The sequence below is a fragment of the Ranitomeya variabilis genome, chromosome 2, assembly GCF_051348905.1.
Source record: "Ranitomeya variabilis isolate aRanVar5 chromosome 2, aRanVar5.hap1, whole genome shotgun sequence".
In the NCBI taxonomy this organism is placed as follows: Eukaryota; Metazoa; Chordata; class Amphibia; order Anura; family Dendrobatidae; genus Ranitomeya; species Ranitomeya variabilis.
Window position 1 is genome coordinate 746,816,125 of NC_135233.1, and position 144,179 is coordinate 746,960,303.

Below are 144,179 nucleotides of genomic sequence, written 5' to 3' on the forward strand. Positions count from 1 at the left end.
TCCAATCATGAATAGCCTGGACCTTAACAGGATTCATTGAAACCAAAAAAAGAAACCTTCTGAACTCCAAAAAGGCACTTAGACCCCTTCACAAACAAAGCATTAGCACGAAGGATCTGAAATACCATCCTGACCTGTTTCACATGAGACTCCCAATCATCGGAAAAAAACAAAATTTCATCCAAATATACAATCATGAATTTATCAAGATAATTCTGGAAGATATCATGCATAAAGGACTGAAACACAGATGGAGCATTAGAGAGCCCGAATGACATCACAAGGTATTCAAAATGGCCCTCGGGCGTATTAAATGCAGTTTTCCATTCGTCACCCTGTTTAATACGAACAAGATTATACGCCCCTCGAAGGTCAATCTTAGTAAACCAACTAGCCCCCTTAATCCGAGCAAACAAATCAGAAAGCAAAGGCAAAGGGTATTGGAATTTGACCGTGATCTTATTGAGAAGGCGATAATCTATACAGGGTCTCAAGGAGCCATCCTTCTTGGCAACAAAAGAATCCAGCTCCCAACGGTGACGAAGACGGGCGAATATGCCCCTTCTCCAAAGACTCCTTTACATAACTCTACATGGCTGCATGCTCTGGCACAGACAGATTGAAAAGTCGGCCCTTAGGGAACTTACAGCCAGGAATCAAGTTAATTGCACAATCGCAGTCCCTATGAGGAGGAAGGGAGCTGGACTTGGGCTCATCAAATACATCCTGGAAATCCGACAAAAACTCAGGAACTTCAGAAGAGGGGGAAGAGGAAATTGACATTAAAGGAACATCACTATGTATCCCTTGACAACCCCAACTAGTCACAGACATAGATTTCCAATCCAGCACCGGAGTATGCACCTGTAACCATGGAAAACCCAGCACAACAACATCATGCAAATTATGCAACACCAGAAATTTACAATCTTCCTGATGTGCTGGAGTCATGTACATGGTCAACTGTGTCCAGTACTGAGGTTTATTCTTGGCCAATTGTGTAGCATCAATCCCCCTTAAGGGAATAGGGCTCTGCAAAGGCTGCAAGGAAAAACCACAGCGTCTGGCGAACTCTAAATCCATTAAGTTCAGGGCAGCGCCTGAATCCACAAATGCCATAACAGAAAAGGACGATAATGAGCAAATCAGGGTAACAGACAAGAGAAATTTAGGCTGTACAGTACTAATGGTAACAGACCTAGCGACCCTCTTAGTACGCTTAGGGCACTCAGAAATAGCATGAGCAGAATCACCACAGTAAAAACAAAGCCTATTCTGACGTCTGAATTCCTGCCGTTCTGCTCTAGTCAAAATCCTATCACATTGCATAGGCTCAGGACTCTGCTCAGAGGACACTGCCATATGGTGCACCACCTTGCGCTCGCGCAGGCGCCGATCAATCTGAATGGCTAGAGACAATGATTCGTTCAAACCAGCAGGCGTGGGGAACCCCACCATAACATCCTTAAGGGCTTCAGAAAGACCCTTTCTGAAGATAGCTGACAGGGCATGCTCATTCCATTTAGTGAGTACAGACCACTTTCTAAATTTCTGGCAGTATACTTCTGCCGCTTCCTGACCCTGACACAGAGCCAGCAAGGTTTTTTTCTGCCTGATCCACAGAATTAGGTTCGTCATACAGCAATCCGAGAGCTTGAAAAAATGCGTCTACATTGAGCAATGCAGGATCCCCTGACTCAAGGGAGAATGCCCAGTCCTGAGGGTCTCCACGCAGCAGAGAAATGACAATCTTCACCTGCTGAATGGGGTCACCAGAGGAACGGGGTCTCAAAGCAAAAAAGAATCTGCAGTTATTTTTAAAGTTCAAAAATTTGGATCTATCCCCCAAAAACAAAGCAGGAGTAGGAATTCTAGGCTCTAAAACAGGAGTCTGAATGATATATTCTGAAATACCCTGTACTCTAGCAGCAAGTTGATCCACACGAGACGTCAATCCCTGAATATCCATGCTAGCACCTAACCACTGAGCCACCCAGAGGTAAGGGGGAAAAAAAAGACAAAACAGGCTGCAAAGAAAAAAAAATGGCTCAGAACTTTTTTTTCCCCTCTTTTGAGATGCATTCAACACATTGCAGGCCAGCTGTACTGTTATGACCTGGTGGTTAAGGAGCAACATGGGACAAGCTCTGAGGAGGTGGTATCTGTACTGACCGCAGTTCCTGATACTAACACCAACACTAGAAGTAGCCGTGGGATGTTCCTGTCACTCCCTAGACACCTCATCACAGCCTGAGAACTAACTACCCCTAAAGATGGAAACAGAAAGCTATCTTGCCTCAGAGAATATCCCCAAAGGAAAGATAGCCCCCCACAAATATTGACTGTGAGTGGAGAGGGAAATGACATACACAGAATGAAAACAGGATTTAGCAAAGGAGGCCAATACTACTTAAATAGACAGAACAGGAAAGGATACTGTGCGGTCAGTATTAAAAGCTAAAAAATCCACGCAGAGTTTACAAAAAAAATCTCCACACCGAATCACGGTGTGGAGGGGCAAATCTGCTTCCCCAGAGCTTCCAGCTAAGCTGAATATATCATACTGACAAGCTGGACAAGAAAAAACATAACATGAGCTGAACGATTAAGTCCACAGCAAGTGGACAACCAAAAGAACAAGCAATGACTTATCTTTGCTGAAATGGACAGGCTATCAGAGAAATCCAAGGAGAGATCAGAATCCAACCAAGAGACATTGACAGCTGGCAATGGCTGAAGACTAGAGCCAGGCTAAATAGCAGAGCCAGGAGAGATGATAAGTGGAAGCAGCTGCTAATGCTAAACCCAAGGAGCAGCAGTTCCACTCAAAATCACCGGAGGGAGCCCAAGGGCAGAATTCACAAAAGTGCCATTTACAACCACCGGAGGGAGCCCAAGAACGGAATTCACAACACAGGCATTGAAGGATGTCAGCGCATAGACTAAACATTGTTTGAGCTGTGAGAGATAATTTTGCACATGGTAGAGCACAGTTTGAGCTGGGGGGGGAACTCTCTTGTGGCCGGCGGTACAGGCCCAGGGCCCCTCATGTTACAATGGTGTGTCTGACGTTGGTTGCGCGTCACCACCGCCAGAGACACTTTATTGTACTATGAGGGACCCAGTGGCAGTGCCATAGACCAAAGGCGGGCACACCCACCTCTTCAGACAAACGGCACTCTAACGGGTGCTTGCGCCAAGTGGCGAGACCACGGCCCCGTGGGGGGAGTTTTCCCATTTAGGGAAGTGTAAACATGTCGTATGCTGGACAAACAGCTGCTGCAAATTAAGAGATTGGAACACTCAGTAAGACCAGTCCACAAGCAAGACCTTTTTATAGGAAAGCTAGGTGTCAGCCGGGAAAGGTGGAAAAAAATAATTTGAAATCCAGGAGTGGTTCATTTTAATGAAGGTTAGATCATCAACATTTTGGGTAGCCAGACGAGTCCTTTTTTCGGTTAATATTGAACCAGCAGCACTGAATACTCTTTCTGATAGCACACTAGCTGCTGGGCAAGCAAGCTCCTGCAATGCATATTCTGCCAATTCAGGCCAGGTGTCTAATTTGGATGCCCAGTAATCAAATGGGAATGACGGTTGAGGGAGAACATCGATAAGGGATGAAAAATAGTTAGTAACCATACTGGACAAATGTTGTCTCCTGTCACTTTGAATAGATGCTGCAGTACCTGTCCTGTCTGCGGTCATTGCGAAATCACTCCACAACCTGGTCAGAAAACCTCTCTGTCCAACGCCACTTCTGATTTGTGCGCCTCTAACACCTCTGCCCTGTAGCCCCCTGCAGCTCGTGTGAGAACCATCACCAGCGCTGTGTGCTGGGAATGCCTGAATCAAACGGTCTACAAGAGTTGCTTGTTTGGTTGCTAATATTTGTTTGAGGTTCTCATGTGGCATAATATTTTGCAATTTGCCTTTATAGTGAGGATCAAGGAGGCAGGCCAACCAGTAATCGTCATCGGTCATCATTTTAATAATGTATGGGTCCCTTTTGAGGATACGTAAGGCATAATCCGCCATGTGGGCCAAAGTTCCAGTTGTCAAATCTGCGGTTGTGCTGGTTTGAGGGGCAGTTACAGGCAAATCTACGTCACTTGTCTCCCTCAAAAAACCTAAACCCGGCCTTGCCACGCCACCAATTTCCATTGGCCCCGGAGAAGCTTCCTCATTTAAAAAATACTCATCCCCATCATCCACCTCGTCCTCCTCCTCTTCGCCCGCTACCTCGTCCTGTAGACTGCCCTGACCAGACAATGGCTGACTGTCATCAAGGCTTTCCTCTTCCTCGGCTGCAGACGCCTGCTCCTTTATGTGCGTCAAACTTTGCATCAGCAGACGCATTAGGGGGATGCTCATGCTTATTATGGCGTTGTCTGCACTAACCAGCCGTGTGCATTCCTCAAAACACTGAAGGACTTGACACAGGTCTTGTACCTTCGACCACTGCACACCTGACAACTCCATGTCTGCCATCAAACTGCTTGCCCGTGTATGTGTATCCTCCCACAAATACATAACAGCACGCCTCTGTTTGCACAGTCTCTGAAGCATGTGCAGTGTTGAGTTCCACCTTGTTGCAACATCGATGATTAAGCGATGCTGGGGAAGGTTCAAAGACCGCTGATAGTTCTGCATACGGCTGGAGTGTACGGGCGAACGGCGGATATGCGAGCAAAGTCTGCGCACTTTGAAGAGCAGGTCGGGTAACCCCGGATAACTTTTCAGGAAGCACTGCACCACCAGGTTTAAGGTGTGAGCCAGGCAAGGAATGTGTTTCAGTTGAGAAAGGGCTATGGCAGCCATGAAATTCCTTCTGTTATCACTCACTACTAGTGTGGAGCATTCCGATACCGCAAGTATCGGGTATCGGCCGATACTTGCGGTATCGGAATTCCGATACCAAGATCCGATACTTTTGTGGTATCGGGAATCGGAAGTTCCCAGTGTATGGTTACCAGGGTCTGAAGGAGAGGAAACTCTCCTTCAGGCCCTGGGATCCATATCCATGTAAAAAATAAAGAATTAAAATAAAAAATAGGGATATACTCACCCTCTGACGCGCCCTGGTAGTAACCGGCAGCCTGCTTTGCTTAAAATGAGCGCGTTCAGCACCTTCCATGACGTCACGGTTTCTGATTGGTCGCGTGCGCTCATGTGACCGCCACGCGACCAATCACAAGCCGTGACGTAATTCTCAGGTCCTAAATTCCTAATTCTAGGAATTTAGGACCTGAGAATTACGTCACGGCTTGTGATTGGTCGCGTGGCGGTCACATGAGCGGTAAGCGACCAATCAGAAACCATGACGTCATGGAAGGCCATAAACGCCAGGCTGCGTCGGAGAGGTGAGTATATCAATATTTTTTATTTTAATTCTTTATTTTACACATTAATATGGATCCCAGGGCCTGAAGGAGAGTTTCCTCTCCTTCAGACCCTGGGAACCATCAGGGTTACCTTCCGATACTTGAGTCCCATTCACTTTTATTGGTATCGGGTATCGGTATCGGATCAGATCCGATACTTTGCCGGTATCGGCCGATACTTTCCGATACCGATACTTTCAAGTATCGGACGGTATCGCTCAACACTACTCACTACCTTGCCTGCCTCAAGATGTTCAGTGCCCAGCCATGACTGAGTTTCTTTCTGCAAGAACTCGGACAGAACTTCCGCAGTGTGTCTGTTGTTGCCCAAACACTTCATTGCCAATACAGCCTGCTGACGCTTGCCACTAGCTGTCCCATAATGGGACACCTGGTGTGCAACAGTGGCAGCTGCAGATGGAGTGGTCGTGCGACTGCGGTCTGTGGATGAGCTCTCGCTTCTGCAGGAGGATGAGGATGAGGAGGAGGGGGGGGCGAACGCCTACAGCCAACTGTTTCCTGGACCGTGGGCTAGGCAGAACTGTCCCAATATTGCTGTCCCCTGTGGACCCTGCATCCACCACATTCACCCAGTGTGCCGTGATGGACACGTAACATCCCTGGCCATGCCTACTGGTCCATGCTTCTGTTGTCAGGTGCACCTTTGTAGTAACAGATTGCCTGAGTGCATGGACGATGCACTCTTTAACATGGTGGTGGAGGGCTGGGATGGCTTTTCTCGAAAAGAAGTGTCGACTGGGTAGCTCGTAGTGTGGTACAGCGTAGTCCATCAGCGCTTTGAAAGCTTCGCTTTCAACTAACCGGTAGGGCATCATCTCTAATGAGATTAGTCTAGCAATGTGGGAGTTCAAACCCTGTGTACGCGGATGCGAGGATGAGTACTTCCTTTTCCTAACAAGAGTCTCATGTAGGGTGAGCTGGACTGGAGAGCTGGAGATCATGGAACTAGCGGTGGTGCCGGTGCACATGGCAGACTGAGAGAGGGTTGGAGATGGTATTCTTGCCGGTGCCCTACATGCAGTGTTTCCTACTACGAACCTGGTGATTCCCTGACTGCTTTGGCCTGGCGACGAAAGCTGCACAGATACTGCAGGTGGTGCGGGAAATGGTGGGCTTACAGTGAGGGAAGGGAAGTAGCGTTGCTGACTAGCTTCATTTGCTGAGGGTGCTGCAACCTTTAGGGACATTTGGTAGTTAGTCCAGGCTTGCAAATGCATGGTGGTTAAATGTCTATGCATGCAACTTGTATTTAGACTTTTAAGATTCTGACCTCTGCTTAAGGTAGTTGAACATTTTTGACAGATGACTTTGCGCTGATCATTTGGATGTTGTTTAAAAAAATGCCAGACGGCACTCTTTCTACTATCGGATACCTTTTCAGGCATTGCAGACTGAGCTTCTTTAACCAGATGGCCACGCTGTCCTCCAACTGGTTTTAGTTTTGCCACGCGTTTTTGGCCAGATACGGGCCCGGCAGATGGAACCTGTTGTGATGTTGATGCCTGCTGCGGCTCCTCCTCCTCCGCTTCAGAACTACTGCCGCCTGCACCCTGTTCCCCCAATGGCTGCCAATCGGGGTCAACAACTGGGTCATCTATGACCTCCTCTTCTATCTCGTGCGCAACTTCGTCTGTGTCACCGTGTAAGCCGGTGGTATAGCGTTCGTGACGGGGCACCATAGTCTCAGCTGGGTTTGATTATGGCTCAGTACACTGCAAGGGCAATGTTCTGGTCTGAGTCAAAGGAACAGCATAGTAATCTGGCTGTGGCTGTGCATCTGTGCACTCCATGTCCGATTCAACTTCTAATGGGCATGGCCTGTTAACTGTTTCACTGTCTAACCCAGGAACGGTATGTGTAAAGAGCTCCATGGAGTAACCCGTCACCTGACGCATCCTTCTCTCTTGTTCTGGGTGAAGAAGACAAGGAAGCGACTTGTCCCTGACCGTGAACATCCACTAACGACGCGCTGCTTTTACATTTAGCACTTTCAGAAGAGGAGGCAAAAGAGCTAGAGGCTGAGTCAGCAAGGAAAGCCAAAACTTGTTCTTGCTGCTCCGGCTTTAAAAGCGGTTTTCCTACTCCCAGAAAAGGGAGCATTCGAGGCCTTGTGTGTTATGGACTGGTAATTTAGGAGCGACATGCGACTAGCTCTGGGCAGGTGGTAACTATGTAGACCGCAGTTCCTGATCTTAACACAACACTAGCAGTAGCCGTGGGATGTTCCTGTCACTCCCTGGACACCTCGTTATAGCCGGAGAACTAGCTACCCCTAAAGGTAGAAACAGGAAAGCTATCTTGCCTCAGAGAAAATCCCCAAAGGATAGGACAGCCCCCACAAATATTGACTGTGAGAGGAGAAGGAAATGATATACGTAGTATGAAACAAGATTTAGCAAAGGAGGCCACTTCTAGCTAGATAGACAGTAAGGAAAGAACACTGTGCGGTCAGTAATAAAAACTAGAAAAAGTCCACCGCAGAGATATGCAAAAATCTCCACACCTGACTAAAGGTGTGGAGGGCAAAAACTGCAGCCCAGAGCTTCCAGCTTAGCTGAATAGATCCATACTGATAAGCTGGACAAATGAGCAAAACATAGAATGTGCTGAACAATAAAGTTCACAACAAGTGGACTGCAAAAGGACAAAAGGACTTATCTTTGCTGAACTGGACAGAGTGTCAGGGAAATCCAAAAGAGCAGTGGCTCCAAGCAGGAACAATTGACAACTGGCATTGATTGAGGAATAAGGCCAGACTAAAATAGCCGAGCCAGAAAGACGATCAGTGGGAGCAGCTGCTGATGCTAAATCCAAGAAGCAGCTATACCACTCAAAACCACAGGAGGGAGCCCAAGAGCAGAATTCACAAAAGTGCTACTTACAACGACCGGAGGGAGCCCAAGAGCGGAATTCACAACACTTGTGTAGCCAGACGACGAACCTGGCTCAACAACTCGAGACTTAGGTGCTGTATTGCTTTTACCATGACCACCTGATGCTCCACCACCACTACCATCATTACCAGCTGACAATGACCGCCCACGGCCACTACCTCTTCCACCAGACTTCCTCATTGTTTGCAAAACGTAACCAAAGTAACGGTATTTGTTACTGTAAAACAACTTATAAGGTGAACTCAAACTTCTGTAGGATTTATATATACCTTTATAGGTGGCTGACACTGAAAGGAAAATCAGGCCCAATGTTACACACTAGGTTTTCTGTGCCCCAATAATTTGAGACAGATGGCACACACAGGACCGGCACTCAAGCTGAAATGCCAATCTTAATCTCCCACTATTTTTTTGTTTTCAGGGAGAATTTAAAAAAAAATAAAAAAATTCCCAGTATGACACACTAGGTTTTCTGTGCCCCAATAATTTGAGACAGATGGCACACACAGGACCGGCACTCAAGCTGAAATGCCAATCTTAATCTCCCACTATTTTTTTTGTTTTCAGGGAGAATTTAAAAAAAAAAATAAAATCCCAGTATGACACACTAGGTTTTCTGTGCCCCAATAATTTGAGACAGATGGCACACACAGGACCGGCACTCAAGCTGAAATGCCAATCTTAATCTCCCACTATTTTTTTTGTTCTCAGGGAGAATTTTTTTAAAAAAAAATTCCCAGTATGACACACTAGGTTTTCTGTGCACCAATAATTTGAGACAGATGGCACACACAGGACCGGCACTCAAGCTGAAATGCCAATCTTAATCTCCCACTGTTTTTTTTGTTTTCAGGGAGAATTTAAAAAAAAAAAAAAATTCACAGTATGACACACTAGGTTTGCTGTGCCCCAATAATTTGAGACAGATGGCACACACAGGACCGGCACTCAAGCAGAAATGCCAATCTTAATCTCCCACTATTTTTTTTGTTTTCAGGGAGAATTTAAAAAAAAAAAAAATTCTCAGTATGACACACTAGGTTTTCTGTGCCCCAATAATTTGAGACAGATGGCACACACAGGACCGGCACTCAAGCAGAAATGCCAATCTTAATCTCCCACTATTTTTTTTGTTTTCAGGGAGAATTTAAAAAAAAAAAAAAAAAAAAAGGGACTGTCCTACAATTACTATTTCCCTGCAGTAATCTCAGCAAGGTATAGCAGGCAGCAATAACAAGGAGTGGACAGCTGCACAAAAAAAAACAAAAGTGTGGACAAACAAACAAGATAGCTGTGCAGAAAGGAAGGAACAACAGGATTTGTGCTTTGAAAAAAGCAGTTGGTTTGCACAGCGGTGTTCACACAGCAACACAGCTATCAGGGAGCCTTCTAGGGCAGCCCAATGAGCTACAGCGCTGAGGAATAAAAAATGTAGCTTCCACTGTCCCTGCAAACAAAAGGTGGTGTTGGACAGTGCAAATCGCTACAGCACAAGCGGTTTGGGGGTGAATGTACCCTGCCTAACACTATCCCTGCTTCTGACGAAGCGGCACCTCTCCCTATGCTCAGATCAGCAGCAGTAAGATGGCGGTCGGCGGGAACACCCCTTTATAGCCCCTGTGACGCCGCAGAAAGCAAGCCAATCACTGCAATGCCCTTCTCTAAGATGGTGGGGACTGAGATCTATGTCATCACGCTGCCCACACTCTGCGTCCACCTTCATTGGCTGAGAAATGGCGCTTTTAGCGTCATTGAAACGTGACTTTGGCACGAAAGTCGCGTACCGCGTGGCCGACCCCACACAGGGATCGAGTCGGGTTTCATGAAACCCGACTTTTCAAAAAGTCGGCGACTTATGAAAATGACCGATCCGTTTCGCTCAACCCTATTGATGACTATATAATATCTATGATCCAGAGAGGCAGGTCATGAAGTACTATATTGAGGAGAGTTTGGCAAAGGGTCATATCAGACTATCCTCATCCCCCATTGCTGCAGATTTTTTCTTTGTAAAGAAGAAAGATGGGTGGTTACGCCCTGCCTAGATTTCCACAAACTCAATCAGATCACGGATCCAAATCCACTTCCTATCATCCTGGACCTATTTAATTAGATTAATCGATATCATCCAAACCAAAGTCATGATATAATAGTATATTAATGTATCATCACTATTTGTCTACAGATGGCCAAAAAAACATGTGTAAATGGACACTCCACTTAGATGTATGACCTATAAGAGACTAGGAGTCAGAGTCCAGAAAAGGTTTTTTTTTTAAAGGCAAAAAGATTATTTCAGAAAAATGTCCTAAAACACTGGCAAACAATGTACAGGGTGGGCCATTTATACGGATACACCTAAATAAAATTGGAACTTTATTCTTTCATGAGTTATTTGCAAGTTACTCTTTGTTTACAGCATTTACATGTAGCAGAGGTTAACATGAGAGGAGCGGAAATAAATTGTGTTGCTGTCTGGTTAATGCAGTACCCGGGTCATTGCAGCAGATTTCAATGCAAGACACCCTACAAGACAACCCATCTCCCATGCTACAGTTAGCAAACTGCTTGCCAAATTTCATGAAACAGGTTCAGTGTTGGATTTGCCAAAATGTGGATGCAAGAAAACTGTCACTAATGAAACATCAGTGGTTGTCCAGCTTCATTCAGCAAGAGCCTACAGTGTAGCACTCGCCGCATGTCACTGGAGAGTGGCATCAGTTGAACATCCCTTCGGCGGATATTAGCTACTCACAAATGGCACCCTTACAAAATTCAGCTGCTGCATTTGCAGAAGGGGCAAAACAAAAATTTGGAACAGGACTCTCAGGTTATACAATTGGCAATTGACAATTGTCTATGCTGTGAATATAAGAGATGTGCAGCATCTGATACAACGTATTCTGGAAGTCTGTGCTAGCATTTATTCTGCGGTGTTATGAGTGTGTCAAGAGCGGGAGAAGAAGGTTGCATTGACAAGCCAACACAATGGGAAGCACTTTGAACACATTTTAAAAGTGGTCATAAACTTGTAAATAACTCATGAAAGAATAAAGATAGGTTAAAACCAAGCACATTATTGTTTTACTTGTAAAATTCTCAATAAGTTTGATGTGTCACATGACCCTCTTCCCATTGGAAAAAATAAAGTTGGATCCAAATGTTCGACTTCAAAATGGCCACCATGGTCACCACCCATCTTGAAAAGTTTTCCCCCTCCCATATATTAATGTGCCACAAACAGGAAGTTGATATCACCAACTATTCCCATTTTATTTAGGTGTATCCATATAAATGGCCCACCCTGTATAATAAAACAGTCAATAGTTATGGCACAAGGTATCAGTATGCAACAGATCCACAATGTGATAACGGCTACAGTCAAAAAGATGAATCAGTAAATGTGCATTCAACTAGACATGTGGTATCTTCAGTGAATGGACATATATATGTAATAATCCCCATAGTCCTACATTCGGTTAAGGTTAAATGCATTTCAGGATACTGAACACAACATAATCTATTATGACAACTATAATGATAGGAAGTGAAGAATACTAGAAGAATAGAATAAAAATATACTTTTATTGGTTACAAAAAAAGTATAAAAAACATGATAAAAAGACTGGGCAAAGAAATAGCCTTCAATAAAGGGTGGAAAGCAGCAAATAAATGATACAAACAGGTGCACTAGGGACTAATAGGACTTGAAAAAAATATATCTATAACCCCTGGCAAAATTATGTAATCACAGACCTTGGAGGATGTTCATTCAGTTGTTTAATTCTGTAGAAAAAAAGCAGATCACAGACATGGCACAAAACTAAAGTCATTTCAAATGGCAACTTTCTGGCTTTAAGAAACACTAAAAGAAATCAAGAACAAAAAATGTGGTAGTCAGTAATGGTTACTTTTTTTAACCAAGCATATGGGAAAAATTATGGAGTTACTCAATTCTGAGGAAAAAATTATGGAATCACCCTGTAAATTTTCATTCCCAAAACTAACACCTGCATCAAATTAGATCTGCTTGTTAGTCTGCATCTAAAAAGGAGTGATCACACCTTGGAGAGTTGTTGCACCAAGTGGACTGACATGAATCATGGCTCCAACATGAGAGATGTCAATTAGAACAAAGGAGAGGATTATCAAACTTTTAAAAGAGGGTAAATCATCACGCAATGTTGCAAAAGATGTTGGTTGTTCACAGTCAGCTGTGTCTAAAATCTGGACCAAATATTATTCTTCTTATTATTATTTATCCACAGTATATAGCACCATTGATTCCATGGTGCTGTACATGAGAAAGGGGTTACAAACCGAGTTACAGATATCATTTACAGTAAACACGTTTACAGTGACAGACTGGTACAGAGGGGAGAGAGGACCCTGTCCTTGCGGACTTACATTCTATGGGATAGTGGGGAAGAGACAGAAGGTCAGAGGTGCTGCAGCTCTGGCGGTGGTGAGGCGGCTGCTCTGGCGATGGCGAGGCGGCAGAATGGTTATTGCAGGCTGTAGGCTTTCTTGAAGAGATGGGTTTTCAGGTTCCGTCTGAAGGATCCGAGGGTGGTGGATAGTTGGACATGTTGAGACATGGAATTCCAGAGGATGGGGGATATTTGGGAGAAATCTTGGAGGCGGTTGTGTGAGGAACGAATAAGTGTGGAGGAGAGTAGGAGGTCTTGGGAGGATCGGAGATTACGTGAGGGAAGGTATTGGGAGATTAGTTCAGAGATATAGGAAGGGGACTGTTGTGGATTCTGTTTTTGGGCTCCCTCTGGTGGTTACAACTGGTACTGGGTGACTTTGGTGGGTTGCGGTCTCTGGTTTCCACCTGTCCATCAGAGGCTGGGTGTTTCCTATTTAACCTGGCTTTCCTGTCATTCCCTTGCCGGCTATCAATGTATCAGTGTGTCTCTGTTACCTTTGCTACCTGCTCCTAGGTCTTCAAGACAAGCTAAGTCTGGATTTCCCTGTTACATGTTTGCTTTCATGTTTTTAGTCCAGCTTGCAGATATGTAATTCTCTGCTGCTGGTTGCTCTAGTGGGCTGAAATTACCACTCATGTACCATGAGTTGGCACATGAGTTCAAGTAATTTCAGGATGGTATTTTGAAGGGTTTTAAGCTGACCGCGCAGTTCACCTTTTGTATCCTCTGCTATCTAGCTTAAGCGGGCCTCATTTTGCTGAATCTGTCTTCATAACTACGTTTGTGCCTTCCTCTCATTTCACCGTCATTATATGTGGGGGGCTGCTATTTCTGTGGGAATATTTCTCTGGAGGCAAGATAGGTCTGTGATTCTTCTGATAGGGGTAGCTAGATCTCCGGCTGGCGCGAGACGTCTAGAGTCCCCCCAGGAACGTTCCCCGGCTGCTGTTAGTTGAGTGTTGAGGTTCAGGATCGCGGTCAGCTCAGGTTCCATCACCCTAGAGCTCGTCCTGTTTTTGCCCGTGTTATGTTGCTAAATTCCCTGCCATTGGGAACATGACAGTATAGCCGGCCCACAAAGTGTTAATTGTTTGGGCTGAAGCAGGAGAAAAAGAAGTGTTGAAGGGAATTTTTTATTTTTTTTTTCCCTCAGAGTTTTGCTGCCTAGCCCTTAATTGCTGTCTAGCTGCTTCTTACCTCCTCTTAACCCTTGAATGGCTCTGACCTTAGCTGTTTAACATGGATGTCCAGAGTTTGGCTTCCAGCCTGAATAATCTTGCTGCAAAAGTTCAAAACATACAGGATTTTGTTGTTCACTCTCCTATGTCTGAACCTAGAATTCCTATTCCAGAGTTTTTTTCTGGAGATAGATCTACCTTCCTGAATTTCAGGAACAATTGCAAATTGTTTCTTTCTTTGAAATCTCGCTCCTCTGGAGACCCTGCTCAGCAGGTCAAGATTGTAATATCTTTCCTGCGGGGCGACCCTCAGAATTGGGCATTTGCATTGGCACCAGGGGATCCTGCATTGCTCAGTGTGGATGCGTTTTTTCTGGCACTGGGATTGCTCTATGAGGAACCTAACCTGGAGATTCAGGCTGAAAAGGCTTTATTAGCCCTCTCTCAGGGGCATGATGAAGCGGAAGTATATTGTCAAAAATTTTGGAAATGGTCGGTGCTTACTCAGTGGAATGAGTGCGCCCTGGCTGCAAACTTCAGAGATGGTCTTTCTGAGGCCATTAAGGATATTATGGTGGGGTTCCCTGCGCCTACAGGTCTGAATGAGTCTATGGCTATGGCCATTCAGATTGATCGGCGTTTACGGGAGCGCAAACCTGTGCACCAGTTGGCGGTGTCTTCTGAACAGGCACCTGAGACTATGCAATGTGATAGAATTCAGTCCAGAAGTGAACGGCAAAATTATAGGCGGAAAAATGGATTGTGTTTTTATTGTGGTGATTCAGCTCATGTTATATCAGCATGCTCTAAACGCACAAAAAAGGTTGATAAATCTTTTGCCATTAGTACTCTGCAGTCTAAGTTCATTTTGTCTGTAACTCTGATTTGTTCACTGTCATCCATTTCCGTCGATGCCTATGTGGATTCGGGCGCTGCCCTGAGTCTTATGGATTGGTCATTTGCCAAACGCTGCGGTTTTAGTCTGGAGCCTCTGGAAGTTCCTATTCCTTTGAAGGGAATTGACTCTACACCATTGGCTATGAATAAACCGCAGTACTGGACACAGGTGACCATGCGCATGACTCCCGTTCATCAGGAGGTGATTCGCTTCCTTGTACTGTATAATTTACATGATGTACTAGTGCTTGGGCTGCCATGGTTACAAACTCATAATCCAGTCCTGGATTGGAAAACAATGTCTGTGTTAAGCTGGGGATGTCAGGGGGTTCATGATGATGCACCTCTGATTTCAATCGCTTCATCTACTCCTTCTGAGGTCCCTGCGTTTTTGTCTGACTATCGGGATGTTTTTGAGGAGCCTAAGCTCAATTCGCTCCCTCCTCATAGGGATTGTGACTGTGCTATAGAATTAATTCCTGGCAGTAAGTTCCCTAAGGGTCGTTTATTTAATTTGTCAGTGCCAGAGCATACTGCTATGCGGAATTATATCAAGGAGTCCTTGGAAAAGGGACATATTCGTCCATCTTCGTCCCCTCTGGGAGCAGGTTTTTTTTTCGTGGCAAAAAAAGATGGTTCCCTGAGGCCTTGTATAGATTATCGCCTTCTGAATAAGATTACAGTCAAATATCAGTATCCATTGCCATTATTGACTGATTTGTTTGCTCGCATTAAGGGGGCTAGGTGGTTCACTAAGATAGATCTTCGCGGTGCGTATAATCTTGTGCGGATAAAGCAGGGTGATGAGTGGAAAACCGCATTTAATACGCCTGAGGGCCATTTTGAGTATTTGGTAATGCCTTTTGGACTTTCTAATGCTCCTTCAGTCTTTCAGTCCTTTATGCACAATATTTTCCGTGAATATCTGGATAAGTTTATGATTGTGTATTTGGATGATATTTTGGTGTTTTCTGATGACTGGGAGTCTCATGTTCTACAGGTCAGGAAGGTGTTTCAAGTCCTGCGGGCCAATTCTCTGTTTGTGAAGGGCTCAAAATGTCTCTTCGGAGTCCAGAAGATTTCTTTTTTGGGGTACATTTTTTCTCCTTCTACTATTGAGATGGATCCCGTCAAGGTTCAGGCGATTTGTGACTGGACACAACCTACATCTGTTAAGAGTCTTCAGAAGTTCTTGGGTTTTGCTAATTTTTATCGTCGGTTCATTACTAATTTTTCCAGTGTTGTTAAACCTTTGACTGATTTGACTAAAAAGGGTGCTGATGTTGCTAATTGGTCTCCTACGGCTGTGGAGGCCTTTCAGGAACTTAAGCGCCGGTTTTCTTCTGCTCCTGTGTTATGTCAACCAGATGTTTCACTTCCTTTTCAGGTTGAGGTTGATGCTTCCGAGATTGGAGCGGGGGCGGTTTTGTCACAGAGAAGTTCCGATGGCTCGGTGATGAAGCCATGTGCGTTCTTTTCTAGAAAATTCTCGCCCGCCGAGCGCAATTATGATGTGGGTAATCGGGAGCTTTTGGCCATGAAGTGGGCATTTGAGGAGTGGCGTCATTGGCTTGAGGGTGCTAGACATCGTGTGGTGGTCTTGACTGATCACAAAAATCTGATTTACCTTGAGTCTGCCAGGCGTCTGAATCCTAGACAGGCTCGTTGGTCGTTGTTTTTTTCTCGTTTCAATTTTGTGGTTTCATACCTGCCAGGTTCAAAGAATGTGAAGGCAAATGCCCTTTCCAGGAGTTTTGTGCCTGACTCTCCTGGAGACTCTGGGCCTACTGGTATCCTTAGGGATGGGGTAATATTGTCCGCCGTCTCCCTAGACTTGCGACGTGCATTGCAGGAGTTTCAGGCGGATAAACCTGATCGTTGTCCACCAGAAAGACTGTTTGTTCCGGATGATTGGACCAGTAGAGTCATCTCCAAGGTCCATTCTTCTGTGTTGGCTGGTCATCCTGGAATATTTGGTACTAGAGACTTGGTGGCCAGGTCTTTTTGGTGGCCTTCCTTGTCAAGGGATGTGCACACCTTTGTGCAGTCTTGTGAAGTGTGTGCTCGGGCTAAGCCTTGCTGTTCTCGGGCCAGTGGGTTGTTGTTATCCTTGCCTATCCCGAAGAGGCCTTGGACGCACATTTCCATGGATTTTATTTCAGATCTCCCTGTCACAGAAAATGTCCGTTATCTGGGTTGTGTGTGACCGCTTTTCTAAGATGGTTCATTTGGTACCCTTGCCTAAGTTGCCTTCCTCCTCTGAGTTGGTCCCTTTATTTTTTCAGAACGTGGTTCGTTTGCATGGGATTCCGGAGAATATCGTTTCTGACAGGGGATCCCAGTTTGTGTCTAGATTTTGGCGGACGTTTTGTGCTAAGATGGGCATTAATTTGTCTTTCTCGTCTGCATTCCATCCTCAGACGAATGGCCAGACGGAGCGAACTAATCAGACCTTGGAAACTTATTTAAGGTGTTTTGTTTCTGCTGATCAAGATGACTGGGTTGCCTTTTTGCCACTGGCCGAATTTGCCCTTAATAATCGGGCTAGTTCTGCTACTTTGGTTTCTCCTTTCTTTTGTAATTCGGGGTTTCATCCTCGTTTTTCCTCTGGTCAGGTGGAGCCTTCGGATTGTCCTGGAGTGGACGTGGTGGTGGACAGGCTACATCAGATTTGGAATCAGGTGGTGGACAATTTGAAGTTGTCTCAGGAGAAGGCTCAGCAGTTTGCTAATCGCCGTCGCCGCGTGGGTCCCCGACTTCTTGTTGGGGACTTGGTGTGGTTGTCTTCTCGTTTTATCCCTATGAAGGTCTCTTCTCCTAAGTTCAAGCCTCGGTTCATCGGTCCTTATAAGATCTTGGAGATTCTTAACCCTGTATCTTTTCGTTTGGATCTCCCAGCATCGTTTGCTATTCATAATGTGTTCCATCGGTCGTTATTGCGGAGGTATGAGGTGTCCGTTGTTCCATCGGTTGAGCCTCCTGCTCCGGTGCTGGTGGAGGGAGAATTGGAGTATGTTATTGAGAAGATCTTGGATTCTCGTGTTTCCAGACGTAAACTCCAGTATTTGGTTAAGTGGAAGGGTTATGGTCAGGAGGATAATTCCTGGGTGGTCGCCTCTGATGTTCATGCGACTGATTTGGTCCGCGCCTTCCATAGAGCTCATCCTGATCGCCCTGGGGGTTCTCGTGAGGGTTCGGTGACCCCTCCTCAAGGGGGGGGTACTGTTGTGGATTCTGTTTTTGGGCTCCCTCTGGTGGTTACAACTGGTACTGGGTGACTTTGGTGGGTTGCGGTCTCTGGTTTCCACCTGTCCATCAGAGGCTGGGTGTTTCCTATTTAACCTGGCTTTCCTGTCATTCCCTTGCCGGCTATCAATGTATCAGTGTGTCTCTGTTACCTTTGCTACCTGCTCCTAGGCCTTCAAGACAAGCTAAGTCTGGATTTCCCTGTTTCATGTTTGCTTTCATGTTTTTAGTCCAGCTTGCAGATATGTAATTCTCTGCTGCTGGTTGCTCTAGTGGGCTGAAATTACCACTCATGTACCATGAGTTGGCACATGAGTTCAAGTAATTTCAGGATGGTATTTTGAAGGGTTTTAAGCTGACCGCGCAGTTCACCTTTTGTATCCTCTGCTATCTAACTTAAGCGGGCCTCATTTTGCTGAATCTGTTTTCATAACTACGTTTGTGCCTTCCTCTCATTTCACCGTCATTATATGTGGGGGGCTGCTATTTCTGTGGGAATATTTCTCTGGAGGCAAGATAGGTCTGTGATTCTTCTGATAGGGGTAACTAGATCTCCGGCTGGCGCGAGACGTCTAGAGTCCCCCCAGGAACGTTCCCCGGCTGCTGTTAGTTGAGTGTTGAGGTTCAGGATCGTGGTCAGCTCAGGTTCCATCACCCTAGAGCTCGTCCTGTTTTTGCCCGTGTTATGTTGCTAAATTCCCTGCCATTGGGAACATGACAGGGGACAGGTTGTGGATGGCTTTGTAGATCAGTGTTAGTAGTTTGAACTGGATTCGTTGGGGAATTGGGAGCCAGTGGAGAAATTTGCAGAGGGGAGAAGCAGGGGAGTAGCGAGGAGAGAGGTGGATTAGCCGGGCAGCAGAGTTGAGGACAGACTGGAGTGGTGCAAGAGAGTTAGCGGGGAGGCCACAGAGGAAGGTGTTGCAGTAGTCGAGGTGGGAGATGATGAGGGCATGCACAAGAGTTTTGGTAGATTGTGGGCTGAGGAAGGGATGGATTCTGGCAATATTTTTGAGTTGGAGGCGACAGGAGGTGGCAAGAGTTTGGACGTGCGGTTTGAAGGACAGGGCAGAGTCGAGAGTTACCCCGAGGCAGCGGATTTCAGGTGCGGGAGAGAGCGTGATGCCGTTTACCATAATAGATAGGTCAGGTAGGGGGGATACATGAGATGAGGGAAAGATGATGAGTTCGGTTTTGTCTACATTGAGTTTTAGGAAGCGAGAGGTGAAGAAGGAGGATATGGCTGACAGACACTTTGGGATTCTGGACAGCAGAGAGGTGACATCTGGGCCAGAGAGGTAAATCTGAGTGTCATCCGCATACAGGTGGTACTGGAAGCCATGGGACTTTATGAGTTGTCCTAGGCCAAGGGTATAGATGGAAAAAAGTAGGGGCCCTAGGACAGAGCCTTGAGGGACTCCAACAGAGAGAGGGTGGGATGAGGAGGTGGTGTGGGAGTGGGAAACATTAAATGTGCGGTCTGAAAGGTATGTGGCAATCCAGGACAGGGCAAGGTCCTTGATGCCAAGGGAAGAAAGAATCTGTAGCAGTAGGCAGTGATCAAATGTGTCGAAAGCAGAGGACAGGTCAAGAAGGAGGAGAATGGAGAACTGTCTGTTAGCTTTGGCTGTGACTAAGTCATAAGTAATTTTGGTCAGAGCAGTTTCGGTGGAGTGGTGGGGGTGGAAGCCAGATTGGAGGTTGTCAAGGACAGAGTTAGATGAGAGGTATGAGGAAATTTGAGCATGGACATGCTGCTCAAGGAGTTTCGAAGCAAACGGGAGCAGTGATATGGGGCGGTAACTGGGCATAACAGTTGGGTCAAGGTTAGTTTTTTTGAGGATGGGTGTGATGGTGGCATGTTTGAAGGCAGAGGGGAAGGTACCAGAAGATAGCGATAGGTTGAAGAGATGGGATAGCGCTGGAATGAGCATGTTAGTGAGGTTGGGGAGCAGGTGGGAGGGGATGGGGTCAAGTGCACAGGTGGTGAGGTGCGATTTGGAAAAGAGGTGAGTAAGGTCTGCTTCAGTGATGTTGGAGAGGGAGGTTATTAGTGAAGGGCAGAGGTCTGGTATATGGAGTAGTTGGGGTGGTGGAACAGTTAGGGTTTGCCTTGTTTGGTCGATCTTGTTTTTGGAGTAGGTGGCAAAGTCCTCAGAAGAGATGAGGGGAGTTGGAGGTGGCAGTGGTGGGTGGAGGAGGGAGGTAAATGTGCTGAATAGTTGTTTTGGGTTGTTTGATAGTGAAGATACAAGGTTAGTGAAATAGGTCTGTTTAGCGGAGGTGAGGGCTAATTTGAAGTCAAATGTAGCTTGTTTGAAAGCAGTGACGTCGTCTGGCAGGCGTGTTTTCTTCCAACGCCACTCCGCAACCCTGGATGCTTGTCTAAGTTTTTTTGTGAGATTGTTATGCCAAGGTTGCCTATTGGTTCGTCGCACTGTACCATGCATGAGAGGTGCGACTGAGTCTATGGCTGATGTGAGGGTGGAGTTATAAAAAGCGGTGGCGCTGTCCGTGTTGTGGAGTGAAGATATGGAGGACAGAGTTAGAAGAGAGTCTGAGAGTCTGTGAATGTATAGATGTGCGAGGTTTCTGCAAGGATGTGGTAATGGCTGGACATGGGGGGCGGGTGAGGAGGACAAGGATGAGAAGGTGAGTAGATGGTGGTCAGATAGGGGGAAGGGAGAGGTTGTGAGGTTAGATAAGGAACAGAGGCGGGTGAAGATGAGGTCTAGTGTATGTCCGTCTGTGTGGGTGGCTGTGGAGGACCACTGAGTGAGTCCAAAGGATGAAGTAAGGGCCAGGAGCTTGGAGGCTGCTGGCTGGCGGGTGTCAGTAGGGATATTAAAGTCACCCATGATGATGGTGGGGATGTCAGCAGAGAGAAAGTGAAGGAGCCAGGTGGAGAATTGGTCGATGAAGGCAGTGGCTGAGCCCGGTGGTCGGTATATGACAGCCATTTGGAGATTGGAGGGAGCGAAGATACGGACAGAGTGAACCTCGAAAGAAGGGAGGATAAGGGAGGGTGGGGGTTGGATAGGGTTGAAGGAACAGATTTTAGAAAGAAGGATACCCACTCCTCCACCATGTCTGTTGCCAGAGCGAGGAGTGTGGGTAAATTGGAGGCCACCGTAACTCAGTGCAGCAGGGGAGGCCGTGTCAGGGGGCGTCAGCCAGGTCTCAGTGAGGGCCAGAAAGGAAAGGTTGCGGGAAGTGAAGAGATCATGGACCATGTGAAGCTTGTTGCAGACAGAGCGGGCATTCCAAAGTGCCCCAGAGAGAGGAAGCAGGGGGGTGGGGGACAGTGGCACAGATTTTAAGTGTGAGGGGTTGCGATAGTTTCTCATAGTGTAAGGAGGATAGGGGTGAGGATTAGTGATGAATGAGGCGGGGGGGCAGGATTGGGGGGATGTGTCGCCAGCAGTGAAAATAAGCAGAGAAAGAAGCAGGTGGGTGGAGGAGAGTGATTGGCTTATATAATATTTTGGTGGTAGAGGTCTGAGGTTAGAAAGCAGGACTGCAGATGGAGCGAGGTGGGAGGGTAAGAGAGAGGGGGAGATAGTTATGTGGTTTGAGGGTGCAGGGGTGCAGCGCCCCAGAGACCTGGTCGTTGCAGTACTGACGCTCCGCCGCTAAGGGGAGTGATGGTACGTCTGATGGCACTGAAGGAGTTCACCTGACCAGGTATCACAGACACCAATACACTTCATAGTCTGGCCTCCAGGGGGAGCAAAGGGCACTATGTATTAGGCCACTCCTCACAGTCTGTTAAAAATGGGGGTTAGATAGAAAGTGAGTCAGAAAGCTGACTGGGTTGGAACCAGGCAACATCCTGTGGCAGAGGGAGTTGCAGGGGAAGATCCAGGGGGGTCCCTGTCAGGGGTGGGATCCTGACAGAGGCCTAGCTGTTGTGGATTCTGTTTTTGGGCTCCCTCTGGTGGTTACAACTGGTACTGGGTGACTTTGGTGGGTTGCGGTCTCTGGTTTCCACCTGTCCATCAGAGGCTGGGTGTTTCCTATTTAACCTGGCTTTCCTGTCATTCCCTTGCCGGCTATCAATGTATCAGTGTGTCTCTGTTACCTTTGCTACCTGCTCCTAGGCCTTCAAGACAAGCTAAGTCTGGATTTCCCTGTTTCATGTTTGCTTTCATGTTTTTAGTCCAGCTTGCAGATATGTAATTCTCTGCTGCTGGTTGCTCTAGTGGGCTGAAATTACCACTCATGTACCATGAGTTGGCACATGAGTTCAAGTAATTTCAGGATGGTATTTTGAAGGGTTTTAAGCTGACCGCGCAGTTCACCTTTTGTATCCTCTGCTATCTAGCTTAAGCGGGACTCATTTTGCTGAATCTGTTTTCATAACTACGTTTGTGCCTTCCTCTCATTTCACCGTCATTATATGTGAGGGGCTGCTATTTCTGTGGGAATATTTCTCTGGAGGCAAGATAGGTCTGTGATTCTTCTGACAGGGGTAGCTAGATCTTTGGCTGGCGCGAGACGTCTAGAGTCCCCCCAGGAACGTTCCCCGGCTGCTGTTAGTTGAGTGTTGAGGTTCAGGATCGCGGTCAGCTCAGGTTCCATCACCCTAGAGCTCGTCCTGTTTTTGCCCGTGTTATGTGTTTAATTCCCTGCCATTGGGAACATGACAGTATAGCCGGCCCACAAAGTGTTAATTGTTTGGGCTGAAGCAGGAGAAAAAAAAGTGTTGAAGGGAAATTTTTTTTTTTTCCCTCAGAGTTTTGCTGCCTAGCCCTTAATTGCTGTCTAGCTGCTTCTTACCTTCTCTTAACCCTTGAATGGCTCTGACCTTAGCTGTTTAACATGGATGTTCAGAGTTTGGCTTCCAGCCTGAATAATCTTGCTGTAAAAGTTCAAAACATACAGGATTTTGTTGTTCACACTCCTATGTCTGAACCTAGAATTCCTATTCCAGAGTTTTTTTCTGGAGATAGATCTACCTTCCTGAATTTCAGGAACAATTGCAAATTGTTTCTTTCTTTGAAATCTCGCTCCTCTGGAGACCCTGTTCAGCAGGTCAAGATTGTAATATCTTTCCTGCGGGGCGACCCTCAGAATTGGGCATTTGCATTGGCACCAGGGGATCCTGCATTGCTCAGTGTGGATGCGTTTTTTCTGGCACTGGGATTGCTCTATGAGGAACCTAACCTGGAGATTCAGGCTGAAAAGGCTTTATTAGCCCTCTCTCAGGGGCATGATGAAGCGGAAGTATATTGTCAAAAATTTCGGAAATGGTCGGTGCTTACTCAGTGGAATGAGTGCGCCCTGGCTGCAAACTTCAGAGATGGTCTTTCTGAGGCCATTAAGGATATTATGGTGGGGTTCCCTGCGCCTACAGGTCTGAATGAGTCTATGGCTATGGCCATTCAGATTGATCGGCGTTTACGGGAGCGCAAACCTGTGCACCAATTGGCGGTGTCTTCTGAACAGGCACCTGAGACTATGCAATGTGATAGAATTCAGTCCAGAAGTGAACGGCAAAATTATAGGCGAAAAAATGGATTGTGTTTTTATTGTGGTGATTCAGCTCATGTTATATCAGCATGCTCTAAACGCACAAAAAAGGTTGATAAATCTTTTGCCATTAGTACTCTGCAGTCTAAGTTCATTTTGTCTGTAACTCTGATTTGTTCACTGTCATCCATTTCCGTCGATGCCTATGTGGATTCGGGCGCTGCCCTGAGTCTTATGGATTGGTCATTTGCCAAACGCTGCGGTTTTAGTCTGGAGCCTCTGGAAGTTCCTATTCCTTTGAAGGGAATTGACTCTACACCATTGGCTATGAATAAACCGCAGTACTGGACACAAGTGACCATGCGCATGACTCCCGTTCATGAGGAGGTGATTCGCTTCCTTGTACTGTATAATTTACATGATGTACTAGTGCTTGGTCTGCCATGGTTACAAACTCATAATCCAGTCCTGGATTGGAAAACAATGTCTGTGTTAAGCTGGGGATGTCGGGGGGTTCATGATGATGCACCTCTGATTTCAATCGCTTCATCTACTCCTTCTGAGGTCCCTGCGTTTTTGTCTGACTATCGGGATGTTTTTGAGGAGCCTAAGCTCAATTCGCTCCCTCCTCATAGGGATTGTGACTGTGCTATAGAATTAATTCCTGGCAGTAAGTTCCCTAAGGGTCGTTTATTTAATCTGTCAGTGCCAGAGCATACTGCTATGCGGAATTATATCAAGGAGTCCTTGGAAAAGGGACATATTCGTCCATCTTCGTCCCCTCTGGGAGCAGGTTTTTTTTTCGTGGCAAAAAAAGATGGTTCCCTGAGGCCTTGTATAGATTATCGCCTTCTGAATAAGATTACAGTCAAATATCAGTATCCATTGCCATTATTGACTGATTTGTTTGCTCGCATTAAGGGGGCTAGGTGGTTCACTAAGATAGATCTTCGCGGTGCGTATAATCTTGTGCGGATAAAGCAGGGTGATGAGTGGAAAACCGCATTTAATACGCCTGAGGGCCATTTTGAGTATTTGGTAATGCCTTTTGGACTTTCTAATGCTCCTTCAGTCTTTCAGTCCTTTATGCACAATATTTTCCGTGAATATCTGGATAAGTTTATGATTGTGTATTTGGATGATATTTTGGTGTTTTCTGATGACTGGGAGTCTCATGTTCTACAGGTCAGGAAGGTGTTTCAAGTCCTGCGGGCCAATTCTCTGTTTGTGAAGGGCTCAAAATGTCTCTTCGGAGTCCAGAAGATTTCTTTTTTGGGTACATTTTTTCTCCTTCTACTATTGAGATGGATCCCGTCAAGGTTCAGGCGATTTGTGACTGGACACAACCTACATCTGTTAAGAGTCTTCAGAAGTTCTTGGGTTTTGCTAATTTTTATCGTCGGTTCATTACTAATTTTTCCAGTGTTGTTAAACCTTTGACTGATTTGACTAAAAAGGGTGCTGATGTTGCTAATTGGTCTCCTACGGCTGTGGAGGCCTTTCAGGAACTTAAGCGCCGGTTTTCTTCTGCTCCTGTGTTATGTCAACCAGATGTTTCACTTCCTTTTCAGGTTGAGGTTGATGCTTCCGAGATTGGAGCGGGGGCGGTTTTGTCACAGAGAAGTTCCGATGGCTCGGTGATGAAGCCATGTGCGTTCTTTTCTAGAAAATTCTCGCCCGCCGAGCGCAATTATGATGTGGGTAATCGGGAGCTTTTGGCCATGAAGTGGGCATTTGAGGAGTGGCGTCATTGGCTTGAGGGTGCTAGACATCGTGTGGTGGTCTTGACTGATCACAAAAATCTGATTTACCTTGAGTCTGCCAGGCGTCTGAATCCTAGACAGGCTCGTTGGTCGTTGTTTTTTTCTCGTTTCAATTTTGTGGTTTCATACCTGCCAGGTTCAAAGAATGTGAAGGCAGATGCTCTTTCCAGGAGTTTTGTGCCTGACTCTCCTGGAGACTCTGGGCCTACTGGTATCCTTAGGGATGGGGTAATATTGTCCGCCGTCTCCCCAGACTTGCGACGTGCATTGCAGGAGTTTCAGGCGGATAAACCTGATCGTTGTCCACCAGAAAGACTGTTTGTTCCGGATGATTGGACCAGTAGAGTCATCTCCGAGGTCCATTCTTCTGTGTTGGCTGGTCATCCTGGAATATTTGGTACTAGAGACTTGGTGGCCAGGTCTTTTTGGTGGCCTTCCTTGTCAAGGGATGTGCGCACCTTTGTGCAGTCTTGTGAAGTGTGTGCTCGGGCTAAGCCTTGCTGTTCTCGGGCCAGTGGGTTGTTGTTATCCTTGCCTATCCCGAAGAGGCCTTGGACGCACATTTCCATGGATTTTATTTCAGATCTCCTTGTCTCACAGAAAATGTCCGTTATCTGGGTTGTGTGTGACCGCTTTTCTAAGATGGTTCATTTGGTACCCTTGCCTAAGTTGCCTTCCTCCTCTGAGTTGGTCCCTTTATTTTTTCAGAACGTGGTTCATTTGCATGGGATTCCGGAGAATATCGTTTCTGACAGGGGATCCCAGCTTGTGTCTAGATTTTGGCGGACGTTTTGTGCTAAGATGGGCATTGATTTGTCTTTCTCGTCTGCATTCCATCCTCAGACGAATGGCCAGACGGAGCGAACTAATCAGACCTTGGAAACTTATTTAAGGTGTTTTGTTTCTGCTGATCAAGATGACTGGGTTGCCTTTTTGCCACTGGCCGAATTTGCCCTTAATAATCGGGCTAGTTCTGCTACTTTGGTTTCTCCTTTCTTTTGTAATTCGGGGTTTCATCCTTGTTTTTCCTCTGGTCAGGTGGAGCCTTCAGATTGTCCTGGAGTGGACGTGGTGGTGGACAGGCTACATCAGATTTGGAATCAGGTGGTGGACAATTTGAAGTTGTCTCAGGAGAAGACTCAGCAGTTTGCTAATCGCCGTCGCCGCGTGGGTCCCCGACTTCTTGTTGGGGACTTGGTGTGGTTGTCTTCTCGTTTTGTCCCTATGAAGGTCTCTTCTCCTAAGTTCAAGCCTCGGTTCATCGGTCCTTATAAGATCTTGGAGATTCTTAACCCTGTATCTTTTCGTTTGGATCTCCCAGCATCGTTTGCTATTCATAATGTGTTCCATCGGTCGTTATTGCGGAGGTATGAGGTGCCCGTTGTTCCTTCGGTTGAGCCTCCTGCTCCGGTGCTGGTGGAGGGAGAATTGGAGTATGTTGTTGAGAAGATCTTGGATTCTCGTGTTTCCAGACGTAAACTCCAGTATTTGGTTAAGTGGAAGGGTTATGGTCAGGAGGATAATTCCTGGGTGGTCGCCTCTGATGTTCATGCGACTGATTTGGTCCGCGCCTTCCATAGAGCTCATCCTGATCGCCCTGGGGGTTCTCGTGAGGGTTCGGTGACCCCTCCTCAAGGGGGGGGTACTGTTGTGGATTCTGTTTTTGGGCTCCCTCTGGTGGTTACAGCTGGTACTGGGTGACTTTGGTGGGTTGCGGTCTCTGGTTTCCACCTGTCCATCAGAGGCTGGGTGTTTCCTATTTAACCTGGCTTTCCTGTCATTCCCTTGCCGGCTATCAATGTATCAGTGTGTCTCTGTTACCTTTGCTACCTGCTCCTAGGCCTTCAAGACAAGCTAAGTCTGGATTTCCCTGTTTCATGTTTGCTTTCATGTTTTTAGTCCAGCTTGCAGATATGTAATTCTCTGCTGCTGGTTGCTCTAGTGGGCTGAAATTACCACTCATGTACCATGAGTTGGCACATGAGTTCAAGTAATTTCAGGATGGTATTTTGAAGGGTTTTAAGCTGACCGCGCAGTTCACCTTTTGTATCCTCTGCTATCTAGCTTAAGCGGGCCTCATTTTGCTGAATCTGTTTTCATAACTACGTTTGTGCCTTCCTCTCATTTCACCGTCATTATATGTGGGGGGCTGCTATTTCTGTGGGAATATTTCTCTGGAGGCAAGATAGGTCTGCGATTCTTCTGATAGGGGTAGCTAGATCTCCGGCTGGCGCGAGACGTCTAGAGTCCCCCCAGGAACGTTCCCCGGCTGCTGTTAGTTGAGTGTTGAGGTTCAGGATCGCGGTCAGCTCAGGTTCCATCACCCTAGAGCTCGTCCTGTTTTTGCCCGTGTTATGTGTTTAATTCCCTGCCATTGGGAACATGACAGACGCCCCTTAGCAGGGTCACGGGCCGGGTCTAGCCACCGTGACAATCCCAGAACTGAGACAGAGAGGCCCGGTACCGGGTACCCCACGGCCCTGCGACAGTGGGGGCGCTCCAACTTGGCGTCACGAACAGGATCTATTTAAGCCTGAAGAATCAGGTCATGTGTGCCTTGAAACTGTCATTTATTTTGCTTGAACTGTGACTTATTGCAAAGACTGTGGATTGCCACTTGCCGCCAAAAGTTCCCGCCAAAACCGCCGCCATTGCTGCGCCACGGGGAGTGCAGAAGAAGAAGAATGGCGTGCCATGGGAGGAGATTACCAAAGTGGCACCAGAAACGGCGACCACCCCCTCCGATTATTGCTGCAAATTGACAATCTGCCCCGAAGCAGAGAAGAACCACCCTCTTGTGTGCAACCGCGAGAACTCAGACAAGAAGAAGTCCGACCCCACGAAATGGCGGAGCCAGGTGCATGTGCAGCTATCGACCTCGAGACAGTGAAGGTGACCATCGAGTGCCTGAGTGACGACGCAGTGATCCCGGATTATCCCCATCGACCGGAGACGGAGCCGAATCCACCGCAGTTGAAGGATCCGAACTCCTTGGAGCCGCCGGCAGAGGAGCCGAGTCCACCTATCCCGACCACGGAGCCAGCAGATGCGAAGCCGCGGAGGGCGGAGCCGTGTCGGGGGGACGTCTTGGAGGAACCGCGGTCTGAGCTGCTGCCGACTCCAGTGTCCTCGTCAGTGGAGCAGATCGGCACCGGTGGAACCACATCAGATGCAGGTATGGAAAGCGTTCCTGCCCCACCAACCGCTCCCGCTCCCGTGACCGCTCCTCACCCCGACAGTGGCCGGTTCCTCTCAGCGGAGCTGGTGGTGCTAACCCCCGACATGATAGAGAAGCTGGTGCCTCCGCTACCGACCAAGATGGGGGAACCCTTAGATGTGAGCTCAGAGGGGGTGATCCTCCAGTGGGACACCCTCCGGATTGGGCTAGATGGAGCCCGGGAGGAGGGCCTCACCCTTGATGTGCTCACTTGGGAACAGTATAAACAATGTTTGATCCTACACTGGAAAAACCGAGAAGAGAGAACAAATTGACCCACCAAAAGTGCAACACCCAAAGCCTGCGCACGGGAGGAAAGACGTGGTAAAGTGGGGAACTGTGCTAGCCTTTCACCCAACACGGGGTTGGGGCTCCATACAGGAACCGGGACTACCAACTGACATCTTCGTTACCAGTTACAATGTGAAGACCCCCTTCCGCAACTGATATGGTGACCCATTATTGCAAAGGTGGGACCAGGTGACCTACACTCGCCACCGGAGTGCACAAGGATGGTGCGCTCGGAACGTCCAACGTTGTGGGCCTGTAGAGGTGTCACCTGTTGCCCCGAATGTGACCGATCCGGACTTGACAGATCTTGCTACCATCGCCACCATGCGCCTTGTTGCTGCTACCGAGCTTGCAACCAGGGTTAGCCTTCGAATCCAGACACCGGGTGACCTGACTGCACCTGAGAGACGAACCACTGACATTGACACCGCATCAGCCGGGGGCCAGGGACTGAAACATCCACGGTCAGGAGACGCCCACTATCGGCTGATGTCTTGTAACTTACTATGAAGCCCTACAGCTCGACATACTGTATATAGTTAACTGTTTGTCTTTTTTTTTTGTTTGTTTCTCTGCTGCTACAACCCGACTAGGGTTAACTCTTAAAGGGATCCCTTAGTTTACCCGGGATCCCTATTTTTGCCTTTTTGTTTTGTTTTCGTTTATCACTGTTGAAAAGAACTGCTGGATCATGAACACTGCATGATTACAAACTTATTGTAAATAGTTTGCACCTTCTTAAAGGTGCCCCCTACTGGTTTTACAAGAAAAAGGACTCTTTGAGAAGAATCTGTTCCTGCAGACAGTACAGGAGTCCCTGCCTTAAACGAACTTGCAGCTTGAGAAGTTGCGCTACCTCCAAGAGACTTCGTTCCCTCTTAAAGGGAACGTTCACCAATAACACTTAAAGTATAATGTTGCCTTAAAGGAAGTAGTAATAATGTTTATATGTAGAGGTAACCTGTAGTTAGCTAGTTAGTTAATTGTAAGAAAATGTTTGATAATGTTGTTAGAGGTTGAGGACAAGGAAGTGAACCCGTACGGCGTTAGATGGTGAGTCTTCCAAGGAGCCATACAGAGATGGCTCAGTGATCTTGTGCTGAGAGAGAGGTTGATAAGTCCTATACTGTGTATAGAAAGAGAAAGGCTGTAGGCCCAGACAAGGAACTAGGTGGTCCTGCAAAAGAGCGAGAGGCAGTAGGCCTGGGGCAGATAGACAGGTGGCCCTGCGAATGTAAAGTTGGAAAAATGAAGAAACGTTGATTAGCATTATAGTGTTTTATGAGTAAGTCTTTAGTGGGTTTAGCTTATACACCCTTAAAGAAAAAGTTAGTCTTATAGTAAGCCTTTAGTGGATTCAGCTTATACGTCCTTAGAGGCAAAGTTAAATTATTGTTCAAAAATTGCACTTAGTAGAATACCCGGTTGGGTAATAGAAGTTATTTATAGTCTGTTATTTAAAATATTTAACCATGTTTGTAACGTTTAAGAGTCCTCACCTCCCATAAAGGGAAGCACTGTTCTTATTACTTATTACTTGTTATTACATTTCAAAATTGTATGTCTTTTTGCTGACATGTATTATTGTTTTCTTCCCAGTCCGGGAGTACTGGATTTAACCAGGGGGGAGTGCAGTGCCCCAGAGACCTGGTCGTTGCAGTACTGACGCTCCGCCGCTAAGGGGAGTGATGGTACGTCTGATGGCACTGAAGGAGTTCACCTGACCAGGTATCACAGACACCAATACACTTCATAGTCTGGCCTCCAGGGGGAGCAAAGGGCACTATGTATTAGGCCACTCCTCACAGTCTGGTAAAACTGGGGGTTAGATAGAAAGTGAGTCAGAAAGCTGACTGGGTTGGAACCAGGCAACATCCTGTGGCAGAGGGTGTTGCAGGGGAAGATTCAGGGGGGTCCCTGTCAGGGGTGGGATCCTGACAGAGGCCTAGTGAACAGAAAGAACGTTACGGGACCGCGCCTGCACTTCATTGCGGCGGTACCCCAAGAAAGGACAAGAAGCGAGGTTTATTGTGAAGAGTGAGAAACGAGATCAAAGCAACAAGGAGAAAACACCAGTAGGAGTTGTGCTGTAAGAGCGAAGCAACATCCTACTGAGGCGTGTAGCCGGTGGCCGGAAACAACAAGGAAGTACTGGCTCCAAGCCTTACATACTGACATACTTACATACTGATAGAGAATCTAGACTGTGAGCCCCATCGGGGACAGTGATGATAATGTGTGCAAACTGTAAAGCGCTGCGGAATATGTTAGCGCTATATAAAAATAAAGATTATTATTATTATTACTTCAAACCAACGGCAGGACAGTCAGTTATAGGCAGGCTGTCTCACCTAAATCACCTAAGCAGACATAGGGGGCAACAGTGGGAGAGGGGCGACTCTAGGGTCCCGGAAGAACTCCAGGCCTACCTGTCATACGGGTGCGTCCTAGCCATATCATCTGGGGGACGGAGAAGAACATCAGAATCAGTTGTGAGGGAACATCAGAAACAGACACAACAGTTGTGAGGACCATCCCGTGGTGCTCAGCAGGGAAGGACTACAACACACAAGCGCTAGAAGAAAGGCACAGATTTACACCTGCAAAGGGAGCTCTGGAGGTGCCATCGGACCTGCCGGTCTCAGACAGCCCTGTTAACCGTACTCTGGATTGAGGATCCTGAAGCCTTCAGTAAAGAGGTAAAGAGACTGCAACCCTGTGTCCTCGTTATTCATCGTACCCTGCACCACACATCATCACTCTCAACTTTCATTGGACGCCCCTTAGCAGGGTCACGGGCCGGGTCTAGCCACCGTGACAATCCCAGAACTGAGACAGAGAGGCCCGGTACCGGGTACCCCACGGCCCTGCGATGGTGGGGGCGCTCCAGGGGTATGGGGTTAGTGGAGGAGAGTGAGGATTAGTGGAGCAAAAACAGTGGGGGAAATGTGAGCATGGTTAAAGAGCAGGGAAGAAAAGAAAGGTAAGTAAAGTTAGAATACAGTGATTAGTCTTACCGTCTGGCCGATTTCTGGTATATTTCAGATGATACACTTAAAATATGTCACTTGAAATTATGTCACATCTGACTAAAGTCAGATCTGACCTGCTCCATGCAACTTATACCATTCTAATGACCAAGAAATGAAGCCAGGTGAAACAGGGAGGGGAGGAAGGAGGTGGAGGAAAGTCCACAGCAGGGGACAATTAGCAGATTGCAGTTAATACAAGATTTGACTACCAAAGATGGAGACAGAGGCAGGATAAGATCAAAAGATGGGGCTAGGTGTGAGGAGCACAGAGATGTCAATATGCAGTCAGAAAATTTTCACAATGGAACAGGAATTAAAAGTCAGGGAAAAAGAAGCAAAGTACCACTTAGAACAGAGGGAAAGAAGTACATGGGATTCAGGGGTGCAGTGGCTATTCCAGGGCAGGAGATAGTTCAGACGTACCAGCAGTTAGGAAAGAGGGAGAGAAGTACATGGGATTCAGGGGTGCAGTGGCTATTCCAGGGTAGGAGATAGTTCAGACATACCAGCAGTTAAGAAAGAGGGAGAGAAGTACATGGGATTCAGGGGTGCAGTGGCTATTCCAGGGTAGGAGATAGATCAGACGTACCAGCAGTTAGGAAAGAGGGAGAGAAGTACATGGGATTCAGGGGTGCAGTGGCTATTCCAGGGTAGGAGATAGTTCAGACGTACCAGCAGTTAGGAAAGAGGGAGAGAAGTACATGGGATTCAGGGGTGCAGTGGCTATTCCAGGGTAGGAGATAGTTCAGACGTACCAGCAGTTAGGAAAGAGGGGGAGAAGTACATGGGATTCAGGGGTGCAGTGGTTATTCCAGGGTAGGAGATAGTTCAGACGTACCAGCAGTTAGGAAAGAGGGGGAGAAGTACATGGGATTCAGGGGTGCAGTGGCCATTCCAGGGTAGGAGATAGTTCAGACATACCAGCAGTTAGGAAAGAGGGAGAGAAGTACATGGGATTCAGGGGTGCAGTGGCTATTCCAGGGTAGGAGATAGTTCAGACATACCATCAGTTAGGAAAGAGCGAGAGAAGTACATGGGATTCAGGGGTGCAGTGGCTATTCCAGGGTAGGAGATAGTTCAGACGTACCAGCAGTTAGGAAAGAGGGAGAGAAGTACATGGGATTCACGGGTGCAGTGGCTATTCCAGGGTAGGAGATAGTTCAGACGTACCAGCAGTTAGGAAAGAGGGGGAGAAGTACATGGGATTCAGGGGTGCAGTGGCTATTCCAGGGTAGGAGATAGTTCAGACGTACCAGCAGTTAGGAAAGAGGGAGAGAAGTACATGGGATTCAGGGGTGCAGTGGCTATTCCAGGGTAGGAGATAGTTCAGACGTACCAGCAGTTAGGAAAGAGGGAGAGAAGTACATGGGATTCAGGGGTGCAGTGGCTATTCCAGGGTAGGAGATAGTTCAGACGTACCTGTGAATGAAAGCAGATGGATCAGGGCATCACAGCATGAAGGAGATACAAACAACATGGGAAGGTTGTTAAAGGCAAACATGCTGGTAGACCAAGGAAGACATCAAAGCATCAAGACCAGAAACTTAAAGCAGTATGTCTCCAAAACAGGAAATGCACAACAAAACAAATGAGGAACGAATGGGCGGAAACTGGAGTCAACGTCTGTGACCGAACTGTAAGAAACCAACTCTAGGAAATGGGATTTATATACAGAAAGCTAAACGAAAGCCATCATTAACACCTAAACAGAAAAAAACAAGGTTATAATGGGCTAAGGAAAAGCAATCATGGACTGTGGATAACTGGATGAAAGTCATATTCATTGATGAATTGCAAATGTGCATTGGGCAAGGTGATGATGCTGGATCTTTTGTTTGGTGCCATTCCAATGAGATTTAAAGAGATGACTGCCTGAAGAGAACATGCAAATTTCCACAGTCATTGATGATATTTGGCTGCATGTCAGGTAAAGGCACTGTGGAGATGGCTGTCATTACATCTTCAATAAATGTACAAGTTTATGTTGATATTTTGGACACATTTCTTATCCCATCAATTGAAAGGATGTTTAGAGATGATTAAATCATTTTTCAAGATGATAATGCATCCTGCCATAGAGCAAAAACTGTAAAAACATTCCTTGAAAAAAGACACATAAGGTCAATGTCATGGCCTACAAATAGTCCGGATCTCAATCCAATTGAAAATCTTTGGTGGAAGTTGTTGAAAATGGTCCATGACAAGGCTCCAACCTGCAAAGCTGATCTGGCAACAGCAATCAGAGAAAGATTAATGAAGAGTGCTGTTTGACACACATTAAGTCCATGCCTCAGAGACTGCAAGCTGTTATAAAAGCCAGAAGTGGTGCAACAAAATACTAGTGATTAGGGTTGAGCGAAACGGATCGTTCATTTTCATAAGTCGCCGACTTTTGGTAAAGTCGGCGTCTCATGAAACCCGACCCGATCCCTGTGTGGGGTCGGCCATGCGGTACGCGATCTTGGCGTTAAGCGCCATTTTTACAGCCAATGAAGGAGCGTGGGCAGAGTGATGACATAGGGGTTAGGGCGTGCACGCCTATCATCATTTTATCGCTTGTGCGCAGTAGCGATTTGGAATGTGTAAAATGAAATTTTCTGTGCTGGGACGGAGGGAGAGAGAGAGAGAGAGAGAGAGAGAGAGAGAGAAAAAAAAAATCCCCATTGACGTGCATAGGGTTTCGTGTTCCGGCCGATCCTCGACTTTGCGCAGTAACTTTTCCAACAGTCGGGTTTCGTGAAACATGACTCGACCCTAAAAAAGTCAAGGTCGCTCAACCCTACTAGTGATGTTTTGGAGTGTTTTTTTCTTTGTTTGTTTTTCATAATTCCATAATTTTTACCTCAGAATTGAGTGACTCCATAATTTTTCCTCTATGCTTGGTTAAAAAAAGTAACCATTACTGACCACCACATTTTTTGTTCTTGATTTCTTTTAGTGTTTCTTAAAGCCAGAAAGTTGCCATTTGAAATGACTTTAGTTTTGTGCCATGTCTGTGATCTGCTTTTGTTTTTACAAAATTAAACAACTAAATGAACATCCTCCAAGGTCGGTGATTACATAATTTTTGCCAGGGGTTGTGTATACAGTATGTAGCAAACAAAGCAACTACCTAAGTAAAATAAAATATATGGGTGTTCAAGATCTTACCCATAGAGATTGAAAACTACTTACACGGAGCCCAAAAGGAGCTGAGTTTTTGCCATTTGGTCTATATTTTTGTGTATCTTCTATATCATTGGGTCTATAGTATTGTTTTTCTTATATAGTTTTGCATCTATAACACATTTTTTCATCTTATACTGCACTGGATCTATGTCACTTTATACTCCACATAATTATTTTTCATATAGCATTGGGTCTATTTCTTATATAGAGGTGGGTTCAGTCTCTGTATATTTAAAAAAATACTTGATCCATACCATGGTAGTTCTTGCGTGGCAGGGGGTCTACACCATTGTGGATTTCATACAATATTGGGTTCATGTTCTCATATATATTATGAGGCCAATATATTTGGCATATTTGTTTGGGTCAATGATATTGGTGTCTCTTTCTCTGATACTGTTAGGGCTAGCGGAACGCACTGATTAAATATAGATGTTTTTATTGGTGCGTTCGCAGCTCGGGGTCCACCGTGCAGGAGGAACCTGCTGCTAGCAAATGACGGCACTATATGGCAGTTTAAGCGAACTCTGTTACTTCACAGAGTCGCACGGAAACAAGACGCTGTGCCCTGTTAACCCCACAGGAGTTCACAGCTAAGTGCCGAGATGAAGGCAGTCTGTGGTCACGCAAACATACAATCTCCTCACCGGAGGAGCCGGTATTCTAGGGGCTTATTTCAGCCAGGGCCCTAAATCCACGCACACAATCTCCTCACCGGAGGTGCCGGCATTCTAGGGGGTTTATTTCAGCCGAGTCCCTGAACACACATAAATGTGACCACACTGGCGCATGCACATAACAGATTGGAAACTAGCGTGGCCATGCGAGCCTTATATAGCTGCAGCAAGTAAAAGACCTTCCTAGAAGGACCAATGAGAGACTGCCATACCTGAGCATGTGACCCTAGATCTCCACTGAGAGATCTTGCCCTGGGCATGCTCAGTGTGTGCAGAGCAGGACTTAGTCCTAGCACCTACAGGACCTTCCTGAAAGGACCAATGGACTTAGCTGCAGTATCTGACCATGTGACCCTCGATCCCCACTGACAGATCTTACTCAGGGCATGCTCAGAACGAGAAAAGCAGGACTTAGTCCCAGAAGCGTCTGCTCGCCGCTGCCCAGCACCGACTTCAATGGCAGAAGCAGGAAAAGCAGCAGTAACTCTTTGTACAGAGTGGGACTGAGCAAGACCCTGAGACCAACGTCTCCGCTGAGCAGGCTCCACTGCGGCAGGAGAAGAATGGGAGACCGCAGTGGAGATGGCCCGAGATTCCCCCTGTGCAGAGGTGGGAACTTGACCCCTAACAGATACTTACCTTTAGCACTTGTCACTTTATGAAATGTCTACTGTTAAAAATTCGCTCATTTCAGAATATTTGTACAAGTGGTTCCTAAAGTGATGGATAGACGTGTTCTTGTCTGGACAGTTTCCATCATTATTAATGACCCTTTTTTAGTTTATGGGTGTGTCAAATCTTTTTATGCTTTATTTGTTTGCTATGCACTTGTCACTTTAATATACAGTATGTCCCTATGCATGTTTTATTTCCCCTTTATCTTTGCTTTAAATACCCTTGCTGGACTATACCCACAAATTGGACCAATCTTAAAGCTATTATACTCTTTAACACATGCCGGTTTATTCCATATACCGTAATTAATGTGTATATTCTGGTGCGGATGCATGTGCAGTTAACTCCGTGGTCACGAATTTTGCCGACGGCACTTGGAGCTGATGTATGCAGGTTAATGACATCACAGGGGATCTCCCCCATACTCGCTGCACCGCTGCGAATGCTGGAAGCAGCATCATGGATGGCCTGAGCCCTCACTACACATGCACCGCTATTCACCTCACTCCAGGCACAGCTGTTCTGAATACAGCACCTATTCCTACATAAGGTGATTCTGAACATCTGAGTTGGCTCTTATATAAAGAAGACACTACACACAGGTAACAACAGTCCCAGAAGAAGACAGAAGCTTTTTGCCTTTTTAGTCAGATTATAGGAGCAAAATGGTTTTCTAAACTGCATTTCAGGGTGGCTTATAATCTTATTTGTATTACAGAGGGGGTTGAGTGGAAAACAGCTTTCAATATGCCTGAGGGACACTATCAGAACCTTGTGATGCCTTTGTAAATAACATCTTTAGTCACCTGGTAGGTAAATTTGTTGTAATCTATCTTGACATTAATTTATTCACCTGATCTTGATTCACATCAGGTACATGTCAGGCAGTTCTTACAGATACTCAGAGACAATAAACTATTTGTCAAACCAGAGAAATGTATGTTCTCAGTTGAGGAGATGCCTCTTCTAGGATATGTGTTATCATCCACCAGTTTTTGGATCTTTCGAACGTCTGGGCGTTACTGGATTGGGATCGTCCTGAGGATTTGAAGGCATTATAAAGGTTTTTGGGCTTCGTCAACTACTACTTGTTCATCCGAAATGTTTCGGTAGTGGCCAAACCTCTGACAGATATGTCCAGGAGAGGGACAGACTTTTCCAAGTGAACCAGTCAGGCCAGGGAGGCATTTAATACATCGAAGAAGTGTTTTGATTCTGCGCCGATTCTCATACAGCCTGACGTCACCCAACCTTTTATTGTAGAAGTTGATGTGCCTGAAGAGGGTGTGGAGGCTATATTATCACCCAGTGTGTCCCAGGTAAATGGAGTCCATGCACATATTTTTCTAAAAAACAATAATCTGTGAACAGAAATTATGACATTGGTAACAGGGAACACTTGGCAATCAAGTGGGCATTTGAAGAATGGCATCATTTTCTGGAGGGGGCAGTTCATCCAGTTATGGAAATCATGGATCATAAGAATCTCGTATATCTATAGTCTACAAAACCTCTAATGCCTCGACAGGCAAGATGGGCATTGTTCTTTACCAGGTTTAACTTTTTTGTTACGTATAGGCCAGGGAACAAGAACATTAAGGCGGATCCCTTAGCTTGTTTTTTTTCTGGAGGTTGAGATAATTTTGAACCAGTCCCTATACTACAAAAAGGGGTGGTTATTGCGTCTTTATATAATAGAGGTTGTTGACGTTAAGGGGGACCTGTCTGTTAGATAAACTGTTTCTGCCTTTGAATCTCCAGCTGAGAGTTCTTAGTGAACATCATGATTCGGTCTTGGCATTCCCATATTAAAGCAACCACAGATCTTCCTATGTGGCATATTTGGTGGTCAGGCATACATGAGGATGTCCAGGAGTATGTGGCCACATGCAGTGTCTGTGTGCATTCTAAAACCTCTCATACTCGTCCGTCTGGGTCTTTCCAACCATTGCAAACCATTAATCTGCTGTGTTGAGAGCTGCTGGAACATTTAGGCTCTCAGTTGTGCACTGTTAGCCACTTCTATGTCCAATATAATCTGGGCCCTGGCTAGCACTCATTGTCAATGGTAGCTTAGGCTGCATAGCTGGAGGTAGTTGTTGGTTATTATAGGAGAAGGCGGTTGATGGGTTTATCTTTAACTGTTGCCAGGCTTTGAATGTGTGATAATTTCCTTTCTTCTTCTACTTTTGTTTAACCCCATCCTCTACTCTCCGATGCATTCCTCTGTTATATGTGTGTATATTTTTAAGTTTGGTGTTTTTTGGTACTACCTTATTAGTCTGGCTGGTTTACTACAGTATACTACTACTCCCCACTTCCCTGGGTGAGTTAAGGGAACAGACTAAGGGTGGATTCAGGGCCTAAGGCAAGATACTTGGCCCCAGCATTTTCACCATTAGAAGTAATCTGGGGACCAGGGCGAGCTAGGGTGCCCATAGCATTACAGACACTGAAAGAGTTGCTGGTCCCGGGACAATTGATTTCCCATGTCCTATTGGACCTTACCCTTTCCTTGTCTGTTTACATATTTCCTCCTTATATAAACCTTGATATCCTACATGGCTTATATTTATGTAGATTTTATGATACATTTTCTAATAAATTTACCTTTACTGTGTACATCTGTTTATGATTGTTCGACTTCCTTTGTTGTTTCAAGGCTTTGCATTGTACAGAACTTTTATGAGTGGAGGTGTACCAAAACTTTACTTTGGTCACATTATTTGAATGAGATATGATGACTGTATTACCCTTATCATTTTTTCATAGCTTTACACATTCTTTCAGAGCCTTTATGAGTGTAAAAGCACATCAATTACACTTTCTTAATATTTTAAAGCGGCCTTCCTATGTTGCCTTTATGGGTATGTAGATGAGTCTGCTTGTAATTTTTGGAAGGACTTGCACTCTGCATTATTTTTAGGAGTGCATTTACTTGTAGGAGTGCTACAGGTATACTTTGCTCATAATATTTGAATTTGGGACTACAGATGGTGCCTTCAAGGTTGTATGAAAGACCCTGCTTGTAATTTCTGGCAGGATTTGCACTGTGCAGAACTTTTATGAGTGTAGGAGTTCCACAACTATACTTTTCTCACAATATTTGAATGAAATAATTGCTATTGGAGAGAATAGCACAGAATACGGTCTTATCCAAGATAATTGGGGTTAATACAATTAGATTGTACTTACCAGAAGAAGCTGATATTATAGCATACAGTATTATCCGCTGTAGCAGATCCACCAGTCACTAAGTGACAGAACTATATAGATGAATGGAAAAAAGTGGATTAGATCTGTGCTGCTGAATAACTTGAGGGTCCAGAATTATTCACATACTAGAGTGTGGTTTATTTAATGCATTTTGAAGTACAATGACTTTTTTTTCAGGAAATGCCACATACATCTTGTATGTTTTATTGTCAGTCCTTAAAGTGGAGTAAAAGTGCAACACCATTGTTCTCAGCAGCGACCTGCAAGTCAGAGATGCTTCCAGGGGTCTCCCATGATGTATTTCTTCCATATCAGACACTTTTTCCATACATTTCAACATTTTCACTGCCTCGGATCGAATTTCCCTTTAACTCCCATTAGACTCGTTACTCGAAATGAGCAATCGAGACATAGGAACTGCTTGGTTCCAGTAAAGATCATCCAAGCCTATTAGTGCTTGCTCATCTTTAGTAATAAATAATAAAGTAATAAGTAGTGATGAGCGAATACATTCGGTACTATTTGTTACTCGCACAAATAGTACGGTATTCGGGCTATTCATTAGTCAGCAAGTAATTAGGTATTCACCTCAGTATATTCAAATAAAGCATGTTTATATTCACCCAGCATGGTTGGCGCATTATTTGCAGCCAAGGAACATGCTGGGCTTGCTTGCCAATCACAGTAATGCCGGCGCCATCTTTAGTGTGGCTTTACTGTGATTGGCTGGCCTTCCAGCATCATAGGGACTATTTAAAGGCTGCCGGCGCCATCTAGCGCACATTACAGCCGGAAACAGCATAGGGAGAGTGTAGTTTCAGCGTAGGGAGAGTGAAAGGAGCCTAGGCAGTGTAATAGGAGGTTTTAGTGAGCGTTATTTATTCTAATAGGCTCTTTTAAGAGCTGTAGATTGTGAAGAGATTACTTCTTTTTTAGGTGTAGATTTAAGTAGGGAGACAATAGAAGGGAGGGTGAAAGGCTAGCACCTGGGTGTTCTCATTGTTGCAAGTACATGCTGCAGATCTCTGCTATTTTTCACTGTCTTATATACAGTAGTAGTCAGAATTAGAAACAGACTGTGGGATTAGGGTGAAATAGGGAGGGTTTCATACACTACCCAAATATAAAAATCAGCTATTTGTAGAGGGAACTAATATTAGTTAGTACCAGCATATAAAAGAAAACATTTTGGGGGAGCTGCATAATATTCCTGTGTAGCAGCCTATATTTTTTTCTTTTTCCAGAAAATAATATTCCTCAGTGACAGCATAAAGTAACATCAATTTTAAAATCAAATTGCTAAATAATATGCCTTGTGTATTGCTTAAAATACCTAATATTTGTCTAGCAGTTGTGCGACAGGCACAATCCGGATAGAGATAATTGTACATGACAATTGAGCAGGGACAATAATCTTCATTACTCCGAATATGGAGTGTGTCAGCAAGGCATTCTAAAAAACTCATAATTTTCCATTGGTTTAAAAAATAGCGTTTCTTTATTTAGCAGTTGTGCGACTGGGCAAAACCTGCAGAGATACACAAATGTGGCTATTTACCTGTAATTTACATCAGTCTGCTGTTGCCGTGTTTAATCAAGATGCGATCTCTAAAAAAAACCACACATTGCTAGATACAGTGAATTTGTACATAAGACCTTGGTAAGGGTATTGTGAAAAATAAAGCCAGTAAATTTTGGTTTTATAAACAATATTTTCAAGATGAAAAAGGTGATGTTAAGGGACGTGGATGTGGTGATGCCCACCAAGACTGTGTGACAGATCAGTAGGTGACTGTATCACGTTCTAGGTTCCTGTCAAAATGTTGTCAGAGCGCTACACCACTAACGAACCCAGACAAGTGCGAGGATGTTGTGGGTTGGATGGCAGACAAAGGCTCCAGTGTGTTGTGAAGAAGCACCATGAAGTCTTCCACATGGTCCAGTCTCTCTAGCCAAGAAAGTGGTCCTCTGAATCCTCATCCTGGTCCTTCTTCCTCCCAGAAACAAGAGTACCAGGAGACGTATGACCCCAATGCTGGCCACTCTGAGGAACTGTTTACATTCCCTTTTAATTTGTCAGGCCTTTCAAGATGCACCATTAAAGAGGGTCATTAGGAGCTGGAGTGGCGAATGATGCCCAAACATTTGAGCTTCATGGCCAGGAAAAAAGCACATTAGGGAAGGTCAATTGATGTCTGAAGAGGTGGAGGATAATCATTAGGCACAGTTGCCATCAGGTCAGCCTCAAATCACAGCTCAGTAGGAGGATCAGATTGAGGAATTGGAATAAGACATGGTCGATGATCAGACAACTGATCCAATCTGGCACGGTGTCATGCCTCGTGAGCACACCAGTGCTGAGAGGGATGGATCAGTAAGCAAGAAAACAGGCAAGAAGAGGTAGTGGTTTGCCCAGAGGTAGAACTCAGTCAACTGTTCCACATAGCCCCCCACTCAGCTAGATAACAGGCCGAGGGTGTGTTGTTCCCCTGTAAAGCAGTTTTTTTCTGAAAGTCCTTCAGATAAAGCAACTATGATTTACAGTATCTGCCAAACCAAGCTAAAAAGAGGCAAGAACACTGCCAACCTGAGCACCACCAGCATGCAAAAGCACATGGCAGCCAAGCACCCCAGTAGGTGTAATGCCTAGGTACCAAATCTGTGTCTAAGGGTGAAACCACTGCCCCTTCCCCTGTGTTACGGCCTTCCCAATCAGCTGATGATGAAGCAGGCACTGATGCCTCCTGCCCACAACCAGCAGTTGCACACACACAATAGCAACCACATCCTCTTTGTTGTCCCAGCACAGCGTTCAGTTGTCTCTGCCGCAGACATTTACTAGAAAGCAGAAATATCCAGTCACCCACCTACAGGAACAAATGTTAAACACCCACATTGCCAGATTGCTAACCCTAGAAATATTGCCATTTCGACTTGTGGAAATTGAGTCTTTCCACAACCCCTTTGCAGTGGCAGCCCCACAGTACTCGATTCTCAGCCGTCACTACTTTTACTGGTGCGCCATCCCCACTTTTCAGAAGCACATGTTACACGGTATCAGCCGTGCTCTGGCCAACACAGTTACAGGGAAGGTCCACCTAGCTACAGACACGTGGACAAATTTTTGTGGACAGGAACGATACATTCCCTGATGGCACACTGGGTTAACCTGGTGGAGTCTGGGACAGAATCAGAGGCTGGGGCATCACACATCTTACCCATGCAAAGAATAGTTGGCCCAACTTCCATCAGGGTTTCAGTCTCCTCGTATTTCAGTTCCTGTGACTCCTCCTCCTTCTCATCCTCAGGGGAACTAGCCTCTCCATCACTTCTCAGCTGATAAATCTGCAGCACTGCCTTGGCAAAGCAGTAACACGCTCTCCTGAAGCTCATGTGTTTATGTGTAAAGCTCACAACACAGCCGAGCTGTTGAAAGGGATAAAGCAACAGACAAATCAGTGGCTCTCCCCGCTGAACCTCCAACCAGGTCTGGTTCTGTGCAATAATAGGTGTAACTTAGTGGCGGCTTTAAAGCTTGGCAAGCTGGTACAAATTTCATGCATGGCCCATGTGCTGAACCTAGTTGCACAGTGGTTTTTAAAAACATACCCTGACTTGCTTGACCTAATTGCCAAGGTACACCGTATCAACTACATATCCAAAAGTCATCTCAGGCTTTCGCCGGTCTAGCTTCACTGCAGCAGTGCTTAAATTTGCCTCATCACTGACTGATTTGTGACCTGCCCACATGCTGGAATTCGACCTTTCATATGTTGGCAAGGCTTAGTTGGCAGCAAAGGACAGTCTCTGAATTCCAGGTTCTCATTGCACGTCAGAGTACCACTCAGTACCCACATATAGCAACTGTTGACTGGGTGTGGATTGCTGACCTATGTGAGGTTCTTCAAAACTTTGAATACTGCACCAAGATGGTGAGCGCTGATGATGCTATTATGCGCGTAACCATCCCACTGCTCTGTCTATTAAAATGTTTGCTGCAGAATCTGAAAGAGGAAGCTTTGAATGCCGAGCAGGTGGCTATGTAGCAAGATTGAACAGTGGCTGATGCCTCACAGCCTAGCATCACACAGTATTCTCAGGCCACATTAGGTGATGATGAGGAACAAGAGGAGGATAAGGAGGAAAATGATTTTTTGCTCTGTGCTACAGAGGGGACTCCCAATCCCAGCTTTATGCCTGTCCAGCATGGATGCCCTAAAGAGGAGGAGGATGAGGAGGCTATGTGTCATGAGCAGGAGAGGATAGTTACTGTTCTTCATGGTGAGGACACTGAATGGTTAACTCTTTGTAGTCTGCCACACATGGCAGTGTTCATGTCCTGATGCCTTTCCCAAGACCTTGGCGTGAAAGACATTTTGTCCACCATGAAAAACTGTCTGTGCACCTTTCTTGACTCATGGTGCAAGGAGAAATTTGCTTCTCTAATGTCGGATTCAGAAGTGCTGTTTTCAGTGTATGCATGCATTGGGCCAAAGTGGAAGACTTGCTCAAAATATTACCCTCAGACAACGCTGATGGCAGAGGTACTGGCTGTTTTTGATCAAATGGATTACAGGGGAAGGCCACAGACACCAGTTGCAACTCGGGGTGAAAATGTCCACCAACTGGGCCATTTTCATGAGACGGTTCCATCAACAAGGGCTATCTGTGGGTGTAACTATGAAGAGGAGGGAGAGGTTGATCAAGATGGTGAAGGACTACTTAAGTGAGCATACCAGCATCCTTCCTGATTCTTCAGTGCCCTTTAACTATTGGTTGTACAAGCTGCACACTAAGCCCGACCTCTCCTGGTATGCCTTGGATGTGCTGCCATGCCCTGCCACGAGTGTATTGTCTGAGTTGGTTTTTAGTTCAGCAGGTACAATCATAAGGGATAGGTGCACACGCCTGTCAACAAAAAATGCCGACTGACTCCTCTAAAATTGAACAAGGCCTGAATTTCCTCCGACTTTGTAAGCCCTATGGATATCAGAAACGTTATGTAAATGCAGGCCAATGTTTTTTATTTGGAATTTGTCTTAACGTCCATCCCTTACCATCCAAAACCATTTTCTTCAGGAAATCAACTCCTCCTCCTCCTGGTTCTGCAACAAGTACTTAGTGTTCATCTATGCATACCCCACGTTGGGATTGTTTTGTACTTTTGAAACCTTTGCATATTGTGCAATGGTGAAACTTGTACTCTCTATATCTACCTATTGTAATAACTGCAAAATGTTTTGTGAGTTCCCCATCACGGTGTCTTTCAGCGTGTATGCTACAGACCGGTTGGGGTAGTTTTTGCAAACCTTTGTACATTGTGCAATGGTCAAATTTCTACTCTCAATCTCTATATATTCTATTAATATATATTTTTTTTAATTGTGTTGCCCTTATCACAGTCTCTTTAAGCATGTATCTGGTAGCCTGATGTTGCTTTGTGGGTCTGCACTTGGACATTTTGGAACATAACTGCATTAATATGCTCCATGCAATTCTTCATGTTTCAGCCTTACACAGAATAATAATATAAGTAATTAAACATGCTCTACATATATGCTGCTAGTTCGAAAATCTTACCCACACATCCCTTTATAAAGGGAAGTTTGACATACTACCTTTGTTAGCATGCGCCATATCCTGCTCATATACGCAGCACCCCAGCGGGTGGGCAGAATGCCTGGGTACAAAATCTGTGTCTGATGGTGAAACCACTGGCACTTGCTCTGTGTTACATCATTCCCACTCTGCTGTCCAGGAAGGAGACGCTGAGGCTTCCAGTCCACAACCTGCATTTGCACAGACACAACAGTCAGCAACCACGTACAGTTTGTTGTCCCAGCGCAGCGTTCAGGCTAGGTTCACATTTGCGGTTGAGTTGTCCCTGGTCAGCATATATGTTTGTTCACAAACATTTTTTAGTTTTTAGTTAGATAGGGCATGTATATTCGTTAGCAATTTACATTGTCTAGTGCTGGACAAAGACCATTGCTGATTTTTCCAGGTTCCTAAATGAGACTTTTGTCTCTTATTAAACTGTCACTTTCCTTACATTTTCTACATTTGGGTCCTTACAAAAATGGTGATGGGGTATTGGCCAGTTTCTGTACATTTTAAGCATGTCTAAGAGACTTGGAAAATATGCTCCATGGACCTATTCAGGCCGCAGCCTTACACATATTGGAACATGATCATTGCCATGCTAAGGCCTTAGCTTGAGCTCTGTAGCACTGCCGGTCACTCCACAATATGCTCAATACACTACACAGACCTTGACACTCTCTGGGACTTATCCTGTAATTACTCCATTGTTACTCAAAACCATACAAAAGATACATTCTGCTTGGATGGGTAGTTTCCAAAAGAAGTGTGTAGGCTTGTGCAGATTGGTCAATAGCACTCCTGTCTCTATCCCTTGAGGAGCCTGCTTCCAAGTAAAATTAGGCTTGTACATGTTCCTGACATGGGTTTCAGGTCTGACAGACTGACCACAATACAGGCACTCACTTGCATACACTGCATTCTGAATTTAATTCTAATGCTTTTGGTGTCTGGTAGAATCCAATTTACTGACAATGATCATACAGCTCACCCAACTCCTGTATTATATTCACCTTACTGCGGCTTCACCCACTATGACAGTGGTTCCATTGGGCTCTGCTGGCAAAAATGACCTGTGGACCTTACAAAATGCAGATTTCACAGCTCATGGGGGCCCTCTGAAAATTAAAAGCGAGGACCGCATAATGACATGGCAGTAGACATGGTGATGGTGGCGGGCGATGCCCAAAATTCAAATGGGCATGTTCAAAATCGTACTGTAAAGGGATGAAGAATACAGCTCTGGCAAAAATTAAGAGACCACTGCAAAATGTTCCATTTCTCAGATTTTTCTCTTTAGGCTATGTGCCCACGTTGCGGAATGTAAGAAGAATTTTCCTGATCAAAACCGGACTCCCTTGGCAGGAAATCCGCTCTCGTTTTTCTAGCATTTTTTGGTCATGTTTTTTTCTCGTTTTTTTTTCCATGCATACCAATACAATTACATAGCGGCAAAATAGCCAAAATTCCGCAAAATTAATGAGCATGCTGCGTTTTTTCCCGATGCATTTCTGCTGAGGAAAAAAAACGCAGCATGGGCACAACAATGCGGAATTCCATTAAAAATAATGTGATGTGTTCTGTAGCTGTTTTGTAAGCATTTCCGCAGTGGAAAAACATGGAAAAAATGCTTAAAAATTGCAAACTTTAAACTTCTGATAACGTCTCCAAATTTCCAAGTAATAAATTTTGTATTTTTTTCCTGACAAAGAAAAATGGTCTGGCCTGCCCCCAGACCTGTTTGTAAGGTCAAGCAGAAAAATATTCTGCTTTCCCTTCGACTTGCATTGGATTTGTTATTTGGTACGAATACATGGATATTAGAAATTGGTAGTGCCGATTTTCCTGAATCTGAATATTTCACTATACGATCATCGCTAATTATTATATATAGCACTATCTATTATTGCACATTGTATTCCCTTGCTATGCATAGTGCTTTCTCTTACTAATCTGTCTAGTGCTCTCCATTATTAGATAGTGTCCTCCCATTATTATGTATAGCACCATTTTCTATTACATAGTGGCCTACTGTTATATGTATAGCACAATTTATTGTTACACAGTGTCCTACCATATTTATCACTCTGTCCTTCTACATAATGTCCCCTCACTATGTCTAGTGCTGTGCATTATTACACAGTGTCCTCTCTTATTATGTTAAGCAATGTCAATTGTTACATAGTCTTTCCTTTATATCTATAGTGCTGTCCTTTACTATATAGTGTATTTTTTAATATGTTTAGTGCTGTTTATTATTTGTCAGTGTCCTCTCTTATTATGCATTTTGCATTCATTATTACAGTGTTCTTTTGTTTTAGATACAGTATAACATTATAACTACTTACTCAGTATCCTCTTGTATGTATTGCTCTGTCCCTTAGTACACAATATCCTCTCTTTTTATGTATATCATTATGTCACCAAGTGAGCCTATTTAAAATGGGCAAGTGAATGTAATAAAGTTTTGAAAGCATGCAAGCAAATACATATTTCTAGAATACGTATCTTATAGATATTATTTTTCAGATGTGAAATCACAGAAGTTGTATAGTTAAGAAGTAATATATACCAATGTGAATAATCAATGAATACAAAATATCCAATCTTTACTTAACAGCAGTCATTTTCTACTATTTAAGAATTTGGATCTTGAGTCTTATCTTTACGCTATAATACTGACATAAGCCCTATAGAACAGACAAGAAAATTCCACAATATAAGTCATTCTTTTACAGAAAGTGCAGTAATATGTAGGGTCACACTGTCAATAACAGTATGATCTGAAAAAAGAGATTCAATCAAAAGTTTATATGTCTTGTACAGAACAAACGTGTGTTGTTGTAACAGGTTGCAGTAAGATGTGAGTGCTGTAAAAGTGCCAAACATTTCATTTTAGTTTCTTGAATTTGATTTAAAGAGGACCTGTCATTTTTCATAAATACATTTTGTTTTTAAATTTCGGTCAATCCTCCTTAATCTGATATTATTTATTCTATGTTCCAGCATGACTCTCTTCCTGAGATATGGCCTTTTCTCCCCTGAATATAAATTTTGTCTGTTTAATTGACTGGTCATGATCATCAAGAAGCCTCACAAAGAGAAGAGTTGAGACCCACTTTACTATACAGACAAAATTTATGTAGAGTGAAGGAGCGGGGGCATATCTGAAGAATGGGGCAGCAAAGAAACCAAACTAGCAATGCTAGGTTTAAGAGAACAGCTGCATTTGTGCAATTTAAAAAATGAATATTTATTGCAACAGAAAGCTTGTCTTAAATATGTGCTTGAACCTGTTAAAACACTTTTTAGCTGCCATTTTGGAAATACAAACTACTTGAAGGTTCGCTCACAATGACGAGTAGGAAGCGTAAAACTCAGACAAGTGCTATTCAATGTTTCATCAGATAGCATTCGTTCCAATGTTATAGTATAGAGTGTGCCAACTAGTGTCAGCACGAGAAAAAAAATTGCTGCATGCTGTGATTGGCAGCGTATATCGGACGGCACGTACCCAAACTAGTCTATGGGTGTGTGCAAAACATTGGACTGCACTCGAATGTCATCCGAATCTAGTCCAATATACGCCGACTAGCACAATAGAGAATATGGAAAAATGAAGTTTTGTGAGCTAATTCTCGCATGTGAGAGAATTGAATCGCAGTAAAATGACACTTGGTTCATGCTCGCAGCAGAGTTTGAGCTATGGATCATTTACATATAGCATTCGATTCTCTCACATGACAGAATCATTGGATGCTATACAGTAATGTTAACAAATCCTTACTATGTACAGTGGCTTGCAAAAATATTTACCGCCTAGGCTTTTTCATGTTTTTCTACTTCACAACCTGGAATTTCATTGTTTTTTTTTCGATGTGAATACTTTTCTGCCCAATGATGACAAAAGTATTCTAGGAGTGATACTTTATTGGCTAACCAGAAAATAATATGTTTACAAGCTTTTAGAGCACAAAGGCTCCTTCTTCTTCTCTCCTGCACGGTGGACCCCGGGTTGCGAACGCACCTATTTTAACTCATATATATACTCGGTGCGTTTCGCCAACCCTCACATAATACTAGCGCCAGGGTCTGGCTAGTAAATGGCGGACGATCAGCGTCTACAGCGGTACATCAAGCAGCTGGAGGGTAGGTTGGCGGCTCTTGAGTGCACAGCTTCAGCTGTGGATGTCACCGCAGTCGCTGTACAGGCTGCTAGCGTATCTGCAGCCAGTTTGTCCTCTGCCATCTCTGCTCCGACCTTATCCCTTCTCCCACTTCCAGACAAGTTTGCTGGTGATAGTAAGCTCTGTCGGGGTTTCGTGAGCCAGTGCACCATACATCTAGAGCTTCTGGCTGAACGGGCTAGAGTGGGATTTATCATATCCCTTCTGTCGGACAGGGCATTGGAGTGTGAAACGCCACTGTGGGAGCGTGATGATCGTGTGGTACAGAGTGCTCCTCGCTTCCTGACTCTCTGAGACAGGTCTTTTTGGGACCTCGTGTTACCCACAATACAGCACTCCAACTTCTGGCATTAACACAGGGTTTATCCATGGTCAGCCAATTTGCCATCCACTTCCGGACTCTGGCATCAGAGCTGGAATGGCCGGATAAAGTCCTTTTCCCTGTGTACTGGAAGGGACTGGCTGACCATGTAAAGGATGTCTTGGCCACCAGGGAGATTCCAGCCACACTGGAAGACCTCATAGCTATTTCTACCCGCATCAACCACCGTTTTAACAAGCGGAGGTTGGAGTGGACCCAGAGTAGGCAGAGGTTCCGGTTGTACTAGCCACAAAAAGGAAAAGATCATGCCCACATATATGGTAGCACCTCAACATATAGAAAAGGCATAATTTTATTGGTAAGCATGCAAAAATACAAAGGACATGTATAAAAACATTTCACACAAAAAAGCATTAAAAACATTTAAAAGTGCAACATGCAGCACAAGCCTATACATGAGTCATATCTTAATATGGGGAAAATGACATCCCACATCCATATCCCCACAGAAATAATTATAAGATCCGGTAACCCAGAATGTAATCATGTATGCTTTCTATAATCAATCTGACCACAAATGAGGTTTTCAAACCAAAGCAGAAAATACAGTGTACATACGTGACCCTGCCAATATCACAGTACCATACGGACCCAGAGGAAGGACCAAAATAAGTCCTAACAAAAAACAAATAGTCAGTACCTAAAAGGCTACACCCATTAGAACCATGAGGATCAAAGACCACTGGATATAATAAGGTCCATGCGTACCTAGATCCATGATAAACATACACCTTTAGGCTCCAAGTGCTAGTATTAGGCTAAGGCCATATGCGCAATGGTAGAAAACGTAGGGGAGAGGAAAACGTAGATGTGGGATAGGCTCCCACGCGTATCGCCGCGGAAGTCGTGGCTTCCTCAGGGAAAAGTAGCATCCGGTTGGCTCCTACCTTTGCCAGTCCTCTGGCCTATTCAGGCATCCGACTCCCATGTGGCCATGGAGGTTTCTCGAGCGGGACCTAAGTCCCAGGCCACTGGAGTACCCGTATTCTGTAATAACTGCCAGCAAATGGGACATTATGCCAATAAATGTCCTCAGCGGTCGGGAAACGATCGCGTCTAGTAACCTGAGGAGGAGGTTCACTAGACACAGCGATATTTTCCTCCAAGCTGTCCTTTAATGGGACAATCACTTTAGGCTCTTCCACTCTTACAGTCGAGCTCTGTGGGGTGGAGGGGAATTTTATGTCCTCTGCCTTCGCCCAACACCACGCTATACCCCTTGTGGTGTTCGCCAGGCCAGTGGCTGTTTGAGTGGTAAATGGGTCAACACTGCCCACACAAATTACATATCAGACCATCCCTTTCACGTTATCTATGTCTCCTTCCCATCAGGAGATTATCTCCCTACTTGTCATTCCCGAGGGAATAGATGAGATACTACGAGGGATACCATGGTTACGTTTCCACGCCCCTCATATAGAGTGGTCCTCAGGGAGAATTTTGGGTTGGAGTGACTCTTGTAAGGGCAGATGTATGAGGGAGTGCATTCAGTCTGCCACTACAGAGGTACCCGCAGATCTTACTTCTCTCCCCAAGTGGTATAGGTCCTATGCGGACGTGTTCTCCAAGAAGGCTGTGGAGACCCTTCTGCCTCATCATCCCTATGACTGTCCTTTTGCTCTCTTGCCTGGAGCAGAGCCTCCCCGGGGTTTGGTCTATCCTCTCTCCCTCCTGGAGATGGAGGCTATAACTCAATATATTCAGGAGAATTTGGCAAGAGGGTTCATTAGGAAGTCAGTGTCACCTGCTGGGGTTGGGTTCTTTTTCGTGCAGAAGAATAACGGAGAACTTCATCCATGCATAGATTACAGGGGTCTTAACGCCATCACCATTAAGAATAAGTACCCTTTGCCCCTGATTACTGAGCTCTTTGATAGGCTACAGGGAGCAAGTATATTCACCAAATTAGATCTGTGGGGTTCTTACAACCTGATTCGCATCCGTGAGGGGGACGAATGGAGGATGGCATTTAACACCAGGGATGGGCACTATGAATATCTGGTGATGCCCTTCGGCCTCTGTAATGCCCCAGACATCTTCCAAGACTTTGTAAATGATATCTTCCGGGATATGCTCTCCGCTTCGGTCGTAGTCTATCTGGATGATATACTCATCTACTCTCCAGATATTGACTCTCACCGGAGAGATGTTTGCAAAGTCTTCGACCTCTTATGGGCAAACTTCCTCTACACTAAGTTGGATAAATGTGTGTTTGAGCAGGAGTCCTTGCCTTTCCTTGGTTATATCATCTCTGTCCAGGGGTTGGCTATGGATCATGCCAAACTACAGGCTGTGATGGACTGGCAAGAACCCCACTCTCTCAAAGCGGTGCAGCGCTTTATGGGGATCATTAACTACTATCGCCATTTCATTCCGCATTCCTCAACTTTAGTAGCTCCCTTGGTAGCCCTCACCAAGAAGGGAGCAAATCCCAAAATGTGGTCGGATGAGGTCTCCAAGGCCTTTCCCTCAATAAAATCTCTTTTGCTAGCGCTCCCATTCTACATTGCCCCAATGTTTATAAGCCATTTATAATGGAGGTGGTTGCCTCATCCGTTGGTGCTGGAGCAGTCCTCTTCCAAAAGGAAGCATCCTTGCTTCTTCTCTTCCAAGACCTTCACACCAGCGGAGAGGAATTATTCCATCGGGGATAGGGACTTGCTTGCCATGGGACTAAAACATAACCTTTATTTTAAAAGGAGATAAAATACCAGAAAACTTTAAACAAACAACAAATAATCACCTCAAATAAGTACCAAATGACACATCCTGTATAGTAATGTGTCAATAATGGCACTGATAGATAATCATAGGAACATTAATTCTACTTGTGAAGTACACTGTCCCAAAATATAGGATACCTTTAAACAATAATACCAGCACAAAGTGCGGGATTAAGTCAGGTAATCTTATTGTCTTGTATAGATATCAGCAGGTATCAAAGAAGTATCAAAAAATCAATACTTAAACAGGCGGGATGAAAACAAAATAAGGTGAAAATCATAAGCATAAAAACAGGAATGATCTCACCAATTGCCATAGACCAGGTCAGTGATGCCCATGATTCGCTGGAGCGGAGAGTTCCATGGATCAGCGATGTCGGGAGACAATACCCTGTCGATCCCTAAGGGGCTATCGATAGACCTGCGTCCCAGACTCCCGCCCTTACAAGGGCAGTCCACAGCTACCCCTGAGCAAAATCATGCCCTGCACTCTCCCTATTGAAGTGTCCCGACGCGTTTCCTTGCAGGCCTAATCATCAGGGGACTTGCCTGCCTGGGAGATTAAAGTGCACGAGTGCTATAGAAAGGACAAAAGGACCTGCCACCCTCCTTGCTGTATTAGAGAGAGTGGGAGGAGTCATGAGGTCCACATTATATAGTGAAATGACGGACATAATTAGCCTATCAGATATTAAGACCCTGATCATGTGATCAATGAGGATGGGTCCTTGCTATGTGCGGCAGTATTCATGGTAAAAACCTATAAATAAAAAAGAAACCAAAAACAGGACGACCTACAGGTAACTATAGTCAGAGTTACCTGTCAGGGAACTGTAAGAAAATCACCGCACTGGTGCCGATGAGATGGTTTGTATGCGCGCTCTCTGTTAGTGGCGGAAGTTAGCGTAACTAGGATACCAAGACGCAAGTCGCGTCAGGACCCGACAACTTCCGGTTTCAACGGAAGTGATGGTTGCTAAGACGCTTCAGCGCTATATTATGGAGACCGCTCGATCGCCATGATGCAGGTTTTTAAAGGGCCGCTACAGCGCCCAAAATTAAGCGATCCAACGGTGGAAAAAAAAACGCTACAGCGCCATATTGTGGGAGCAACGATACATATTTATGAGAGGCAATATTTATGGGGACGCTGAAACACCAGAATCTCCGTAGGGCATCAGATGACGTGACGAAATAGAGCCCATACAGCACAGTGGACAAACATACACACACTGTTACTCATGATGGAATAATTAGTGTTGTATAAAATCAAGACACTATATCGCGTCAGAGCCCAGAAGTGCTATTGTGGTCAAATAGTGGTATACTGTGGCGCATGCAGCGCCTTAGATCAATTCTACCACCACACTACAATGCTACAGTTCATGGAGATATAATTGCCTCTATAGTCAAAACTCAGAAAAAACCTATTACATCTGAGAGCTAAAGAATCTCATATCAGGCCACCAAATATAAATAAATGATAACAAGTAATATGAATACAATTGAAATGGGAGGTGACAAAAGGGATTTACAAAGGGCTTCATAAATCTATGAATTGATATACCTATGAATTGATATATGGGCTATGGAAAAAGGGGAGGTATTGACAAAAACAGGACTACAGGAAACATCCATAATTAATTTGGTCATTGAGACCATGAGGTGAAATAGTATTGAGGTAAAAAATCCATTTTGCCTCTTTTTTTAGCAGCAACTGATCCCAGTTGCCTCCTCGAATGGGCGTGATCACCTTTTCTATGCCCATAAACTGCAGGTGATTGACTTGTCCATTATGTAACTGGTTCACGTGTCGGGACACAGATGTATCCCTATTGTGTAGCACATCGCCCACATGTTCCCCAATTCTCTTTTTGAATTCCCTGATGGTTTTTCCTATATATTCCATGCCGCAAGTGCAAGAGACCCTATAGATGACCCCTTTCGTGCTGCAGTTAATAAACTGCTTGATGGAGTACTCTTTACCGGTCACATTGCTTGTAAAAAACTTGTCAACATGGACATATTGGCACACTGAACAATGGCCACATCTATAGCACCCTACAGCATTGCTTCTAAGCCACGTGTCCCTGGCCGGGTTGGTAAAGTGACTATGGACAATCCTGTCCTGCAGGGATCTAGCCTTTTTATATGTGATGGTGGGGACATCCCCCAGGTGATCCGAAATCTCAGGATCCATCTGGAGGATCGACCAGTGTCTTTTAAGGATGTCCCTAACCCGATTGGCACCATTGTCATAGGTGGTAATAAACCGAACAGAGGGATCATCCTGTTTTTTGGGGACGGGGTTCAACAGTTCACTGCGGTTCCTTCCTTTTGCATCCTGATATGCCTTATTGAGAACCTCCCGTGGGTAGCCTCTGGCCAGAAAACGCTCTCTCAAATCCTGAGCCTGCATCTCAAAGGTACGATTATTAGTGCAATTTCTCCGGATGCGGAGGTATTGCCCCTTCGGGATACCTCTTTTTAGGTGTGCCGGGTGATGACTTTCCCAATGGAGTAGCGAATTAGTGGCTGTCGGTTTTCTAAACGTGGAGGTAAGCAATTCTCCACTTTCCCCCTTTGTAATCAGAATGTCCAGAAAGGGTAAGGAGCAGGTTTCAAAAACGGAAGTAAAGGAGAGACCAATATCATTGTAATTCAATGAATGGACAAATGAGGAAAATTCCTCCTCTGTGCCCCGCCAAATGATCAGAATGTCGTCAATGTATCTTACCCATAATTCGGACACAAGATACAGAGACGAGTCATTTTCTTCAGATTTACCCCCCAAAACCAAAGTCTCCTCCCACCAGCCGAGGAAGAGGTTGGCATAGGCCGGGGCGCATGGGCTGCCCATGGCCGTCCCCCTCAGCTGGTGGTAGGTCTTGCCTTCAAAGACAAAGTAGTTATGGGTAAGGCAGAACCGCAAAAGTTTTAACACAAAACAGTTATGTTGGTAAAACTGCTGACCTCTAGTGCCAAGAAAATACCGCACTGCCTCCAGGCCTCTGTTATGGGGGATGGAGGAGTAAAGGGCCTCCACATCAATGCTTGCCAAGGAAGATTCCAAGTCAATAGTGAGGCCCTCTATTCGTCGTAAGAGATCTGGAGTATCTTTGACGAACGATTGTAGTGCCGACACAAAAGGTGATAGGACACGGTCAAGATAGATGCCTGCATTTTGGCAAAGACTATCTACCCCTGATACAATGGGCCTACCCTTCAAGGGGTGTAGGCCCTTATGTATCTTGGGCAGACTATAAAATGTAGCAGTTACTGGACATTTAGGCAAAATGAAGTCAAACTCAGTCTTATTGATGATCCCATCATCCAAGCCTTCCTGTAAGATTATTCGTAGTTCAGCGCAGTATTCAGTTGTGAGATTAGACGAAAGGACCTCGTATGTAGTTCTATCTGCTAATATGGATTGGCACATGTCACGATATTCCTTAATACCAAGTATTACGATATTGCCCCCTTTATCAGAGGGCTTTACTACAATATTGGTATTCTTTTCTAATCGTTTGACAGCTTCCATTTCTTGTTTAGAGCAGTTGAAGTTACATTGTATATGACTTTGAGATAGTTCCCTTAATTCTGCAGTGACAAGATTTGAGAATATATCAATAGCTGAGAGGTCACCCGTGTTAGGTGGCATTTTGGTGCTTTTTGCCTTTAACTGTGTGAAGGGTCCCATACCCTGGGAATTGGGCTCAACATCACCAATACTATTTAATAATCTTACATCAGGTAACATATCCACCGGAATGCCTAGATCATCACATAGACGGGAGTCCTGTTTATAAAAATATTTCTTCCATCTCAGCTTCCGTAGAAACAAATTAAGGTCCTTTACTGCCCGAAACAGATCAAAATCAGTACTGGGAACAAATGAGAGTCCTTTACTCAGGACCGCCATTTCCCAGTTGTCAATATGTTGGTCAGACAGATTGATTATTTGTATGTTAGACCCAGACTGAGTAGGGGAAATATCCTTTGCCAAGATAGAGCTAGAGGGGAGTCTATTAGTTATTTCCTCCCTTGAGCTAGTCGACTTCTGAGGGGGTAGGCCTGGTCTAAAAAACCCCCACTTTGTATATTGTCCGCCCTATCTGTGGCTCCCCTAGCCCCACGACCTCTACCCCTACCTCGATTTCTCCCCCTATAGGGTCTAGTTCTATTTTCAGATTCTGAGAAATCGGTATCGGTAGAGGATAATTCTGTTTCTCTATCCTGTGGGGTGGCTCTCGTGGTCAACACTAAATATGCCTTGTTATCTTTAAAATCCTGAATGTCTCTCAGGTACTGGCGGTGCTTTCTCTCCTTCAGATGGTATTGGAACCGCTCTATGTGTGTCTGAAGTTTTGTTTCTTTAACAACAAAATCTGTTTCTGTGGCAAATTTCTTTGTGACCTCTATATGTTCCCTAAGCTTGTCGTTTAGGGCAGATAATGTAACTTTTTCTTCTTCTAATAATAACTGCATAAATCGTAAAGAACTATCAGTTGCCTCTCTCTCCCACTTATGGGTAAAAGCGGGGTTTTTATGTCTACTGCCGGCTGACAAATTAATCCTAAGACCCCGCGGGACAATTTTAGCCTTCAGGTAACTTTCTAAGCTCTGGACCTCCCACCAAGAGGTGATCTGGTCCCTGTATACCTGTTGTAATTCTTTAAATGCTGTATTAAAAGAGGGAAGATATTTTTTCTGTGTAAAAGCCTGCTCTGAAAACACCTCCTTTACCTCAGATAGCCAAGTATCAGTATTTAGCCCAACAGAAAGAAAACCTGCCATATCCCTAGACAGAGAAAAGCGAAAACAGCAATACTAAATGACTCTTTGGAATAATCCAACAGGATCCCACCAAAATTATAGGAACATAGCTATAGTAGGAATTAAAACATAACCTTTATTTTAAAAGGAGATAAAATACCAGAAATTGACATGTGCCAATCCATATTAGCAGATAGAACTACATACGAGGTCCTTTTGTCTAATCCCACAACTGAATACTGCGCTGAACTACGAATAATCTTACAGGAAGGCTTGGATGATGGGATCATCAATAAGACTGAGTTTGACTTCATTTTGCCTAAATGTCCAGTAACTGCTACATTTTATAGTCTGCCCAAGATACATAAGGGCCTACACCCCTTGAAGGGTAGGCCCATTGTATCAGGGGTAGATAGTCTTTGCCAAAATGCAGGCATCTATCTTGACCGTGTTCTATCACCTTTTGTGTCGGCACTACAATCGTTCGTCAAAGATACTCCAGATCTCTTACGACGAATAGAGGGCCTCACTATTGACTTGGAATCTTCCTTGGCAAGCATTGATGTGGAGGCCCTTTACTCCTCCATCCCCCATAACAGAGGCCTGGAGGCAGTGCGGTATTTTCTTGGCACTAGAGGTCAGCAGTTTTACCAACATAACTGTTTTGTGTTAAAACTTTTGCGGTTCTGCCTTACCCATAACTACTTTGTCTTTGAAGGCAAGACCTACCACCAGCTGAGGGGGATGGCCATGGGCAGCCCATGCGCCCCGGCCTATGCCAACCTCTTCCTCGGCTGGTGGGAGGAGACTTTGGTTTTGGGGGGTAAATCTGAAGAAAATGACTCGTCTCTATCTTGTGTCCGAATTATGGGTAAGATACATTGACGACATTCTGATCATTTGGCGGGGCACAGAGGAGGAATTTTCCTCATTTGTCCATTCATTGAATTACAATGATATTGGTCTCTTCTTTACTTCCGTTTTTGAAACCTGCTCCTTACCCTTTCTGGACATTCTGATTACAAAGGGGGAAAGTGGAGAATTGCTTACCTCCACGTTTAGAAAACCGACAGCCACTAATTCGCTACTCCATTGGGAAAGTCATCACCCGGCACACCTAAAAAGAGGTATCCCGAAGGGGCAATACCTCCGCATCCGGAGAAATTGCACTAATAATCGTACCTTTGAGATGCAGGCTCAGGATTTGAGAGAGCGTTTTCTGGCCAGAGGCTACCCACGGGAGGTTCTCAATAAGGCATATCAGGATGCAAAAGGAAGGAACCGCAGTGAACTGTTGAACCCCGTCCCCAAAAAACAGGATGATCCCTCTGTTTGGTTTATTACCACCTATGACAATGGTGCCAATCGGGTTAGGGACATCCTTAAAAGACACTGGTCGATCCTCCAGATGGATCCTGAGATTTCGGATCACCTGGGGGATGTCCCCACCATCACATATAAAAAGGCTAGATCCCTGCAGGACAGGATTGTCCATAGTCACTTTACCAACCCGGCCAGGGACACGTGGCTTAGAAGCAATGCTGTAGGGTGCTATAGATGTGGCCATTGTTCAGTGTGCCAATATGTCCATGTTGACAAGTTTTTTACAAGCAATGTGACCGGTAAAGAGTACTCCATCAAGCAGTTTATTAACTGCAGCACAAAAGGGGTCATCTATAGGGTCTCTTGCACTTGCGGCATGGAATATATAGGAAAAACCATCAGGGAATTCAAAAAGAGAATTGGGGAACATGTGGGCGATGTGCTACACAATAGGGATACATCTGTGTCCCGACACGTGAACCAGTTACATAATGGACAAGTCAATCACCTGCAGTTTATGGGCATAGAAAAGGTGATCACGCCCATTCGAGGAGGCAACTGGGATCAGTTGCTGCTAAAAAAAGAGGCAAAATGGATTTTTTACCTCAATACTATTTCACCTCATGGTCTCAATGACCAAATTAATTATGGATGTTTCCTGTAGTCCTGTTTTTGTCAATACCTCCCCTTTTTCCATAGCCCATATATCAATTCATAGGTATATCAATTCATAGATTTATGAAGCCCTTTGTAAATCCCTTTTGTCACCTCCCATTTCAATTGTATTCATATTACTTGTTATCATTTATTTATATTTGGTGGCCTGATATGAGATTCTTTAGCTCTCAGATATAATAGGTTTTTTCTGAGTTTTGACTATAGAGGCAATTATATCTCCATGAACTGTAGCATTGTAGTGTGGTGGTAGAATTGATCTAAGGCGCTGCATGCGCCACAGTATACCACTATTTGACCACAATAGCACTTCTGGGCTCTGACGCGATATAGTGTCTTGATTTTATACAACACTAATTATTCCATCATGAGTAACAGTGTGTGTATGTTTGTCCACTGTGCTGTATGGGCTCTATTTTGTCACGTCATCTGATGCCATACGGGGATTCTGGTGTTTCAGCGTCCCCATAAATATTGCCTCTCATAAATATGTATCGTTGCTCCCACAATATGGCGCTGTAGCGTTTTTTTTTCCACCGTTGGATCGCTTAATTTTGGGCGCTGTAGCGGCCCTTTAAAAACCTGCATCATGGCGATCGAGCGGTCTCCATAATATAGCGCTGAAGCGTCTTAGCAACCATCACTTCCGTTGAAACCGGAAGTTGTCGGGTCCTGACGCGACTTGCGTCTTGGTATCCTAGTTACGCTAACTTCCGCCACTAACAGAGAGCGCGCATACAAACCATCTCATCGGCACCAGTGCGGTGATTTTCTTACAGTTCCCTGACAGGTAACTCTGACTATAGTTACCTGTAGGTCGTCCTGTTTTTGGTTTCTTTTTTATTTATAGGTTTTTACCATGAATACTGCCGCACATAGCAAGGACCCATCCTCATTGATCACATGATCAGGGTCTTAATATCTGATAGGCTAATTATGTCCGTCATTTCACTATATAATGTGGACCTCATGACTCCTCCCACTCTCTCTAATACAGCAAGGAGGGTGGCAGGTCCTTTTGTCCTTTCTATAGCACTCGTGCACTTTAATCTCCCAGGCAGGCAAGTCCCCTGATGATTAGGCCTGCAAGGAAACGCGTCGGGACACTTCAATAGGGAGAGTGCAGGGCATGATTTTGCTCAGGGGTAGCTGTGGACTGCCCTTGTAAGGGCGGGAGTCTGGGACGCAGGTCTATCGATAGCCCCTTAGGGATCGACAGGGTATTGTCTCCCGACATCGCTGATCCATGGAACTCTCCGCTCCAGCGAATCATGGGCATCACTGACCTGGTCTATGGCAATTGGTGAGATCATTCCTGTTTTTATGCTTATGATTTTCACCTTATTTTGTTTTCATCCCGCCTGTTTAAGTATTGATTTTTTGATACTTCTTTGATACCTGCTGATATCTATACAAGACAATAAGATTACCTGACTTAATCCCGCACTTTGTGCTGGTATTATTGTTTAAAGGTATCCTATATTTTGGGACAGTGTACTTCACAAGTAGAATTAATGTTCCTATGATTATCTATCAGTGCCGTTATTGACACATTACTATACAGGATGTGTCATTTGGTACTTATTTGAGGTGATTATTTGTTGTTTGTTTAAAGTTTTCTGGTATTTTATCTCCTTTTAAAATAAAGGTTATGTTTTAATTCCTACTATAGCTATGTTCCTATAATTTTGGTGGGATCCTGTTGGATTATTCCAAAGAGTCATTTAGTATTGCTGTTTTCGACTTGCTTGCCATGAAAATGGCTTTCTCTGAGTGGAGACATCTTCTGGAGGGGGCTCGCTTTCCCTTCCAAGTTTTTACTGACCACAAAAATTTAGTATACTTACAGACAGCCCAGCGGCTGAATTCTCGCCAGGCCAGATGGTCCCTGTTCTTCTCCCGGTTCCATTTCCCTCTCCATTTTCTCTCTGGAGAGAAGAACATTTGTGCCGACGCTCTCTCTCGCTCCGTTGTGTCATCTGTGGAGAAGGAAGAGGAGCCTCGGCTAATTATCCCCACTGAGAGCCTGCGAACTGTGGCCCCGGTCTTTCTAGAGTCTGTGCCCCCAGGCAAGACTTTTGTACCATCACATTTGTGACTGGAGGTTCTCTCTTGGGCTTATTCGTCTAGGGTGGATGGACATTTTGGAACCAAGAGGACGTCTGAACTGCTGGCGAGAACATACTGGTGGCTGCATATTGCTCGTGATGTCGGGGACTATATCCGGGCATGTGTCTCCTGTGCTAAGAATAAGTCTCCTCGACAAAGGCCAGCTGGATTACTTTATCCCCTACCAGTGGCCCTGGGAGATGGTTGGGATGGATTTTGTGGTGGGCTTACCCAAGTCTCGTGGCTGCACCATCATTTGGGTAATCACCGACCATTTCTCTAAAATGGTGCACTTGGTGCCTCTTCCACAGCTACCTTCTGCACGGGCTTTGGCAGCATTGTTTGTAAAACATATTTTCTGCCTACATGGTATGCCAGACAAGATTGTCAGTGACTGGGGTCACCAGTTTGCGTCTCGGTTCTGGAGAGAGCTTTGTCAACTACTCAGTATCGAGATGAATCTCTCTTCTGCATATCATTCCGAGATGAATGGGTTGGTAGAGAGGGCCAACCAGACCTTGGTCACATATCTGCAACATTTTGTTTCAGCCAGGCAGGATGACTGGGCATCCTTGCTACCGTGGGCGGAGTTTGCGCTAAACAATGCCATAGCCGACTCCACTGGCCAGACTCCATTTTGCCTTAATTACGCTCAACATCCGTGGGTTCCTGTGCCCATGCCCGTGTCTTCCACCAACTCCAGGGTGGCAGACTGGGCTGTGGAGGCATGGGACATTTGCGACCGTACTCAGGATGCCATCCAGGCTTCCAAGAAGAGAATGAGGTTCTCCACCGATGCACACAGGCGCCCCGCTCCGACATTTGCTCTTGGCGATTTAGTGTGGCTCTCTGCCCATACCATCAGGCTGCGAGTTGAGTCCACTAAGTTTGCACCTCGCTACTTGGGTCCTTTTAAGGTCCTCGAACAGGATAACCCTGTTGTCTACCGTCTGGCCCTTCCTCTGCGCCTAGGTACCACAGACACCTTTCATGTGTCCCTCTGAAACCCGTACACATGTCTCGATTTTCTGAGTCATCTGCCGGGACAACGGGTCCATCTACGGACAATTAAGAGGTGATCGCTATCCTAGGGTGCAAGGTGGTACCTGGCAAAACATTTTATTTGGTGGCTTGGAAGGGTTATGGCCCAGAGGACAGGTCCTGGGAGCCTGCTGAGCACATTCAAGCTCCGCAGCTCATTGCTGCCTTCGAGCATAGCAAGGCCCAAGGAGGGGGGTTAATGTTAGGTGTTGAGTTCCCGCCGCTGCACGGGGGGAATCTTGAACCATGTCCGCTGCGGTCTCCCATTCTTCTCCAGCCGCAGTGGAGACTGCTCAGCAGAGACATCGGTCTCAGCATCTGGCTCAGGCAGAGTGTGTGTTCTTGGTTAATACTGATCTTCCAGGCTCAGCCATTGTAACTAGCACTATTCTTCGGTGAGCAGATGCTCCTGGCACTAAGTCCTGCTTTTCCTCTACTGAGCATGCCCAAGGGTCGACCTTCCATTGGAGGTCTGGGTGTTGTGAACTCTGTTTTTGGGCTCCCTCTTGTGGTCACAAGTGGTACTGTGTGAGTGCTGTCTTTGGGCTCCCTCTGGTGGCTCTTTGTGTCATTCTGCAGGTCTGAGGCTGGATCAGCTGTCTCGTTATCTGTTAGCTGGTTTCTTATTTAGCTCACCTGGACTATCAGTTGTTGCCTGCTGTCGATGTATTCAGTGCTATGTTGATCCCTCCTGAAGTCCTTTGCTATCAGTCTCTTCTAGAGAAGCTAAGTTTTCTGTTTGGTTATTTTTTGCTCATCAGTGTTCAATATGTTCCTTGGTTATTTATTTGTCCTTGTCCAGCTTGCTAATATGTGATTTCCTTGCTTGCTGGTAGCTCTAGGGGGCTGAGTTTCTCCCCTCACAACGTTAGTTGGTGTGGGGGTTCTTTAATTCTCAGCGTGGATATTTTGTATAGGGTTTCTTACTGACCGCACAGTTCCCTGCCTGTCTTCTGCTATCTAGTATTAGTGGGCCTCATTTGCTGAATCTGTTTTCATTTCTACATTTTGTATTTTCCCCTTACCTCACCGTTATTATTTGTTGGGGGCTTCCTATATCTTTGGGGTCATTTCTCTGAGGCAAGTGAGGTCTAACTTTCTCTATAGGGGTAGCAAGTTTCTCAGGCTGCTTCGAGACGTCTAGGAATTCAGGCACGTTCACCGGCTACCTTTAGTGTGTTCGTTTAGGATCAGAATTGCGGTCAGTCCAGTTACCACCTCCCTAGAGCTCGTTCTATGTTCAGTAACTTAGCTAGTCAGTTCTGTGATCCTCAGCCACTAAGGATCATAACATCTGGGGTCACACGCTCACGTCCTGTAGCTGCTCCTATTGGACCACTAGGAAGGTCCTTGTCTGCTACAGCTATAAAAGGTTTGCATGGCCACACAGCCATGCGCTAGTATCAACCTATGTCATGAGCTTTGCTCCTTTTGGTCATGTCTGCATGTGGTCTGGGTTGGCTGAAATAAGCCCCTAGAATACCGGCACCTCCGGTGAGGAGTTTTGTGTGTGTGAATTCAGGGCTGGCATATAGCCACTAGAATTCTGGCTCCACCGGAGAGGATTTGTTCGTGTGCTAGGCTTACTGCATGACCACTGTTTGCTTTTTGCTCTGTTAGGTGGCTGTGATCCACTGTGAGGTTAACAGCGCACAGCGTTTTCCTATCTTAGCGATTCTGTGAAGTAACAGAGTTCGCTTATACCACCATATAGCGCCGCCAATTGCTAGCAGCAGGTTCTCTCCTGCACGGTGGACCCCGGGTTGCAAACGCACCTATTTTAACTCATATATAAATACTCGGTGCGTTATGCCAACCCTAACAATTAGTAAATCTAAAACTAATGCAAACCAATTTGGGGAATTCCTCCAAGAAGAAGACCTATTGGCATTTAAGGAGGCTCAAGAGGCATATAACCAACACCTGAAAGGAAAGTCGAAAAATAAACGTATATTTAGTCAGCATAAATTCTTTGCAGAGGTAAAAAAAAAAGCGGGACACCTGTCAGCTGTGATCGGCAATTCCCAGTCATGTACTTCCTTTATATGGGTTATAAGGTAAAAAAGGGGGCAGTACTTAATCAAACTGACCAGCTACAAAAGATCTTTTTAGAGCTTTACCAAGATCTTTATCAAAAATTAATTTTAACAAAGATCAAATTCTAGCATATCTGAATATATGAAGTAGAGCTCCCTAAAGTTACTGATCATGATCAAAAGTATCGGAATAGCCTACTTCAAATTAAAGGCTGCATCTGTAAGGAGCTCTGCTGCGTGTGCTTTGTGTTGCTGATCACCCTACAAAATGTCTGACAAACCAGATATGGCTGAGATTGAGAAATTTGATAAGGCCAAGCTGAAAAACACAGAAACGCAAGAGAAAAATCCACTTCCTTCTAAAGAAACAATTGAACAAGAGAAACAAGCGTCTGAATCCTAATGAACCCCATCACCCCAATATGCACTGTACATTCCACAAGCATTGCCTTCTTATTTTTCTTCTTACTTCAAATTAAAGAAATATAGCTAGAAGTGTCCTCTATGACTAATAACAAATCATCAAAATGAGAGGAGTCGGTGAGTGAGACCTATAAGAGATTTAGATACATTTTGTTGCCACATCTATTAAGTACTTTTCAGAAAGATTTAAAGATGGGAATCTATCTAATTCTATTTTAAAGGTGATTGTGGTAGTCATGATTAAACCAGGCAAGGATCCATTTACTCCGAGTCCTGACTCTTCTAGATCCATCTGATTGCTCTCTTTGTAAGGGTATGACCGAGAAGGTCATATACCTACCACTGAAGACCACAACTGTAGTGTGAATGTTGACTTGGGATTTAGTGTGTTTTATACAGGAAAGAAATATATATTTGTACCATGTTAGCCAGTAGGTAGAAAAATATTTAGAATTGAGAGTCGTAAGGACTCTCAAATCTATGTGTGTTTTATAGTATGATGTGAAATGTGTAAACTGTAATGTAAACTGCATCGAGTGGTATAGGTACTGATGCTGCTGTGTGGGTACTGTATTGTTAATGCCTTGTACGCTCAGTTCAGGGGTAAGAAATGTATAGAACATAGTTTAGTGCTTAGTTAAGGACAGATAGGAACATTAGGATAGATAAGACAGTGGTGGGCCAGATTATTGTACAGTAATACGAATAGTACAGGATACAGTTAAATACATGGGACCTGCTCTGCATGGGAGGGGAAAAGGTCAAGCAAAAAGGGGAAGCATTTCATGGTTTAGTTAATCTGAATTAGATGTGTGAGGTTCGTGACAAATGGAAGTTAAAGGTACTGAAGGTAAGTGGAGTACATAACATTCTGGCAGCATGAGGTTGAACCAGAATTCCTGTTGATATTCCTGTAACATCCAGAGGCTATTGCCAGAACTAGGCATTTGGAAGCGTGCCTTAATCCCTACAATACAGAAAAGCTGGATGGGGAAACATGTGAGGACAATATAATGGATCCAGGTAGTGCTGTGTTGCCAGACTGGAAATGCCTGGGGCTGACAGGAAGATCAAGCATAGGGATAATCTGAGCTAAGCATAAGCAAGAGCTTGAAATGCACAGTGTTGATGGAACTGGAAGCGGAGGATGCTGGGTCCAATACTGCATATTAAAAACCGATGTACTCGCACTGTCCAGTAAAGTTCAACTTGTTTTAACGAACTGGGTGTCCCCGATGTGTGTGCGGCTGATCCTGAACCTAAGGACGTGGATGCAGGCATCTAGCCTGCAAGTGAGTACAATGCAGTGTGCCCAGCACAACATTAATAGACTGGGACACTGTGTGCTTGTGGGGTGCCTGGGCATAGAGAAGCAGTAGCTCGCCCATGGCTACCGCCCTTGGCACCTTACAACTTGGCATAGTTGGCTGGACAAAATCATGCATTGTGAAAATGTGAAAGATGCAGGAAAGAAGAAACTATGATGGAGACTGTTGGGGGACCCAAAAAAGCAGACAATGGCACAAAAATCAGGAGTCTCTGCCTGCCATGGGCATCTATGGCGTGAACAGGTGCAAAAGCCTGTCCAGCTCAATAGATGATCAGTATGGGGAAGACATCCCATCATGAGAAGTGCTAACCCAAGATGGATGTGGCAGAAAAAGAATAAACCCCGCCCATTGCTGTGAGTGACTGGAGAAATGGTGGGGACTCACAGAACAGGCAGAGAAACGAGAAGCAATCCCACCCAGGGAAGGGCAGAGTTCCAGAAGTGTACACCCTGAGGAGAGTGAGCCTGCGCCATTGTTCGTGAGAGAGTTGAAGAGGAAGCAGCAAGAGATGGAGCAGTGCCTGGTTCCCGTAGAGCTAGACACATGGCTTTATGACATCACCCTGTGCGGTAAGCCAAGACGTGCTTAATGTAAACAAAAGCTGGTGGAGAAAATGCCTCAGGGAGGTCTAAGGGTAGCAAAGACTCCAGCGGTCATTGTGCTTCCGGAAGAGTGCCTCAAGGCAAAAATCCTGCAAAAATTTATGGAATTGGGACTCAAGGAGCAGATGTAGGTGGAAGTATGAGAGTGGACAAGGCATAGCGGGATTAGAAAGTGTCCGAAGGTGAGCATTGTGGTCCGTCTGGTGAGTTCACCACAAGCCACTACCCCCAACTCCATGCTCGTTATGTTTGAGGAGGTCCGTACCCCCACCCCTGATGAGGAGAGATGGATAACAGGAGTGATTAGCCAAAAGAAGTGGTGGTAGAAGTAGGTGCAGGCAGAAATGGGATGTCCCAGGGGAGGAGCAGTTGCTGGATGGATGATACAGCTTTATCTGAGAGGCCAGAACTTGGGACAGAATTTACATTAATGTCAGTTCCATTAGTTTCCAATGTATCTCACAATAGTGGGACATGGTTGACTTCATTAAGAAGGATGGACATAAGGGGTGGCACACTTTAGCGGTCACCCTAGTCTCTCCTGAGTAGGACTGTTGAGCAGCAGAAAATCAGGAGACCATTCTATCACAGAGAGCGGTAGCCCCTCAGGTTAGGACTACCACCCCTAGGCCTCCAAGCCCTGTTTCACAGCAGGTTGCAGCAGAGCTAAGCCACCTAGCCCTGAGGATTCAAAGGGGTAGGTGTGAAACCAGTTCAAGTGATTCCTCTACGGGCACCATTATTTTCATCTGCCTGGGCTAGGGATAGGAAAGACAGGAGCCCAAAAAGCATGGCTATCATGTGGCCACTGTAAAACCGGAGTTAAAAATCATGGCCAGAAGTGACCGGAAGTGCTGGTTTCATGTAATATGGAACTGTTCTCTTTTCCTGAGGGCAGGAGGTACTAAATCTTCCAGGTACCACCGGTGTTGGTCAGGATGACCGAAGTTACTCTGCGCACCTCCCTGCTGGATTGCAGGACTCTGAACTCTTAGTGGGCCAGAAACCCTTGTTGTCCTATGGACTGTGTGCAACTTCCCCATGGACTCTGTCCCATTCTACCCTTGGACTCGGTCTCATACTTTTTATTAACTTTTCCCAAGGGACAGGTGGGCAGCACTGCACTGTTTAAAGGGACCGTGGTTCACAAAATGGAGGGATAAATGAACAGGTTTATGAGGATATAACCTGTGCTGCTGAATAATCGTATGTCCAGACATATTATGGTATTTCCTGATGAAGAAGTCACTTAGACTTTGAAACACCTGATTGTCTTTAGTCGCAGATATATTCTGAGCCATGTGTCTGCCCCAGACACAGTCTGCCCTAGCCATATTTCAAATTACAGATTTCTTATTACACTACTCTGAATTAGACTAGAATTGGACTGGAATTTGACTGTAAGGTAAAGGAATATAAAACCACTACAATGTTTCGGTTTCTTTTCTCTTTCACACCTATACTACTCTATTTTTCATTACCTCCTGTAATCTCTCCACCTAGTAAGGAACTAGTAATTTCCCCCTCAATCCTCCCCAGCCATCTCACAACCTCCTCACAGCTGTTCCTCCACATACAATCCATTTTCTCCAGACTAACACGGCCACATCATGTCCTATCCTTCTCCCACCTTCTAACGCTCTGTCTGCTACTCCTCATTGCTGGCGACGCATCCCCAAATCCTAGCCCTCCTCAGCACATCCCCACTCTCATTTCTAACCCCCTGCCACGATCCTCTACACGTTTTCCCAAACATGATAACCTCATACCCATTCATCCAGCTCCCACTCCCCTGGTTCCCTTACCTGGAGCACTATGGAACGCATGCTCTGTCTGCAATAAACTGCCATTTATCCATGACCTCTTTATTACCAACAAATTCTCCTTCCTTGCCATCACTGAAACCTGGCTGACTCCCTCTGACTCAGCCTCTCCAGCTGCACTTTCCTACGGTGGATTCCACCTCTCTCACACGCCTCGCCCCAGCAACAAATGTGGTGGAGGAGTTGGCTTGCTCCTGACTGATACCTGCTCCTTAACCCCAATTCCACTACAACGCTCCACTACTCTTCCCTCATTTGAGGTGCACTCCGTCCGCATCTACTCCCCCTCCAACTTCCAGCTGGCTGTCATCTGCCGCCCCCAAGAACTAGCCATCTCCACCTTTCTTGACCACTTCACCACCTGGCTACTACACTTCCTCTCTGCTGAACTTCCCACTATCATCATTAGTGACTTCAACATCCCCATTGATGCTTCCACTGTTGTGTATCCGCTTTTTGGGCTCCCCTGGTGGTTGCTGGTGGTACTGGTGACTTGTTTGCACTTTGCTTCTTCTGTTCACCTGCTTCCATCAGTGTTTGGGAGTTTCCTATTTAGCCTTGCTCTCCAGTCATTTCCTTGCCGGTCATCATTGTAACCAGAGCCTTCGGTTGCATGTTCCTGCTACTAGTCTGCTGATCAGCTAAGTGGACTTTGTCCTTTTGTTTTGTATCTTTTGTCCAGTTTGCAGTTTTTGTAATTCTCTGTAGCTGGAAGCTCTTGCGGGCAGAAATTGCCACTCCTGTGTCATGAGTTGACACAGGAGTCTTAAAGTAATTTCAGGATGGTTTTTGAAAGGGTTTTCAGTTGACCGTGAAGTCCTCTTTTGTATCCTTCTGCTATCTAGTAAGTGGACCTCTCTTTGCTAAATCTACTTTCATACTGTGTATGTCTTTTCCTCTTAATTCACCGTTATTTCATGTGGGGGGCTGCTATCATCTTTTGGGGTATTTCCCTAGAGGTAAGCCAGGTCTGTTTCTTCCTCTACCAGGCGTAGTTAGTCCTCCGGCTGGCGCGTGGCATATAGGAAGCCGTAGGTATGCTCCCTGGCTACTGTTAGTTGTGTGGTAGATTTAGCTCACGGTCAACTCGAGTTTCCATCACCCGAGAGCTCGTTCGTTACTTATGTGTTTTTACGTTCCCTTGCCATTGGGAACCATGACAGTATGACCGGCCCGCAAAGTGTTAATTGTTTGGGCTGAAGCAGGAGAAAAAGAAGTGTTGAAGGGAAATTTTTTTTTTTTTCTTTCCCTCAGAGTTTTGCTGCCTAGCCCTTAATTGCTGTCTAGCTGCTTCTTACCTCCTCTTAACCCTTGAATGGCTCTGACCTTAGCTGTTTAACATGGATGTCCAGAGTTTGGCTGCAGGTTTAAATAATCTTGCTACGAAGGTTCAAAATTTACAAGATTTTGTTATACATGCTCCTATTTCTGAACCTAAAATCCCTACACCAGAGGTGTTTTCCGGAGATAGATCTCGCTTTTTGAATTTCAAATATAATTGTAAATTATTCCTTTCTCTCAGACCTCACTCCTCAGGAGATCCTGTCCAGCAGGTTAAGATTGTAATCTCTTTGCTGCGAGGTGACCCTCAAAATTGGGCATTTTCATTGGCTCCAGGGGATCCTGCGTTGCTCAATGTGGATGCGTTTTTCTTGGCTTTAGGGTTGCTTTATGAGGAACCTAATTTGGAGATTCAAGCTGAAAAAGCTTTGATAGCCCTATCTCAAGGGCAAGATGAAGCGGAGATATACTGCCAAAAATTTCGTAGGTGGTCTGTGCTTACTCAGTGGAATGAGTGCGCCTTAGCGGCAAATTTCAGAGAGGGCCTTTCTGATGCCGTTAAAGATGTTATGGTTGGGTTCCCTGCGCCTACAGGTCTGAATGAGTCCATGACAATGGCAATTCAGATTGATCGGCGTTTGCGGGAGCGCAAACCCGTGCACCATTTGGCGGTATCTTCTGAAGAGACGCCAGAGAAAATGCAATGTGACAGAGTTATGTCTAGAAGCGAGCGGCAGAATTATAGGCGTAAAAATGGGTTATGCTTCTATTGTGGTGATTCTGCTCATGTTATATCGGCATGCTCTAAGCATACTAGGAAGGTTGACAAGTCCATTTCAATTGGCACTTTACAGTCCAAATTTATTTTGTCTGTAACCTTGATTTGTTCATTATCAGTTATTACCGTGGATGCCTATGTGGACTCGGGCGCCGCTCTGAGTCTTATGGACTGGTCCTTTGCCAGGCGCTGTGGGTTTGATTTAGAGCCTCTGGAAGTTCCTATACCTCTGAAGGGTATTGATTCTACACCTTTGGCTTGTAATAAACCACAGTTCTGGACGCAAGTGACTATGCGTATGACTCCAGACCATCAGGAGGTGATTCGCTTCCTTGTGTTGTACAATTTACATGATGTTTTGGTGCTTGGATTACCATGGTTACAGTCTCATAACCCAGTCTTTGACTGGAAGGCTATGTCTGTGTTAAGCTGGGGATGTCGGGGGGCTCATGGGGACACTCCTATGGTGTCCATTTCATCATCTATTCCATCTGAGATTCCGGCATTTTTGTCTGATTATCGTGATATTTTTGAAGAGCCTAAGATTGGTTCACTCCCTCCTCACAGGGATTGTGATTGCGCCATAGATCTGATTCCTGGCAGTAAATTTCCAAAGGGTCGTTTGTTTAACCTATCTGTACCTGAACATGCTGCTATGCGCGAGTATATTAAGGAGTCCCTGGAAAAGGGACATATTCGTCCTTCTTCATCACCTTTAGGAGCCGTTTTTTTCTTTGTCTCTAAAAAGGATGGCTCTCTGAGGCCTTGTATTGATTATCGTCTCCTGAATAAAATTACAGTCAAATATCAGTATCCGTTGCCTTTGCTGACTGATTTGTTTGCTCGCATAAGGGGGGCTAAGTGGTTCTCTAAGATTGATCTTCGTGGGGCGTATAATTTGGTGCGAATTAAGCAGGGGGATGAGTGGAAGACCGCATTTAATACGCCTGAGGGCCATTTTGAGTATTTGGTAATGCCTTTCGGCCTTTCTAATGCACCTTCTGTCTTTCAGTCCTTAATGCATGATATTTTCCGGGAATATTTGGATAAATTTATGATTGTGTACTTGGATGATATTTTGATTTTTTCTGATGACTGGGAGTCTCATGTTCAGCAGGTCAGGAGGGTTTTTCAGGTTTTGCGGGAGAATTCTTTGTGTGTAAAGGGTTCAAAGTGTGTTTTTGGGGTTCAAAAAATTTCATTTTTGGGGTATATTTTTTCCCCTTCTTCTATTGAGATGGACCCTGTCAAGGTTCGGGCTATTTACGACTGGACGCAGCCTACTTCTCTGAAGTGTCTCCAGAAATTCTTGGGCTTTGCTAATTTTTATCGTCGATTTATAGCTGGTTTTTCTGGCGTTGCTAAACCTCTGACGGATTTGACTAAAAAGGGTGCTGATGTTGCCAATTGGTCCCCTGCTGCCGTGGAGGCCTTTCGGGAGCTTAAGCGCCGCTTTTTGTCTGCCCCTGTGTTGCGCCAGCCTGATGTTTCTCTTCCCTTTCAGGTTGAGGTCGATGCTTCCGAGATTGGAGTGGGGGCGGTTTTGTCGCAGAAAAGTTCCGACTGCTCAGTGATGAGACCTTGTGCGTTCTTTTCGCGAAAATTTTCGGCCGCCGAGCGAAGCTATGATGTTGGTAATCGGGAGCTTTTGGCCATGAAGTGGGCATTTGAGGAGTGGCGTCATTGGCTTGAGGGTGCCAGACATCAGGTGGTAGTTTTGACTGATCACAAGAATTTAATTTATTTGGAGTCTGCCAGGCGCCTGAATCCTAGACAGGCACGTTGGTCGTTGTTCTTTTCCCGGTTTAATTTTGTGGTCTCGTACTTACCGGGTTCTAGGAATGTGAAAGCAGATGCTCTTTCTAGGAGTTTTGAGCCTGACTCTCCTGGGAATTCTGAACCTGCTGGTGTCCTTAAGGATGGAGTGGTTTTGTCTGCTGTCTCTCCAGATTTGCGACGTGCTTTGCAAGAATTTCAGGCGGATAGACCTGATCGTTGTCCGTCTGGTAGACTGTTTGTTCCTGATGAGTGGACCACTAGAGTCATCTCGGAAGTTCATTCTTCTACTCTGGCAGGTCATCCGGGAATTTTTGGCACCAGAGATTTGGTGGCTAGATCCTTCTGGTGGCCTTCCCTGTCTCGAGATGTGCGTGTTTTTGTGCAGTCTTGCGATGTGTGTGCTCGGGCCAAGCCTTGTTGTTCTAGGGCTAGTGGGTTGTTGTTGCCCTTGCCTATTCCGAAGAGGCCTTGGATGCACATCTCTATGGACTTTATCTCAGATCTCCCTGTTTCTCAGAAGATGTCTGTCATCTGGGTGGTGTGTGACCGTTTTTCTAAAATGGTTCATTTGGTGCCATTGCCTAAGTTGCCTTCCTCATCTGAGTTGGTCCCTCTGTTTTTTAAAAATGTGGTTCGCTTGCATGGTATTCCGGAAAACATCGTTTCTGACAGGGGTACCCAGTTCGTGTCTAGATTTTGGCGGGCAGTCTGTGCCAGGTTGGGCATTGATTTGTCCTTTTCGTCTGCATTCCATCCTCAGACCAATGGCCAGACGGAGCGAACTAATCAAACTTTGGAGACTTATTTGAGGTGTTTTGTGTCTGCGGATCAGGATGATTGGGTTGCCTTTCTGCCGTTGGCGGAGTTTGCTCTTAATAATCGGGCTAGTTCTGCCACTTTGGTTTCTCCTTTCTTTTGCAATTCAGGGTTTCATCCGCGTTTTTCATCTGGTCAGGTTGAATCTTCGGATTGTCCTGGAGTGGATGCGGTGGTGGATCGGTTGCATCGGATTTGGGGACAAGTGGTGGATAATTTGGAATTGTCCCAGGAGAGGACTCAGCAGTTTGCTAACCGTCGTCGTCGTGTTGGTCCCCACCTTCGCGTTGGGGACTTGGTGTGGTTGTCTTCCCGTTTTGTCCCTATGAGGGTTTCTTCTCCCAAATTTAAGCCTCGGTTCATCGGTCCTTATAGGATTTTGGAGATTCTTAACCCTGTTTCCTTTCGTTTGGACCTCCCGGCATCTTTCGCTATCCATAATGTGTTCCATCGGTCGTTGTTGCGGAGATATGAGGTACCGGTGGTTCCTTCTACTGAACCTCCTGCTCCTGTGCTGGTGGAGGGTGAATTGGAGTACGTCGTGGAGAAGATCTTGGACTCCCGTATTTCCAGACGGAGACTTCAATATCTGGTTAAATGGAAAGGCTATGGTCAGGAAGATAATTCTTGGGTAACTGCCTCTGATGTTCATGCCTCGGATTTGGTTCGTGCCTTTCATAGGGCTCATCCAGATCACCCTGGCGGTTCTTGTGAGGGTTCGGTGCCCCCTCCTTAAGGGGAGGGTACTGTTGTGTATCCGCTTTTTGGGCTCCCCTGGTGGTTGCTGGTGGTACTGGTGACTTGTTTGCACTTTGCTTCTTCTGTTCACCTGCTTCCATCAGTGTTTGGGAGTTTCCTATTTAGCCTTGCTCTCCAGTCATTTCCTTGCCGGTCATCATTGTAACCAGAGCCTTTGGTTGCATGTTCCTGCTACTAGTCTGCTGATCAGCTAAGTGGACTTTGTCCTTTTGTTTTGTATCTTTTGTCCAGTTTGCAGTTTTTGTAATTCTCTGTAGCTGGAAGCTCTTGCGGGCTGAAATTGCCACTCCTGTGTCATGAGTTGACACAGGAGTCTTAAAGTAATTTCAGGATGGTTTTTGAAAGGGTTTTCAGTTGACCGTGAAGTCCTCTTTTGTATCCTTCTGCTATCTAGTAAGTGGACCTCTCTTTGCTAAATCTACTTTCATACTGTGTATGTCTTTTCCTCTTAATTCACCGTTATTACATGTGGGGGGCTGCTATCATCTTTTGGGGTATTTCCCTAGAGGTAAGCCAGGTCTGTTTCTTCCTCTACCAGGCGTAGTTAGTCCTCCGGCTGGCGCGTGGCATATAGGAAGCCGTAGGCATGCTCCCTGGCTACTGTTAGTTGTGTGGTAGATTTAGCTCACGGTCAATTCGAGTTTCCATCACCCGAGAGCTCGTTCGTTACTTATGTGTTTTTACGTTCCCTTGCCATTGGGAACCATGACATTCCACCCCAGCTGCCTCTAAACTGCTATCGCTCACTGCCTCCTTTGGCCTCACTCAATGATACTCCACGGCCACTCATAAAGATGGCCACACGCTGGACCTTATCGTCACCCGCTTCTTTTCCCTTACTAATCTCACTAAGACACTGCTCCCCCTGTCTGACCACAACCTGCTGACATTTTCTTCCCTCTTCTCTCCTAGTGCGCAACCCCCACTCCACAAACTCACTCACCCTTGCAGAAATCTCAAACACCTCAATTTACAATCTCTCTCTGAGTCCCTTCTCCCTCTTACAAGCATAGCTTCCCTTCATGACACAGATGCTGCTGCCACTTTTTATAGCACCACAATAACAGCTACACTTGACTCAGCCACCCCCCACATGCATAGCAAAACTCGGACACTCAACAAGCAGCCCTGGCTGACCAGCCTGACCAAAGAACTGAGATGGGCTTCCAGGGTCGCTGAGCGGAGATGGAAGCGATCCCACTCTACCGAGCACTTCATCGCATACAAGCAATCCCTCGCCAGCTTCAAGTCCACACTCACTGCCGCAAAACAAACTTACTGTCATCTCTCACATTCTCCCTGTCTCACAAACCTAAACAGCTTTTCAACACTTTCAAATTTCTACTCCGTCCCTCAGCACCTCTCCCATCTCCTCTAATTTCTCCTGAAGACTTTGCCTCTTTCTTTAAGCAGAAGATTGATACGATCAGAGAAAGCTTTGGCCTACAACCCCAAATGCCCCTCTTAGCTGCTCAACCCTGTTCCTCCAAAACCAACTTCTCCACCATTCCAGAAGATCAGCTCTCCACTCTCCTGTCAAGGTCACATCTCACCACTTCCACGCTTGACCCGCTCCCATCCCACCTCATCCCTAACCTCGCCACAGTCTTCATCCCAACCCTAATACACCTCTTCAACCTCTCACTCACAACTGGTGTCTTCCCCTCATCCTTTAAGCATGCCAAGATCACACCCATCCTCTAAGGCCCTCCATCGACCCATCCTCTGTGTCTAGCTATCACCCAATATCTCTTCTTCCTTATGCCTATAAAGTACTGGAACAGCATGTCCATCTTGAATTGTCCCCCTAGGTCTCCTCCTGCTCCCTCTTTGACCGGTTACAATCTTGCTTCCGACCACATCACTCAACTGAAACTGCCCTAAATAAAGTCACCAATGACCTACTAACTGCCAAGAGAAAGCAACACTACTCTGTCGTCCTTCTCCTGGACCTGTCCTCTGCCTTTGACACTGTCAGCCATTCCCTCCTGCTACAGATTCTCTCATCTCTTGGCATCACAGACTTGGCCCTATCCTGGATGTCGCCATATCTAACAGACCAAACATTTAGTGTCTCCCTCTCCCACACCACCTTCTAACCTCACCTCTTGTCTGTTGGTGTTTCCCAAGGCTCAGTCCTAGGGCTCCAGCTTTTCTCCATCTACACCTTCAGCCTTGGACAGCTCATAGAATCCCACGGTTTGCAGTATCATCTCTACGCCGATAACACGCAGATCTACCTATCTGGACCTGACCTCACTTCCTTACTGACCAAAATCCCACAATGTCTGTCTGCTATTTCAGCTTTCTTTTCTGCTTGCTTTCTAAAACTGAACATGGACAAAACAGAATTCATCATATTTCTCCCATCTCACTCTGCCGCTCCATGGCACCTATCCATCAATGTCAATGGCTGCTCACTTTCCTCAGTTCTACATGCTTGGTGGCTTGGGGTGATCCTCAACTCTGCCCTCTCTTTCTAGACTCATATCAAAGCCCTTGCCTCCTCCTGTTGACTCAAACTATAAAATATTTCCTGGATCCGTGCATTCCTTGACCATGAAACCACAAAAACGCTAGTGCACGCCCTTATCATCTCCCACCTTGATTACTGCAACATCCTACTCTCTGGCCTCCCCTCTAGCACTCTGGCACTACTCCAATCCATCCTACACTCTGCTGCCTGACTAATCCACCTGTCTCCCCATTATTCCCTAGCCTCTCCTCTCAGCCAAGCCCTTCACTGGCTTCCTATTGTCCAGAGGCTCCAGCTCAAAACCCTAAGGGTATGTGAACACGTTGCTGATTTTGCTGTGGATCCGCAGCGGATTTGGTCCAGCAGATCCACAGTAGCTTTCCTTGCGGTGTACAGTACCATGTAAACCTATGGAAAATAAAAACCGCTGTGCACATGCTGCGGACAATTCAGCGCAGAAACGCAGTGGTTTATTTTTCGCAGCATGTCAATCCTTTGTGCGGAATCTTCAGCGTTTCATACCAATTCCATTATATGAATCCGCAGGTGTAAAAGCACAGGCAAAAATCGCACATAATCTGCACAAAATCCATAGAAAACCCACAGGGAATCTGCAGTTAAAGCGCAAGTCATTTTACCTGAGGATTCTGCAGAATCCACATGGAAAAATCCGCAATGGAATTCACAGCATGTGCACATACCCTAATTATGACATACAAATCCATCCACAACCAGTCTCCTCCAAACATCTGTGACATGGTCTCCAGGTACTTACCCACATGCAACCTTCATTCTTCTCCTAGTGTATCCTCACCCATCCCCTGTAGACTGTGAGCCCTCGAGGGCAGGGTCCTCTCTCCTTCTGCACCTGTGTGTGCCTTGTATTGCTCATGTTTATTCTGCTTGTCTATATTTGCCCCTTTCACATGTAAAGTGCCATGGAATAAATGCCGCTATATAAATGTATAATGATAATAATAAATAATAATAATAATAATAATAATAAAAAAACACCTTTCGTTATTATTATTATACATTTTTATAGCACCATTTATTCCATGGCACTTTACATGTGAAAAGGGGGCAAATACAGACAAATACATATGTGAAATATGTCTGGACATAAGATTATTCAGCAGCACAGGTTATATCCACATTAACCAGTTCATTTATCTACAGCATGGTCACTTGCTGACCCATGGATCTGCCCCAGCGGATAACTTTATATGCTTTATCGAAATCTCCATCTGGTGAGTAGAATTTGATTATATTAATTCACTTTGCGTTGGATAAGACCCTATTTGCACTGATCTCTCCATCATTATTCCTTACAAAAGAAAGGGAGGGAGAGGAAATAGATGACCCAAGGACAGAGTTGGGTCAGTGCTCCTGGACTGTCAGAGCTGGTGTTATGTTTGCCAATGGGCTGTTATATGCAGGAAAGTGGGCAATCTGTGCCAGGGTCCCCAGAGCAGTAGGACCAGGGTCATGTGGACCTGTGTGAAAAATGGACAATGCAATGTGCCTGCTGGGTTGAAGAGGAAAGGACTTTGCCCATGAACCTTTCGGCAGCTACTTTTATGTTTGCCAACGGTCAGATGAATTAAAGAACTTGGACTTTATGTTCCAGGGTCCCAACCAAGTGGGACCAAGGGCAATATTGACCAGCAAAAAGTTATTATTTATCCCTGGAAAAAGGGAGCATTAATTTTATGTGCATTTATGTGCATTTATGTGCATCTCTTTTAACCATTTATTACATTTTAAAAATCAAATAAGTCAAAGTAACTGCCGTAAATCTTTCTCATGTCCCACGACGATCCCCAACTCTGCTACATTAACATGTGCTGAGTGGTGACATCCGTAATGTGACTGCTCACCGTGGCACAGACTGAAAGTACCATATTAATCTGGCTGCTGCAAAAAGTACTGACGTCAGTAAGGTTACTGCAGTTCATCAGCTATGAACTGTGATAACCTTATTGATGTCAGTGCTTGTTGCAGCATCTGGATTAACATGCTACTGTTAGTTGTGCTGGATGCCGTAGAGAGTGGTCACATTACTGATGTCATAGCTCACTACAGCATCCGGACGTAGCAGAGTAGGGGATCATTGTGGAGTGTGGGATGGATTTAGAGCAGACCCCTTTGGATTATTGGATTTTTTAAAGGCAATAAATTGGTAAAAGAGGATCGGGGAGGGCTTTGTCCAAATAGAGGACTTTCCTCAGTATGCGTGTTTATGGCTTTTGACTACAGGGTTATAAATTGGGCTGTCTTATAGAAGCCTATTCATTATTAACCCCTGAGCTTGATGTAAGTGGACATTAAACAGCTGGCATCAACCTCATAACCATTACTCCGCTTGCCAACGTACCAATGCAACCAGGAAGTGCAGAGGCTAAGTGCCAGAATTGAGGAAATATTTGGCTGTTCTTGCTCAATTACTGGTTAAAGCATTGGTACTTTATCAAACCATGGCACTTTAGTATCCTTTTGGAATAGTCTAGTGCACAGACAAATTTTGTTTGTGGCCAAATAGACACTAATCAGTGTTACTATTATATCCCTGGTTGATTCCCATGTATATGTAAACCAAAAGTAATACAGTGGTATTCTGTTTGATTGGAGTCCAGCTTTGATATCTTGTGTGCCTTATATAGTGCTTACATATCTTTTTTTTGGCATATTGTGCATGCAACGCTTATATTCATTGTTGGCAATATAAGATCTAGGGGGAGCATTTTGCTGGTCTCCTCCTTGTTCTTTTGTTTCCTATAGTGACCTGATATATTTATCTATTTAATCTCTAGGAATAGGGAGATAAAGGGGTACATAGGGATGGCTGTCAAGGAGTGGGGGTGCCATTTGTTGTATCATTTAGGGTGCCAACCTTCGTTGTTAGCTAGACCTAGAGGATAGGGCTATCTAGGGCATTTTTCAGGATGTGTTGTTTATATTTGCTGATTTTTGTGTGTTTTGGATTAATTTCCATTTTTAAATATATCTAACAAAATTGACAACTTTTAAGGCCTTTTGTTGATTTTGTGAACCGTTACTTTATTTTACTAATTATTTTGCATTTAAATGTATCTTGCTGTATTTTGTTATGATGAGAGGGACAGGAAATATGTGTTTTGTAATGTATATATACAAAAAAATTCTGATTAAAAAAAAATTATGGAATGTGCAGATTTTTCTTTTCTCTTTTTTTTATAAAAAGGTAAAACATGTAAAAAAATATAGCTTATGGCTTGTCCATCTCACAAACCAGCCAGCACACTTTCCCTGACAGACAAGCCATGTATTTAGGAATTTTCTTCAGTAGTAATATTAGGAGAGAGGGGGGTATTGAACTGTCTTTGTTTGCAGTACATAAAGAATAAAACAAATATTAAGGTAATTTACTTTAGTATATCACAAGCTAATCAATTCACACTGACTCTGCAGGTCCAGCACCTCCCTATCACTTAAAGATTTGTATTTTAAATCACAGCCTGACTATATTTTAAATGTTTTTCAGCACTGCCACAGCACACCACACTAATTTAGGTCCTTATATTCCCTATCTGTAATAATGAGCTGTGTGCTCTGACCTCCTATCCATAGGCTGCAAAATGCTAAAATTAATTTCCCATACCCTCATCTTTTATAGCCCCTGTGATAGAACCCCCTGGATTGACTGCTCTGGACCATGTGATGTGATAGCTGCAAGGTGCACTTGAAGTCATGCAAGATGGGCTTTTTATGTCGATCCCTGAGAATTGAAATTGCAAATAGCCTGAATATGCTGGGACCTGTGAATTTGGGGGTATTTGGATTAATCCGCTCACCTTTAGTTAGTTACAGTATGTGTGCATGAATGTGTGGTGGGAGAATGACATATTAACTATATTGTCCAAGGTAAGGAATAGACAAGCTACTGTACACATAATGTAGTGTATAGTTTTTATATTGTTGGTGTACAGAAAAGTAGAACAATAAGATGAAAGGAATGACATAAGACTCACATACGAATATATAATAGGAGACTGTTGAACTGTCCACAGAGCGCAGTCTATAGAGAGGGAGGAAATCAGTTGAAGTCTGGAATGATGGAGAGATGAACTGATTGCATACTGTAATGGAAACTGCAGGATGACACTTGCTGAAGAATAAGATAAGTGGAAACAGCAGGATTTCTGCAAGTATAGTATACTGTAGCATGATAGCTAATGCTAATGTCTACTACTGCAAAAGCTTTTCTTGAGGAAGCTGCACAATGGAAACTCGGATTTTCTGTTAGAATTTAAAAAAAACAAGTATTCAAAGTGTTTTCTTTCCATTGTAATTATTATTTTTTTTTTTTTACTCATGTATTGTTAACCTATGCAGAGATAATTAACAAGTCATTAGGTAAACGCATGGAGGGGATGTCTCATTAAAACAACCGATTGCTAAGTCCTTTTGGGGCATACAGAGCCATAGATGGGGTCCATCGCTTTTTCAAAATCCAGAGTGAAGAGCTCCTGCTTTTGTGGACCCGGTAAATTCTACATAACAAGAGCAATTATCTGAAATAAGGCTTTGAACTTTAGATTTTTGTGATTGTTTTTGAAGAATCAAGATAAGGCAAAGAGAAATGAATGCATTTTTGTTGTATACTTGCATTACACTCTATTATGTACATGTGCACAGTTCTGTAGAGCACATTCAATGTCCATTTTTTACATAATCGTCTTTTCTAATAATTCATTTCATAATGTACAGGACAGAGCAAAGGTTTGGACACACCTTCTCATTTACAGATTTTTCTGTATTTTCATGACTATGAAAATTGTAAATTTACACTGAAGGCATCAAAACTATGAATTAACACATGTGAAATTATACACTTAACAAAAAAGTGTGAAACAACTGAAAATATGTCTTATATTCTAGGATCTTCAAAGTAGCTATCTTTTGCTTTAATGACTCCTTTGCACACTCTTGGCATTCTCTTGATGAGCTTCAAGAGGTAGTCACCGGAAATGGTCTTCCAACAATCTTGAAGGAGTTCCCAGAGATGCTTAGCACTTGTTGGCCCTATTGCCTTCACTCTGCGGTCCAGCTAACCCCAAACCATCTCAATTGGGTTCAGGTCTGGTTACTGTGGAGGCCAGGTCATGTGGCGTAGCACCCCATCACTCTCTTTCTTGGTCAAATAGCCGTTGCACACGGCTGGAGGTGTGTTTGTGGTCATTGTCCTGTTGAAAAATAAATGATGGTCCAACTAAACGCAAACCGGATGGAATAGCATGCCGCTGCAAGATGCTGTGGTAGCCATGCTGCTTCAGTATGCCTTCAATTTTGCATAAATCCCCAACAGTGTCACCAGCAAAGCAGCCCCACACCATCACACCTCCTCCTCCATGCTTCACGGTGGGAACCAGGCATGTAGAGTCCATCCGTTCACCTTTTCTGCGTCGCACAAAGACACGGTTGTTGGAACCAAAGATCTCAAACTTGGACTCATCAGACTAAAGCACAGATTTCCACGGGTCTAATGTCCGTTCCTTTTGTTATTAGCCCAAACAAGTCTCTTCTGCTTGTTGCCTGTCCTTAGCAGTGGTTTCCTATCAGCTATTTTACCATGAAGGCCTGCTGCACAAAGTCTCCTCTTAACAGTGTTGTAAAGATGTGTTTGCTGCTAGAACTGTGTGTGGCATTGACTTGGTCTCTAATCTGAGCTGCTGTTAACCTGTGATTTCTGAGGCTGGTGACCCGGATAAACTTATCCTCAGAAGCAGAGGTGACTCTTGGTCTTCCTTTCCTGGGGCGGTCCTCATGTGAGCCAGTTTCTTTGTAGCGCTTGATGGTTTTTGCAACTGCACTTGGGGACACTTTCAAAGTTTTCCCAATTTTTCGGACTGACTGACCTTCATTTCTTAAAGTAATGATGGCCACTCGTTTTTCTCTACTTAGTTGCTTTTTTCTTGCCATAATACAAATTCTAACAGTCTATTCAGTAGGACTATCAGTGGTGTATCCACCAGACTTCTACACAACACAACTGATGGTCCCAACCCCATTTATAAGGCAAGAAATCCCACTTATTAAACCTGACAGGGCACACCTGTGAAGTGAAAACCATTTCAGGTGACTACCTCTTGAAGCTCATCAAGAGAATGCCAAGAGTGTGCAAAGCAGTCATCAAAGCAGCAGGTGGCTACTTTGAAGAACCTATAATATAAGACATATTTTCAGTTGTTTCACACTTTTTTGTTAAGTATATAATTCCACATGTGTTAATTCATAGTTTTGATGCCTTCAGTGTGAATTTACAATTTTCATAGTCATGAAAATACAGAAAAATCTTTAAATGAGAAAGTGTGTCCAAACTTTTGCTCTGTACTATATATGTGTCGATGTTATGCTTTTTTCTGTTACAGAGTTTCAAAATCCTGATGCCCTATTAACATGCTATTGACCCAAATGATGAATTTCTGGGAGTTTGTCATCATCACTAGAAGAAGCTGGGGATCTTAGTGCATATATATATACTAGATGGTGACCCGATTCTAACGCATCGGGTATTCTAGAATATGTATGTCCACGTAGTATATTGCCCAGTGACGTAGTATATTACCCAGCCACGTAGTATATTGCCCAGCAACGTAGTATAATGCCCAGCAACATAGTATATTGCCCAGCGACGTAGTATATTGCCCAGTGACGTAGTATATTGCCCAGTGACATAGTATATTGCCCAGTGATGTAGTATATTGCCCAGTGACGTAGTATACAGCACAGAGCCATGTAGTATATTGCCCAGTGACGTAGTATATTGCCCAGTGACGTAGTATACAGCACAGAGCCACGTAGTATATTGCACAGCAACGTAGTATACAGCACAGAGCCACGTAGTATATTGCCCAGCCACGTAGTATATTGGGCAGTTACGTAGTATATTTCCCAGCTACGTAGTATATTGCCCAGCCACGTATGTCACAGGTTAAAAAAATAAAAAATAAACATATACTCACCTTCCGCAGGCGCGTTGTAGTTCTGTCGCCTGTGTGGGGTGCAGGCGGCAGCTTCCGGTCCCAGGGTGTGATGACGTCGCGGTCACATGACCGTGACATCATGGCAGGTCCTTTTCGCTCAGGACCTGTGATGACGTCGTGGTCACATGTCCGTGTCACGGTCACATGACTATGACGTCACGGCAGGTCCTTCTCTCGCAGGCGCGCAGGACTTGTGATGACATCACATGACCATGACGTCATGGGAGGTCCTTCTCCCAGACGATCCTTGCCACCGGAACGCGCCGCTTGCATGGACCGGCCGGAGCATCACGAGGAGCGGGAAAGGTGGTGGAAGGTGAGTATCTAATGATTTTTTTATTATTATTATTTTTAACATTAGATGTTTTTACTATTGATGCTGCATAGGCTGCGTCAATAGTAAAAACTTGGTCACACAGGGTTAATAGCGGCGGTAACGGAGTGCGCTACCCGCGGCATAATGCGGTCCGTTACCGCCGGCATTAACCCTGTGTGAGCGGTGACCGGAGGGGTGTATGCGGGCGCCGGGCACTGAGTGCGGGGAGTAAGGAGCAGCCATTTTCTTCCAGATTGTGCGCGTCGCTGATTGGTCGCGGCAATGGTCGTGGGCGTTTTGCCACGACCAGTCAGCGACTTGAATTCTATGACAGACAGAGGCCGTGACCAATGAATATCCGTGACAGACAGAAGGACAGACAGACAGACAGAAAGACGGAAGTGACCCTTAGACAATTATATATATATATATATATATATATATATATGTATATATATATATATATATATACAGTATATATATATATATTTATATTTATCTGTTATAAATAAACAGTGTAGTATAAACTTATATCTTATAACATTCTATAGGGTGACTACTACATTAGATTAGAATTTTACAGTTTAAAGGGATAGTCCTGCTTTATAATGTTATGCTATACATCTATGCAAGGCCATAACATTTAGGTACAGCATAACTCCTCATAGGGTTATAAAGATATTTAATAAACTACACATAATTTTGAACCTATTTACAGTAATTTACATTCACTTTAAGCTTATAATATTAAAACTACATCTAGGTAATCTCTTACTAACATTTAGAATCTACTAACCTACAGATCTAAGAGCAATTAGATCAACATGTGTCCAATTTTAAAGGGGAACGTCATAGACAATACGACAACCAATCCCATATATTATGCATACAGGACAAGGAAAAGATCCTACAAAGTATGACTGAAACCAATAATTTTATTAATCAAGATTTAAATAAAAACACATAACTAGGGTTGAGCGAAACGGGTCGGCCATTTCATGAAACCCGACCCGACCCCTGTGTGGGGTCGGCCATGAGGTCGGCGATCTTCTGAATCTGGTATCGTAGTTCCGATACCGAGTTCCGATATGTTTGCGATATCGGGAATCGGTATCGGAATCCATATTTAAGTGGTAAATAAAGAATCAAAATAAAAAATATTGATATACTCACCTTCGGACGCGCCCTGGTACTAATCGGCAGGCTTCCTTCCTAAGAATGAGCGCGTGAATGACCTGCGGTGACGTCACAGCTTGTGATTGGTCACGAGCGGTCACATGGACAAGCCGTGACGTCATCTAAGGTCCGAGGGTGAGTATATACCTAATAGGAATATACTCACCCTCGGACGCGCCCTGCTTCTTTCCGGCAGCCTTCCTTCCTAAGAATGAGCGCGTGAAGGACCTTAGATGACGTCGCGGCTTGTCCATGTGACCGCTCGCGACCAATCACAAGCCGCGACGTCACCGCAGGTCATTCACGCGCTCATTCTTAGGAAGGAAGCCTGCCGGTTAGTACCAGGGCGCGTCCGAGGGTGAGTATATCAATATTTTTTATTTTGATTCTTTATTTTACACATTAATATGGATCCCAGGGCCTGAAGGAGAGTTTCCTCTCCTTCAGACCCTGGGAACCATAGTATCCCATTGCACTGCATTGGGTTTCGTGTTTCGGCCGACCCCGACCCCGACTTTTTTATAGGATCGGCCGATTTCACTCGACCCGACTTTTGAGAAAGTCGGGTTTCATGAAACCCGACCCGATCCTATATAAATAAAAGTCGCTCAACCCTACACATAACAGAGAAGAAATGCCATTATAGGGGACACCGAGCACTATATCAAAAAAGTAGGGGCAAAAAGTAATAGCACAAAAAAGGATACACCGGGTAGGTACAAATCCAGTGAACCTATAGGTACACAACTATGGTGTTAGTCAGTATACATAAGTATAATGAAAACTGCTAACAAGTAAGCCCCTCACTAAAAATAGATGGTGGCACCACAGGGCCAAATAGGAAAATATAAATAGCATAAATGCAGCTACCAAAGTTATATGGAAGAAGAGAGATGAAAATCAAAACCAAAATCCAGGTGCTATATGGTAAAATAAGAGCTGACCGTGTGGACAATAAATAGCAGACCCAAGTCACTATCAGTCCAGGGAGGGTTGCCTAACCATGTATAAGCAAGGCGAATGCCATAAACAGAAGTGATTACCTGTGAAACGAATAGTGCTCCTGGTGCCCCCTCACCCCTATGTCTGTTTCGCCACCAGCTTCTTCCGGGGTGTGATCTAACAGCAGCCAACTTGACATTTGACATGCTACATTAATACTTTGGTGAACTTATCCTACTCACTTCAAATGAGTGAGTGGTGGCTGCTATATTAGTATGTCTGAAATCCCTATTTCATTTCTATGCTCCTTTTGTTGACTCACTGGAATTCTCAACATTTCAAAACCATTGACAGAATCTGCCCTATTCTTACTGTGTAAACAGCTAAAACTTATAACTTATCTCTGATTCATTCTAGTCTTGATAACTGTTACCACTATCAGTAACCACTAATCAGATTTCCCATTTACAATCTATTGTAAATACAGCAGTTAGGCTCATCTTTCTGTCTAATGACTACACCGATCTCTGTAGTAAGCTCTGTTCTGCTCACATATCTCTGTAGTAAGCTCCGTTCTGTTCCCATATCTCTGGAGTAAGCTCGATTCTGCTCCCATATCTATGCAGCAAGCTCCGTTCAGTTCCCATAACTGTGTACCAGCCTGTTTTTAAAGCCTGTTATCTCTGCTACTTTAATGCAGTGGCCAGATATAAGCAGGGAAAAGGAGGGCCACCGCAACTCGAGGGCCACTGCCTTGTGATTGCCCCCCAGGCTGAAAATTGCCAGCCAGCCCCTGTCTGTACCCTATGTGAGGCAGGAAGTGTATTTAGGCCACAGGAGTGCATTGCAGTCACAGGCGTAGCTGTGATTACAGTGCAGAATAAAAATAAGTGTAGTCTTGGACAAGCTATTTGTCCAGGGCAAATTTATGAAAACCTGCCATTGACTTTTATTTTTGAAACTAGATGAGGCCCGATGCTATCACATCGGGAGGGTGGTGACGTCCCGATGGGGGCAGAGTTGGCAGCACTGAAAATCTCTCGTCCCCAATCGATGCTCCATACAAAATACGCCCCATATAATGCTCCGTAAAGTTCATAATGGGCTCCATAAGATGCTTCATATAGAAATATGCCCCATATAATGCTCCATAAAGTTTATGATGGGCCCCATAAGATGCTCTATAATAAAATATACCCCATATAATGCTCCATAAAGTTTATGATGGGCTCCATAAGATGCTTCATACAGAAATATGCCCCATATAATGCTGCATAAAGGTTGATTATGGCTCCATAAGATGCTCCAAAGAAACATTTGACCCATATAATGCTGCATAAAGATTGATTATGGCCCCATAAGATGCTACATACAAAATGTGCCCCATATAATGCTGAATAAAGGTTGAATATGGCCCCAGAAGATGCTCTATAGAAACATTTGCCCCATATAATGCTGTGCAAAGGTTGATTATGGCCCCATAAGATGCTCCATAGAAAATGTGCCCAATATAATGCTGCATAATGGTTAATTATGGCCCCATAAGATGCTCAATAGAAACATTTGCCCCATATAGCGCTGCATAATGGTTGATTATGGCCTCATAAGATGCTCCAAAGAAACATTTGCCCCATATAATGCTGCATAATGGTTGATTATGGCCCCATAAGATGCTCCATAGAAACATTTGCCCCATATAATGCTGCATAATGGTTGATTATGGCCCCATAAGATGCTCCATAGAAACATGTGCCCCATATGCTGCTGCGATAAAAAAAAATGAAATACTCACCTCTTGTCCTGAGCAGGCCCTCGGCACTCGCGATATTCACCTGTCCCTGTTCCACCGCCGGGCACCGCTCAGTCTTCCACATCCTCTGCAGTGACTGTTCAGGCAGAGAGCGGTGGGCACACTAAACACATCATCGCACCCTCTGACTTGAATGTCACAGGCAGAGGATGTGGAAGACGGAGCGGCTCGCTGCAGTGAAACGGGGACAGGTGAATATCAGAATGCTCACCCTCCCCCATTATACTCACCTGCTCCCGGTACGGTCCCTGCTTCTCACTGACAGATGGTCTCCGGGCGCCGGCAGCTTTTTCCCATGTTCAGCGGTCAAATCGTACCACTGAACACAGGTAGCAGCAGCCAGCGCCAGAAAAGCAGGGACATGCAGAGACGCACCGGGAGCAGGTGAGTATGATATGACCTGCTGGTGGTACTGCGCAAGGGCCCGGTACCACCAGCGGGTGCCATATTGGAATACCCATCACTTGGGTATTCCAATATGGCGGTCGGCTACTTCTGGCATGGTGGATTGTGGTAGCGACACAATCGCCCCGGAAGCTATGACAGAGCCAAATGACAATTATATATTAGATGGACAACAGGAAGGTAGTGGGGCAGTCCGTTTCTTCCCACGGCCAGGTTTTCCATGTGGCCACAGGTTGATTGTTAAAACCCCTGCAGCAGAGGGTTGGGTGTGTCAGTTTGGAGTTTGCAACTTGCAGACGCTCAGCCTGTGTGAGTTAACACATAGCCCGCAGAGCGAACTCCTAGCACCCCGCAGTGTGATATGGTGGTGCCGTCACCCTTTACAACCGGACTGCCACAGACTGTTTTGTTTCCTGGCTGCAATCCGGAGGATACCGTATGCCGTACACTGTGTGAGTGTAGACATTAAACATGCTTGCTGTGAACTTTTCCTGTGGTCACTGTCTATCACTCTGAACCAACCCTGCTGCACTACACCTATGTCAGCCACTCTTACATATCTAGTAACAGTGCAGCACTGCATTCTACCTCCTCTTCAAGCTTTGCCTAGAACCCTACCGGGGGTTCTTCATTCAGTCAACTATCTAAGGCTATTATCCTTAATAGTCTGAATCTCCCACTCTCATCTTCAAGACTTTGTTCACAATTCACCAGTTTGCTCAAATGAACTACTCTAAAAATTTTGAAAAATTCCTAACATCTACAGGTTTAAGCATGGTTTAAAAACACATCTCTTTTGGTAATTATTTTATTCACCTTAAAAAAACACACAAAAAAATAATTAAACAAGAAATATATTTGTTCTCACTGATTGTCTGTCTACAGCATTTTTTCTTCCTGATCTTTGTAGAAAATCTACAGAGGACAAATAGGTTCATGTACAGCTAGTTAGTTCCATCTTCGGCTGGTGGCCAGCTGAAGCTTTCAGAAACAGTACAACGTCTGCTGCAATCAGTTGTTTTACATAGCAAGGAGAACAGAGGCAGATGTAGCTGAGATGTTTAGGCATGCAGAGACAATTCATATATTTGTCTAAAGGTAAACTATCAATATGAGGCAAACAGAATTGAGGGGAAGGGTGGAGAAAAGGAAAGGATCTTCTGGGATATTTGTATTTAGTTTTTGTGCATCTGTGAGTTTAGTATTTTCTACTCTAACCCTACTTCACGTTCCAACTTCTCAATACTATTTCCTGCAACCCAATTTAAGAGTCTAAGGCTCCATGCACTCATATGCACTTTGTGTCTGACCATGCACAGACTATGGCTGGAAGCCTGTCTCATGGAGTCTTATGTGGGGTTTATCTCAGTGGTGTAGTTCAGTGGTATAAAGATTGCAGTCATGGGGGGGTGCGACTGTGAAATGTACTGAAAGGGAATTGGAAGCACCCAGATTCCAGAACAGCCAGCACTTTTAACTAGATCTGCTGTTTCAGGATGTAAATACCATTAAAAAACTGTAGAGGAGAAGGGATCCCTGGCTCTTCACTCCACTAATTACTTTAATAAGTCACATGCTGCTTAAAACCTGAAGCCTTCAAGAGTTCAGGAGAATGTGGACAATGTCAGGCAAGGTGAAGAAGTCACATTATCGCGCTACCTGTGCCTAGCCGCAGGCTGAATGGAGAAGGGGAGTATTTTGTTGCTTGTTGTGGTAGGGGGTAGGGTGAATTAGATTTTAAGCTTTATTGATAGCAGGAAAATGGGTAACATGATTAATGGAGGAAGAAAGGGGACATTACTTTTCATTTTTGTGGAGTTGCACAAGGGGCATTATTATTGTATGAGGGGTGCAAAAGGTACATTGCTATTGCAAAGAGATGCAAAATGGGTTATTACTATTATATGGGGTGCAAAGGGGGACACAATTATTGGATGGAGTACACAAAAAGACAGAAGGAGTGGCTTGTGCCAAGTCTTACACAGGTAGCCTTTGGAACCTTTGGCCTCAGACAGGCATTACAGCAGTTTGTATAAGGTTAATTAAAAATGATTGTACAAAGATTTCTGTGTGTCACTGTCTGCTGAAACACAACATACTGTAATAGGAAGTGGTTGTAATGGATTTCTTGCATGGTTGTGAAAGAACCAGTAATATGAAGGACATCAGAGAGACTGTTAATGGCTAGTCACTGGAGTTATCGTTGTAGTATACACCTAAATGTTACACACAACACCTTTGTACACTCATATCTGGTGCTATACGGTGGTTGTATGGTTGTAATATCAGTTTTGGCACAGTGGTTTGTGTTATTGATCAGTTTAGTGGTATTTTTCGTTCACTGTGTGGCTGTAACATTTTGTCATGGTGTGGTAATATACTACCTATATAGTGGTATTGTTTGTAATATTGGTGCTAGTACACTGAGTTTTGTTCACTAGCAGTATTGTGACATTTTGTTACTTGTTTATATTATTTGTTAACTGTATGACTCTGTTGTCTATATAATTATGCTATTTTTTTCCCTGAGGGATGGGGAAGATATATCTTTATAGACCTTAGCAGATTCACAAGAAATCACATATAAAATAAACAAGATGGCCAAAGTCCAAAAGTTGCTCAGTTGCCCATAGGAGTTAAATTACACCACTGGTTGGCCATTGTACAACTTTCACCTGGTGTCACCCATATAATAATAATAATAATAATCTTTATTTTTATATAGCGCTAACATATTACGCGGCGCTTTACAGTTTGTACACATTATCATCACTGTCCCCGATGGGGCTCACAATCTAAATTCCCTATCACCCATATATATATGTATATATATATATATATATATATATATATATATATATATATATACTGTAACTTTTTGAGAGCAGGAGTCTCTCTCCTATGGTTTGACTGGCTGATCAGTTTCTAACTTTCCAACGTTTTTTGTATATAAAGTGTACCCTTTGAATTTTAAAGTGCTGTGGAATATGATGGCACTATCTATTGTCAGGTGCAGGCAATTGTATTTTCTGTCGAGTGAGATCCAACAAAACATCGGATTGCACTTGGACCAATGTTATTCTATGGGGCCATCCACATGTCTTGATTTTTTCATCAGACAGAACAAAATCACTGAATGCCTGAGTTTGGTGTGATATTTGGATCACACTCTGCCATTCAAGACAATGAGTAGATTGAAAACATGAGACTGAACTCAGATTCGAAGTGCAGTCCGATTCCTGTGCACTGATAGAATGAAGAAGACGGATACATTTTCTCTTCATCTTCTTATCATCTGATAGAATCAGAGCACATTATGCTCACACTCTGAACATATTCTGACCAGATTTTGATCAGAATGTCATTTTTATAATAGTTCCGATTCTCTAGGGTGAGAGAATACACGGTCATCTGTCCCTGCCCTAAAGAAGATTATCATTATTACCTTGGTATAAATACATGCATATGAATGTCAGAAAAAATATACTAGATATTTAAATATGATTACAAATCTTTCAAATATATGTAAGTAGTAGTGATGAGCGAGTATACTCGTTATTCGAGATTTCCCGAGCAGGCTCGGGTGATCTCTGAGTGTTTTGATGTGCTCGGAGATTTAGTTTCTGTCGCCATAGCTGCTTGATTTGTGGCTGCTAGACAGCCTGAATACATGTGGGGGTTGCCTGTTTGTTAGGAAATCCCACATGTATTCAGGCTGTCTAGCAGCCACAAATCAAGCAGCTATGGCGACAGAAACTAAATCTTGGAGCACACCCAAAAACTTGGAGTTCACCCAAGCGTGCTTGGGAAATCTCGAGTAACGAGTATACTCGCTCATCGCTAGTAAGTAGGGTTGAGCGAAACGGGTCGGCAATTTTCAGAAGTCGCCGACTTTTGGCAAAGTCGGGTTTCATGAAACCCGACCCGACACCTGTGTGGGGTCGGCCATGAAGTCGGCGATCTTCTGAATCTGGAATCGGAATTCCGATACCGATTCCCGATATGTTTAAGATATCGGGAATTGGTATCGGAATTCAGATTTAAGTGTAAAATAAAGAATTAAAATAAAAAATATCGCCATACTTACCCTCTGACAGGCCCTGGTACTAACCGGGAACCTTCCTTCCTTAGAATCAGCCTTCCAAGACCTGCGGTGACGTCGCGGTGACGTCGCGGCTTTTGATTGGTCGCGCGGCCCCCATGTGACCGCTCGCACGACCAATCACAAGCCGCGACGTCTCCGTGACGTCACCGAAGGCCCTGGAAGGGCTGATTCTTAGGAAGGAAGGCTGTCGGAAAGAAGCAGGGCGTGTCTGAGGGTGAGTATATACCTAATAGGAATATACTCACCCTCAACTTCGTTCCGGCAGCCTTCCTTCCTAAGAATCAGCCCTTCCAGGGCCTTCGGTGACGTCACGGAGACGTCGCGGCTTGTGATTGGTCGCGCGAGCGGTCACATGGGGACCGCGTGACCAATCACAAGCCGCGACGTCACCGTGACGTCACCGCAGGTCTTGGAAGGCTGATTCTAAGGAAGGAAGGTTCCCGGTTAGTACCAGGGCCCGTCAGAGTGTAAGTATAGCGATATTTTTTATTTTAATTCTTTATTTTACACTTAAATATGGATCCCAGGGCCTGAAGGAGAGTTTCCGCTCCTTCAGACCCTGGGAACCATTGGAAACCCAATGCACTGCATTGGGTTTCGAGTTTCGGCCGACCCCGACCCCGACTTTTTTATAGGATCGGCCGATTTCACTCGACCCGACTTTTGAAAAAGTCGGGTTTCGTGAAACCCGACCCGATCCTATAAAAGTAAAGGTCGCTCAACCCTACTAGTAAGTATTTTTTCTGTCTTGAAACAACTTGCTTTTTCATATGGGTAATCTAATATGTCCAAACTGTCACCATGATGTATACAGCTAGGTACTGTTAACAATTTGCAGTCTCAGATTCTCATGTTAGCAAGCCATTAAATAACCTGTGTAAGCATTCATCATTTAAAAGTTTGAATAGAGAAGGACAGACGTGTAATATGCATGAGATCATTTCCAAGCAAATGACATTGACATTTTAATAAACAATGAAAAAAGTATCAATTGAAGACAATGCAGTAGTTCTGTCATAGATGTGTTAGGTCTATATTTTCAAAAAAAAGAATAGTGTAAGAGAAATCTGAGAATGGTTGATTATGTCCGGACAATCACAGCCAGGAAAAGTGAACTCTATCATCAGCAATCAGCAGCAATCAGAGATGATATGATAACTAGTATTACCCAGGCAATAGATGCTATGTTGCATTTAATAGTTACTGTACCTGACATTTAAAAAAGGTTTTATACAAGTTACTGGTGTAAATAGAAAAAAAAATTGAAGGAAAACTGCAGCAACACAACCTCTCCACAAACACCTGGACAGAAGGATTCCTATATAGTAGAATCATCAACATGGTGCAAATCTAGAAATACCAGATGTGTTACTAAATAATGTTGAAATGTTCACGTTTGAATACGTTTTATGTTTTATATTTGTGCTATGCTTATATGAGCAGAATTAATGCCTTTAAAATAAACCCCCAAAAAACAATAGTATTTTTTTTTCCACTATTTGACCTCAATTGGAATGGTATTCCTGTTTCCCAGTACATTGTATGTAAAAATTAATTATGCTATTCAGAACGATATCTCATCAAGCAAACAAAAGGCTTCATCTAGCTATTTAAACAGAAAGGTAAAAAAATCTTAATGAAGGTGGGAAAAAAATGAAAGTATTACAAACAAAAGTACAGAAATGAGTCAAACATGAGTATTCCATTCTTGGAGTATTTGCTAAAAGGCCACCAAACCCTCCTAATGAAAAAGATTGTGTTGCTCAGGCTGGGGTCACACGAGCATACATTCTCTCATGTGAGAGAATCGGATCAGAGTTTGATCTGAGTGTTACTTTAGTGTGATCCAATTCTCTTGCATGAGAGAATCGCAGCTCAGGTATGGGCAAGATGGAGAAATTAACATCGCCATCTTTTCCATTGCGTGGGTTCGCTGTATCGGACTGCATTCAGGTGACATCCGAGTGCAGTCAGATGTTTTACACGCACCCATAGATTTGTATGGTGATTGCGATCTGAATATCGGATGCACTCGCAGCATGCTGCAATTGTTCTTTCATGCCAAATCAACATGAGAAAAAAATTGCAAATCTGAGCTGCCCCATAGAATGTCACTGGTTTGAGTGCTATCCGATAAAACATCACATAGCGCTTAGCAGTGTTATGCACTCGTGTGAGCGAGCCCTTACACATATAATATGCGTGTGACAAAATTTAAAAACGCACTTCAAATTCAAAACAGCTTTAGGTTACAGGGAAACTGTCATGTCCGATAACCCTATTGACCGCCAGATATAGGATTAATCTGCATATTAATTGCGCTATGAAGATGTGGCATTCATGTGAAAGAACCTTATTTTTCCAAGGAGCTGCTGTCTTTAAGTCATGTACACACACCCAAAGCTAATACAGTCACCGCTCACAGCACTGAATGCCCCAATACATAGTAACATAGTTATTAAGGTTGAAGGAAGACTTTAAGTCCATCTAGTTCAACCCATAGCCTAACCTAACATGCCCTAACATGTTGATCCAGAGGAAGGCAAAAAAAACCCATGTGGCAAAGAGTAAGCTCCACATTGGGGAAAAAAATTCCTTCCCGACTCCACATACGGCAATCAGACTAGTTCCCTGGATCAACGCCCTATCAAGGAATCTAGTATATATACCCTGTAACATTATACTTTTCCAGAAAGGCATCCAGTCCCCTCTTAAATTTAAGTAATGAATCACTCATTACAACTAGGGTTGAGCGACTTTCATTTTTTTAAGATCGAGTAGGGTTTTGGGAAACCCGATTTTGTCCAGAGTCGAGTCGAGTGCAGTCGGCCGATTGTCGCTAAAAGTCGGGGATCGACCGAAACACGAAACCCAATGCAAGTCAATGGGGAAGCATAGTCGGCAGTGAGTGGAGGCCAGGAAAACACCTACAGTGCCCATTTTAATGCCAAAAACATCCATTCTTGTTTCTGAAGCTTGTCAATCTTAATTAACTTTATAATAATAGTAGGGCATAGGAAATTGGGGGTCATTTGGCAAAAGTTGTGGGGGGAGTAGGGCTGGCTCAAGTTTTTCGTGGGCCCAGGAAATGCGGACTACGTCACGGCAGTGGAGCAGGGAGAGGTAAGTATTTCAACGTTGCAAGTGCTGTGATCCTGAGCAAGCAGGGGGGGCCCACTCGTTCGCATTGGCACTGGCACAGGGCCCCTCAAAGTACGGCGGTGTGTTTGCATGGCGGGGGCGCCTCCCACCAGCAGCGACACTTTTGCGTACTCTGAGGGGCCCTGTGCCAGTGACGTCGCCAACGAGTATGCCCCCCGCACCTGATGAAGGAACCTGCACTTTCATCTGCACCTTCCTCTTTCTCCCTGTGTAAGGTGGTATACCATGCGGGAAGGGGAACCTTACTTTCAGCAGGGTCAGATTCTGGCTGTGTAGAGTACAAGGGGAATGTAGTGGTCTAGGTCAATGTACCAGCAGACTCATCTAGCAGTGGCTGGGCAATGGGCAGGATGAGGAGGAAACAGATATAGGGCCAAAGAATAAAGTAGGCTAAATGCAGATCAAAATTGGTAACAGGACTAAACAGGCGGCATTGCTTTGTTAAGTGGAGTAGCAAACCCAAGAGCAGCAGACACTGTTTCAAGGGCCTAACCACACTAGTAGGCCAAATGCAGTTTAATATCTGATAGTATAGGCCGAAAGCCAGAATGTGGAAGCTCAGCTTTGTTCAGTTGAGGACAACACCAGGCAGGGGCAGACACCTTTAGTAGGCCGGAACAGCCAATTTTTTAAAAAAACAGCAGTTAATAAGAGGCAGAAGGTAGAAGCTCAGCTTTATTCAGTTGAGGACAACACCAGGCAGGGGCAGACAGACACCTTTAGTAGGCCAGAACAGCCAATTTTTAAAAAAAACAGCAGTTAATAAGAGGCAGAAGGTAGAAGCTCAGCTTTATTCAGTTGAGGACAACACCAGGCAGGGGCAGACACCTTTAGTAGGCCGGAACAGCCAATTTTATTTTTAAAAATCGTAATTTGGAACAGAAGGTTGAAGCACAGCTTTATTCAGTTGAGGACAACACCAGGCAGGGGCAGACACCTTTAGTAGGCAGGAACAGCCAATTTTTAAAAAAAACAGCAGTTAATAAGAGGCAGAAGGTAGAAGCTCAGCTTTATTCAGTTGAGGACAACACCAGGCAGGGGCAGACACCTTTAGTAGGCCGGAACAGCCAATTTTTTTAAAAAACAGCAGTTAATAAGAGGCAGAAGGTAGAAGCTCAGCTTTATTCAGTTGAGGACAACACCAGGCAGGGGCAGACACCTTTAGTAGGCCGGAACAGCCAATTTTATTTTTAAAAATCGTAATTTGGAACAGAAGGTTGAAGCACAGCTTTATTCAGTTGAGGACAACACCAGGCAGGGGCAGACACCTTTAGTAGGCCGGAACAGCCAATTTTATTTTTAAAAATCGTAATTTGGAACAGAAGGTTGAAGCACAGCTTTATTCAGTTGAGGACAACACCAGGCAGGGGCAGACACCTTTAGTAGGCCGGAACAGCCAATTTTTTAAAAAAACAGCAGTTAATAAGAGGCAGAAGGTAGAAGCTCAGCTTTATTCAGTTGAGGACAACACCAGGCAGGGGCAGACACCTGTAGTAGGCCGGAACAGCCAATTTTTTAAAAAACAGCAGTTAATAAGAGGCAGAAGGTAGAAGCTCAGCTTTATTCAGTTGAGGACAACACCAGGCAGGGGCAGACACCTTTAGTAGGCCGGAACAGCCAATTTCATTTTTAAAAATCGTAATTTGGAACAGAAGGTTGAAGCACAGCTTTATTCAGTTGAGGACAACACCAGGCAGGGGCAGACACCTTTAGTAGGCCGGAACAGCCAATTTTTTAAAAAAACAGCAGTTAATAAGAGGCAGAAGGTAGAAGCTCAGCTTTATTCAGTTGAGGACAACACCAGGCAGGGGCAGACACCTTTAGTAGGCCGGAACAGCCAATTTTTAAAAAAAACAGCAGTTAATAAGAGCCAGAAGGTAGAAGCTCAGCTTTATTCAGTTGCAGCTTCTTGGCAATAATATAAAGAAGACGCGACAGGACAACACTCGGTGGATGCCATATCTGTGTTTTCAATGGAAAAAAACCTTTCAGTTAACTACTTGCAGGAGAAAGTTTTTGTAGCTGGTGGCCAATTTTTGTACTGTACCAGTTTTTTGTTGTATGTGTTTTTGTTTTTAATGTTAAAATGTCTGCATTTGATATCTCTCCAGTATTTTCTTTTTTATAAGCAAAATACTGCAGTTTTACATCGGTTACATGGATACACAGGCAGCATTGTTGTCAGCGGGGGAGTATTTAAAGTAGGGACCGCAGACAGGCTATCAAAGGCCTAAAATAACAAACAATAGGCTCATGGCAGTTTTACATCGGTTACATGGATACACAGGCAGCTTGGTGGTCAGTGGAGGAGTATTTAAAGTAGGGACCGCAGACAGGCTATCAAAGGCCTAAAATAACAAACAATAGGCTCATGGCAGTTTTACATCGGTTACATGGATACACAGGCAGCTTGGTGGTCAGTGGAGGAGTATTTAAAGTAGGGACCGCAGACAGGCTATCAAAGGCCTAAAATACCTAAAAATAGGCTCAAGGCAGTTTTACATCGGTTACATGGATACACAGGCAGCTTGGTGGTCAGTGGAGGAGTATTTAAAGTAGGGACCGCAGACAGGCTATCAAAGGCCTAAAATACCTAAAAATAGGCTCAAGGCAGTTTTACATTGGTTACATGGATACACAGGCAGCTTGGTGGTCAGTGGAGGAGTATTTAAAGTAGGGACCGCAGACAGGCTATCAAAGGCCTAAAATAACAAACAATAGGTTCATGGCAGTTTTACATCGGTTACATGGATACACAGGCAGCTTGGTGGTCAGTGGAGGAGTATTTAAAGTAGGGACCGCAGACAGGCTATCAAAGGCCTAAAATAACAAACAATAGGTTCATGGCAGTTTTACATCGGTTACATGGATACACAGGCAGCTTGGTGGTCAGTGGAGGAGTATTTAAAGTAGGGACCGCAGACAGGCTATCAAAGGCCTAAAATAACAAACAATAGGCTCAAGGCAGTTTTACATCGGTTACATGGATACACAGGCAGGCAGCTTGGTGGTCAGTGGAGGAGTATTTAAAGTAGGGACCGCAGACAGGCTATCAAAGGCCTAAAATAACAAACAATTGGCTCATGGCAGTTTTACATCGGTTACATGGATACACAGGCAGCTTGGTGGTCAGTGGAGGAGTATTTAAAGTAGGGACCGCAGACAGGCTATCAAAGGCCTAAAATAACAAACAATAGGCTCATGGCAGTTTTACATCGGTTACATGGATACACAGGCAGCTTGGTGGTCAGTGGAGGAGTATTTAAAGTAGGGACCGCAGACAGGCTATCAAAGGCCTAAAATAACAAACAATAGGCTCAAGGCAGTTTTACATCGGTTACATGGATACACAGGCAGCTTGGTGGTCAGTGGAGGAGTATTTAAAGTAGGGACCGCAGACAGGCTATCAAAGGCCTAAAATAACAAACAATAGGCTCAAGGCAGTTTTACATCGGTTACATGGATACACAGGCAGCTTGGTGGTCAGTGGAGGAGTATTTAAAGTAGGGACCGCAGACAGGTTATCAAAGGCCTAAAATAACAAACAATAGGCTCATGGCAGTTTTACATCGGTTACACGGATACACAGGCAGGCAGCTTGGTGGTCAGTGGAGGAGTATTGCAAGGAGTGTCTGTCCCAGTACTCCCAAAATATAAATAGATGTTAATGTCTCGCAAAACAACCAAAAAAAAAAAGGTGGCATACTTAGGTACAGGGGTGGGCTCATCTGCTGAGTTTCTGACATAGTAATTTGGCAGTAACTATTTAATGGTGCCAATATAGGACACAGACACAGACTACTTTAAGTTGCATCATAGATGTCTACAAATTTGTATTGTCAGTGCCAGTCAGACATTGAATGATGTCAGCGAATAGACTAAAGATTGGTGGAGCTGTGCGACATAATTTTGCACGTGGTAGAGCACAGTTTGAGCTGGGGGAGGGGGGAACTCTCTTGAGGCCGGCGGGACCGCCCCAGGGCCCGTCATGTTACAACGGTGTGTCTGACGTTGGGTGCACACCACCACCGCCAGAGACACTACATTGTACTATGAGGGACCCAGTGGCAGTGCCGTCGACCAAAAGCGGGCACACCCACCTCTTCAGACAAACAGCAGTCTCATGGGTGCTTGCGCCAAGTCGCGATACCACGGCCCCGTGTGGGGAGTTTGGCCATTTAGGGAGGTGTAAACATGTCGTATGCTGGACAATCAGCTGCAGCAAATTATACATTAGAAAAGTAATTCACAGTAGTCCACAGGCAAGAGCTTTTCATAGGAAAGCTAGGTGTCAGCCGGGCAAGGTGGGGCAAAAGATTTCGAAATCCAGTTGTGGTTCATTTTAATGAATGTTAGATCGTCAACATTTTGGGTAGCCAGACGAGTCCTTTTTTCGGTTAATATTGAACCTGCAGCACTGAATACTCTTTCTGATAGGACACTTGCTGCCGGGCAAGCAAGCTCCTGCAATGCATATTCTGCCAATTCTGGCCAGGTGTCTAATTTTGATGCCCAGTAATCAAATGGGAATGACGGTTGAGGGAGAACATCGATAAGGGATGAAAAATAGTTAGTAACCATACTGGACAAATGTTGTCTCCTGTCACTTTCAATTGATGCAGCAGTACCTGTCCTGTCTGCGGTCATAGCAAAATCACTCCACAACCTGGTCAGAAAACCCCTCTGTCCAACGCCACTTCTGATGTGTGCACCCCTAACACTCCTAGTCTGCTGCCCCTGGAGCTCGTGTGAGAACGATCACGTGCGCTGTGTGCTGGGAATGCCTGAAGCAAACGGTCAACAAGAGTTGATTGTTTGGTTGCTAATATTAGTTCCAAGTTCTCATGTGGCATAATATTTTGCAATTTGCCTTTATAGCGTGGATCAAGGAGGCAGGCCAACCAGTAATCGTCATCGTTCATCATTTTCGTAATGCGTGTGTCCCTTTTTAGGATACGTAAGGCATAATCCGCCATGTGGGCCAAAGTTCCAGTTGTCAAATCTCCTGTTGTGATTGGTTGAGGGGCAGTTTCAGGCAAATCTACGTCACTTGTGTCCCTCAAAAAACCAGAACCCGGCCTTGCCACGCAACCAATTTCCAGTGCCCCCGGGAAAGCTTCCGCATTAAAAATATACTCATCCCCATCATCCTCCTTGTCCTCCACCTCCTCTTCGCCCGCTACCTCGTCCTGTACACTGCCCTGACCAGACAATGGCTGACTGTCATCAAGGCTTTCCTCTTCCTCTGGTGCAGACGCCTGCTCCTTTATGTGCGTCAAACTTTGCATCAGCAGACGCATTAGGGGGATGCTCATGCTTATTACGGCGTTGTCTGCACTAACCAGCCGTGTGCATTCCTCAAAACACTGAAGGACTTGACACATGTCTTGTATCTTGGACCACTGCACACCTGACAACTCCATGTCTGCCATCCTACTGCCTGCCCGTGTATGTGTATCCTCCCACAAAAACATAACAGCCCGCCTCTGTTGGCACAGTCTCTGAAGCATGTGCAGTGTTGAGTTCCACCTTGTTGCAACGTCTATGATTAGGCGATGCTGGGGAAGGTTCAAAGACCGCTGATAGGTCTGCATACGGCTGGCGTGTACAGGCGAACGTCGGATATGTGAGCAAAGTCCACGCACTTTGAGGAGCAGGTCGGAGAACCCAGGATAAGTTTTCAATAAGCACTGCACCACCAGGTTTAAGGTGTGAGCCAGGCAAGGAATGTGTTTCAGTTGGGAAAGGGAGATGGCAGCCATGAAATTCCTTCCGTTATCACTCACTACCTTGCCTGCCTCAAGATCTACTGTGCCCAGCCACGACTGCGTTTCTTGTTGCAAGAACTCGGACAGAACTTCCGCGGTGTGTCTGTTGTCGCCCAAACACTTCATAGCCAATACAGCCTGCTGACGCTTGCCAGTAGCTGGCCCATAATGGGACAACTGGTGTGCAACAGTGTCATCTGCCGATGGAGTGGTTGGCCGACTGCGGTCTGTGGAAGAGCTGTAGCTTCTGCAGGAGGACGAGGAGGAGGAGGGGGTGCGAACGCCTACAGCCAACTGTTTCCTAGACCGTGGGCTAGGCACAACTGTCCCGAAATTGATGTCCCCTGTGGACCCTGCATCCACCACATTCACCCAGTGTGGCGTGATGGACACATAACGTCCCTGGCCATGCCTACTGGTCCATGCATCTGTAGTCAGGTGAACCTTTGTACTCACAGATTGCCTGAGTGCATGGACGATGCGCTGTTTAACATGCTGTTGCAGGGCTGGGATGGCTTTTCTTGAAAAAAAGTGTCGACTGGGTAGCTCGTATCGTGGTTCAGCGTACTCCATCAAGGCTTTGAAAGCTTCGCTTTCAACTAACCGGTAGGGCATCATCTCTAACGAGATTAGTCTAGCTATGTGGGCGTTAAAACCCTGTGTACGCGGATGCGAGGATAAGTACTTCCTTTTTCTAACCAGAGTCTCATGTAGTGTGAGCTGAACTGGAGAGATGGAGATCGTGGAACTTGCGGGTGTGCCGGTGGACATGGCAGACTGAGAGACGGTTGGAGACGGTATTGTTTCCGCCGGTGCCCTAGATGCAATATTTCCTCCTACAAAACTGGTGATTCCCTGACCCTGACTGCTTTTGGCTGGCAAAGAAACCTGCACAGATACTGCCGGTGGTGCGGAAAATGGTGGCCTTACAGTGACGGAAGGGATGTTGCGTTGCTGACTAGCTTCATTGGCCGAGGGTGCTACAACCTTAAGGGACGTTTGGTAGTTAGTCCAGGCTTGAAAATGCATGGTGGTTAAGTGTCTATGCATGCAACTAGTATTGAGACTTTTCAGATTCTGACCTCTGCTTAAGCTAGTTAAACATTTTTGACAGATGACTTTGCGCTGATCAATTGGATGTTGTTTAAAAAAATGCCAGACTGCACTCTTCCTAGCATCGGATCCCTTTTCAGGGATTGCAGACTGAGCTTTAACCGGATGGCCACGCTGTCCTCCAACAGGTTTTGGCTTTGACACGCGTTTTGGGCCAGATACGGGCCCGGCAGATGGAACCTGTTGCGATGTTGATGCCTGCTGCGACCCCTCCTCCACCTCCGCTTCTGAACTACTGCTGCCTGCACCCTGTTTCCCCAATGGCTGCCAATCGGGGTCAACAACTGGGTCATCTATTACCTCGTCTTCGAGCTCGTGTGCAACTTCGTCTGTGTCACTGTGTCGGTCGGTGGTATAGCGTTCGTGGCGGGGCAACATAGTCTCATCAGGGTCTGATTGCGGATCAGTACCCTGAGAGGGCAATGTTGTGGTCTCAGTCAAAGGAGCAGCATAGTACTCTGGCTGTGGCTGTGCATCAGTGCACTCCATGTCAGAATCTACTTGTAATGGGCATGGCCTGTTAAGTGTTTCACTTTCTAAGCCAGGGACGGTATGTGTAAAGAGCTCCATGGAGTAACCCGTTGTGTCGCCTGCTGCATCCTTCTCTCTTGTTGTTGTTTTTGCTGAGGAGGACAAGGAAGCGACTTGTCCCTGACCGTGAACATCCACAAGCGACGCGCTGCTTTTACATTTACCAGTTTCAGAAGAGTAGGCAAAAGAGCTAGAGGCTGAGTTTGCAATGTAAGCCAAAACTTGCTGTTGCTGCTCCGGCTTTAAAAGCGGTTTTCCTACTCCCAGAAAAGAAAGCTTTCGAGGCCTTGTGTAGCCAGACGACGAAACAGGCTCCACAGCTCCAGACTTAGGCGGAATATTTTTATCCCCACGACCACCTGATGCTCCACTACCACTACCATCATTACCAGCTGACAATGAACGCCCACGGCCACGACCTCTTGCACCAGACTTCCTCATTGTTTGAAAAACTTAACCAAATTAACTTTATTTGTTGCTGTCAAACAACTTACACGGTGAGCTATAACTTCAGTATGATTTCAATATCCCTTAACAGGTTGGTGAGACCACAAGGAAAATCAGGCACAATGTTACACACTCTGTTTTCTGTGGCACCAAATCACAGAGATGACACACACGCAGGACTGTCACTCAAGCACAAATGTCAATATTAATCTCCACTAGGGTTGAGCGACTTTCATTTTTTTAAGATCGAGTCTGGTTTTGTGAAACCCGATTTAGTCCAGAGTCGAGTCGAGTGAAGTCGGCCGATTATCGCTAAAAGTCGGGGATCGACCGAAACACGAAACCCAATGCAAGTCAATGGGGAAGCATAGCCGGCAGTGAGTGGAGGCCAGGAAAACACCTACAGTGCCCATTTTACTGCCAAAAACATCCATTCTTGTTTTCTGAAGCTTGTCAATCTTAATTAACTTTATAATAATAGTTGGGCACTGGAAATTGGGGGTCATTTGGCAAAAGTTGTGGGGGGTAGGGCTGGTTCAAGGTTTTAGTGGGCCCAGGAAACGTGGACTACGTCATGGCGGTGGAGCAGGGAGAGGTAAGTATTTCAACGTTGCAAGTGCTGTGATCCTGAGCAAGCAGGGGGGGCCCACTCGTTCGCATTGGCACTGGCACAGGGCCCCTCAAAGTACGGCGGTGTGTTTGCATGGCGGGGGCGCCTCCCACCAGCAGCGACACTTTTGCGTACTCTGAGTGGCCCTGTGCCAGTGACGTCGCCAACGAGTATGCCCCCCCCACCTGATGAAGGAACCTGCACTTTCATCTGCACCTTCCTCTTTGTCCCTGTGTAAGGTGGTATAATATGCGGGAAGGGGAACCTTACTTTCAGCAGGGTCAGATTCTGGCTGTGTAGAGTACAAGGGGAATGTAGTGGTCTAGGTCAATGTACCAGCAGACTCATCTAGCAGTGGCTGGGCAATGGGCAGGATGAGGAGGAAACAGATATAGGGCCAAAGAATAAAGTAGGCTAAATGCAGATCAAAATTGGTAACAGGACTAAACAGGCGGCATTGCTTTGTTCAGTGGAGTAGCAAACCCAAGAGCAGCAGACACTGTTTCAAGGGCCTAACCATACTAGTAGGCCAAATGCAGTTTAATATCTGATAGTATAGGCCGAAAGCCAGAATGTGGAAGCTCAGCTTTGTTCAGTTGAGGACAACACCAGGGAGGGGCAGAAACCGTTAGTAGGCCCTAACCACCATTTTGTTTTTTAAAAAACACTTAATGAGAGCCAGAAGGTTGAAGCTCAGCTTTATTCAGTTGAGGACAACACCAGGGAGGGGCAGAAGCCGTTAGTAGGCCCTAAACACCATTTTGTTTTTTAAAAAACACTTAATGAGAGCCAGAAGGTTGAAGCCCAGCTTTATTCAGTTGAGGGCAACACCAGGGAGGGGCAGACACCGTTAGTAGGCCCTAAACACCATTTTGTTTTTTAAAAAACACTTAATGAGAGCCAGAAGGTTGAAGCTCAGCTTTATTCAGTTGAGGGCAACACCAGGGAGGGGCAGACACCGTTAGTAGGCCGTAACCAAAGTTGAAGGCCAAATGCAGTTTAATATCTGATACTATAGGCTGAAAGCCAGAAGGTTGAAGCACAGCTTTATTCAGTTGAGGGCAACACCAGGGAGGGGCAGACACCGTTAGTAGGCCCTAAACACCATTTTGTTTTTTAAAAAACACTTAATGAGAGCCAGAAGGTTGAAGCTCAGCTTTATTCAGTTGAGGCCAACACCAGGGAGGGGCAGAAACCGTTAGTAGGCCCTAAACACCATTTTGTTTTTTAAAAAACACTTAATGAGAGCCAGAAGGTTGAAGCCCAGCTTTATTCAGTTGAGGGCAACACCAGGGAGGGGCAGACACCGTTAGTAGGCCCTAAACACCATTTTGTTTTTTAAAAAACACTTAATGAGAGCCAGAAGGTTGAAGCTCAGCTTTATTCAGTTGAGGGCAACACCAGGGAGGGGCAGACACCGTTAGTAGGCCGTAACCAAAGTTGAAGGCCAAATGCAGTTGAATATCTGATACTATAGGCTGAAAGCCAGAAGGTTGAAGCACAGCTTTATTCAGTTGAGGGCAACACCAGGGAGGGGCAGACACCGTTAGTAGGCCCTAAACACCATTTTGTTTTTTAAAAAACACTTAATGAGAGCCAGAAGGTTGAAGCTCAGCTTTATTCAGTTGAGGACAACACCAGGGAGGGGCAGACACCGTTAGTAGGCCCTAACCACCATTTTGTTTTTTAAAAAACACTTAATGAGAGCCAGAAGGTTGAAGCCCAGCTTTATTCAGTTGAGGGCAACACCAGGGAGGGGCAGACACCGTTAGTAGGCCCTAAACACCATTTTGTTTTTTAAAAAACACTTAATGAGAGCCAGAAGGTTGAAGCTCAGCTTTATTCAGTTGAGGGCAACACCAGGGAGGGGCAGACACCGTTAGTAGGCCGTAACCAAAGTTGAAGGCCAAATGCAGTTTAATATCTGATACTATAGGCTGAAAGCCAGAAGGTTGAAGCACAGCTTTATTCAGTTGAGGGCAACACCAGGGAGGGGCAGAAGCCGTTAGTAGGCCCTAAACACCATTTTGTTTTTTAAAAAACACTTAATGAGAGCCAGAAGGTTGAAGCACAGCTTTATTCAGTTGAGGGCAACACCAGGGAGGGGCAGACACCGTTAGTAGGCCCTAACCACCATTTTGTTTTTTAAAAAACACTTAATGAGAGCCAGAAGGTTGAAGCTCAGCTTTATTCAGTTGAGGACAACACCAGGGAGGGGCAGAAGCCGTTAGTAGGCCCTAAACACCATTTTGTTTTTTAAAAAACACTTAATGAGAGCCAGAAGGTTGAAGCCCAGCTTTATTCAGTTGAGGGCAACACCAGGGAGGGGCAGACACCGTTAGTAGGCCCTAAACACCATTTTGTTTTTTAAAAAACACTTAATGAGAGCCAGAAGGTTGAAGCTCAGCTTTATTCAGTTGAGGGCAACACCAGGGAGGGGCAGACACCGTTAGTAGGCCGTAACCAAAGTTGAAGGCCAAATGCAGTTTAATATCTGATACTATAGGCTGAAAGCCAGAAGGTTGAAGCACAGCTTTATTCAGTTGAGGGCAACACCAGGGAGGGGCAGAAGCCGTTAGTAGGCCCTAAACACCATTTTGTTTTTTAAAAAACACTTAATGAGAGCCAGAAGGTTGAAGCACAGCTTTATTCAGTTGAGGGCAACACCAGGGAGGGGCAGACACCGTTAGTAGGCCCTAACCACCATTTTGTTTTTTAAAAAACACTTAATGAGAGCCAGAAGGTTGAAGCTCAGCTTTATTCAGTTGAGGACAACACCAGGGAGGGGCAGAAGCCGTTAGTAGGCCCTAAACACCATTTTGTTTTTTAAAAAACACTTAATGAGAGCCAGAAGGTTGAAGCCCAGCTTTATTCAGTTGAGGGCAACACCAGGGAGGGGCAGACACCGTTAGTAGGCCCTAAACACCATTTTGTTTTTTAAAAAACACTTAATGAGAGCCAGAAGGTTGAAGCTCAGCTTTATTCAGTTGAGGGCAACACAAGGGAGGGGCAGACACCGTTAGTAGGCCCTAAACACCATTTAAAAAAAAAAAAAAAAAACAGCAGTTAATGAGAGGCAGAAGGTTGAAGCTCAGCTGTATTCAGTTGAGGACAACACCAGGCAGGGGCAGACACCGTTAGTAGGCCGGAACCACCAATGTGTTTAAAAACAGCAGTTAATCAGAGCCGGAAGGTAGAAGCTCAGCTTTATTCAGTTGAGGACAACTTGAATTAGGGACTGCAGACAGACTTAGCAGGCTGTCCCCTGTGTGGACCATGCATCCAATACATTAACCCATTGAGCCACAAAGGACACGTAACCTTCCGTGGCCATGCCTACAGGTCCATGTGTCTGTTGTCAGGTGTACCTTTGTCAGTGTAGGCCTAGTGGAAGGAGGGACCGCAGACAGGCTTCGAAGGCCTAACATAATAAAATGTGCTGGCTGTAGGCACTTTAAAATTGGTTCCAGGGGTACACGGGCAGCAGTGGTCTGGTCAGTGTAGGCCTAGTGGAAGGAGGGACCGCAGACAGGCTTCGAAGGCCTAACACAATAAAATGGGCTGGCTGTAGGCACTTTAAAATTGGTTCCAGGGGTACACGGGCAGCAGTGGTCAGGTCAGTGGAGGCCTAGTGGAAGGAGGGACCGCAGACAGGCTTCCAAGGCCTAACATAATAAAATGGGCTGGCTGTAGGCACTTTATAATTGGTTCCAGGGGTACACGGGCAGCAGTGGTCTGGTCAGTGTAGGCCTAGTGGAAGGAGGGACCGCAGACAGGCTTCGAAGGCCTAACACAATAAAATGGGCTGGCTGTAGGCACTTTAAAATTGGTTCCAGGGGTACACGGGCAGCAGTGGTCAGGTCAGTGGAGGCCTAGTGGAAGGAGGGACCGCAGACAGGCTTCGAAGGCCTAACATAATAAAATGGGCTGGCTGTAGGCACTTTAAAATTGGTTCCAGGGGTACACGGGCAGCAGTGGTCAGGTCAGTGGAGGCCTAGTGGAAGGAGGGACCGCAGACAGGCTTCCAAGGCCTAACATAATAAAATGGGCTGGCTGTAGGCACTTTAAAATTGGTTCCAGGGGTACACGGGCAGCAGTGGTCAGGTCAGTGGAGGCCTAGTGGAAGGAGGGACCGCAGACAGGCTTCGAAGGCCTAACATAATAAAATAGGCTGGCTGTAGGCACTTTATAATTGGTTCCAGGGGTACACGGGCAGCAGTGGTCAGGTCAGTGGAGGCCTAGTGGAAGGAGGGACCGCAGACAAGCTTCGAAGGCCTAACACAATAAAATGGGCTGGCTGTAGGCACTTTAAAATTGGTTCCAGGGGTACACGGGCAGCAGTGGTCTGGTCAGTGTAGGCCTAGTGGAAGGAGGGACCGCAGACAGGCTTCGAAGGCCTAACATAATAAAATAGGCTGGCTGTAGGCACTTTATAATTGGTTCCAGGGGTACACGGGCAGCAGTGGTCAGATCAGTGGAGGCCTAGTGGAAGGAGGGACCGCAGACAGGCTTCGAAGGCCTAACACAATAAAATGGGCTGGCTGTAGGCACTTTAAAATTGGTTCCAGGGGTACACGGGCAGCAGTGGTCTGGTCAGTGTAGGCCTAGTGGAAGGAGGGACCGCAGACAGGCTTCGAAGGCCTAACACAATAAAATGGGCTGGCTGTAGGCGCTTTAAAATTGGTTCCAGGGGTACACGGGCAGCAGTGGTCAGGTCAGTGGAGGCCTAGTGGAAGGAGGGACCGCAGACAGGCTTCGAAGGCCTAAAATAACAAACAATAGGCTCATGGCAGTTTTACAGCGGTTACATGGATACACGGCAGGCAGCTTGGTGGTCAGTGGTGGAGTATTGAAAGTAGGGACCGCAGACAGGCTATCAAAGGCCTAAAATAACAAACAATAGGCTCATGGCAGTTTTACATCGGTTACATGGATACACAGGCAGCTTGGTGGTCAGTGGAGGAGTATTGCAAGGAGTGTCTGTCCCAGTACTCCCAAAATATAAATAGATGTTAATGTCTCGCAAAACAACCAAAACAAAAAAAAAGGTGGCATACTTAGGTACAGGGGTGGGCTCATCTGCTGAGTTTCTGACATAGTAATTTGGCGGTAACTATTTAATGGTGCCAATATAGGACACAGACACAGACTACTTTAAGTTGCATCATAGATGTCTACAAATTTGTATTGTCAGTGCCAGACATTGAATGATGTCAGCGAATAGACTAAAGATTGGTGGAGCTGTGCGACATAATTTTGCACGTGGTACAGCACATTTTGAGCTGGGGGAGGGGGGAACTCTCTTGAGGCCGGCGGGACCGCCCCAGGGCCCCTCATGTTACAACGGTGTGCCTGACGTTGGGTGCGCACCACCACCGCCAGAGACACTACATTGTACTATGAGGGACCCAGTAGCAATGCCGTCAACCAAAAGCGAGCACACCCACCTCTTCAGACAAACAGCAGTCTCACGGGTGCTTGCGCCAAGTCGCGATACCACGGCCCCATGTGGGGAGTTTGGCCATTTAGGGAGGTGTAAACATGTTGTATGCTGTACAATCAGCTGCAGCAAATTAGACATTAGAAAAGTAATTCACAGGCAAGAGCTTTTCATAGGAAAGCTAGGTGTCGGCCGGGCAAGGTGGGGCAAAAGATTTCGAAATCCAGTTGTGGTTCATTTTAATGAATGTTAGATCGTCAACATTTTGGGTAGCCAGACGAGTCCTTTTTTCGGTTAATATTGAACCTGCAGCACTGAATACTCTTTCTGATAGGACACTTGCCTTGCTGCCGGGCAAGCAAGCTCCTGCAATGCATATTCTGCCAATTCTGGCCAGGTGTCTAATTTGGAGGCCCAGTAATCAAATGGGAATGACGGTTGAGGGAGAACATCGATAAGGGATGAAAAATAGTTAGTAACCATACTGGACAAATGTTGTCTCCTGTCACTTTCAATTGATGCAGCAGTACCTGTCCTGTCTGCGGTCATAGCAAAATCACTCCACAACCTGGTCAGAAAACCCCTCTGTCCAACGCCACTTCTGATGTGTGCACCCCTAACACTCCTAGTCTGCTGCCCCCTGGAGCTCGTGTGAGAACGATCACGTGCGCTGTGTGCTGGGAATGCCTGAAGCAAACGGTCAACAAGAGTTGATTGTTTGGTTGCTAATATTAGTTCCAAGTTCTCATGTGGCATAATATTTTGCAATTTGCCTTTATAGCGTGGATCAAGGAGGCAGGCCAACCAGTAATCGTCATCGTTCATCATTTTCGTAATGCGTGTGTCCCTTTTTAGGATACGTAAGGCATAATCCGCCATGTGGGCCAAAGTTCCAGTTGTCAAATCTCCGGTTGTGATTGGTTGAGGGGCAGTTGCAGGCAAATCTACGTCACTTGTGTCCCTCAAAAAACCAGAACCCGGCCGTGACACGCAACCAATTTCCTGTGCCCCCGTGAAAGTTTCCGCATTAAAAATATACTCATCCCCATCATCCTCCTCGTCCTCCACCTCCTCTTCGCCCGCTACCTCGTCCTGTACACTGCCCTGACCAGACAATGGCTGACTGTCATCAAGGCTTCCCTCTTCCTCTGGTGCAGACGCCTGCTCCTTTATGTGCGTCAAACTTTGCATCAGCAGACGCATTAGGGGGATGCTCATGCTTATTACGGCGTTGTCTGCACTAACCAGCCGTGTGCATTCCTCAAAACACTGAAGGACTTGACACATGTCTTGTATCTTCGACCACTGCACACCTGACAACTCCATGTCTGCCATCCTACTGCCTGCCCGTGTATCCTCCCACAAATAAATAACAGCACGCCTCTGTTCGCACAGTCTCTGAAGCATGTGCAGTGTTGAGTTCCACCTTGTTGCAACGTCTATGATTAGGCGATGCTGGGGAAGGTTCAAAGACCGCTGATAGGTTTGCATACGGCTGGCGTGTACAGGCGAACGTCGGATATGTGAGCAAAGTGCACGCACTTTGAGGAGCAGGTCGGAGAACCCAGGATAAGTTTTCAATAAGCACTGCACCACCAGGTTTAAGGTGTGAGCCAGGCAAGGAATGTGTTTCAGTTGGGAAAGGGAGATGGCAGCCATGAAATTCCTTCCGTTATCACTCACTACCTTGCCTGCCTCAAGATCTACTGTGCCCAGCCACGACTGCGTTTCTTGTTGCAAGAACTCGGACAGAACTTCCGCGGTGTGTCTGTTGTCGCCCAAACACTTCATAGCCAATACAGCCTGCTGACGCTTGCCAGTAGCTGGCCCATAATGGGACAACTGGTGTGCAACAGTGTCATCTGCCGATGGAGTGGTTGGCCGACTGCGTTCTGTGGAAGAGCTGTAGCTTCTGCAGGAGGACGAGGAGGAGGGGGTGCGAACTCCTACAGCCAACTGTTTCCTAGACCGTGGGCTAGGCACAACTGTCCCTAAATTGATGTCGCCTGTGGACCCTTCATCCACCACATTCACCCAGTGTGCCGTGATGGACACATAACGTCCCTGGCCATGCCTACTGGTCCATGCATCTGTAGTCAGGTGCACCTTTGTACTCACAGATTGCCTGAGTGCATGGACGATGCGCTGTTTAACATGCTGGTGCAGGGCTGGGATGGCTTTTCTTGAAAAAAAGTGTCGACTGGGTAGCTCGTATCGTGGTTCAGCGTACTCCATCAGGGCTTTGAAAGCTTCGCTTTCAACTAACCGGTAGGGCATCATCTCTAACGAGATTAGTCTAGCTATGTGGGCGTTAAAACCCTGTGTACGCGGATGCGAGGATAAGTACTTCCTTTTTCTAACCAGAGTCTCATGTAGGGTGAGCTGGACTGGAGAGCTGGAGATCGTGGAACTTTCCGGTGTGCCGGTGTACATGGCAGACTGAGAGACGGTTGGAGACGGTATTGTTTCCGCCGGTGCCCTAGATGCAATATTTCCTCCTACAAAACTGGTGATTCCCTGACCCTGACTGCTTTTGGCTGGCAAAGAAACCTGCACAGAATCTGCCGGTGGTGCGGAAAATGGTGGCCTTACAGTGACGGAAGGGATGTTGCGTTGCTGACTAGCTTCATTGGCCGAGGGTGCTACAACCTTAAGGGATGTTTGGTAGTTAGTCCAGGCTTGAAAATGCATGGTGGTTAAGTGTCTATGCATGCAACTAGTATTTAGACTTTTCAGATTCTGACCTCTGCTTAAGCTAGTTGAACATTTTTGACAGATGACTTTGCGCTGATCAGTTGGATGTTGTTTAAAAAAATGCCAGACTGCACTCTTCCTAGACTCGGATCCCTTTTCAGGGATTGCAGACTGAGCTTTAACCGGATGGCCACGCTGTCCTCCAACAGGTTTTGGCTTTGACACGCATTTTGGGCCAGATACGGGCCCGGCTGATGGAACCTGTTGCGATGTTGATGCCTGCTGCGGCCCCTCCTCCACCTCCGCTTCTGAACTACTGCCGCCTGCACCCTGTTCCCCCAATGGCTGCCAATCGGGGTCAATAACTGGGTCATCTATTACCTCCTCTTCGAGCTCGTGTGCAACTTCGTCTGTGTCACTGTGTCGGTCGGTGGTATAGCGTTCGTGGCGGGGCAACATAGTCTCATCAGGGTCTGATTGTGGATCTGTACCCTGAGAGGGCAATGTGGTGGTCTGAGTCAAAGGAGCAGCATAGTACTCTGGCTGTGGCTGTGCATCAGTGCACTCCATGTCAGAATGTACTTGTAATGGGCATGGCCTGTTAAATGTTTCACTTTCTAAGCCAGGGACGGTATGTGTAAAGAGCTCCATGGAGTGACCCGTTGTGTCGCCTGCTGCATCCTTCTCTCTTGTTGTAGTTTTTGCTGAGGAGGACAAGGAAGCGACTTGTCCCTGACCGTGAACATCCACAAGCGACGCGCTGCTTTTACATTTACCAGTTTCTGAAGAGGAGGCAAAAGAGCTAGAGGCTGAGTCTGCAATGTAAGCCAAAACTTGCTGTTGCTGCTCCGCCTTTAAAAGCGGTTTTCCTACTCCCAGAAAAGAGAGCGTTCGAGGCCTTGTGTAGCCTGACGACGAAACTGGCTCCACAGCTCCAGACTTAGGTGGAATATTTTTATCCCCACGACCACCTGATGCTCCACTACGGCCGGCCTCACACTGGGCGTAAGACAATACGCCACGTATTATACGTCCGTACTACGGCCGTAATACGGAGAAATGTTCCCAAAATATTGATCCGTAGTCAGGGTGTGTCAGCGTATTTTGCGCATGGCATCCTCCATATGTAATCCGTATGGCATCCGTACTGCGAGATTTTCGCGCAGGCTTGCAAAACCGACATCTAATGGATTTATGTGCTCAAATGTTCGGGAAAACATATATACAGTATTTATATATATATATATGTCATTGAGACACATATATATATATTCTGTATTTAGATTTCATTCAGCGCGATATGTGTTAAAAGCCGGTAATTCAATTGCCGGCTTCTCATTTCTCCTGCACAAACCCGACATGATATGAGACATGGTTTACATACAGTAAACCATCTCATATCCCCTTTTTTTTTGCATATTCCACACTACTAATGTTAGTAGTGTGTATGTGCAAAATTTCAGCGCTGTAGCTGCTGAAATAAAGGGTTAAATTGCGGAAAAAATTGGCGTGGGCTCCCGCGCAATTTTCTCCGCCAGAGTGGTAAAGCCAGTGACTGAGGGCAGATATTAATAGCCAGGAGAGGGTCCATGGTTATTGGCCCCCCTGGCTAAAAACATCTGCCCCCAGCCACCCCAGAAAAGGCACATCTGGAAGATGCGCCTATTCTGGCACTTGGCCACTCTCTTCCCACTCCCTGTAGCGGTGGGATATGGGGTAATGAAGGGTTAATGCCACCTTGCTATTGGAAGGTGACATTAAGCCAGATTAATAATGGAGAGGCGTCAATTATGACACCTATCCATTATTAATCCAATTGTTGGAAAGGGTTAAAAAACACACACACACATGATTTAAAAGTAGTTTAATGAAATAAACACAGCGGTTGTTGTAATAATTTATTGTTCTCTCAATCCATCAGGAACACCCTCGCTTGGAAAAATAATAAACGCACAAGATTCATACCTTCTGGTGAACCGTCTCGTCCCACGAGGTAATCCATCTGAAGGGGTTAACTAATATTACAGGCAGGAGCCCTGCTAAATGCAGCGGTGCTCGTGCTTGTAATTCCCCGGCGAATGAATGAAATGTAGGTCAATGACCTACATTTCCTTCAGTCGCGGTGATGCGCCCCCTGGTGGATGTCCTCATATGACCTGGAGCGTGGGAAAAAGTTCCCAGGCTGCAGTTCATGAGAACATCCACCAGAGGGCGCCTCACCGCGACTCAATGTAAGTACAGATCCTGCTTTCCTTTCAGCACCCGGGGATTACAGGCACGAGCGAGTGGTTTATCGCAGCTCTGCCTGTAATATTAGTTAACCCCTTCAGATGGATTACCTCGTTGGACGTGATCTGACATCAGAAGGTATGTATCTTGTGCGTTTATTGTTTTGCCAAGCGAGGGTGTTCCTGATGGATTGCGAGAACAATAAATTATTACAACAACCGCTGTGTTTATTTCATTAAAATCCTTTTAAATCATGTGTGTGTGTGTTTTTTAACCCTTTCCTACAATTGGATTAATAATGGATAGGTGTCATAATTGACGCCTCTCCATTATTAATCTGGCTTAATGTCACCTTCCAATAGCAAGGTGGCATTAACCCTTCATTACCCCATATCCCACCGCTACAGGGAGTGGGAAGAGAGTGGCCAAGTGCCAGAATAGGCGCATCTTCCAGATGTGCCTTTTCTGGGGTGGCTGGGGGCAGATGTTTTTAGCCACGGGGGGGCCAATAACCATGGACCCTCTCCTGGCTATTAATATCTGCCCTCAGTCACTGGCTTTACCACTCTGGCGGAGAAAATTGCGCGGGAGCCCACGCCAATTTTTTCCGCCATTTAACCCTTTATTTGAGCAGCTACAGCGCACAAATTTTGCACATACACACTACTAACATTAGTAGTGTGGAATATGCAAAAAAAAAGGGGATATGAGATGGTTTACTGTATGTAAACCATGTCTCATATCCTGTCGGGTTTGTGCAGGAGAAATGAAAAGCCGGCAATTGAATTACCGACTTTTCACTAACACCGCTGCGTATTTCTCGCAAGTCACACTGCTGGTCCGTGTGGAATCCGTATTTTTCTCGCCCCCATAGACTTTCATTGGCGTATTATTTGCGCAATACGCTGACAAACGCAGCATGCTGCGATTTTGTACGGCCGTAGAAAGCCGTATAATACTGAACCGTAATATACGGCTGATAGGAGCAGCCCCATTGAGAATAATTGTGCCGTATGTAATGCGAGTTTTACGGACGTAGTTTCTGCGCTCTTACGTCCGTAAAACTCGCCAGTGTGACGCCGGCCTACCACTACCATCATTACCAGCTGACAATGAACGCCCACGACGACCTCTTGCACCAGACTTCCTCATTGTTTTAAAATCTTAACCAAAGTAACTTTATTTGTTGCTGTCAAACAACTTACACGGTGAGCTATAACTTCAGTATGATTTCAATATCCCTTAACAGGTTGGTGAGACCACAAGGAAAATCAGGCACAATGTTACACACTCTGTTTTCTGTGGCACAAAATCACAGAGATGACACACACGCAGGACTGTCACTCAAGCACTAATGTCAATATTAATCTCCCACCTAATTTATTTATTTATTTTTTTCAGGGAGACTTTAGAAACCAAATAATATTAAAAAAACCAAAAAAATAAATAGGCTTTCTATGGCCCACTGAATGAGAGAGAGGTGGCACACCCAGGAGTCAAGACTGGCGCACAAGCTGAAAGGGCAATATTACTCTCCCACTGTTTTTTTATGTTTTTTTTTTTTTTTTTCAGGGAGACTTTAGAAACCAAATAATATTAAAAAAAAACAAAAAAAAAGGCTTTCTATGGCCCACTGAATGAGAGATGACACGCACAGGAGTGGCACACAAGCCCTGACTGAGGCCAATATTTTTCTCCCACTGATTGATGTAGTGTTTTTTTGTTAAGGTAGATTTTAAAACCCAAATCAAGGAAAAAAATAAATAGGCTTTCTATGGCCCACAATTAGAGAGAGAGAGGTGGCACACCCAGGAGTCAAGACTGGCGCACAAGCTGAAAGGGCAATATTACTCTCCCACTGTTTTTTTAAGTTTTTTTTTTTTTATTTTCAGGGAGACTTTAGAAACCAAATAATATTAAAAAAAAACAAAAAAAAAAAGCCTTCTAAGGCCCACTGAATGAGAGATGACACGCACAGGAGTGGCACACAAGCCCTGACTGAGGCCAATATTTTTCTCCCACTGATTGATGTAGTGTTTTTGTGTTGAGGTAGATTTTAAAACACAAATGAAGGAAAAAAATAAATAGGCTTTCTATGGCCCACAATTACAGAGAGAGAGGTGGCACACCCAGGAGTCAAGACTGGCGCACAAGCTGAAAGGGCAATATTACTCTCCCACTGTTTTTTTATGTTTTTTTTTTTTTTTTTTCAGGGAGACTTTAGAAACCAAATAATATTAAAAAAAAACAAAAAAAAAGGCTTTCTATGGCCCACTGAATGAGAGATGACACGCACAGGAGTGGCACACAAGCCCTGACTGAGGCCAATATTTTTCTCCCACTGATTGATGTAGTGTTTTTTTTATTAAGGGCTGTCCCACACGTCCAGATAATTCCGGTACCGGAATAAATCGGTACCGGAGTTATCCGTGTCCGTGTGCCTGGGAACTCACGGAGGCCATACCTGCGGCACACGTGTGCCGCCCGTATGGCGAGTGGGTACCACACGGAGCGTGTGGTACCCACTCTGCATGGTGCTGAAGCTGCGATTCATATCATCCCTGCAGCAACGTTTGCTGCAGGGAAAATATGAAGAATAGTGTTTAAAATAAAGATCCATGTGTCCGCCGCCCCCCCACCCCCTGTGCGCCCCCCCCGCTGGTCAGAAAATACTCACCCGGATCCCCCGTCGGCAGTCGCTCCTTCCTGGTCTGGCCGCGGCTTACTGTATGCGGTCACGTGGGGCCGCTCATTTACACTCATGAATAGGCGGCTCCGCCCCTATTGGAGGTGGAGCCACATATTCATGAGTGTAATCGGCCGCATACAGTAGGAGGCGCGGCCAGACCAGGAAGGAGCGACAGCCGACGGGGGACCCGGATAAGTATTTTCTGACCAGCGGGGGGGGCGCACAGGGGGTGGGGGGGCGGCGGACACATGGATCTTTAGTTTAAACACTATCATTCATATTTTCTCTGTAGCAAACGGTGCTACAGGGAACATATGAATGGCGGCTTCAGCACCATGTGGGGGGGACAGCGCTTACTGTAGCGCTGTCTCCGGCACGCCACACGGACCCCAGACGGAGAATGTCCGTGTGAGGTGCGTGTTTTACACGGACCCATTGACTCTATTGGGTCCGTGTAATCCGTGCGCTCCCACGAACACTGACATGTCTCCGTGTTTGGCACACGGAGACACGGTCCGCACACGGTCCGCACAAAATCAATGACATCTGAACAGATGCATTGATTTTTATGGGTCTACGTGTGTCAGTGTCTCCGGTACGGGAGGAAACTGTCACCTCACGTACCGGAGCCACTGACGTGTGAAACCGGCCTAAGGTAGATTTTAAAACCCAAATCAAGGAAAAAAATAAATAGGCTTTCTATGGCCCACAATTAGAGAGAGAGAGGTGGCACACCCAGGAGTCAAGACTGGCGCACAAGCTGAAAGGGCAATATTAATCTCCCACTGTTTTTTTTTTATGTTTTATTTTTTCAGGGAGACTTTAGAAACCAAATAATTAAATAAAATAAAAAAAAAGGCTTTCTATGGCCCACTGAATGAGAGATGACATGCACAGGAGTGGCACACAAGCCCTGACTGAGGCCAATATTTTTCTCCCACTGATTGATGTAGTGTTTTTTTATTAAGGTAGATTTTAAAACCCAAATCAAGGAAAAAAATAAATAGGCTTTCTATGGCCCACAATTAGAGAGAGAGAGGTGGCACACCCAGGAGTCAAGACTGGCGCACAAGCTGAAAGGGCAATATTAATCTCCCACTGTTTTTTTTTTATGTTTTATGTTTTCAGGGAGACTTTAGAAACCAAATAATTAAATAAAATTAAAAAAAAGGCTTTCTATGGCCCACTGAATGAGAGATGACACGCACAGGAGTGGCACACAAGCCCTGACTGAGGCCAATATTTTTCTCCCACTGATTGATGTAGTGTTTTTTTATTAAGGTAGATTTTAAAACCCAAATCAAAGAAAAAAATAAATAGGCTTTCTATGGCCCACAATTAGAGAGAGAGAGGTGGCACACCCAGGAGTCAAGACTGGCGCACAAGCTGAAAGGGCAATATTAATCTCCCACTGTTTTTTTAAGTTTTTTTTTTTTTATTTTCAGGGAGACTTTAGAAACCAAATAATATTAAAAAAAAAAAAAAAAAAAAAAACCTTCTAAGGCCCACTGAATGAGAGATGACACGCACAGGAGTGGCACACAAGCCCTGACTGAGGCCAATATTTTTCTCCCACTGATTGATGTAGTGTTTTTGTGTTGAGGTAGATTTTAAAACACAAATGAAGGAAAAAAATAAATAGGCTTTCTATGGCCCACAATTACAGAGAGAGAGGTGGCACACCCAGGAGTCAAGACTGGCGCACAAGCTGAAAGGGCAATATTACTCTCCCACTGTTTTTTTATGTTTTTTTTTTTTTTTTTTCAGGGAGTCTTTAGAAACCAAATAATATTAAAAAAAAACAAAAAAAAAAGGCTTTCTGTGGCCCACTGAATGAGAGATGACACGCACAGGAGTGGCACACAAGCCCTGACTGAGGCCAATATTTTTCTCCCACTGACTGATGTAGTGTTTTTTTATTAAGGTAGATTTTAAAACCCAAATCAAGGAAAAAAATAAATAGGCTTTCTATGGCCCACAATTAGAGAGAGAGAGGTGGCACACCCAGGAGTCAAGACTGGCGCACAAGCTGAAAGGGCAATATTAATCTCCCACTGTTTTTTTTTTATGTTTTATTTTTTCAGGGAGACTTTAGAAACCAAATAATTAAATAAAATAAAAAAAAGGCTTTCTATGGCCCACTGAATGAGAGATGACACGCACAGGAGTGGCACACAAGCCCTGACTGAGGCCAATATTTTTCTCCCACTGATTGATGTAGTGTTTTTTTATTAAGGTAGATTTTAAAACCCAAATCAAGGAAAAAAATAAATAGGCTTTCTATGGCCCACAATTAGAGAGAGAGAGGTGGCACACCCAGGAGTCAAGACTGGCGCACAAGCTGAAAGGGCAATATTACTCTCCCACTGTTTTTTTAAGTTTTTTTTTTTTTATTTTCAGGGAGACTTTAGAAACCAAATAATATTAAAAAAAAACAAAAAAAAAAAGCCTTCTAAGGCCCACTGAATGAGAGATGACACGCACAGGAGTGGCACACAAGCCCTGACTGAGGCCAATATTTTTCTCCCACTGATTGATGTAGTGTTTTTGTGTTGAGGTAGATTTTAAAACACAAATGAAGGAAAAAAATAAATAGGCTTTCTATGGCCCACAATTACAGAGAGAGAGGTGGCACACCCAGGAGTCAAGACTGGCGCACAAGCTGAAAGGGCAATATTACTCTCCCACTGTTTTTTTATGTTTTTTTTTTTTTTTTTCAGGGAGACTTTAGAAACCAAATAATATTAAAAAAAAACAAAAAAAAAGGCTTTCTATGGCCCACTGAATGAGAGATGACACGCACAGGAGTGGCACACAAGCCCTGACTGAGGCCAATATTTTTCTCCCACTGATTGATGTAGTGTTTTTTTTATTAAGGGCTGTCCCACACGTCCAGATAATTCCGGTACCGGAATAAATCGGTACCGGAGTTATCCGTGTCCGTGTGCCTGGGAACTCACGGAGGCCATACCTGCGGCACACGTGTGCCGCCCGTATGGCGAGTGGGTACCACACGGAGCGTGTGGTACCCACTCTGCATGGTGCTGAAGCTGCGATTCATATCATCCCTGCAGCAACGTTTGCTGCAGGGAAAATATGAAGAATAGTGTTTAAAATAAAGATCCATGTGTCCGCCGCCCCCCCACCCCCTGTGCGCCCCCCCCGCTGGTCAGAAAATACTCACCCGGATCCCCCGTCGGCAGTCGCTCCTTCCTGGTCTGGCCGCGGCTTACTGTATGCGGTCACGTGGGGCCGCTCATTTACACTCATGAATAGGCGGCTCCGCCCCTATTGGAGGTGGAGCCACATATTCATGAGTGTAATCGGCCGCATACAGTAGGAGGCGCGGCCAGACCAGGAAGGAGCGACAGCCGACGGGGGACCCGGATAAGTATTTTCTGACCAGCGGGGGGGGGCGCACAGGGGGTGGGGGGGCGGCGGACACATGGATCTTTAGTTTAAACACTATCATTCATATTTTCTCTGTAGCAAACGGTGCTACAGGGAACATATGAATGGCGGCTTCAGCACCATGTGGGGGGGACAGCGCTTACTGTAGCGCTGTCTCCGGCACGCCACACGGACCCCAGACGGAGAATGTCCGTGTGAGGTGCGTGTTTTACACGGACCCATTGACTCTATTGGGTCCGTGTAATCCGTGCGCTCCCACGAACACTGACATGTCTCCGTGTTTGGCACACGGAGACACGGTCCGCACACGGTCCGCACAAAATCAATGACATCTGAACAGATGCATTGATTTTTATGGGTCTACGTGTGTCAGTGTCTCCGGTACGGGAGGAAACTGTCACCTCACGTACCGGAGCCACTGACGTGTGAAACCGGCCTAAGGTAGATTTTAAAACCCAAATCAAGGAAAAAAATAAATAGGCTTTCTATGGCCCACAATTAGAGAGAGAGAGGTGGCACACCCAGGAGTCAAGACTGGCGCACAAGCTGAAAGGGCAATATTAATCTCCCACTGTTTTTTTTTTATGTTTTATTTTTTCAGGGAGACTTTAGAAACCAAATAATTAAATAAAATAAAAAAAAAGGCTTTCTATGGCCCACTGAATGAGAGATGACACGCACAGGAGTGGCACACAAGCCCTGACTGAGGCCAATATTTTTCTCCCACTGATTGATGTAGTGTTTTTTTATTAAGGTAGATTTTAAAACCCAAATCAAGGAAAAAAATAAATAGGCTTTCTATGGCCCACAATTAGAGAGAGAGAGGTGGCACACCCAGGAGTCAAGACTGGCGCACAAGCTGAAAGGGCAATATTAATCTCCCACTGTTTTTTTTTTATGTTTTATGTTTTCAGGGAGACTTTAGAAACCAAATAATTAAATAAAATTAAAAAAAAGGCTTTCTATGGCCCACTGAATGAGAGATGACACGCACAGGAGTGGCACACAAGCCCTGACTGAGGCCAATATTTTTCTCCCACTGATTGATGTAGTGTTTTTTTATTAAGGTAGATTTTAAAACCCAAATCAAAGAAAAAAATAAATAGGCTTTCTATGGCCCACAATTAGAGAGAGAGAGGTGGCACACCCAGGAGTCAAGACTGGCGCACAAGCTGAAAGGGCAATATTAATCTCCCACTGTTTTTTTAAGTTTTTTTTTTTTTATTTTCAGGGAGACTTTAGAAACCAAATAATATTAAAAAAAAAAAAAAAAAAAAAAACCTTCTAAGGCCCACTGAATGAGAGATGACACGCACAGGAGTGGCACACAAGCCCTGACTGAGGCCAATATTTTTCTCCCACTGATTGATGTAGTGTTTTTGTGTTGAGGTAGATTTTAAAACACAAATGAAGGAAAAAAATAAATAGGCTTTCTATGGCCCACAATTACAGAGAGAGAGGTGGCACACCCAGGAGTCAAGACTGGCGCACAAGCTGAAAGGGCAATATTACTCTCCCACTGTTTTTTTATGTTTTTTTTTTTTTTTTTTCAGGGAGTCTTTAGAAACCAAATAATATTAAAAAAAAACAAAAAAAAAAGGCTTTCTGTGGCCCACTGAATGAGAGATGACACGCACAGGAGTGGCACACAAGCCCTGACTGAGGCCAATATTTTTCTCCCACTGACTGATGTAGTGTTTTTTTATTAAGGTAGATTTTAAAACCCAAATCAAGGAAAAAAATAAATAGGCTTTCTATGGCCCACAATTAGAGAGAGAGAGGTGGCACACCCAGGAGTCAAGACTGGCGCACAAGCTGAAAGGGCAATATTAATCTCCCACTGTTTTTTTTTTATGTTTTATTTTTTCAGGGAGACTTTAGAAACCAAATAATTAAATAAAATAAAAAAAAGGCTTTCTATGGCCCACTGAATGAGAGATGACACGCACAGGAGTGGCACACAAGCCCTGACTGAGGCCAATATTTTTCTCCCACTGATTGATGTAGTGTTTTTTTATTAAGGTAGATTTTAAAACCCAAATCAAGGAAAAAAATAAATAGGCTTTCTATGGCCCACAATTAGAGAGAGAGAGGTGGCACACCCAGGAGTCAAGACTGGCGCACAAGCTGAAAGGGCAATATTACTCTCCCACTGTTTTTTTAAGTTTTTTTTTTTATTTTCAGGGAGACTTTAGAAACCAAATAATATAAAAAAAAAACAAAAAAAAAAAGCCTTCTAAGGCCCACTGAATGAGAGATGACACGCACAGGAGTGGCACACAAGCCCTGACTGAGGCCAACATTTTTCTCCCACTGATTGATGTAGTGTTTTTGTGTTGAGGTAGATTTTAAAACACAAATGAAGGAAAAAAATAAATAGGCTTTCTATGGCCCACAATTACAGAGAGAGAGGTGGCACACCCAGGAGTCAAGACTGGCGCACAAGCTGAAAGGCAATATTACTCTCCCACTGTTTTTTTATGTTTTTTTTTTTTTTTTTCAGGGAGACTTTAGAAACCAAATAATATTAAAAAAAAAAAAAAAAAAGGCTTTCTATGGCCCACTGAATGAGAGATGACACGCACAGGAGTGGCACACAAGCCCTGACTGAGGCCAATATTTTTCTCCCACTGACTGATGTAGTGTTTTTTTATTAAGGTAGATTTTAAAACCCAAATCAAGGAAAAAAATAAATAGGCTTTCTATGGCCCACAATTAGAGAGAGAGAGGTGGCACACCCAGGAGTCAAGACTGGCGCACAAGCTGAAAGGGCAATATTAATCTCCCACTGTTTTTTTTTTATGTTTTATTTTTTCAGGGAGACTTTAGAAACCAAATAATTAAATAAAATTAAAAAAAAGGCTTTCTATGGCCCACTGAATGAGAGATGACACGCACAGGAGTGGCACACAAGCCCTGACTGAGGCCAATATTTTTCTCCCACTGATTGATGTAGTGTTTTTTTATTAAGGTAGATTTTAAAACCCAAATCAAGGAAAAAAATAAATAGGCTTTCTATGGCCCACAATTAGAGAGAGAGAGGTGGCACACCCAGGAGTCAAGACTGGCGCACAAGCTGAAAGGGCAATATTACTCTCCCACTGTTTTTTTAAGTTTTTTTTTTTTTATTTTCAGGGAGACTTTAGAAACCAAATAATATTAAAAAAAAACAAAAAAAAAGGCTTTCTATGGCCCACTGAATGAGAGATGACACGCACAGGAGTGGCACACAAGCCCTGACTGAGGCCAATATTTTTCTCCCACTGATTGATGTAGTGTTTTTGTGTTGAGGTAGATTTTAAAACACAAATGAAGGAAAAAAATAAATAGGCTTTCTATGGCCCACAATTAGAGAGAGAGAGGTGGCACACCCAGGAGTCAAGACTGGCGCACAAGCTGAAAGGGCAATATTACTCTCCCACTGTTTTTTTAAGTTTTTTTTTTTATTATTTTCAGGGAGACTTTAGAAACCAAATAATATTAAAAAAAAACAAAAAAAAAGGCTTTCTATGGCCCACTGAATGAGAGATGGCACGCACAGGAGTGGCACACAAGCCCTGACTGAGGCCAATATTTTTCTCCCACTGATTGATGTAGTGTTTTTGTGTTGAGGTAGATTTTAGAACACAAATCAAGGACAAAAATAAATAGGCTTTCTATGGCCCACTCAGTGAGAGATGGCACACACAGGGATGGCACTGTAGCAGAAATGCCAATCTTAATCTCCCACAAAAAAAAAAAAAAAAAACAGGGACTGTCCTACAATTACTATCTCCCTGCAGTAATCTCAGCCAGGTATGGCAGGCAGCAATAGGAGTGGACTGATGCACAAATTAAATAAAAAGTGTGGACAAACAAAAAAGATAGCTGTGCAGAAAGGAAGGAACAAGAGGATATGTGCTTTGAAAAAAGCAGTTGGTTTCCACAGTGGCGTACACACAGCAATACAGCTATCAGGGAGCCTTCTAGGGCAGCCCAATGAGCTACAGCGCTGAGGGAAAAAAAAAAAAAATTGCTTTCACTGTCCCTGCACACCGAAGGTGGTGTTGGACAGTGGAAATCGCTACAGCACAAGCGGTTTGGTGGTTAGTGGACCCTGCCTAACGCTCTCCCTGCTTCTGACGAAGCGTCAGCAACCTCTCCCTAAGCTCAGAGCAGCAGCAGTAACATGGCGGTCGGCGGGAACGCCCCTTTATAGCCCCTGTGACGCCGCAGACAGCAAGCCAATCACTGCAATGCCCTTCTCTAAGATGGTGGGGACCAGGACCTATGTCATCACGCTGCCCACACTCTGCGTTCACCTTCATTGGCTGAGAAATGGCGCTTTTCGCGTCATTGAAACGCGACTTTGGCGCGAAAGTCGCGTACCGCATGGCCGACAAGCACAGGGGTCGGATCGGGTTTCATGAGACGCCGACTTAGCCAAAAGTCGGCGACTTTTGAAAATGAACGACCCGTTTCGCTCAACCCTAATCTCCACCTATTTTTTTATTCTTTTTTTTTCTCAGGGAGACTTTAGAAACCAAATAAGATAAAATGTTTTTTTCAGGGACAATTTAGAAACCAAATAATAAAAAAAATAAAAAAAAAGGCATTCTATGGCCCACTGAATGAGAGATGGCACACACAGGAGTGGCACACAAGCCCTGACTGAGGCCAATATTTTTCTCCCACTGATTGATGTAGTGTTTTTTTGTTAAGGGAGATTTTAGAACCCAAATCAAGGAAAAAAATAAATAGGCTTTCTATGGCCCACTGAGTGAGAGATGGCACACACAGGAGTGGCACACAAGCCCTGACTGAGGCCAATATTTTTCTCCCACTGATTGATGTAGTGTTTTTTTGTTAAGGTAGATTTTCGAACCCAAATCAAGGAAAAAAATAAATAGGCTTTCTATGGCCCACTGAGTGAGAGATGGCACACACAGGAGTGGCACACAAGCCCTGACTGAGGCCAATATTTTTCTCCCACTGATTGATGTAGTGTTTTTTTTTAAGGTAGATTTTAGAACCCAAATCAAGGAAAAAAATAAATAGGCTTTCTATGGCCCACTGAGTGAGAGATGGCACACACAGGAGTGGCACACAAGCCCTAACTGAGGCCAATATTTTTCTCCCACTGATTGATGTAGTGTTTTTTTTTAAGGTAGATTTTAGAACCCAAATCAAGCAAAAAAATAAATAGGCTTTCTATGGCCCACTGAGTGAGAGATGGCACACACAGGAGTGGCACACAAGCCCTGACTGAGACCAATATTTTTCTCCCACTGATTGATGTAGTGTTTTTTTTTAAGGTAGATTTTAGAACCCAAATCAAGCAAAAAAATAAATAGGCTTTCTATGGCCCACAATTTGAGAGAGAGAGGTGGCACACCCAGGAGTCAAGACTGGCACACAAGCTGAAAGGGCAATATTAATCTCCCACTGTTTTTTTTTTTATTTATTTTTTTTTAAGGTAGCTTTTCGAACCCAAATCAAGGAAAAAAATAAATAGGCTTTCTATAGCCCACAATTTGAGAGAGAGAGAGGTGGCACACCCAGGAGTCAAGACTGGCACACAAGCTGAAAGGGCAATATTAATCTCCCACTGTTTTTTTTTTTTATTTATTTTTTTTAAGGTAGATTTTCAAACCCAAATCAAGGAAAAAAATAAATAAGCTTTCTATGGCCCACAATTTGAGAGAGAGAGGTGGCACACCCAGGAGTCAAGACTGGCACACAAGCTGAAAGGGCAATATTAATCTCCCACTGTTTTTTTTTTATTTATTTTTTTTTTCAGGGAGACTTTAGAAACCAAATAATAATAATAAAAAAAAAAAAAGGCTTTCTATGGCCCACTGAATGAGAGATGGCACACACAGGAGTGGCACACAAGCCCTGACTGAGGCCAATATTTTTCTCCCACTGATTGATGTAGTGTTTTTTTGTTAAGGTAGATTTTCGAACCCAAATCAAGGAAAAAAATAAATAGGCTTTCTATGGCCCACTGAGTGAGAGATGGCACAGACAGGAGTGGCACACAAGCCCTGACTGAGGCCAATATTTTTCTCCCACTGATTGATGTAGTGTTTTTTTTTAAGGTAGATTTTAGAACCCAAATCAAGGAAAAAAATAAATAGGCTTTCTATGGCCCACTGAGTGAGAGATGGCACACACAGGAGTGGCACACAAGCCCTGACTGAGGCCAATATTTTTCTCCCACTGATTGATGTAGTGTTTTTTTGTAAGGTAGATTTTCGAATCCAAATCAAGGAAAAAAATAAATTGGCTTTCTATGGCCCACTGAGTGAGAGATGGCACACACAGGAGTGGCACACAAACCCTGACTGAGGCCAATATTTTTCTCCCACTGATTGATGGAGTTTTTTTTTTTTAAGGTAGATTTTCGAACCCAAATCAAGGAAAAAAATAAATAGGCTTTCTATGGCCCACAATTTGAGAGAGAGTGGTGGCACACCCAGGAGTCAAGACTGGCACACAAGCTGAAAGGGCAATATTAATCTCCCACTGTTTTTTTTTTATTTTTTTTTTTTTCAGGGAGACTTTAGAAACCAAATAATAATAATAAAAAAAAGGCTTTCTATGGCCCACTGAATGAGAGATGGCACACACAGGAGTGGCACACCAGCCCTGACTGAGGCCAATATTTTTCTCCCACTGATTGATGTAGTGGTTTTTTGTTAAGGTAGATTTTAGAACCCAAATCAAGGAAAAAAATAAATAGGCTTTCTATGGCCCACTCAGTGAGAGATGGCACACACAGGGATGGCACTCTAGCAGAAATGCCAATCTTAATCTCCCACAAAAAAAAAACAAAAAAAAACAGGGACTGTCCTACAATTACTATCTCCCTGCAGTAATCTCAGTTAGGTATGGCAGGCAGCATTAGGAGTGGACTGATGCACAAATTAAATAAAAAGTGTGGACAAACAAAAAAGATAGCTGTGCAGAAAGGAAGGAACAAGAGGATATGTGCTTTGAAAAAAGCAGTTGGTTTCCACAGTGGCGTACACACAGCAATACAGCTATCAGGGAGCCTTCTAGGGCAGCCCAATGAGCTACAGCGCTGAGAGAAAAAAAAAATGTAGCTTCCACTGTCCCTGCACACCGAAGGTGGTGTTGGACAGTGGAAATCGCTACAGCACAAGCGGTTTGGTGGTTAGTGGACCCTGCCTAACGCTATCCCTGCTTCTGACGAAGCGGCAGCAACCTCTCCCTAAGCTCAGATCAGCAGCAGTGAGATGGCGGTCGGCGGGAACGCCCCTTTATAGCCCCTGTGACGCCGCAGACAGCAAGCCAATCACTGCAATGCCCTTCTCTAAGATGGTGGGGACCAGGACCTATGTCATCACGCTGCCCACACTCTGCGTTCACCTTCATTGGCTGAGAAATGGCGCTTTTCGCGTCATTGAAACGCGACTTTGGCGCGAAAGTCGCGTACCGCATGGCCGATGCAACGCTGGGATCGGCTCGGTTTCATGAGACGCCGACTTTGCCAAAAGTCGGCGACTTTTGAAAATGAATGACCCGTTTCGCTCAACCCTAATTACAACATCATACGGCAGAGAGTTCCATAGTCTCACTGCTCTTACAGTAAAGAATCCGCGTCTGTTATTATGCTTAAACCTTCTTTCCTCCAGACGTAGAGGATGCCCCCTTGTCCCTGTCTCAGGTCTATGATTAAAAAGATCATCAGAAAGGTCTTTGTACTGTCCCCTCATATATTTATACAAATAAGATCATCCCTGACTGACAGTCGACTCTACAGTGAATCAATACAGAGCTGGCTGTCAGTGCCGTGGGGTTCTTACAGCTGTCTATCTCAATTATCTCGCGTTTCAGGTGCATGCAGCAACCTTAGTAATAAGTTTACCGATATAAATTAGACCAATAAATATATAAGGTGTACCACCATAATCATATATATCCAAAAGAAAAGGGAGGTACCACACAAAGAGAATATAAAATTCAAATTGTTTTATTAAAGATAATTAAAATCCAAAGAAATTTTTAGACAAACACATATTAGAACAAGGGTGTAGGAACAAGGCAGAGTAGCCCCACAGCAGTCCACATAAAGGTTAAGTAACCAAGCATATACAAATAGACATAATGAGCTTGTACTAAATATACGATAAAGTTCTATGCAACAGCAGGCTCAGGATTTATAATAGCAAATATCGCTGAAATTGATTCTATATAAATAGATATCATGGCTCATAGAAATATATAGGTATGTCCCATGGATGTTATGCTGCACATATATGTGTATTGAAAGAATATATGACCAAATCGTAAGGTAAGTAGTGGATTAATAAAGTGTCAGTGCATGCACAGGATTGACCACCAGGCCTATGGACAATAATAAAGGGACAACGCACAAGCAATGAAAAATAATAAGAGCACTCAATATCATAAAACTACCTGCTGGCAAGAGGGCTGCGGTGTGGGAATGAACCCCGACGCGCGTTTCGCAACGTAGCTTCTTCCTGGGTAATAACTTCCTTACTTACTTCCTTAGTAAAAAGATGCATGCACCTGAAACGCGCAAGGGTTTTCATGTTTTTAATATGGCTTGCTATGCCTGAATCAAGTTTTTTTTCATTTTTTCATGAGTGGTGTGCTGCTATCCTCTCAATTTTTCCTGTTTGGCTGTGCTCACCAGCCTTGTGAGCACCCACCTGCCTTCTGAATTGGCTCTACCCATTTGGTGCTGCATGTGGATCCCGTTGAAGCTCCCAGCCTCCTTCTCCTGCAAGCATTTTGTAATTCACATATATAAGAACTTGATACCATCCCTTTAAAAGAGTTTTCCTGGACTTTTAAAAAAAATGCTCTAAAGTTCTTTACTTTATTTTAGAACTTCCATACCTATTCTGTCTCTTAACTTTTAAAGTATTCTAGAAAACCTATTGAATTACCTATTTAAACCTATTTAATAACTTTCTGATAAATTGCTCATTTATTTCAACACATTAGTTTAGTTGGTCCTGTTTTCAGCTTTATTCTTCCTTTACTGCTCACCACTCCGGCTCCTCTATCATCATCCAGTCCTCAATGCATCTTCGGATCCACGCTGCACCCACTGAAGTGCCGGTACCTCTTACTCTCGGGTCTCATCAGAGTCGGAATTCCAGACTTAGCTCAAAAGACTGATGTGACGAGGATCAGAAGGTGTGACGGCGAGGAGCAGAGGGGCCAAAGAAGTGAGCAGTATGGTGAGTATATGGGCTGTCAACTGGCAGGGATATAGTCTGTTCAGAAATGACTGTACAGATAAGTAAGGGGGAGGTCTGTAAAATCATCCTTAAAACCCATCTTGAGTGATAATATATGTGAATCTAATGAAAATGTATAGTCCATGTGGGGCGAGATAACGGGAGGGGGAAAAAATAAATTACTGATAGGGGTTTGTTATAAGTCCCCAAACATAATGGAAGCAACGGAGAATATCCTCGTAAAGCAAATAGATGAAGCTGCGACTCAAGGAGAAGTCATTATTATGGGGGACTTCAACTACCCTGAAATAGATTGGGGAACAGAAACCTGCAGTTCCAGCAAAGGTAATCGGTTTTTGACAACCATGAGAGACAGTTACCTTTCACAACTGGTTCAGAACCCAACAAGAAGGGGGGCACTGCTAGACCTAATATTAACCAACAGGCCAGACCACATATCTAAATTGGGGGTCACTTGGGTAATAGTGATCACAAAATAATAAGTTTTCATGTATCCTTTAATATGATGTGTAGTAATAATAATAATAATAATTTTATTTATATAGAGCCAACATATTTACAAATTATGGAGGGGATTTGTACAAACAATAGACATTACAGCACAACAAAAATAACAGTTTTATTATTATAATTTATTTATATAGCACCATTAATTCCATGGTGCTGTACATGTGAAAAGGGGTTACATACAGGGTTATAGATATTGTTAACAGTAAACAAATTTACAATGACAGACTGGTACAGAGGGAAGAGGACCCTGTCCTTGCAGACTTACATTCTTCGGGATAATGGGGAAGAAACAGGAGGTCAGTGTGCTGCAGCTCTGGTGGGGGGGAGGTGGCAGCTCGGGTGGTGGTGACACAGCAGCTCGGGTGGTTGGTGGGGCGGCAGCGGCTCTGGTGGTTGGTGGGGTGGCAGCTCGGGTGGTTGGTGAGGCGGCAGCTCGGGTGGTTGGTGAGGCGGCAGCTCGGGTGGTTGGTGAGACGGCAGAATGGTTATTGCAGGCTGTAGGCTTTCCTGAAGAGATGGGTTTTCAGGTTCCGTCTGAAGGATCCGAGAGTGGTAGCTAATCGGACGTGTTGAGGCGTGGAATTCCAGAGGATGGGGGATATTCGGGAGAAATCTTGGAGGCTGTTGTGTGAGGAACGAATAAGTGTGGAGGAGAGTAGGAGGTCTTGGGAGGATCGAAGATTATGTGAGGGAAGATAGTGGGAAATTAGTTCAGATCTATAGGGAGGGGACAGGTTGTGGATGGCTTTGTAGATCAGTGTTAGTAGTTTGAACTGGATTCGTTGGGGAATTGGGAGCCAGTGGAGGGATTTGCAGAGGGGTGAAGCAGGGGAGTAGCGAGGAGAGAGGTGGATTAGCTGAGCAGCAGAGGACAGACTGAAGTGGTGCAATGGAAGTAGCGGTGAGACAACACAGGAGGGTGTTGCAGTAATCGAGGCGGGAGATGATGAGGGCATGCACAAGAGTTTTAGTAGATTGTGGGCTGAGGAAGGGATGGATTCTGGCAATATTTTTGAGTTGGAGGCGACAGGAGGTGGCAAGAGTTTGGACATGTGGTTTGAAGGACAGGGCATAATTGAGAGTTACCCTGAGGCAGCAGATTTCAGGTGCGGGAGAGAGCATGATGCCGTTTACCATAATAGATAGATCAGGTAGGGGGATACGCGAGATGGGGGAAAGATGATGAGTTCAGTTTTGTCTACATTCAGTTTTAGGAAGCGAGAGTTGAAGAAGGGGGATATGGCTGACAGACACTTCGGGATTCTGGACAGAAGAGAGGCGACATCTGAGCCAGAGAAGTAGATCTGAGTGCCGTCCGCATATAGGTGGTACTGGAAGCCATGGGACTTTATGAGTTGTCCTAGGCCAAGCGTATAGATGGAAAAAAGTAGAGGCCCTAGGACAAAGCCTTGAGGGAATCCAACAGAGAGGGAGCAGCGTGAGGAGGTAGTGTGGGAGTGGGAAATGCTAAATGTGCGGTCGGAAAGGTATGAGACAATCCAGGACAGGACAAGGCCTTTGATGCCAAGGAAAGAAAGAATCTGTAGCAGTAGGCAGTGGTCAACTGTGTTGAAAGCAGAGGACAGGTCGAGAAGGAGGAGGATGGAGAACTGTCTGTTAGCTTTGGCTGTGAGTAAGTCATTAGTAATTTTGGTCAGATCAGATTCGGTGGAGTGGTGGGGGCGGAAGCCAGATTGGAGGTTGTCAAGGAGAGAGTTAGATGAGAGGCGGGAGGAAAGATGACCATGGACATGCTGCTCAAGGAGTTTGGAAGCAAACGGGAGCAGTGATATGGGGCGATAGCTGGGCATAGCAGTTGGGTCAAGGTTAGCTTTTTTGAGGATGGGTGTGATGGTGGCATGTTTGAAGGCAGAGGGGAAAGTACCAGAAGATAGCAATAGGTTGAAGAGATGGGTAAGGGCTGGAATGAGCGTGTTAGTGAGGTTGGGGAGCAGGTGGGAAGGGATGGGGTCAAGTGCACAGGTGGTGAGGTGTGATTTGGAAAGGAGGCGAGTAAGTTCTCTTTCAGTCATGTTGGAGAGGGAAGTTATTGGGAAGGGCAGAGATCTGGTATATGGAGTGGTTGGGGTGGTGGATCAATAAAGGTTTGCCTTGTTTGGTCGATCTTGCTTTTGAAGTAGGTGGCAGAAGAGATGAGGGGAGTTGGAGGTGGCAGTGGTGGGCAGAGGAGAGAGTTAAATGTGCTGAACAGTTGTTTTGGGTTGTGGGATAGTGGAGATACAAGGTTAGTGAAATAGGTCTGTTTAGCAGAAGTGAGGGCTAGTTTGAAGGCAAAACAGATACCAAGAGGAGTGAGGGCCTTGCTCCCAAGCTTACAAACTATGAGGAAAAAGGGGAGAAACAAGAGATGAATGGTAACAATTGCTTTCGTTTTTCAGACCAGCCATGGTGTAAGGATCGAGTGTTCATGTAAAGCTGCATGAACCAGTTAACAGCCTAAGTATGTAGCAGTACAGACACAGAGGGCTATTAACTGCATAAATTGTATGAGCACATGATGCAAGGAACCTGATTTTGGTTTAACTTATATGAATGGGCCTCACAGGGATAATTAGGTTAATGCGTTGAGGGGGTATGTGTTATGAACTGGTGGTTTAGGAGCAACATGGGACGAGCTCTGGAGGAGGTGGTACCTATACAAACCGCAGTTCCTGAGCTTATCACAACACTAGAAGTAGCCGTGGGATGTTCCTGTCACTCCCTAGACACCTCGTCACAGCCGGAGGACTAACTACCCCTAAAGATGGAAACAGGAAAGCTATCTTGCCTCAGAGAAAATCCCCAAAGGAAAGGCAGCCCCCACAAATATTGACTGTGAGTGGAGAGGGAAATGACATATGCAGAATGAAATCAGAATGTAGCAAAGGAGGCCAGTCTAACTAGATAGATAGAACAGGACAGAATACTGTGCGGTCAGTATAAAAAAACTAGAAAAATCCACCACAGGGTTTACAAAAATCTCCACACCTGACTAAAGGTGTGGAGGGTAAATCTGCTTCCCAGAGCTTCCAGCTTAACTGAATAAATCCATACTGACAAGCTGGACAAGAAAAAACCTAGAAAGAGCTGAACGATTAAGTCCACAATATGTGGACAGCAAAAGAACAAGCAAGGACTTATCTTTGCTGAACTGGTCAGAATATCAGGGAAATCCAAGCAGAGATGTGAATCCAACCAGGAACCACTGACCACTGGCCCAGGCTGAAGGATAGAGCCAGGATAAATAGCCGAACCAGAAAGATGATCAGTGGAAGCAGCTGCTGACTGCTAAATCCAAGGAGCAGCAGTTCCACTCAAAACCACCGGAGGGAGCCCAAGAGCAGAACTCACAAAAGTGCCACTTACAACCACCGGAGGGAGCCCAAGAGCGGAATTCACAACAGTACCCCTTCCTTGAGGAGGGGTCACCGAACCCTCACCAGAGCCCCCAGGCCGATCAGGGCGAGCCAAGTGAAAGGCACGAACCAAATCGGCGGCATGGACATCGGAAGCAACAACCCAAGAATTATCCTCCTGGCCATAACCCTTCCACTTGACAAGATACTGAAGCCTCTGCCTCGAAAAACAAGAATCCAAAATTTTCTCCACCACATATTCCAACTCCCCCTCAACCAACACCGGGGCAGGAGGATCAACCAAGGGAACAACAGGCACCACATATCTCTGCAACAAAGATCTATGGAAAACATTATGGATGGCAAAAGAGGCTGTAAGGGCCAAACGAAAAGACACCGGATTGATAATCTCAGAAATCTTATAAGGACCAATAAACCGAGGCTTGAACTTAGGGGAAGAAACCTTCATAGGAACATGACGAGAAGATAACCAGACTAAACCCCCCACCCGAAGCCGGGGACCAACACACCGATGGCGGTTAGCAAAACGTTGAGCCTTTTCCTGAGACAACGTCAAATTGTCTACCACATGAGTCCAAATCTGCTGTAACCTGTCCACCACAGAATCCACACCAGGACAATCAGAAGGCTCAACCTGCCCCGAAGAAAAACGAGGATGAAAACCAAAATTACAAAAGAAAGGCGAAACCAAAGTAGCCGAACTAGCCCGATTATTAAGGGCAAACTCAGCTAACGGCAAGAAAGCCACCCAATCATCCTGATCAGCAGACACAAAGCATCTCAAATAGGTTTCCAAGGTCTGATTAGTTTGCTCAGTTTGGCCATTTGTCTGAGGATGGAACGCCGAAGAAAAAGACAAATCAATGCCCATCCTAGCACAAAAGGCCCGCCAAAACCTAGAAACAAACTGGGAACCTCTGTCAGACACAATATTCTCCGGAATGCCATGCAAACGAACCACATGCTGAAAAAACAATGGAACCAAATCAGAGGAGGAAGGCAATTTAGGCAAAGGTACCAAATGGACCATTTTAGAGAACCAGTCACAAACCACCCAGATAACAGACATCTTCTGGGAAACAGGAAGATCCGAAATAAAATCCATGGAAATATGCTTCCAGGGCCTCTCAGGGACCGGCAAAGGCAAAAGCAACCCACTAGCGCGGGAACAGCAAGGTTTGGCCCGGGCACAAGTCCCACAGGACTGCACAAAAGAACGCACATCCCGCGACAAGGAAGGCCACCAAAAGGACCTAGCAACCAAATCTCTGGTACCAAAAATCCCAGGATGACCAGCCAACACTGAAGAATGAACCTCAGAAATTACCTTACTAGTCCATCTATCAGGAACAAACAGCTTCCCCACTGGACAGCAGTCAGGTTTATCAGCCTGAAATTCCTGAAGCACCCGCCGCAAATCAGGGGAGATGGCAGAAAGAATCACCCCTTCCTTAAGAATGCCAACCGGCTCAAGGACTCCAGGAGAATCAGGCAAAAAACTCCTAGAGAGGGCATCAGCCTTAACATTCTTAGATCCCGGAAGATACGAGACCACAAAATCAAAATGGGAGAAAAACAGGGACCATCGAGCCTGTCTAGGGTTCAGCCTCTTGGCCGACTCGAGGTAAATCAGATTCTTATGATCAGTCAGGACCACAACGCGGTGCTTGGCTCCCTCAAGCCAATGTCGACACTCCTCAAATGCCCACTTCATAGCCAACAACTCCCGATTGCCAACGTAATAATTGCGCTCTGCAGGCGAAAACTTTCTGGAAAAAAAAGCACACGGTTTCATCAAAGAACCATCAGAATTCCTCTGAGACAAAACGGCCCCTGCCCCAATCTCAGAAGCGTCAACCTCAACCTGAAAAGGAAGAGAAACATCCGGCTGACGCAACACAGGGGCAGAAGTAAATCGGCGTTTAAGCTCCTGAAAGGCCTCAACCACCGCAGAGGACCAATTCGTCACATCAGCGCCTTTCTTCGTCAAATCGGTCAGGGGCTTAACCACACTGGAAAAGTTGGCAATGAAACGGCGATAAAAATTAGCAAAACCCAAAAATTTCTGAAGGCTCTTCACCGATGTGGGTTGAATTCAGTCATGAATGGCTTGGACCTTAACAGGATCCATTTCTATAGACAAGGGAGAAAAAATAAAACCCAAAAAAGAGACCTTCTGAACACTAAATAGACACTTAGACCCCTTCACAAATAAAGCATTATCACGAAGGATCTGGAATACCATCCTGACCTGCTTCACATGAGACTCCCAATCATCGGAAAAAATCAAAATATCATCCAAATACACAATCATGAATTTATCAAGATAATTGCGGAAAATATCATGCATGAAGGACTGAAATACAGAAGGAGCATTAGAAAGCCCGAAAGGCATCACAAGGTATTCAAAATGGCCTTTGGGCGTATTAAATGCAGTTTTCCATTCGTCACCCTGTTTAATACGAACAAGATTATATGCCCCTCGAAGGACAATCTTAGTAAACTAACTAGCCCCCTTAATCCGAGCAAACAAATCAGAATGCAAAGGTAAAGGGCATTGGAATTTGACCGTAGTCTTATTAAAAGGCGATAATCAATACAGGGTCTCAAGGAGCCATCCTTCTTGGCAACAAAAAAGAATCCCGCTCCCAATGGTGACGAAGACGGCCGAATATGCCCCTTTTCCAAAGACTCCTTGACATAACTCCACATGGCGGTATGCTCTGGCACAGACAGATTGAAAAGTCGGCCCTTAGGGAACTTACAGCCAGGAATCAAGTTAATAGCACAATCACAGTCCCTATGTGGAGGAAGGGAACTGGACTTGGGCTCATCAAATACATCCTGGAAATCCGACAAAAACTCAGGGACTTCAGAAGAGGGGGAAGAGGAAATTGACATCAAAGGAACATCACAATGTACCCCTTGACAACCCCAACTAGTCACAGACATAGATTTCCAATCCAGCACCGGATTATGTTCCTGCAACCATGGAAAACCCAGTACAACAACATCATGCAAGTTATGCAACACCAGAAAACGGCAATCTTCCTGATGTGCTGGAGCCATGCACATGGTCAGCTGAGTCCAATACTGAGGTTTATTCTTGGCCAACGGTGTAGCATCAATGCCCCTCAAAGGAATAGGGCTCTGCAAAGGCTGCAAGGAAAAACCACAGCGCCTGGCGAATTCCAAGTCCATTAAGTTCAGGGCAGCGCCTGAATCCACAAATGCCATTAAAGAAAAGGATGATAATGAGCAAATCAGGGTCACAGATAAGAGAAATTTAGGCTGTACAGTACTGATGGTAACAGACCTAGCGACCCTCTTAGTACGCTTAGGGCAATCAGAAATAACATGAGCAGAATCACCACAGTAAAAACATAGCTTATTCTGACGTCTGAATCCCTGCCATTCTGCTCTAGTCAAAATCCTATCACATTGCATAGGCTCAGGACTCCGCTCAGAGGACACTGCCATATGGTGCACAACTTTGCGCTCGCGCAGGCGCCGATCAATCTGAATGGCTAGAGACATAGATTCGCTCAAACCAGTGGGTGTGGGGAACCCCACCATAACATCTTTAAGTGCTTCAGAAAGACCCTTTCTGAAAATTGCAGCCAGAGCATCCTCATTCCATTTAGTGAGCACAGACCATTTTCTAAATTTCTGGCAGTATAATTCTGCCGCTTCCTGACCCTGACATAGGGCCAACAAGGTTTTTTCTGCATGATCCACAGAATTAGGTTCGTCATACAATAATCCGAGCGCTTGAAAAAATGCGTCTACATTAAGCAATGCCGGATTCCCTGATTCAAGGGAGAATGCCCAGTACTGAGGGTCACCACGCAGCAGAGATATGATAATCTTAACCTGCTGAATGGGATCACCAGAGGAACGGGGTTTCAAAGCAAAAAACAATTTGCAGTTATTTTTAAAATTCAAAAACTTAGATCTGTCCCCAAAAAACAAATCAGGAGTAGGAATTTTAGGCTCTAAAGCCAGAGTCTGGACAACCTAATCTTGGATACTCTGTACTCTTGCAGCAAGTTGATCCACACGAGAAAACAAACCCTGAACATCCATGCCAGCGCCAAAATCCTGAACCACCCAGAGATTAAGAGGAAAAAAAAGACAATAGACTGCAAAAAAAAAAAATGGCTCAGAACTTTTTTTTCCTTCTTTTGAGATGCATTTAATTCATTTTTGGCCAGTTGTACTGTTATGAACTGGTGGTTTATGAGCAACATGGGACGAGCTCTGGAGGAGGTGGTACCTGTACAAACCGCAGTTCCTGAGCTTATCACAACACTAGAAGTAGCCGTGGGATGTTCCTGTCACTCCCTAGACACCTCGTCACAGCCGGAGGACTAACTACCCCTAAAGATGGAAACAGGAAAGCTATCTTGCCTCAGAGAAAATCCCCAAAGGAAAGGCAGCCCCCCACAAATATTGACTGTGAGTGGAGAGGGAAATGACATACACAGAATGAAATCAGAATGTAGCAAAGGAGGCCAGTCTAGCTAGATAGATAGAACAGGACAGAATACTGTGCGGTCAGTATAAAAAAACTAGAAAAATCCACCACAGAGTTTACAAAAATCTCCACACCTGACTAAAGGTGTGGAGGGTAAATCTGCTTCCCAGAGCTTCCAGCTTAACTGAATAAATCCACACTGACAAGCTGGACAAGAAAAAACCTAGAAAGAGCTGAACGATTAAGTCCACAATATGTGGACAGCAAAAGAACAAGCAAGGACTTATCTTTGCTGAACTGGTCAGAATATCAGGGAAATCCAAGCAGAGATGTGAATCCAACCAGGAACCACTGACCACTGGCCCAGGCTGAAGGATACAGCCAGGATAAATAGCCGAACCAGAAAGAGGATCAGTGGAAGCAGCTGCTGACTGCTAAATCCAAGGAGCAGCAGTTCCACTCAAAACCACCGGAGGGAGCCCAAGAGCAGAACTCACAAAAGTGCCACTTACAACCACCGGAGGGAGCCCAAGAGCGGAATTCCCAGCAGGTATGCCAGTCTGAACAAATGCGTTTTTAGGGCACGCTTAAAACTGTTGGGATTGGGGATTAATTGTATTAACCAGGGTAGTGCATTCTAAAGAATTGGAGAAGCACGTGAAAAGTCTTGGAGACGGGAGTGGGAGGTTCTGATTATTGAGGAAGCTAACCTCAGGTCATTAGCAGAATGGAGAGCAGGGGTAGGGTGGTAGGCTGAGACCAGGGAGGAGATGTAGGGTGGTGCTGAGCCATGGAGTGCTTTGTGGATGAGGGTAATAGTTTTGCACTGGATTCTGGAGTGGATGGGTAACCAGTGTACTGACTGGCACAGGGTAGAGGCATTGGTATAATGGTTGGTGAGGAATATGATCCTGGCTGCAGCATTCAGGACAGATTGGAGAGGGGAGAGTTTGGTAAGAGTGAGGCCATTTAGAAGAGAGTTACAATAGTCCAGATGAGAATGAATGAGTGAAACAGTAAGCGTATTTGCAGAGTCAAAAGTAAGAAAAGGATGAATTCTAGAAATGTTTTTGAGGTGTAGTAGAGGGGTTACAAGGATAGTAAACTTCAGGAGGGCAAATTTCCAACAGATGAGAGTTGATCTTGGTGCAATTAACTGGGACGATATCCTGAGACATAAAAGTACACAAAGAAAATGGGAGACGTTTATTAGTATCCTGGATAGGACCTATGCACAGTATATATCATATGGGAATAAACATACTAGAAATAGGAGGAAACCAATATGGCTAAATAGAATAGAGCTGTAAGGGGCACAATAAGTGACAAAAAGAAAGCATTTAGAGAATTAATGGAAGTAGGTAGTGATGAGGCCTTAAATAAATACAGAAAATTAAATAAATTCTGTAAAAAGCAAGTCAAGGCAGCAAAGATTGAGTCAGAGAGACTCACTGCCAGGGAGAGTAAAAATAACCCCAAAATGTTTAACTACATAAATAGTAAGACACTAAAACATGATAGTGTTGGCCCCCTTAAAAATAGTCTGGGTGAAATGGTGGATGAGGATGAGGAAAAAGCCAATATGCTACATCACTTTTTTCAACAGTATTTACACAAGAAAATTCCATGGCAGACAATATGATCAGTGATAACAAAAATTCCCCATTAAATGTCACCTGCTTAACCCAGCAGGAAGTACGGCGGCGTCTAAAAATCACTAAAGTTTCAAATCTCCGGGCCCGGATGGGATACACCCCCGAGTACTGCAGGAACTAAGTACAGTCATTGATAGATCATTATTTTTAATCTTTAAAGATTCCATAATAACAGGGTCTGTACCACAGGACTGGCGTATAGCAAATGTGGTGCCAATATTCAAAAAGGGGACAAAAACTGAACTTGGAAATTATAGACCAGTAAGCTTAACCTGTACTGTGGGTAAAATCCTGGAGGGTACTTTAAGGGATGCTATACTGGAGTATCTGAAGAGGAATAACTTCATGACCCAATATCAACATGGGTTTACTAGGGACCGTTCCTGTCAGACTAATCTGATCAGTTTGTATGAAGAGGTAAATGCAGAACTGGACCAAGGGAAAGCAGTGGACATAGTGTATATGGTCTTTTCAAAAGTTTTTGATACGGTGCCACACAAATGGTTAATACATAAAATGAGAACAATAGGGATAGGGGAAAATATGTGTAAGTGGGTTAAGAGCTGGCTCAGGGATAGGAAACAAAGGGTGGTTATTAATGGAGCACACTCGAACTGGGTCACAGTTAGCAGTGGGGTACCGCAGGGGTCAGTTTGGGCCCGCTTCTTTTTAACATATTTATTAATGACCTTGTAGGGTGCATTCAGAGTAGTATTTTAATATTTGCAGATGACACTAAACTCTGCAGGGTAATCAATACAGAGGAGGACAATTTTATATTACAGGATGATTTATGTAAACTAAAGCTTGGGTTGATAAATGGCAAATGAGCTTTAATAGGGATAAATGTAAGGTCATGTACTTGGGTAGAGCAAATAAGATGTATAATTATGTGCTTAATTGTAAAACCGTCAATGAAGAAGACCTGGGTGTATGGGTGGATGACAAACTCACCTCACATTTAGTGGCCAGTGTCAGGCAGCTGCTAGAAAGGCAAATAAAATAATGGGATGCATTAAAAGAGGCATAGATGCTCATGAGGAGAACATAATTTTACCTCTATACAAGTCACTAGTTTGACCACACTTAGAATACTGTGCACAGTTCTGGTCTCCGGTGTATAAGAAAGACATAGCTGAACTGGAGCGGGTGCAGAGAAGAGCGACCAAGGTTATTAGAGGACTGGGTGGTCTGCAATACCAAGATAGGTTATTACACTTGGGGCTATTTAGTTTGGAAAAATGAAGACTAAGGGGTGATCTTATTTTAATGTATAAATATATGAGGGGACAGTACAAAGACCTTTCTAATAATCTTTTTACTCATAGACCTGAGATGGGGACAAGGGGGCATCCTCTACGTCTGGAGGAAAGAAGGTTTAGGCATAATAACAGATGCGGATTCTTTACTGTAAGAGCAGTGAGACTATGGAACTCTCTGCCGTATGATGTTGTAATGAGTGATTCCCTACTAAAATGTAAGTGGCGACTGGATACCTTTCTTGAAAAGTATAATGTTACAGGTTATATACTCTAGTTTCCTTGATATTGCTTTGATTCAGGGAACTAATCTGATTGCCGTATGTGGAGTCGGGAAGGATTTTTTTTCCCCAATGTGGAGCTTACTGTTTGCCACATGGGTTTTTTTTGCCTTCCTCTGGATCAACATGTTAGGGCATGTTAGAACTAGATGGACTTAAAGTCTTCCTTCAACCTTAATAAATATGTTACTTACTATATAACTATGTTACCTGGCCAGGGTCGGATTTCCCAAAAGTTCAACTTAGTCCAAGGCCTATGGACAGAAGAAACAACAACTATATATTTACACATTTTTCAGTATTATTTTGAAAAGGCCATATAAAATGCTGTTTTATAAATTTACATCCATATATATTAATTAAATAGAGCCATACATTTACTTTGTCCATCTCTACAACTTGCACTACCTTGCTCAGTCACAGGCAAAAATAATTAGCTATTTCTCTCTCACATAGTCAGCGTGAACAACGTGTTAAAACAAAATTCTAGCTTTGGAATTATAATAGCGATTCCAAATGATTCTATAAACTCATATCGCTTGACTTCTTGTTACTGTATCTACTGATCAGGGGCTGGCTGGCAAAATTTTGCCTTGGGGGCAAACACAAAGCACTAGTGCAGGAATGGTGGCCATTCTATAGGCTAAGGTCTCACGTAACATTTAGCATGTGTAGTTATGCGGATTCTATCAAGCTATTTCATAAAACCCAACTTGAATTGTCTTTTTAGCAGCCATACCGTAATGTGTTACAAAGAACCAATGCTACCTGGGATCGCAGCCTTAATGTGCTTACATTTATAATAACATGCCTCTTTGCAGTAACAGTTCAGTGTGCACAGTCACACTTAGTGTAAGGCAGGGGTCACACTTGCGAGTGTGATGCAAGTCTCTCGCATCAATACCCGGCGCTGCCACCGACACTTGGGACCGGAGTGTGCAGCTGCATAGAAATACATCTAGCTGCATGCTCCGATCCCAAGTGCCGGCAGCAGTGCTGGGTATTGATGCGTGAGTTTCTCGCATCACACTCGCAAGTGTGACCCTGGCCTAAGATACAGAACTGACAAAAGATAAATAACAATCTTCAGTGTTATTTGTGTACTGAATCCAATAATACTTTTAGGCATCAATTCATCAAAGTGTTTTTTCTAAAATTTTGGCATAATATGCTTTGAAAATTCACAAAATATGGCGCATCTCGAAATTGTTCACTTAGTCTGGGCCAGATACACCAGAGTGGGAAGAATATCAGCTTGATGGAGTGTAGCGTGTAGCAAAGCCTCCCCCCCCCCTCAAATTCTTAATATGTTACATTCAAAAGGCATCTAAGATGAGTTGAAGACATTTGATGGAAAGTTTTTTTGTAGGTAATAATTTTATGCAATTTCTTTAGTAGTATAGTAGTGTAGTTTTCAATAAAAAATATAATGTGGTTCAAAGATTTGAAAGATTGTATTATGTGCTTATATGTTTGAAAAATAAACTATTACATATTAGATATAAAGATTTAAATCAATTTTATGAGGTGGGTAGGGGCACAGAATTAAGTGCTATGGCCTAAGGCATAGAAATGTGTAAATTCAGCCCTCGACATGGCTACAAACCCAATTGTCAGATACCTTCAGATCTTTTAATGTGACATAATGCAGTTAAACTAATGTATTTTCTACCTAGATGTTTTGGTGATCAGTGGAAGGAAATCAAGCAAGGAGGCTCTCATCTTTGCACATAGGAAGTCTTACAGAATAAAATAATATTTTCCTTTAGTCTGAAAGTCAGCTCACTGGATAAACACGTTGTGCATCTGGCTTGGGTTGAGAGTCCCAAGTTACCGAGCAGTGAAATACTACTATGAGTTCACAATATCCACAGCAATTTGATTCAGAATCAAGTGAACTTTTCCTTATGGCAGATTCCCAGTCTGAGGAGATCTTTGGGAAGAGAAGGGGGGAAGATTTTTACAGTTAGTATAATGGATCCAGGTGGTCTCGCATTTTAGCTTGAATAGCTTGATTATGGGGTAAGCTACTTCTCACCCAGGCTTCAGAGATCAATGAATCTTTCAGCCACTGCCCAATTACCAGAAGAAGGTAGACTTTAGCACAGGTCCAGAAGTGCAGCAAATACTTGCTTATGCAAAGTAGTTCTGAAGAAAATACAACATGGTATTTGGAAATTCCCAAAAGAGTATCTCAAAGAAGAGAAAGTTGAGTGGATTCCATGGTGTGAGCCACTTAGACACCAATGCCAAACTTAAAGCTTTAGTTCATGTTAACCATCTATATTCACAGACTTTAGTAATTTTGTTTTTAAGAGTCAAGTTATATAATTCAACCTTGCTAGAGGTTGGAAACCATCCAAATTGCTCATAACTACATGTGCATTATCTACCCTGTGACATGTGTACATTGATCACTATCAATTACAATACCTTTTGTACCCAAAAACTACCAGCAACTTCAGACAGCTCATGTAGTGGCTTTGGTTTTCCTACCTTCTACCCACCCTGAAAAGACCCCCCCACACACACAAACACATACTCATGCAATTCACACTTTTATAGTTGTATGAAATCTATCTGCAACAGTGCTTTGGCAAAATTTACTGATGAGCTTTTACAATAATTTTTAGCATTGAATTTCAGACATTTCAAACAAGACTGACATTTTGGTAGCTGCAACTGAGGTAAAGTTAGGAGCGTACAAATGATGCTTTATTAATTCAATCATTCCTCCTTTTCAGACATGTTATACCATGTCAAATAGCAGCCAGGTAAGGGAACAAAGTCCTGGGATCAAGCGGACGTCCATCAGCATGTCTCCTTTGATACCCTGAACTAGTATGAGCTATACCTTCTTCAAATAAGATCTGTGTTCAGCTGTTGACGCAGATGACCAGGGATTTCAGAGAACTCAAAGACATGTAATTGCTGTATTACATCCAGCACAGCAAGAAGACTAAGCATATTTTCCTATAGTGTGAACACAAACCTCTTTGCTATGTCATCTGTTGTGATCCGCT

General features: G+C 44.7%; 1 protein-coding gene across 1 annotated transcript; it reads left to right on the forward strand.

Annotated features, from left to right (window-relative positions):
* The first annotated feature begins 64,629 nt into the window (after positions 1–64,629).
* LOC143809893 (thymosin beta-4-like) lies at positions 64,630–64,880 on the forward strand. Its single transcript, XM_077292864.1, has one exon. It carries the CDS (start codon positions 64,686–64,688, stop codon positions 64,818–64,820), a length of 135 nt encoding a protein of 44 aa, XP_077148979.1. The 5' UTR covers positions 64,630–64,685; the 3' UTR covers positions 64,821–64,880.
* The last annotated feature ends 79,299 nt before the right edge of the window (positions 64,881–144,179 follow it).

What these genes read in the sequence shown, in the direction of transcription:
- LOC143809893 (XM_077292864.1), top strand. Translation starts at nt 64,686, where the DNA reads ATGTCTGACAAACCAGATATGGCTGAGATTGAGAAATTTGATAAGGCC.